At 46.5% G+C, this 144,179-nt stretch overlaps 1 protein-coding gene and 1 pseudogene across 1 annotated transcript; one reads left to right on the forward strand and one right to left on the reverse strand.

Moving 5' to 3' along the window:
* Positions 1-46,190: 46,190 nt before the first annotated feature.
* Uck2 (uridine-cytidine kinase 2) lies at positions 46,191-114,238 on the reverse strand. The gene is made up of 7 exons (XM_075988515.1): positions 113,797-114,238; positions 62,888-63,047; positions 62,052-62,148; positions 58,492-58,634; positions 53,967-54,064; positions 51,296-51,344; positions 46,191-49,690 (listed from the first exon to the last, which is right to left on the reverse strand). Exons 1-7 carry the CDS (start codon positions 113,893-113,895, stop codon positions 49,551-49,553), a joined length of 786 nt encoding a protein of 261 aa, XP_075844630.1. The 5' UTR covers positions 113,896-114,238; the 3' UTR covers positions 46,191-49,550.
* On the forward strand, positions 72,722-77,696 carry LOC142859188 (DNA-directed RNA polymerases I and III subunit RPAC2 pseudogene; annotated as a pseudogene).
* Positions 114,239-144,179: the final 29,941 nt, after the last annotated feature.

The following is a 144,179-nucleotide window of genomic DNA, read 5'->3' on the forward strand; positions in this document are numbered from 1 at the left end:
GTTGTAATGATTTCCTGTGACACGCAAATCACAACAGCTCAAACAATTTCTAAAATCACTCTAAATAAAATGCGCAGCAAAGCAAAGACAAAATAATTTAATACTTCTGAGGCAAGAGAGTGGGAAACCATTAAGAGTCTTTGTTTCTCATCGTTAACCCACTGTGTTTCTGTGAGAGCAGAGAACTCCGTACATACAGTCAAAGCACTACAGTTCTTGGCGTGAAGAGTCTGGAATCAGAGCCAAGCCATTCCCGGCTGTCCTCAGTGGTGGTGAGCAGCCTGACGGCGGCACGTGCGGTGCAAAGCGCGTGCGCTGTGTGTTCAGGGCTCAGGCTGCAGACAAGCCACCGTGCAACATGGACACCGCCCAAGCCCCACAGCTTCTTCACACTCTGGGTTTGGAACTGATATTTTAATTCAAAAAAAGCCGCTGTGTCTTCAGAAACCTTTCACTGGTGCCAATTTTCCACAAGCCCCACATTCAGTTACACAGCCCCATGTGGGTTTAGGAAGCTGGGTTCTAGCCTCTGTTTGTCTTGTTCCCGAAGTAATGGGTTCCATTGATTCTGTGGGTGAGGACTCTGAGCAATTAGGAGCAACCAGGCCTTGCCAAGGACGAAAAATAAATGAGTGTGTCAAAATACCAACATCATTCCTCACAGAGCTAGAGAAAGCCATCCTTAAGTTCTTATGGAGGGAGGTATCAAGGGCCTAGATCGCCAAAGCAAGCCCGAAGAAGAAAACCGTGCTGGAGGCTTAAACTAGGCTATAATGTGAACGACTTTAATCCCGGCACTTGGGAGGCAGAGGCTGGTGAGTTCAAGGCCAGCCTGGTCTGCAGAGTGAATTCCTAGAGCCAAGGCTACCCAGAAACTCTGACTCAAAAACAAAAAACAAACAAACAAAAAAACAAAGCAAAAGAATAATAATCCAATCAATAAATGAATGAACCTCAGCAGGCACTTTTCAAGAGAAATACAAGTGTTCAATAAATACATGAAATATAATGTTTGACATGTTTGGCCACTGGAGAAATGTAAATCAAAGCTACATGGAGATTCCATTCACCTAACCCAGAACCACCACCATCAGGAGCTCCTGGCAAGGATTACACAGGCACTGCCGAAATACATCTATGCTTACCCAGCACGGGTCTCAGCAGCCACACTATGGAATTGGCCTAAGTGCCCAGTAACAGATGAATGGCTAAGAAAATATGCTATTTATAAAAAAAAATAAATAAATAAAAATGGTTTACCATTCAGGCCTAAGAAAAAGGGCAGGAGAATTGAGAGTTCAAGGTCATAACAATGAATGCACCGGAGACCATCCTGGGTCTCCAATGGAAATCCTCTTAAAGAATAGTGTTACCTCTTTCTGCCGTGTTGGTAATGAACCTGTATCGGTTGTAACAGCAGCAAGGAGGGCAGAACTGCCTCTGCCAAGCTCGTTCTAGTAATATGGTGTGGAATTTTTGTCAAACATCATTGTCAAGACTTAGAAACCTGATTTTTTTTAGGGGGCACATATCATTGCGACCCCTTCATTCTCTGTGATTCTTTCAAGTTTGCTGTGACCTTTCTATGATCGCATCTACAGTTTCCCCCAGCACCCTTGGAAAAATCCATCTGGGTTTGAACTCTCTGCCCGGCTGCGTCTCACCCCTTAGATTTCAATTCCCTCCTAATCATGGTGGTTGTACCCTTTCCAGTTCTAAGGTTACCTGTCTGATAGAGAACACAGAGGCAAACAGGACAGCCCTCTGTTGCTGTTAACCGTTATCCCATCTGCCCCAAGCAGCGTGCCTATCATCGAATCCTCACCGCGGCTTGTTCCCTCAAAAATGACCTCAACCCAAATTTCTTTCTTCCTTTTTTGGTTCAAAACACTTTTTGCAAGCTGCCGCTCATCTGGGATTTACACATTCCGATAGTATTTGGCGCCCCTGTGCCTCTCAGCTTTCCTTGCCGGTCAGATTGTCTTTACAACTCTTCTTAATAGTGGGCTTTAAACATTTAAACTACAGGCTGGTGACGGGACGGTACAGCATTTGCATGTGCAAAGCCACTGGTTCATCCCCAACACACTGTATACCAGAAATAGTAACACGTGCCTGTAATCCCAGCATTTGTGATGAGAAGGCAAGAGGACCCAGGAGATTAAAGTCACAGAGATAGAGGCTAATCTGGGCTACAGGAGAACCTAGCTAAACCAGTAAGTAAATGTCTGGATTTGTTTGGTTTCTGTTGCTGTGACAAAACACTGGTCGGATGTAATTTGAAGAGCAAAGGTATTATCTGGCTTTCGGGTTAGTGCTTCCGTGATTGTGAGAAACCAAGAAAGGAACCTGGGGGCAGGAACTGAAGCAGAGATCACCAAGAAACACTGCTTCCCAGCCTGCTCCCCATAGCTTCCTCAGTTGTCTTTCTTCTACAACCCAGGACTCCCTGCTCAGGAAGGGTATTGCCCACAATGGACTAAGATTTTCCACACCAATCAATGGTGAAAAGGCCTCCAAAGGCATTCGCACAGGCCGATTTGATGGAGGCAGTCCCTCAGCTGAGGTTCTCTCTCCCCAGGTGACTCTCATATGTATCGAATTGACAAAAACTAACCAGAACACTGAATAAATGAGTAAACAAACAAGCAACTATCTACCTCCACCTAGAATCCCTCTGAGTGGTCAGTTTGCTCCCGAGGGCATCTCCTGCCTCCACCTGGCGCTTTGGCTTCCTCATCCAGGTTCTTCATGCTCAATCTTTCTCAGACACCATATCACTTTGTGTTAAAATATTAACATTTTCTTATTTCTTCTCCACATTGCTGGATGTGCATCTATAGCCATGTGTATTATTTTTGTCATTTTCCTTCCTTTAATAACTGGACCCCTCCACTAAATGTTTTATTTGCTTGATTTGGTTTGTTTGGTTTGGTTTCTAATGTCAGATTCTTTGTTCATAGTTTACCTGATAGACTGGTTTTTTTTTTTTGGCCTTGAATACCTGTTTAAAGTCACCTCAATCATGTGGATGTGGTCTTGCCAGTACGCCCCTCCCACCTCCAATGCATTCTTAATTGCTGCCAAGTGACCATGGATAAACATAGTTTCACACCCACGTGAACAACCCTGCAAACTCCCTTTTTGTCACTCGGAGAACATCGGTCTTTAGCCTGCATAACCACCCAGTTCCTACTTCTTGTCATTTTATGACAACTAAATCAGAAGAATCTGCAGCAGTCTGATGGGGGAGGGTCTTCTGTTTTGTGTTAATTTCATTAGTTAAATAAAGAGACTGCCTTGGCCCTTTAATAGGACATAAAATTAGGTAGGCAGAGTAGACAGAACAGAATGCTGGGAGAAAGAAGCTGAGTCAAGTCAGCCGCCATGGTTCTCTCACTCCAGACAGACGCAGGTTAAGATCTTCCCTGGTAAGCCACCTCGTGGGCTACACAGATTATTAGAAATGGGTTAGACCAATATGTAAGAGCTAGCCAATAAGAGGCTGGAACTAATGGGCTAAGCAGTGTTTAAAAGAATACAGTTTCCGTGTAATTATTTCGGGTATAAAGCTAGCCGTGCAGGCGGCTGGGTGCCAGGAACGTAGCCCGCCGCTCACACTTCAACAGCAGTCCACACAAATGACCCTTCAACCCGTCTGGCTTTCCAGGAACAGCCTAGTTGATTCTTTTTTCTGTCTATTGCATTTCTTCCAAAACCACATTCTACTCTCTGCCACTGTCTACACAGCCAGAACCCTGAGCAGATTGAATCCAGTCTCCTCTGTTCTTATTCTACTGGAAATGGAGGAGCAAGCTAGGCATGTGAGTCTATTTCAAGGCCTAGTCCCAAGCTGATGTCAACTGTAAGAATATTCACTGGCTCTTCCCATGAGATCCTGTTTCCTCAGAGTTGAAGACACCAGAAGTCCAAGCCAAAATATCATCCCTGAATATTTATTATGTATTATTATAAGGTTCAAGATCTATACTGCCTATCCCCTAGTTAAATGTTCTCAATTTCATATTTAAAAAACAATGAGCTTCACTTTCTTATTTATTTTTATTTTATGAGTATTAGTATTTTGCCTGCATGTATATCTGTGCAAGGGTGTCAGGTCCCCTGGAACTGGAGTTACAGGCAGTTGTAAGCTGCCACGTGGGTGCTGGGAATTGAGCCCAGGTCCTCTGGAAGAGCCATCAGTGCTCTTAACTGTTGAGCCATCTCTCCAGCCCGAGTTTCATTTTCTTAATAAGTAAATTGGACACAGTATCCTATAGATTTGGTGTGAAAATTAAATAAAAATAAACAAAGCCAGATGTGATGGTGCACACCTGTAATTTTAACACTTGGGAGGTGGAGGCAGGAGAATTGGGAATTCAGTGTCAGCCTTGGCTACAGAGAGAATTCAAGGGCTGCCCAGACTAAATAAGACTGTATCAAGAAAACATATATATTACTTAGACCCTGGCATGTATGATGCACATACATACAATACATACATTCATGTGCACGTGTGCACATTTACATATCTGCAGAGTCAGTAAGTTGGTAGCTCCTATTACTCTTCAGACAGCCTAACTGGGAACACAGCACAGAGTAGGTGTTCCATACACTTTTTCATTCTTTGATTGATGATTTGTTTATGTCAGCAGGTCTGTGCTGTGTACCCTCCCCCAGAGACCCAGCAAAGGAACAAATATGGAGCAAACACCCTTCACTGGCTTTGCAGCCCTGGTGAGAACTGAGCAGCCTTGACAGTTCTAAAGCAGAGAATTGGGAGGGATGAGCAAATAGCGAAGCTCCCGCTAGTCACTGGTACTTTCTAGGGACAAAGAAGTCCCCAAATGGCCATCTTGTCACCCTTCCCAAACAACAGACTTGTTCAGATGAGAGACTTGAGGAACAGATGCCGGAAAAGAGGATCACTCGAGAAGGCAAGTGGCTGAGTCCTCCGCGCGCTTCGGGGTTTTCCATCACTGAGAGTCTTGGAGTCTCAGCTGAACCATCATTTCTCCAGCACAAGGGCATTGCAACTAACTTAGGGACAGAAAGGACCATTAGCTCATGGGCTGCAAGGAAAGCCCGGTGAATCCCATGCATTGTTCTCTTCCGACACGAGGGCCACATTGGGAGCCCATATTTCGTTGTTTCCTCCAATTTATGAGACAAGCCTTGGCCCTAAAATCAGTGAGAGTGAGAAATGAGTCCAGAGAGAAATATGTGGTTTGAATCCAACTGTTGAAACGGGAGGATTTGTGGGTAATTAGTTCATTTGCTCCAGGGGTTGGACTGGAAGGGCCCAGGATTAAAGCCCAGCTTTCACTATTTGTCCTGGAGCACGAATTCCCTCTCCCAAGTCCCAGTTAATTTAATGTCTATATTTTACTAAATCACTACCTAGTCCTCAGAGCCCTCTCTCCCATGCTATTTGACACCTATGAATATTTTAAAGGAAAAGCAATAATAAGAAATTACACCTACGTTCTCCAGTCTTACATACCTAGCCTTTTTTTTAACTCCCAAATATTTGGTCACACGAAAAGATGTATTTATTGAAAATTTATCAACTGCCAGGCACTGTTTTAAGTAATTTATAAGCATAATCATTAATCCTCCTATAAATCATCAATAACCTTGTTTAGCAGATGGGAAAACTAAGGGACAGGAAGTTACATAACTTACCCAAGCTCACAGAATGGAGAGATCCAGAATCTGAGGACAGACTAACTAGCCAAGATCCCAACCACCATACCGTGTACCCCGGGCATATTCTATGCCACTGTACCTCTGTGGCTTTGTTTATACTGTTCCCTCTCCCTAAACTCTGTTCTTGGTCCTGATTTGTTGTTTAGGAAGCTACTAGTTGAGTTATCAAGATGGCTCACCAGGTGCTTACTTAAAAGCCTCGCAACCTGAGTTCATTTCCTGGGTTTCACGTGGTAGCGGAAGCCTTACAGCCACAAGTTGTCTCTGGCGGCCATGTGTGTACCCACATAAACATAAACACAAGCAAATACATAAGTGATAAACAATTTTAAATTTTTTGAATGAAAATATTGTTATTTGCCCTTCACAATCATGATACTTTTTGAGATAATAATACAATTAAATTATTTCTCCCCTCCCTTTCTTCTCTCTCTATACTCCACCACCCATATTCTTCCTTGCTTCCTTTCACATTCAAAGATGGTGAATTCTTTTCCTGAATCAAGTAGAAAGTTAGCTCTGGCCACTCCATTGGCTCCCAGAGAATATTACTTAACACAGCCAAGTTTCTTCTGTGTGAGATTATGGTTCCCATATCTGTCTGTCTCCAATCCATCATATGAGGCCAAAGACCCTCAGAGGTAACTCCAAAATGAAGCATGCACGCATGCATACAGACATACAGACATGCATATGCATACAGACATACAGACATAATACATGCATACGGACATCAAGTTACTGCCATTTGAAAACAACACCTGTTGAAGGTAAATTAAAGAGCGGGATTTGGGGACTGGGGAGATAGCTCATCTTGGTGGGAAAAATGATTGCTCCACAAGCATGAGACCTAAATTCCAATCTCTGGTAACACCTCTGTAATCTCAGTGTTTCTGTAGTAAGATGAGAGGTGGAGACTGGGGAGTACCAGGAACTAAACCAGCCAGCCTGACATGCTGCAGGGAAGAAATTAACCTGTCTCACACAAGGTAGAGGGTGAAAAGCAACATTCCAACATGTCCTCGGATGACCACGTGCTCATGGTGGGACACGTGCACGCCGTTCTCATATACAAAAGTGTACTCGGGCACGCGCATGTGCACACACATACACATAGACATGCACACTCGTCATACAATCACAGAAATAAATAATAAATAAATAAGCTTGGGGGAGGAAAGAAACAGGTTTCAGTAGTAACCTGGTTGAGTTTGGTGAACAAAGTTAACTATGTCTAGCAAGGATTTGAACCATATAAGTCAGGTGTGGTGGTGCACACTTTAGTTTCACTAGTCAAGAGGACAAGGCAGGTGAATCTCTGTGAGTTCGAGGCCTATCTATTCTACATCGTAAGTTCTAAGACAGCCAGGGCTACATAGAGAGAACTTATCTCAAAATAACAACAACAACAACAAAAACCTTTGAACCTTATATGAAATAGTTGGATCTAACTTCCAAAATACAGATTTTCCAAAAAATTAAATAAGATCCTCATCCCTAGAGGCATTTGTACCTCACCTCTTTCTTTGAGTATTAATGACATGAACTACTTCAAACGGCTCTTGCGTTGCTCCTGGCCTCTTGTTTGATCCCATCTAATCTATCTACCACAACATGACCAAGATGGAATCTAAACAGACACACCCCCCCATCTATGATTTTACATCAGCTTTCGGATGTCCCTATACCCACCTGTACTTCACACGGCCAAATGTGACCATCACATTCTTTCTGTGAACACAACCCCATTTCCCTAGCCGAAATGATTGCAGTTTAAATATTTAAGTAACATTGTGTTTCACCATCAGAGTGCACTGTTGAAGAAAGATGCTGAAGTCCTCCTACAGGCTCAAAGCAGAGGAATGTTAAACTCATTGGTTTTCCACGCTGACCAAGTTCCATTTGGCTGGAAGCAAATAAATCAATCGCATCATTTTTCGCTTAATTAGCCTTGAAGCTGCTGGCTTGGGTTTTCTCACTGCCAAGCCAGCACAAGGCATGCCTTTGTCCCTGTCCCCCAGCCTCTGTTTGATGATTAGTCAGTAGAGGGTGCCACTCACAGTTAAGTCTAGACCTACAGGTACTTCCTCTGGGCTCCTTGAGCCCTCTGCTCACATTGGAACCCGAAGCTTCTCTTATTTTCTTCCTGGGGTATATCTGTACACTCACTGGGATGTGAGTTCTGCAAAGGCACATATGATGCTCACTTATTATCTAGTCTCGTGTTTTGGCATAGAGCTGGTACTTGATTTTCCATCAGTGATGTTATCCCATGGAGGAGAAGTAATAAAAGCACACTTAGGGACTAAATCTAAACTTCTTCTCTCTAAATGACTAGCCAGAGGTCCTGCCAGCCACAGTCCAGTACAGTCTCTCCAACTTTCTTCTCTTTAGCTATGCATTCAAAAGTCTGTATGTGTCTAGCTGCTAAAAGTTAAAGCCAGTCCCCAGCAACTGACTGCCGCCTTCTCCCTGGTCCGTGTGGATAAGCTAACTGTTGGGTTTTCAGAAATGGATTGACCAACGCAATGTCTTGCTAATCTTACAGGCATTCTGAGAATCAGAACAGTATGACATGGTGGGAAATATGATTATTCTTAAGTTAGGAGTCTTTGGGTGGTCCTAAACAGAACACAACCTGCTGCCTCTCAGTGATTCCCTTGGCTTAGAAATCGGTAGTTGACAACAATAGCTCCAACTGTGCTTCTCATCTGAAGTAGACCCCTCCAGACATGCAATGAATCCCATCCGATCTGTGGTGCTTAATCCTGACCGGTTCTAGAATCTTCTAGGAGATTAGGAGCATGCCTTCCAAGGTTATCAACTGAGGAGAGCGTCTGGGAATCCCTGTGGGGAATTATCTAGATCCTAGGTTAATTGAGGTCAGAAGACCCCCCTAAGTGTGGGTGACACAACCCCATAGGCTGGGGTCTCAGACTTCAAAAACAGAAGACAGTGAGCTGAGCATAAGCCTCTGTGGCTCTCTTCTTCTTGACTGTAGGTGTAAGGTGAACGGCTGCCTTCTGCTCCTGCCGCAGGCCATGCCTGCCCAACCATAATGAGGACTGTACCCTTGAGCTATGACCCAAAATAAGCCCTCCTTCCTTGAGTCACTTTTAACACATCCCCCCAGCAGTTCCCTAAGTGATTTCATGCATTCCTATGGTTCTGAATACATGTAGTACTAATGGCTCCCAAGTGCATACAGGTAGTATTCTCCATTACCTCCTTTAAACTCTAGATTCTTCCAACATCTCAAACTTTGTGACTGTTAGTAACTGACCTCAGCCAATTTGATTACACACAGTAGATTGTTTGTTTTACTATTATAGTAAATGGAGGTAAGATATCCTCTCATATCCCACCATAAGCTACTGTTAACCGTTACTGCGGTTGATTACCAGGTTGTTCATAAAAATCACTGGTGTGGGAAGTCCTTCTGTATGTGTTGCTTTTATTGGTTAATGAATAAAGAAGCTGCTTTGGCCTGTGATAGGACAAAATAGAAGTAGGCTGGAAAACTACACTAACTGGGAAAAAAGTAAGCCGAGTCAGTGAAGAGCAAAAGGCAGCCATGACTGAACCTCTCTTTGGCGCCTTGATTTAGAAATTGGGCTGACTTGATTTGTGTCCCTAAAGACAATTCCAAATGAAGTAAGAAAGTTATGATTTGATGGCATGACAGAACTCTAGGTTTTGTACCAGGGAAGGTAATAAGAGTCCCCATACCCCTTCACACCCATAACACCATCATCATCACCACCACTGCCAATGCCGATGTGCTTGGTTCCAACTGTGAGCAAACCTTTCTGGATCTGTCCTCAAGGGTCCCACACTGTCCAAGCAGTTGAGTAAACACCACCTTTGACAGAAGCCTGAACAAGTGCAGGCAAGATCTGACTGTTGCTTAGCATAGGGCTGGGGAAGAGATAAAAGGGCAGCAAGACATTGCCAACAATCTCCTGATTTCCTGAAATGTAAGTTTTATTGAATCAAATAAATTATCCAAGTAGCCTTCTTTAGTCTCACCAAGTTCTAAAATATCAATCTGTAGGAAGAGATGTATGCTCTTACACACACAGCCACCAGGTCTAGCCAGGTTAAGAGTGAGCATGACCCTAACCTTAAAAGGTTAACTCTAGCAAGATAACAGGCTTGACTGGTCTATTCTCCCTATTGCCAGGACTATCAGAAAAAAATCTTCACCTATGGGTTTCAAAGCATTGTCATTCACGCCAGATGAGTCCATTCAACTCACTCTATTCCCCTCTCCTGAACAGGCTCTCCATGCTCTGCCCTTCAGGTCTCACTCCTTCTTGATACCCTCTCCAAATCTCCAACCCATCTGTAAGCCTCTAAACAAGCACTGAACTACTATACCATATCCCAGCCACTTCTCTGAATTTCCATAGGACTGGTTATCAAGTGATGCTTCATCTTCATGCTGAACACGCTTACATATTCAGCAACGAAACAATGTGGTTCTATCTCACCCTCCCCACCATGATGGCCTATAGCCTTCCTTAAAACATAAGCCAAACACTGGTCTCCCTTAAAAATAAAAAGTAAACTTCAACTCATGCTTTCTTGCTAGTCATATGACCAAATGGGTGTCTGCAAATCACATAACAACAATAGCGATAATAATAGCCAATGCACGTGAGCATTCACTGTAGAGCAGGTGCTGTGCTAAGCATGCAGTATGCAGTTTATCTCAGTAACTCTGTGAACTAGGTATTATTATAATCACTGACGATGAGGAAATTGAACTTTAACCCAAATTTGTGCTTTTAACCCATAAACTAATTCCGTAGTTATGTAAGTATCCATACAAATACATGTGTGTATACACCCAATCACATATACACACTTTATATATGCACACATAAACATATATATATATATATATATATATATATATGTAATATTTTGAGACAGGATCTCACTCTGTTCCCCTCTTTGGACTCAAATTCTTAGACTTCAGCGATCCACATGCTGGTACCATCCTAGGTATTTACAAGTACATGTCCAGCTTATAAAAATTCTAAATAACTATTAGAAATCTTATCAATGATTTCCAAACAGATTCATAGAATTCTAATCCTCAAAGGATTTTAGCACTCAGCTAATCCAACCCTCCTACTTAAAGATGAAGGAACCAAATACCAACGATGTGACCTGACTTCCCCAAGACTAGCTGGTTGCTAAGAAACAAAGGTAAGGCTATAGCTCTGAGGCTTTCACTCCTGAGGTATCTGTATGGCTCCTCGCCCTCTCAATGCCCCATTCTCAACCTTCCCCTCCTCCAAACAAAGTGAGCATCTTCTCTAGTAGACTTGCTTCAAGGTTCTCAGGTTCTGGGCTGTTAACTTGCCCCACTTGGTTGAGCTAGGCTCTTATCAGTTCTCAGTTTCCTTTCCTTTTGTCCCTTCCCTGCCATCTGCTCTTTTGTACAGTCCCACCACTGCCACAAGACTCCCGACACTAGATTGCACTGTCCCCTGCCAAGCCCCGCCCCCCAAAAATGCAAATGCTTCTTGTGCTGTGGCAAATCAGACAATCATCTAGACTATACAACACAGAGGGCCCAAGCAGGGCTGAAGCCAAATTATCCTCCATGTGTGACAAAGGAAACCTTCTCCCTGCTTCCCTCTGGCCCTGCACAGCAGCCTCTACCTGTCCTGGGTAGGGAAGTGAGAGCACTAACTAATTACATTGAAGACTCTAATTCACTCACAATCTAGTCAGACTCCCAGCTGTCGATAGCAGGCAGCTTTCAAGACGCTTTGATCTCCTTAGTTGTCGTTGCCCATGCTGCCCATGTCAGTCTTCCTGGAAGAAAGGCGACCAGATCTGTGTACTCATCAAACCGGGAGCCAGCAAAAAGACCTGCATTCTAAACAGAGTCAAAAAGATTGGAGCAGCCCCAGGAGGTCTCACTTGATGGGGAACTGAATGTAGGTTCTTTAGGGACGAGTATGGTGGGCTAGATGGTTCAGTAAATAAAGCCAGGCAAGCCTGGGGCCAGAGCCCACTTGAGGCCAGATTTAGTAGCAGGCATCTGTAACCCCAGAACCCTGATGAGGATTTAGGAGGCAGAGACTTCTGGGAAGTTTAAGGGCTGACTAACCTGGCATATGCGCAAGCAAACAAGAGACCCCGTCTGAAGGTGGAAAGTGAAGACACTCCCATGTCCTCTGATGTTTACACATGATCTGTGGCACACACGTGCCCACACTTATATACACAAATGCACACAGACACACATACATACATACACAAAGGGGAGCTTTTTAAGAATTTGACAAGAGGAACAGACAGCTCTCTTCTAATAAGTATTTTTACTTTGTTTGTGGTCATTAACACTGAGGGTCATTTGCACTAACAAGGACAAAATGTTCCTCCATTTAAAAAGAAAAGCCCAAATAACTCAGAAGTCAGTGTCTTTCTTTCTTCAGAGTTATCTGGGACACAGCTAAATTAATCTTCCCAGGCTCCAATCTACCCTCTCTCCAATCCATCCTTCAAAAGATAAATACATTGTCTACCTAACAAATCCCGCTTAAACACTCAATGTGTACACCACTGAAAAGTAAAGATGAACAAAGACCTGGCCCCTGGAAGTCCAACACAGAAGGGACCATTTCAGGCTAGTAAGAGAAATTGTAGGGATAAGAGGAGCCTCAGAGGGGCATGCCACTATCCCATACCAAAGCTTCTGAGCATGCCTATGTTTCCCTATGGTAGCAATCCACAGTCCTCATCAATATTCCAGTTGTTTCCCTCCAGACCTGTGATGGAAATTATCTTCCCTCCCCCTCCCTGTGTCCATATAACTAGTCTTTTTTGTTTGTATGTTTGGTTTGGTTTTTTTGTTTGTTTGTTTGTTTTGTTTTTTTGTTTTTCGAGACAGGGTTTCTCTGTAGCTTTTGGAGCCTGTCCCAGAACTAGCTCTTGTAGACCAGGCTGGCCTCGAACTCACAGAGATCTGCCTTCCTCTGCCTCCCGAGTGCTGGGATTAAAGGCGTGTGCCACCAGCGCCCAGCTCATATAACTAATCTTGACTCATAAGATAGGTGTCGAAGTGGCAAGCTGCCTTCGAACGGAAACCTGCAAGCACTGATGCCTCCCTCTGACCATAGGGGAATAATACAGTGTATTACAGTTCTAGGTGTTGAGGGCTCCATCAGCATGAGCACAGAGGGGGGAGACAGAAAAGCCGCCGCCCTGGGATGGACAATCCACCTGTGCTGCTTTCACCCCCTATGACATAGACTTGTGGGTTCACAGCGTGCTGTACCCATCCATAGTCCTTGGGCTGGCACTCGAGGCCTTCACGTAAACCAGAGCACCTAGTCTTCTAGGCTTTTCTTTCATGATATTTACATAAAGAATATCCTTTAGCTGAACTCCAGCCAGCATCACTTGGCAGGCAAGCCTTTGCCCATAGTGCCTTCCTCCAGACCAAACCTACCAGCCTTACAAAGTCCAGCCCAGAAATAAAACCTACCTGTGAGGGTAACTGCCTTAAATGTATCTATCTATCATAGACATTCTTCTTAAAGAATGACCTGGATATCTGGCCATTTGCTTATCCCTGTCCCTACCAAGGCTGTATCTGGGTTTGCGGGTTCACTGGCCTTTGGACCCCACATCCAATACAATAGTTGAGGAATATTGTTCTCACTGGCTGGAATACTCCCGAAAGCGCTCACTTTCCATGAATCGTTTGTCTTATTTCTCTATAAAAAAAATTATGGTGAGTTCTTTCTCTCTCACATTATGAATCTGAACCACTGCTAAATTCAACCTCCAGTTTTTATCCCTGCTTTCTATTTCTGGCTCGTTTGCTGAGCCCTCTTCTCTTTCTCTTCACCCACAGCCTCAATGCTGGCTGCTGGCATTCTTTCCGAAGTCACTTGTCACCAAGACACTAAACTGTGAACGCTGCATGAGATATGCTTTTGAAGGGCTGAGGTGCAGGCAGGAAGCAGTCAGCAAGCCTCCTTCCCCACCCCAGGAGCTCCCTTGTGCACACCCCCCCATGACACAGTCAGCCTCCACCACCCTGGAGATTGCTGCACACCTCCAAGTTGCTTAAGAACAGCTGAAGCCATAAATGATACATACCGAAACTCCCATCTTACAGAAATCTATAGGCTTAGAGACTGGCCCGAGTTGTCCCTGGTATACAAGAGTCACTCAATAAATGGCCACCACTGTTGTTTCCATACAGCCAATCAGGTCACACACAACCACGCAAGGTCCCTAATATAGTAACACCATAAGGATGGATGGTCTTAGGGATCTACCAACTCTGTTTCCAAGACTTGTATTATGCTGAGCCCGCCGCCCCGCAGGATCCCTCTGACCTGGGTATCCTGTCTCAACATAGACCCGCACAGCAACCCCTTTCCTGGATCACCTACACTAACGGAAGATACCAGCAACGTCTTTTGTAAGTTTATAGGGGAAAGAAGAAAATGCAAAGGTTCTCCCTGTGTGTACAAAACCCTGGCAGGCCCTGAGAATGCATGCAGCAGCCTAGGCTTCTGATTCGGCTGCTGGTAGGGATGCCAGAAATTCAGCTGCTAACAGCGGCAACCGGATGTCTCGCCTGCTCAGCCTCCCACATCTGCTCTTGGGCTCCAGGAGGGGGAAGGGAGGCCGGCACAGGAGGCCTCAGAGCAGATGGCAGCTCCTCTCCCCGTAGATGGCTTCACTTGGATAATTATGCCAGATGAGGAGGTAGGGAGCCCCCCTTGCCCGATGGTAATTATCCAGGATAAATAAACTGAGCCCAGCGTGGAGAAGCGGGAGAAGATCAGAGATGGATACTGGTGGCTGCTGGCCACAGGATGCCTACTAAGAGAAACCCTTTCATCAGTCATCTTTGTTAGCTCTCCCCATAAGCCTAGGAGGTGTGTGTTTTATGATCTCTAGTTTACATTTAAAACAAACAAACAAAAACTAACATTCAGAAAACATGAAAGCCATATACCAAGATTATACAGGCAATAAGGGACAGATCTGGATCGCAAAGCTTAGTTTGATGCGGAGCCCTGGTCTTTTCTGGGGAGCCGCAAACCCAGGCTGCCACTACTGTTCAAACAATAAAGATCCCTTTAGCAGTACAAAGTCCCTGCCTCCTTAATCTATGACACACACTCTAATGGCGCTGAGCAGCTAAAGACAAACAAGACTCCGTTCCTAGCCACAGGGATTCACAGTCTAGAGTAACAGTAAAAACACATCTCGACACCATTGTACAGCAACCCTTCCCAGAGAGGTGGAGAGGTGGTCACCTGGGTGCCTTGGGCTCCTGTTGTTGCTTTCTTCGTTTCCACTGATCCTAGGCCCTTTAAAGAGCCATAGAGAGTGAAATGGTTTTGACAGAGATGAGGGAGAGAGTTAGGGAGGGAAGGAAGGAGGGAGGGAGGGAGGTAAGGAGGGAGGGAGGAAGGGAGGGAGGGAGGGAGGGAGGGAGGGAGGGAGGGAGGGAGGGAGGGAGGGAGGGAGGGAAAACATAAATACTGTGTGATAGCTCATCTCAGTTGTCAGTTTGATGCGAACCAGAGCCACCTGGGAAATGGGACCGTGGGCATCCCTGTTGGGGTTATCCTGAGGACAGTAGCACTATTCCCACGGCTGGGTTCCTGAATGGTATAAAAAGGAGAAGGTGGGCTGAGCACAGACGTGATGTTTTGAATGAGAGTGGCTTCCACAGGCTTATATGTTTGCACACTCAGTCCCCAGGTGGGAAGGATTAGGAGAGTGGCTCCCACAGGCTTATATGTTTGCACACTCAGTCCCCAGGTGGGAAGGATTAGGAGATGTGGCCTTGTTGGAGGAAGTGTGTCACTGGGGGCAGGCTTTGAGGTTTCCAAAGATTCATACCATTCCCAGTGTCTCTCTTTTCCTGCCTCCTACTTGTGGATCAAGATGTGACCTCTCATTGTTCCTGCAGCCATGGCTTTTGCCACCATAACAGAACCTAACACTTGAAAGCCATAAGCCCAATTAAATGCTTTATTTCCTGGGTTGCCTTGGTTGTGGTGTTTTTTTTACAGCAATAGAAAAGTAACCAAGATGAGAGGCTTCCTGATCGTGTGTACTGTGTGGCCGCCTTCTTCAGGATCACGCTGTCTTGACTTCCCTGCAGTGGTGGACTGTACCTTGAACTGTGAGCTAAATAAACATGTTCTTCCATGAGTCATTTTGCCAGGGTTTGTTACCATGGCAATAGGAAATGAAACTAAGACACACAGGAAAGACCAGGAAAGGTCAACTATCCACATACCTGGGCTTGGGTCTCTGAATTCAGCCAACCACTGATAGGAATCAGGGTGAGGAAACCATTTCTCTGTCAAATGTGTGTGGACTTTTCACTGCCACTATTACCTAAACAACACAGTGCGATAACTGTCACATCATATTATATTATATTATATTATATTATATTATATTATATTATATTATATTATATTGGGCATCCTAAGTAATTCAGAGGTACTTTAGGTATATAAAAGAAGTACTATACCATTTTATGTGGGAAATGTAAGTGCCTGTGGACTTGGGTGTTTGTGGAGAATCCTGGAAGCCTTCACATGCAGATGGATGACAAGGCATGACTGTTTCCACTTGTCAGACAGGGATCTCTCCTCTGGAGCTAAGAGCACACACCATGCAGTTTGTCACTCTGAGGAGTTTGTGACTGAGCTTCCGTCCAGAGCTCAGAGACAGATTCAGACATCTGCCCTCTTGTTTGACAGGAGACCCTGTGGTTTACCTTGGGTTTACCTCACTCTTGGTCTCACAGTGTCATCAAGTCTCCCATTGCCAGTACCATCCTCCCTGAACAGTAAAGACAAAGTCACAGGACTAAGACTGGAAAGAGCAACTCCACTGTCACACCAGCTCCTGCAGTGGCTCAGTGTAACTTCCCAGGTTGGGACATAAAGCTGCCTGACTCCCTCTATCATCCCCTTTCTCTGTGAGAGGCCTGTGCTATGTGAACTGGTCTGAGAGTCAGAAAAATGTGAGAAGATAACCAGATAATAATTTGAAATTGAACTGGACAAATGATGGGAAATAAAAAATAAAGACTATAATAAGCTAGTCTCACTGGAGGATCTATTTAGTACGTTCCCGTAACCATTAGGCAATGACTCTTTGGAGCAGAGAGCCAAAAAGGCCAAGAGTCCATGCACTGGGCATGTGCGTACATTCCAGGAAGAGGAAATAATCAGCACATACAGAAATGTAAGAAAGTGGACCAGGGAGATTCTGCGGTGGTAAAGTGTCTACCAGGGAAGTTTCAGTTTGGTCCTTAGCACCCACATTAATGGCATGTGGCCATGATGGTGCACCTATGATCCCAGCACTCAGGATGTGGAGACAGAGGCTCACTAGAACAAACTGGCAAGCTCTGGGCTCAAGTGAAAGACCCTTTCTCAATATATAAGATGGAGCATAATCAAGGAAAGCATGTGACATCCACCTATGGCCTCCACACATATACATATACATCTGAACAAACATATACATGTACACAACACACACGGGGGGGGGGAGGATGCATTAACTTTAGATAATAATTTCTTTTGAGTGTCTATGAGTGAGTGTGTGTGAGTGTGTGAGTGAGTGTGTGTGTGTGTGTGTGTGTGTGTGTAGGAGAGTATATGGGGGGGCATCTGTGTGCAAGTGCACTTACCTGTGTGTATGCATGTGGAGGACGGAGGACAGTGTCGATTATCTTCCTCTATCTCTTCCCCTTATTTTTAGACAGGGTCTCTCACTGACCTGAAAAATCTCTGCTTCAGGAAATTGGGCTGGCCAGGGAGTCTCTGGGGTCTGGCCATCTCTGCTCCCCACAGCACTGTTCATAAAATAAACAGAGGTGACATAACCTGATTTATGCTTTAGAAAGATGATCACGGCTGCTATGTAGAGTTCAGATTAGAAGAGTAGAGACGGGAGAGTGTGTTAAAGTATTATGAATGAGACTTGGCATATTAAAAAGTAATCTTCAATGATGAAGCAAGATTTGCTCCATAAATATAAGACTAAGACAACACTATGAAATCCATGAGTCTATTTTGTCACAATTTCTAAATGACAAAAGCACATGGTAATCTCAGTAGAGGTAGTAACGGCATTTAATAGAATTCAAATGCCTTCCAAATAAACAACATTTTAAATGTGAAAATAGACAGGCTGCTTCTCAACATGATAAAGAGGTCATGTTTTCCACTGATATTATTTTTGACTGTCAAGGGTTAGAAACCTATAACGAAGATGCCTGTCATTTCCATTATGTTTTACTGCTTTGTTTACGATGTTCTAGACAATCCAATAAGACAAGAAACATAAATAAGAAGCATCAATTTGAAGAGAAGATTGTCTTTTCTGATAAAGAGCTGGATTACTTTTTCCTGAGAATCTCACCCTTCATGTGAGCCTCCATGGTGTTGAAGATCTCCTCTTTGCCGCTGTACAGGCCCTGAAGCACATTAGGGGAGGCACCTATCCGATGGACAGAGACAGTAACTTTGCTAGCTAGTAAGTTGGGAAGCTGCGCTGTGGAGGTGAGTTTGTACTTACAAAGCCTATGTTCTTATGGAGTGCTACCAAAATACAAAAAAGATGAAGCCAAGAAGCTGCTGCCAACTTGCTTTCTTATGTCTCAGAGCTGTGGAAATCCCAGACCACATTGGGACGCAGGCAAAACCTAGAGTTCATTAGCATTTCAATAGTCTTAGTGCTTGAGGGAGGTGATGCTGTGGGCAGCTTCAGTTGGAAGGTGCCTGGGGGGGGCACTCCCAACCTTGGGCCATTCCCACTGGGAAGAGCCTCAGATGCTCTCCTGAAAACACACTAAACACCCTGTATTCCAGTGTTAGCCTCAGCTGTTCCAGGAAATGTTTAAATTTCAAAAGAAGAAAATGTTTTACCTAGTTGAACCTACAATAATTTGAACCATGTGAACAATATTTCAACAGTGGAAAGGGCGGCTCCTCCTATATTTTCTATGCCCTCTAACCTTCTGCCACCTGTCACACACATTTCTCTTATACTAAAAGAAAGCTAGGACACTGCCACATGTCCCTGGAACCGTGCTGACCCTCACCAGAATGTACTGCTGCTTCACTGAGGTGAGAAGAAGAAAAAAAATCAGGACCCTCGAGTCACGACTTCCCCATCTGGTTGACACTAGGGAATGCTGCATTCATGATCTTGAAAGAAAAGCAGGCTGACTTTTGAGGCATCAGGTGCCTCTTCTCCTTTTGGATAGCAACATCATAATAAATACCCCTCTTCCCCCTTTCAGATGAAACCCTTAATTCAAGGAATGGAGTTGACTGGCCTCTCTCTACATTTTCCTCATTACTCTTGAAATGCAGGATCTTGGGCAATGGGCAACTCATCAGCTGTCTCATGCCCCGTGAAAACAAAGCTAGCAAGCCCAAACTGGCCTTTCTCCAGTTGCCAGTCACTTTGAAATTTCTCACTTTCCTGCAGAAGTTTTCTTCCATCCCACGCTCAAAGCATAATGTCCTTCTTGCAGGGAGCCTATGTGCCCTGGCCTTGCTCTTGTCTCAGCCCTCCACTGCTGAGTAGGTGTGAAGGCTGGATATGGGACGGTAGGAGAGGGAAGCATGGGGGAGCTCAGGATGGAAGGGGAAGGAGGAACACTTGAAGAGGGACCAAGAGGATGTTGCAAGAGACCGTGCTTCACCGAGTGGGTACTTAGGGTAGTTCTATCCTGGTGCCTGAAGCACCTTTGTGGCACCTTGAGGGTCAAGCTTTTCCCATTTGTCTCAATTCATATTCCAGGCACACATCTAGCCATTGTGGAACATGGTATCCTCTTGCCTATCACCTTAGAAAGTCTGCCCTTCCAGAGACCTGTTTCCTGCTTGCTAAGTTTGCCAATCACCTTGGAAGGATGACCAGGACCTCGGACAGCAACCCCCTTGCCAACCAAGCCTTTCAAAGATTTCCAACAGACCTGCAGTCTGCCTCTTCTGGATTTCAGCCATACCAACAATAAACACTGGTTTTTAAAAACAAAATTTGGAGCTATCTAATGCACAGGCAGCAATGGGTGTCCTACAAAACGGCACAGCTCTTTAAACATGGCTCCTGCATCCCCCACAAGCTGCCCTGTTTATCATTTATGACACAGTGTTTATTAGCAGCAGAGCCGTAAACGGTGAGTGAACATCTGAACACAGGGCTATAAAATCCCATAAATCACAACTCAGCGCAGGCAGCTACAGCACTGGGACCACCCCTTGAGTCATGACTCTGGAAATATGGCTGGCCTCCTTCTGCATGGAGTTGCTTACCTTTGATGCTAGAGAGGGCTTTCCCCAGGAGAATCACTCTTTCCTGTATACTTGTTTAGAATGCCTACTGTGTGTTGGGTGCTGAATTCGGGGTCAAGATCCAGCCATCAAGGAGCTCACAACCCATAAGCTAAAGGCAGGGAGCTGCCCCACACAGACAGGCTTTGCTTTCTCAGGGTCCTGGTGATGCCACCACCACACTCCTCAGCTCATATTTTAGTGTGGTTGGAGATGTGGCTTGGTTAGTAGCATGCTCACCTACTATGTGTGAGGCACTAGGCTCAATACTCAGCACAAATAAGCCAAGCCAAGTGGTACAAACCTCTAATCCTAGCACTTGGGAGGAAGAAGCTGAAGGATTAGAAGTTCAAGATCAGCTTCCGTTGTATAGGGAGTTTGAGGCCAGAGCGGGATACATAAGACTGTCTCCAAGACAAGAAGAAAAAACTTTTAAAGCCGGTGTCATAGTTTGATGGAGGGGCGTGCATGCATTTTGCAGTACTGGGGATTGAGATAGATAAGTGCTTTCCCACAGATCTATACTTCCGGCCCAGTTTTGTTTTGTTTGCCTTCCCCCCCACCCCGCAGTTCCGGGAGTTCATAGTTCGTATAAAAGACCTGTCAGGTCCAAAGGAACTCCATATCCCAAATTCTGGCAATTAGACAAAATCCAGCATTCCTCAGCAACTTGTGAAGTGGTTCCCCTCTACCCAAGGAGCCATTTCTCTTACTACAAGCAGAAGGGATAAATGGCTGGCTGTGGAGCCCATTTGCATACTAAGGTGCATGCTGTCCTCCAGGCTTCCTCCATATCACAGGTACCTGCTGCACATCTTGGAGCCCAGGCTAGTCCTAGTTCTTCTCAGCTCCTCCCCTACCCAGAACTTCCCTAATGCACAGGCTTCTTCCCCCCCCCCTTCCAGGTTACTCATTTCTCCTTATAATTCTGCTATTTCAGCTCTATTCTCTCTCCTTTTGCCAAACTCTCTTTATCTTCATCTCTCCCACTTCCCATCCATTTTCAGTTTACTATTTTCTCTTTCTGATCTGAACTCTTTTCAGATGCCTCTGGCTGTTCTCTCCCTCACATAAACAATAAAAAGAATCTTCTCTTAACTATACCAGGAAGCAGTAATGTCATCAGCTAAACAAGACCCAGTGTGCACATGTTCCAAAGTGAGCTTGGTTATGCTGTCTGGTGTTACTCCTGGCACTTCTGGATTCTTGGAGGTCATAAGGAACAAGGCTTGGTACTGGGGCAGGGCAGCGGGGGGGAGTCATTGTGTCTTGGAATTGGCAGAGACCACATCATCATAGCAGTTGACCTGCAAAGCTAGCTGGACCTGCTGCTACAGCTGCTTCCAATCTCCCCTTTGTTCCAAGTCACAGGGTGGCAAAGGACCTCATATGTCACTGGTGAGACATCCTGCATCACATCTCCCTTTATGCAGAACCCATTACACCCCTCAAACTCCTGTGCAAGCACACACACACACGCACGCGCGCACACTGATTAACCCACGGGGCCTGTTTCATCTGGCAAAGAAGTTCACTCCATCACCTAAGATAAAGGATCTGCCTTCACAAGCCGCTGCCCAGGGTAACCAGGTAACACAAGCTGGAAGCACAATGGAGTTACAGCTCTGTGGAAGAGAACTCTTGCTGATCAGAACAGAAAGATAAGGAGACAGTGATCCATCCTTCTCCTTCTGAGCACATTTACCAGATAGCGTTTCTGTAAAACCTCTCGAAGATTCCCCACATTTTGGAAAAAATGGCTATTCTTTTTCATTACACCACAGTGCTCAGCAACACATAGCTTGAGCTTGTTGCTGTCATTTAAGAAAGAAAGGATTTTGCTTGACAAAGATTTGAGAGTGCAATCCATTGTGGTGGGAGAAGCGCGGAGGCAGGAGCATGAGGCAATTGCTCACATTTCGTCCACAGGAGGGAAGCAGAGAGATGGGTGCAGGGGCTCCCTTGTGTTTGTACTCCTGCCTCAGTTCCCTGTCTCTGAATACTCACAACCCTGGGGTCCATTCCTGCATTCCAAGAGAGCATAGACTCATTAATTTGGCTTCAGGCTCCATGCCTAAGGGAATCCAGACCAAGACGGCTCAGCTGTAAATAACGTCCTCTTCTTCATCCAGCCCCACTGCCTTCACAAGGCCTGCTTCAGGCTTTGCCTCAGAACCAGCTTCCAGCCATGGGGAGGAGGGAAAAAACCCGAGATAAGTTTTCAAAGGCAGCACAATGGTGGTCATACTTCATCAGTGTCTCCTAAGTGTCCAGGCATTCCCTTTCACCGCCAGTGTTGGCCAGGTCTGGGCATCACACTCAGTCCCTGGGGCTGAAAGGATCGAGCATTACCCAGAGACCCTTGGGACCTAACAGGTGATGGTTTTCCTCCTTCCCGCTTCAGGGCATCACTCCACCACCCCATTTCTTCTCAGTCTTCTTCACCTTCGCACCATTTTTCTCTTATGACAAGCAACTCACGGAGAAGAAAATGCCAATTCTGCAGCTAGCTGCAGGAGTACAGTTACAATCTTTCTCTCGGTTTCTCTGTCTCTGCCTCTGTGTGTGCATGTTTCCTCCCCCCACCCCGTGTGCATGCACATGTGTGTGTGTGTGTGTGTGTGTGTGTGTGTGTGTGTGTGTGTGTGTGTAAGAGAGAGAGAGAGAGAGAGAGAGAGAGAGAGAGAGAGAGAGAGAGAGAGAGAGAGACTCCTCTCTCTCATCTCTCCCTCTCAATTACTTCGGGATATGGAGAGGGTACTCTGAGTAACAAACATCTCCATGCAGCTGTTTTTCCTAAACCAGATGCATGTAGCACCTGGCCGCTGAGTGACTGGGGAAAAACAGCTTCTTGTTACACATCTCTGTACTTCGCCAGTCCAGAGAATCACTGGAGGTTGAGAAACAGTTCTGGAGGCTGGCATGGTTTCCTCCTCCATAACAAAGTGTGTGTGAGATTCTGCACCCCTTCCCTTCCTGGATACACCCTCTAGGATTCATCTCCGCATGAGGTGAGAATACATTCCTTCGCATCTGATAATATTTTGTTAATTTACATACAGTTACAGCGGGCCATTCCCATGGCCGAAAGAAACCGCGGTTGTCTCTTTTCTAGCAGCTAAATGAGTTCAGTGCCTCTTCAAGTCTCAGAAAAGCTCACCTGGCTGCTTTCTGACTTCTATTACTTACGATACAGGGTGGTATCAACCAGGCAAAATCAAGCATCCCTCCTCTGCAATCTGAAGCAGCCTCTGATTGCCCTTCTTTTGTAATGTTAAGCACGCCGCCCCTTCCTCTGCGGCTCCCCACCTGCACTTTTAGGGTGCCTCACTAAATCCCACATTTTCCCTCACATTACAGCTACTGATTGTTTTGTCTTCTTGGGTGTGTTAAAAGTTTCTGGAGGGTGGAGAGGCAGAAGAAGCCACTTTGTCACTGGCAGTATCTTGTATGTCTTAGGGACTCAAAAACGTTCCCTTGAATAAATGTTGCCTCAAAAAAAGAACAAAAAGAGAGAGTGAAATTCTGTCTAAAAATAAAAAAGGAGAGGACAAAATAGCACGCCTCTCATTTCTCTTGGGTATCAGACAGCACCCGAGGAAACCTGCATCTACTCGTCTTTTGTGAGTTTCCCATGAAGCCCTGAGCTTCCTTCTCCATCTAAGTCCCAGCCAGTCAGTATCATGCTCTTGGAACTGAATGATCAATGCCCAAGGGATTAAACAAACTCCATTTCAGACCCACCGCTTTCCCTGCTAATTGTCTTCAATGCATCCTGAAGGAAATTGCTCAGCAGTCAGTAGCTCCATAGTCTGCAGAGATCCCAGCTCTGACTAAACTGCAGCTCACCCCACCTTGGCAGGAATGCGGGTGGTACGCTGGTCTGAGAATCGCGGCCTGGACACTGGTAGATTTAACACAGGAAGGAGAAGCCTGCCACAGCTCAGAGGGAACCCCTGTGGCTGCTGAGCCCTCTCACTGCATGAGAAATAACGGGGAAGTTGAGGAAATAAAGAGCAAAGAGTTGAGGTACTTCCCCAAGGTCAGGGGCTCCTTGAAGGTTTGAAACAGGAACGCTGTAATCCTGATGTCCCCGACTCAACACATGCTCAGATTATTTTTTATATGTTTATTAGCACAAGACACCAGAACAGATGGATTGCAGCAGATAAAGAGCCAAGGTTAAAAGTTGACCAGATTAGGCCGGGCGGTGGCAGCGCACGCCTTTAATCCCAGCACTTAGGAGGCAGAGGCAGGCGGATCTCTGAATTTGAGGTCAGCCTGGTCTACAAGAGCTAGTTCCAGGACAGGCTCCAAAGCTACAGAGAAGCCCTGTCTCGAAAAACCAAAAAACAACAAAAACAAACAAACAAAAAAGTTGACCGGTTTATGCATTAGATATGAGAAAAAAACTCCTAAAGTGAGGCTGGGACTACAGACGTGAGCAGAGGGGAGCCCCCCTGGAAACAGCCCTACAGGGTACAGAGCAGCAATGACCAGGACCAGGCATGCCCCTCAGCAACGGAGCGCTTGCATAACTTAACCAAGGCTTGGGCCCATCCCTAGCACTGGAAAGTAACGTAAAAACTAAGCATTTCATGAATGGAGGAACTGGAGCCAGTGTGCAGCAGCAGTGGTTCACACGACTCAGTGCTGCCTGTATAGAGAGGAGAGGAAAGGTCAGTGATGGCCAGAGGATTGGTAGAGTCTCCCTGGAGGGAGCAGCTGAGGAGCCGCACCTTGAAGGCACAGCAATGGGTGTGGGCAGCAAAGGCTGTCGAGACAGATGACATCCATGGAGGCATACGAGACAAGGCATCGCTGTGTGTAGGATGGAGACTGGGAAACTTCAGGAACATGTTAGAGTCCAAGGTTATATAAACGATGCTCTTTGTGATCACCTCTCCTGATCCTTTTTCCTTCCCTCCGCACATTTACTCTCTCTGCTGATGTCCCAAGTTCAACGGCTGGGCATCGCTGCATCTCTCTGGACCAGCTCCCATAGTCTCAACCATCCCAGTCTGTCTCCCCAAGAGCCAGTGTAAACCATGGCTATTTCTGATCTCTTGCCATCTCAGATGGCTGGATGATTTCCTCACACAGTAGTGATACAGAATAACTGGGCATATCTGTTGCAACAAGGTACTGAGGGCCAAGAACCAAGAGACGTACAGCATCTAATTTTAGTACTCACAGTTAGTATTAGTTAAGTATTGCTATTAATTGTAATAGATTATATGTGGTAAGCCAAACAATGGCTCTCCCTCCAAAAATGCCTACACCCTAATGCTTGGGATGTGTGGCTATATTAGCTTCCGCGTGTTAAACTATGCTACGAAGTGGCTTTGCCAATGTGTCTAGAGATCTTAATAGGGGAGGCTATTCTTGATTTTCTGTATGGGGCGTGATCACAAAGGTGTATTAAGAAGGTGGTAGAAACACCAGCGTCATAGAGGGGTGTGAACTGGCGAGATTAGTGCTACTCATAATCCCGACACTCAGAAAGTTAAGACAGGAGGATCCCTGAGGTGTGAGGCAGGCAGATCTACATAGTGACTTCTAGCCCAGTCTGAGATACATAGCAATATCCTGTTTCAAAATGGGGAGAGGGGGCAAGAAAAGGAAGCAGAAGAGGAGGAGGAGATGATGGACGGAGAAGTCAAAGGGAAAAGGAAGGAAGAGCATGTTGGGAGCAGAAGTTAGAACCATGCGCCTTGAAGATGGAGGGAGGGGCCAGGAGCCAAGGAATGCTGGCCGTCTCTAAAAGCTAGAAAAGGTGGGAAACGAATTATTCTTGGCACCTTCAAAAGAAACGCAGCACTACTGCCTTAGGGTTTCTATGGCTGTGGTGAAACACCGTGACCAGAAAGCAAGTTGGAGAGGAAAGGATTTATTAGGCTTACACTTCCACATTGTTCTTCCTCACTGAAGGAAGTCAGGACAGGAACTCAAACAGAGCAGGATCCTGGAGGCAGGAGCTGATGCAGAGGCCTTGGAGGGGTACTGCTTACTGGTTTGCTTCATATGACCTGCTCAGCCTGCTTTTTTCTAGAGCCTGCTTTTTTCTAGAACCAGGACCACCAGCCCAAGGATGGCACCACCCACCATGGGCTAAGCTCTCCCCCATTGGTCACTAACTGAGAAAATACCTTACAACTGAATCTCTTGAAGGCATCTCCTCAACTGAGGCTCCTTCTTCTCTCCAATGACTCTTGCTTGTGTCAAGTTGACACACAGAATCAGCCAATACACTTGCCTTGGTTTCATCCCATACGCCCTGTGATTGCTAATACTCTCAACTTGGCATGATCTAGAATGACCTAGGAAACAAACCTCTAGACATGCCTATGAGGGACCATCTAGTTTAGGTTCACTGAGGTGGGATGACCACGTGCCACAGTATTCCATGGGTTAGGGTCCCACATTGAATAAAAAGGAGAAAGAGAGAGCCAGGAGGTGGTGGCACATGCCTTTAATCCCAACACTCAGGAAGCAGAGGCAGGCGGATCTCTGTGTGTTCAAGACCAGCCTTGTCTACAGAGCAAGTGCCAGGACAGGACAGGATCCAAAGCTACAGAGAAACTCTGTCTCAAAACAACAACAGAAGAAGGAGGAGGAGGAGAAAGAGGAGGAGGAGGAGGAGGAGGAGGAGGAGGAGGAGGAGGAGGAGGAGGAGAAGGAGGAGGAGGAGTAGGAGAAGAAGAAAGAAAGGAAGGAAGGAAGGAAGGAAGGAAGGAAGGAAGGAAGGAAGGAAGGAAGGAAGGAAGGAAGAAAGAAAGAAAGAAAGAAATTGTAAGTGGAGACTGCTCATTCGTTTCCTGGACACTCAGACCCAAATAATCACACAGAAATTATATTAATTACAGCACTGTCTGACCAATGACTCAGGCATATCTCTAGCTAGCTCTTACATCTTGAATTAACCCATTTCTATTAATCTATGTATTGGCACGAGGCTGTGGCTTACTGATAAGGATGTGGCGTCTGTTTCCTTTGGCATCTCTCTGACTCCGCCTACTCTCTCTCTATATATAGATCTCTGTTTGGATTTCCCACCTGGCCTTACTCTACTAAGCCATTGGCCAAAATAGCTTCTTTAATAAACAATGGTAATAAAGCATATTCCTAGCCTACAGAGGGGAACCCCACATCAGAAAAGGAACAAGGGAGCTGAGCTGAATATCAGCACTCATCTCCCTCTGCTTCCTGACTGCAGGAGCCATGGGACCAGCTCCCCCACTCCTGCCACCATCTTGGGCTCTGACCTCTCACTCTAGCAGCCACCTTATGCTCCTCATTTGCCACTGGCCCCAGCTCCTCCTCTGTTTAAGCCTGCAGCTCACACATGTCCGTGCCCAGAGAAAGAATGATGCCACTCTATCTTACCTTCTTTGTGATCACTCTATCTGTTTCTCTCCCTAGTACACATCTTGACAGGTATTCTCATCCCAGCCGTGAGGACAGTAACTAAGTGCCACTTCAGACTTCTGACCACCAAAGCCATGAGGTGATCAATCCCCATGGTGTTGAGCTACTAAGTTTGGGATTTTTTTTAATTTTTAATTTTTTTAATTTCATCTATTTTTATACATTTTTAAATTGCTTTTATTGAGCTATATTTTTCCCCCTCCCTTCCTCCCTGCTCCCCTTCTACCTTCTCTCATGATTCCCATGCTCCCTATTTACTCAGAAGATCTTGTCTTTTCCTACTTCCTGTGTAGATTAGGTCCATGTATGTCTCTCTTAGGGTCCTCTTTGTTGTCTAGGTTGTCTGGGATTGTGGATTGTAGGCTGGTTTTTCTTTGCTTTATGTCTAAAAGCCACTTATGAGTGAGTACATATATTTATCTTTCTGAATCTGGGTTACCTCACTCAATATGATGTTTTCTAGATCCATTCATTTGCTCATAAGTTTCAAAATATCGTTATTCTTTCCTGCTGTGTAGTACTCCATTGTGTAGATGTACCACATCTTCTTCATCCATTCTTTGGTTGAGGGGCACTTAGGTTGTTTCCAGATTCTGGCTATGACAAACAGTGCTGCTATGAACATAGTTGAACACATACCCTTGTGGCACGATTGAGCATCCTTTGGATATATACCAAAAGTGGTATTACTGTGTCCTGAGAAAGGTTGTTTCCTAATTTTCTGAGAAATCACCACACTGACATCCAAAGGGGCTGTACCAGCTTGCATTCCCACCAGCAATGCAGAAGTATTCCCTTTACCCCACAACCTCTCCAGCATAAGTTGTCATCAGTGTTTTTGATCTTGGCCATTCTTACAGGTGTAAGATGGAATCTCAGAGTTGTTTTGATTTGCATTTCTCTGATGGCTAAGGATGTTGAGCATTTCCCTAAGTGTCTTTCAGACGTTTTAGATTCCTCTGTTGAGAGCTATCCGTTTAGGTCTGTACTAGTTTGGGGTAATTTGTTACAGCAGCCATGGAGAACAGAGACTGCTGTATACAGCATTCACTCTTCACTAGCATCTTTACTCCTGAGCAGAGGTGTTTACTCAAACAAAAGAAATGGTGAAGATTGCCAGACAGATAGGAGAAGTGTGTTTGTTTGTGGAGGGGAGTTTTTGTTTTGTTTTGCTTCGAAGTCTGTTGTAATAGTAACATCTGCTGTAAAGAAGAGAATGCCCCAGGTAGTTAACATCTTCCCAGGTTGAGATTCTGACCAGATGCCTAAAAAGTCCTTGGTCAGAATGGACCACACTGAGCCTCCCTCCTTCCAGGTTCCAGTCTTCCTCGCTGTCTTTATCCTGGCACCGATGGCTGCGGTCTTTGTTCTCCGGAAGCCTGCTGTCAAGCTGACTAATTAGGGTGGCATAATGATCAGAAATGGGAACCGTAAAAGGAAAATTGCTGCGCGGTCAGCTGCCCATTAGAGAAGAACTATACCTGTCATATTCACTAACAAACAAAAGGTGGGGCTTTGCATAAATCTCCTCTCTAACTTTGCCGGGTTGGTGTGTAGCGGCCATGGGAGACTGAGCAGGGGTCCTGAAGCAGTTCAAATGCACTTTGCTGGACAGGAGCTACTTTGTATTCCAAGAAGAGAAACAGACATGCTCGGCTGCCCATCTGCCAGCGCTGGGGTAGCTGTGCATTTCGTTTGCAAGAAATTGTAATCAGTTACCGGGAGGCAGACATCAAGATCAGCCTCTGCTGTGAGGAGAAGGCCATTAGCTCTTCATAGGCTTCTTCTCAAAAGCCCAAATCCCACTTGAAGCAAGAGAAAAACACTTTGGGGAAAGGAAGATGACTTAGTGGGTAAAGGCACCTGCTGTCAAGCCTTAGGGCCAGAGTTCAGTTCCCAGGGCTCACAGAGCGGAAGGCGAAAACTGACTCCTGGGAGCTGTCCTCTGATCTCTACAACACACATGTACACATGCACGCACACACAAATAAATAAATGTAATTAGGAGGGGGAAAAACAGACAAATGAGGAAAAGTCTATAAAGTCACTGACCAGCTCTCCTCCAAATACCACTTGTATTGGCATCTGCCTTAGTTTCTGTTTCCACGAAGTGTGAGAACTCTGGCTTCTACTCCATCTCCCTGATGTCTTACCTTAAAGGGACCCCAAAATTCTATGCCCTGGGATCTAAGCAAGCAATAGCCTGAGTCACAGAAGAAGGGGGGAAAAACAACAGCATCAGTAAACATCAAGATTTACAGTTGCACGACTCAAAAGCCAGGAGACAGGATCCTGGGGAAGTCCCTCCTTCCATCCTGGGCAGAGCCCGGTTCACATCTCAGCCATTTGAATCTAATTTTGTAATCACCAGAGGACCTTGGCTAAAGGTGCAGTTTCAGATTCAATAGATTTGGGGCAGGGCCCAAGAGCCATCCAAAAACTTGCTGCTCCAGCTAGACCACGGTGGGCTGTTTTAGAAGGAAATGTCTGAACTCATAGTTCTGAAACAGGCAGTGTTTGCTCGACAGGGGACGTTTGGCAATGATTGGACAGTTGTCTCGGCTGGAAGGCAGACTCTGCTGAGAGCTGTTAGGGGGAGGCCTGGGGCGCTGTTAAACAACCAGTGATGCCCAAAATGACTGCTCACAATAAGACTCATCCCAATCCAAAGTGTCAGCACTGGTGGTGAGAAGCCTGGCGTCAGTCAGTGATTCCCACACCTCAGTATGAGGATGTAACACTGGAAGACACCCCGATCTAAGCGACCTAAGGATGAGACTGCACACTTCATCTCTGTGTGACCTTGCACATATCACTAGCATTTCCAAACCTTGATCAACAAACTGTCTGCAGGTTAAAATGGTCCAGATACCCACAGGTCCATACAGAGGGGTCATTCAAGCAGCAGTGCTTGCCACTGATGCCCTACTGTGTGCTGGCACCACCTTAAACAGCCACACAATAGCTGTGAAACACTAAAACCCCTGCCTTGTTCACTCTTGCTAGGCACTCACAATTTTTACATTAAATTTACTCAAGTGACACTAATGGGGGCACCTCTCTCCAAGAAATCTGTCCAACGCAGCTTCTGCTCCAGTCTCAAAGACAAGCTCCAACAGGCAGGGAGGCTGCGTCAGGGAAAACGGAACCCACTAAGGCCTTCTCTGGGATGAATTGCTCCCAGCTCAATACGGTATAAAGTTACAGCTCTCTGAGCTTTAAATCATGACTATTCTGCTACCTTGGGCAGCATCAATGGTGATGCACTTACCCAGGGTGACTGGCCAAGCAGGAGAGGAGGTTTGCTGAACTCAGAAGCCAAATTCTGCTCTGCAGGGAACATGGGCCCTGGCAAACCACGGTCAAATGACAAGGCCTGGAGGGTGAGGCATGTGGAATGGGGTTTCCTTATGCCAGCCACCGTGCTGGGGACACAGCACAACTCTGGGTTCTGAGCCATTGGCGCTGCAGGCAACCACCAACCCTTGCCCGGGATGTTAAGGGCCAAGAGGCCCTCCCCATTTATCTAGAGGAGAGCTGAGAAGTTCTGGTTGGTCACGGTTGACCTAGAACCTCCCCAAGCCACTGTGGTGGTGAACTGGCTGCTGTGAGCCCTTAGTGGACTTTGTTCCTGTAATACACCTCTACGGGAGAGCTGTCTGGTCTGGCTAGCCTTATCTCCCAGTAGTCTCAAAACAGTGCCCAGTGCCCATTTATCAGCACTCACCCAACCACTGCCCCTTTCTGTCTGGCCTCCACTCTCTGGTGTCCATGTCTAACTAACAGGATCTAAGTGGCCCTCTAGATCTAGGGCCAAGTGAGTGCTGACTTGCTACGACTTTCAGTGCACTGAAACACTAAGTTCAAAACACATATCATATGTTTCCTATTGGTCATATGGAGATTGTTATCCAAGGGCAAGATGGATGTGAAATTTTGCCAGGCACGCCCTGAATAAAGAGTGAGCATGGAAGGTAAAATGTGGAAGAAACATTTACTTCCCCAAGACCACAACACTAGGAGGTAAATATTATTTAAGCAATTGTTTGCAAATGAAAAATATATGGCTAATGGATTTCAAGAAACTTTCTTGAGAGTCACATAAATAGCCAAAGCCTAGCCGAGATGTCCTGGGATGGTTTGAATGAAAATGGCCCCCAGAGACTCGGAAGGAGTACTATTATTGGAGGTGTGGCCTTGTTGGAGGACCAGTGTCTCAGGAAGTGGGCTTTGAGATTTCAGAAGATCCAATCAGGCCAGCGGCTACCTGCTGATCCAGATATAGACCTCCTAGATGTGGGCTTTGAGATTTCAGAAGATCCAATCAGGCCAGCAGCTACCGGCTGATCCAGATATAGACCTCCCAGCTACCTCTCCAGCATCGTCTCTGCCTGTGCGCCACCATGCTTCCTGCCACGACGATAATAGACTAAACCTGGAAACTATAAGCCAGGCCCAGATAAATGTTTCCTTCATTAGCATCACTGCAGCCATAGAAACCTTACAAAGACACGCCCTGATTCCAAGCTCGCATGCCCTATTGCCTCTCTCGGGAAGAGTGACAATATCACATCCATCCAGGAGAAACCACCTGTTAGCCACCATCTGCCTGGCCTCCTGACAATATTTGTGCTTGGGGTGCCTGGAGAAGAGAGGCGGCTCCTAAAACCCATACCCAACATACATACCCTCCCTGCTTCCCCCCTGACACCCAAAGCCCCTCAGAGTAGAGTTCCAGAGATCACAAAAGGGTGCAGCAGCCGAGCCAGCTTGGCCGGAGTGGGACTAGAAATGGCTCAGATGTTCTGAGATGGGCCATCAGCCCACCCTGCTGAGAATCAGCGCAGCTGGCTCTCAGTGGCCTTCCCTCCCCTGCCTAGGAATGGGGGGGAGCCGTGGTAGCTAAGCTGGCCAGCTAAAGCATATTCAATCTCACAACCGGGTATCTTAAATGTCAGCCCTCCTGGGTCCAATCTGCATTTTAACCACCGTCTTCACATCACCACCGAGGAAGGGAGACTTGCTTGAGAGAGAAGCTGGGGCTCTATTCAAGCCAGAGGAGGTTTTGGCCCCGTGTGTGCTATTTTTTTGAATTCTTTCTTCAGCTTCCTTACTGCTTTTCTATTGCAGTGGCAAGGGCTCTCCGTCGTGCAGGGCCCCCTGCCTGGGTCTTTTCTGACAAGACAGCATAGTCTCGGCTGGGGCTCCTCGTTAGGCAAGGACTGCAGATAACGGGCTTCTTAAGTCCCTCTACCCAGTCTCCGAGGGGTTCTCTCCTGCCCTTTCTGCCGCCTCTCCCTGGCACCTGCTCCAGCACTGCAGGGTAGCCCCACCACTCCCCAAGCCTGCAGGGGATCTCTCTGTGTTTCTGATCCACCTGTGACTTCTGCATCCCAGTCAGCTGCTGAGTCTTTGATCATCCTGCCTGCCACTGACACACTCTGCTGCCCACGTGAGCGCCATGTCTCACACACACTCACACACACACATGCACACACACACACACACCACACACACACACTCACATACCACACATACTCACACACCACACACACACTCACACACACACACACACCACACACCACACACCATACACCACACATACTCACACACACATACACACACACACACACCACACACCATACACCACACATACTCACACACACATACACACACACACACACACACCACACACCATACACCACACATACTTACACACACATACACACACACCACACACGCACATGCACACACACACCACACACACACCACACACACACACTCACACACAAACATACACACACTCACACACACCACACACACACGCATGCACACACACACTCACACACACACTCACACATACCACACACATACACACCCAGACACACACACACACATGCACACACACTCACACACACACATACACACACCACACCACACACACACACTCACACACACACCACACACACTCACACACATGCACACACACACATACACTCACACATACACACCCAGACACACACACACATGCACACACACTCACACACACCACACACATACACACACACACGCCACACACACACACCACACACATACACACACACTCACACACACACTCACACACACACATGCACTCACACACACACCACACACACCACACACACTCACACACCATGCCCTTATAATAAAATGAAATCTAGGGGATTATTTGTGGCTCCCAGCTGAGTAGCCTTTCTCAGGTAGTATCTGTAAGTTTCAGCTTCCACACATGAGATACACAGAGAAATTAGCTCCTACCCACCTCAGAGGTGTGGAACAAGAGAGGTGGTAGAGGCCCAATGACTGAGGCTCCTGTCTTCACTCATGAGTTCAGAACTAATTAATTAAGGAAGGGAAAAAAGACAAAAATGAATCATGTTTTTTTTTAATGTTTATTGGCACCTGGAGAAAATGGATTAGATTTTTGTCCAAGGGGCTTCCCAAGATACAGATATGAAGGGCAGAGAGAACTTGATTGTTTGACTGGGGTGGGAGAAGGGTGCTTTTCATTGTTTCGATTTTTTTTCTTTTTTTTCTTATTTTAGGGTGTGTCTCTAACTAGCCCAGACCTTGAACTAGAGATGCTCCTGCCTCAGCCTCCCAAGGACAGAGATTACAGGCAAAGAAGGAATATTTTGCTATTTGTTCTCCGATAGCCACACACTACACTTGAAGCAGGTATACCCAGTACTTGCTACAAATGAGAGTAAGTACTAAGGCCAACGAGACAAAGCAGTTTACCCAAGCTCCAATTAACAGACTGCACAGCTGGGATCTGAGATAAATTAGTTTTGAGGCCTGGGCTCTCAGCACTGGTTTGGATGAAACAGGGCCCAGCAACAGGCAATTGGCTTTACTCCATATGGAGGCAAAAGCATGGGACAACTCTCCCAACCAAGGGGCAGCCGTTACACTTGCCAAGGAACCTCACAGTCATTGTCTCCTTGCACCCACCTGTTCTTTCAAACAATATTCGTTGAGCATCCTATGTTTGAAACTATCTTTGAATCCTAAGGATGCAGTAAGAAATAACGCAAAGTCCCTGACCACAGACACTTTCATACCAATAAAAAGACTGATGCCAAAAACAGCAGCTTAAGATGAATATACAAAGGTAGGCATGGACATAGACAGAGGGGTAGACATAAATAAAAACATAAACAGGTAGGACAGAGACAGACACAGACATTAACACAGACATCAATACATACAGACTGAACCTATACATTGACATTCACATTGGTACAGACAGATTAGACAAAGACATTAACATAGACAGACAATCTCCATGAGAAAAATTAAATCAGGACTGAGGGATATGGAAGACATAAAAGACAGCTCCAAGTTATAAACCTAGAGAAGAAAACGTGAATGTTTGGTGGAATATTATTTGTGTTTTAATAAATAAAATTTGCCTGAAGATCAGAGTACAAAGCAGCCACACTGATCAGCCATACAGGCCAGGCACTGGTGGCACACACATATTTAATCCCAGTAGCCACACTGATCAGCCATACAGGCCAGGCAGTGGTGGCACACATATTTAATCCCAGTAGCCACACTAGTTAACCATAGAGGCTAGGTGGTAGTGGTGAATGCCTTTAATCCCAGCACTAGAGAGGAATGTAAGACAGGAGAAGACAGCTCTCAGGCTCAGTCTGAGAATTCATGGAGGCAGGATTGTCCATTTCCGTCTGAAGAGCTAGTGAACTGACGCTTTGCTTTTCTGATCTTCAGCTTGAACCCCAATGTCTCTGGGTTTTTATTATTCGTGCATATTATTATATGTCCGGGGAAGAACATTTCAAGCAACTGGACCGGTCAATGCAAAATTCCAAAGAAGGAAAGAATGTAGGTTTTGAGTTCTATCCAGGTTCTATAAAGAAAACATTGTGGCAGGGAAAACAGCAAAAAGAAAACCGTATGCGTTAAGATCTTAGCATCAGTGAGGGTGGTAAACAACATAGAGCCTTGCTAATCACAAGGACGACTTTGGGTTTTGTTCTTCAGTGTGTTGAGGACCAGAGAATGTATAATAAAGTTGGTATCCTGGTTGGGTTTGCATTTTTAATTTAACTAAGGCCAAGAATGGAAGAAAACATCCCAGGCTAGTCATGAGGGCCTTGAAGCACCCAATCTGACAGATGAGGGCAGCGTGGATCAGAGGCCAAGCAGGGAAGATGTTGAGAAGTGGTTGGATTGGGGATCTGTTGCAAGGACAGAGGGGTGAGGGTCACCCCAGGAGCAAGATGAGAGCCCCAGAGCTCAGGATCAGAAAGGAAGTGTGAATGTGTCAGGAGCACAGTATCTGGTTAGCGAGAGTAGAATCAGTTTGAGGGACACCTGCCCATCCCTCAGCCAGGGATCACTGGACTATCTGCACGGAGCAATCCAAAATGTCCAGCTGACCCCCGCAACACCAGCCTCCGAGCCACCCTTGGTTCCTCACCCCTCTCCTGGCAAGATGGCAGGCCAGCTGCACCATCTAACACTCACTGTGTATTTTTCAAATGACATTTTCCCAGTAGGGAAAACACCGCATGCCACTTTAATGCAAGATGATAGAACAAAGGAACAGCTCTCGGGGAGGCATCAGATCGCTCCCGTTCAGGGAGCCACACTGTACTTCCTACAGAAAAGGATGGGGGCTCTTTCTTCCACAGTGTTTCTTAACCCTGTCTTGCCAGGTGCTTGCTGGCATACCAAGAAGTCCCGGATGCTGGTGGAGAGATAGGTACAGACTGAAGAGTCAGGGGATCCTTCACCAGAGGCTGTGGGGACACAGGAGGAGAGGATGAACCCGAGAGTGAGGAAAACAGTGCCCGGTGTGTGCCCTGACTCCATTGCAGGGGTGGTGGGATGGGGGAAGTCCAGTAGGAAATGGCTGAGCAGTGGCCTGCTGTGTGGAAAGAGATTAATGGAGAGTAGTGCCCACAAGAAGCAGTCCGGTGTAGCTAGAGCAATGGGAGAGCAGCGGGAAGCACAGATACTGTGCTGGGCCTGCATCAGGGATTTAGAGGTACCTACCACCGTGAGACTGCCATGACTACCACTCCATCTCACAAGGGAGCCAGAGTTCAGAGGGCGCACTCTGAAGAGAAGGTTGAACCTATGTGCATAGCTTCCCTGGGAGGAACTACCAGGGATGCAGATGGGAACCCCACCACTCAAAAGCCTCTCCTTTCTCCCCCCAGGGAAAGCCCTATCTTTCCTCCACCAGGTTTATCAGTAGTCTGAGCCCAGAAAATCCTTCTGTCTTTTTTTATTAATATGTATTAATTTACATAATGGATTCCTTTATGACAAATTCAAACATGTACATAATGTATTTTGACCGTATTTACCGCCATTGCCTTCTCTTGTTCCTGTTCCTCTCCCTGGTCCCACTCTTTCAAACTCTTACACTTTCATATTCGTGGCCCGGTGAATTCCTGTGGGGTTGCCCACAGCAGCGTGGGTGAGGGGTTATTTGCAGTTGTGTGAGCACCTTACTAGGGCTACACCACTGAAGAAAATACCTCTCCTTCCTTAGAAACCGTGAACTGTGCGTAGGTCCTCTGGGAAGGGTGGAGCCTTAGGAACGCCTCACTGGTGAGGAATATTATTTTAAGGTATGTGGCTTTAGTTTATGCTGCATTTGTTTAACTCTGTGAAGCTGTGATGTTTTGCCTGTCTAAAACACCTGAAGGTCTAATAAAGAGCTGAATGGCCAATTATGAGGCAGGAGTGATGTGGGACTTCCCCTCTGTATGCTGTGAATACCATTGGTGAATAAAGAAACTGCTTTGAGCCTAAAGCAGAGCAGGACATAACAGAGTTAGGTGGGGAAAATGAAACTGAGTGCTGGGAGAAGGGAAGCAGAGTCAGGGAGAAGCCATGGAGCCGCTAGAGACAGATATAGTGAAAGCTTGCTGGTAGGCCATGAACCTCATGGTAAAATATAAAAAAAGGGAGATGGGTTAATTCTAGATGTAAGAGCTAGCTAGCAATACATTTAAGTAATTGGCCAAGCAGTGATTTAATTAATACAGTTTCTGTGTGGTTATTTCGGGAGTCTGGGCAGCCAGGAAATGAACAAGCAGCCCCCTTACTACACAGGAGTAAGGATAGGTGGGGCTGTCAGGCAGAGAAGGAAGAATTGGAGCAACAAGAGAACAAGGGGAGGAGGACATCAGAGGTCAGCCAGCCAGTCACCCCCCCGCCCAAGCCATGGAGTAAGAAGGAAAGTAAAATATACAGAAGTAGAAAAGATAAAAAGTCCAGGGGGGAAAGGTAAATGGATTAATTTAAGAAAAGCTGTCAAGAAACAAGCCAAGTCCAGGTGATTATAAGAAAAAATAAGCCTCTGTGTGTGATTTATTTGTGGGTCCCCCCCCAAGAGAGCCAAAAAAAAGAGTCGCACAACACCTCATCCCACCAATAGCATGTTGGCCAGCTCAGTCTTGTCTGGATTCTCACAGCTGCTATGAGTTCAAGACCACAGCAGCCATGCCATGCCCTGACATCAGCATCCCACACTGTCCCCTGACTCCATCCAGCCCAACATTCTTTCTTCCTACCCTCACCCCAACTATCTGTTCCCTGGGCTTTAAGGAAGGTAATAGTGATGTCTCATTTTGGGCTGAACATCCAATTTTGAGAGCAGGATTTTCGGTGTGCCTGGTTATGGGTAGACAGGACCTCTCCAGTCTGAACTGGTCTGGAGATTAGGACAAGATTAGCTCTGGTTTCTCAAGCAGCACCTACCACGGTTATTCACTTCTCACCTCATAAATCTGATGAAAGAATTATGGGAAAGAAATGTCCTGGACCCCTGAACCAGTGCCCTTCCTAAAGTTAACATGAGCTAAGCAAGCAGCCACCTCAAGGAGACAAACTCTAACCCACTGATGGGGGTGTTCTAACAGTGTCTAAGTTGCGGAAGGACCTTTAAGATCAAATACAAATGGCCAGATGAAGGTGTGGGGGTGCACACCTTTATCCCAGCACTCAGGACTCGGTGGCGGGGAATCTCTGTGAGTTCAAGGCCAGTCTGGTCTATATAGTGACCAGCCAAGCAAGTTATGGCTACACAGTGAGATTCTGTCTAAAAGAAGAGGAGGATGAGGAGAAAAGAAAAATATGAGCTACAAATGGCAAAATCCTTATTAGGTATGTATAAGGGTACTCAGGGCTCAGACAAGAAGCCAAGATAATCATATGTTGGTTGGATGAACTGTGACTTCCAGAGCATAACCTGCTGAAGATCTGGTGCTGTAGGCATATGGGGCAGGGCAGAATTCTATCTTCAGGATAGCCGGACATAAAAGAGGTTTAAGGTTCAAGCTTTTCAATCAGAAAAACACAGGTTCAAATTGCAGCTTCCCCATGTATTGCTGACTCGGCACAATTTACTTAGCCTCTCCTAAACCACAATCCCCCTTTTAGAAAGAGACATAATATAATATACCTCACAGAATTCAAATGAGGCTTAAAACAAAACAATACTGTGACAGGCATACAATAAGAGTTAGCTATATAAAAAGAGAGAAATTGCAAGTCTGCCCCCTGGTGGAATGTTAAAGCCTAGCACGTTGGAGAGTGAAAAGAAGGGGAAAAGGTGTCATGGCCAACAGACACACATCTTGACTGGATCCTCCTTGCTGCTACAGAGCTGAAGGAACCGAGTGTCTGTCCACGTGCAACCAGGAGGAAAACCTCCAAGGCTGAGTATGCAGAAGCCACATCCAAGAGTCCATTAGAGAGTGTTCAACCGGAAAGTAGTGATGCTGACCGTGAGAGCCTTGCACAAACAAATAAATCTCTAAAATAAAGCAGCCACCAGAGCATCAATTAGAAACCTTCCAGGGAAACTGCCCTTTACTGTAACCTTCCTATTGGTTCCCATTCCATCCAGCAGCTCTGGACACAGACACACACACAGTACAAAAGACCTACTAAAGAAATCTCACTTTAACTGAAGTTTTCAAAATATAATTTGTGATCAAAGTGACACTTGTTTAAACTGACTCTTAGGGCTGGAGAGATGGCTCAATGCCTAAGAGCACTTGCTGTCTTTCCGAAGACCTGGGTCCGGTTCCCAGCGCCTATGTGGCAGCTCATATATATCCTTAATTCCGGTTCTAGGAGGATCCAGCACTCTGTTCTGGCCTCCATAGGCATCAGGCATGCATGCAGTGCACATGTATATACACACAGGCAAAACACAAAATAAAAAAAAAATATATATATATATATATATATATATATATATATATACACACACACACACACACACACACACACACACACATATACACACTCTGTGATCTGGGCATGGTGGCCATGCCGACAGTTCCAGCGATTGGAACAGAGGAAGGAAGCCGAAGCTATAGCCCAAGACCCTGTCTCAAAAGACAAATCTGTTAGAAAGAGGATGCGGAGCGGTGCGTACAATGAAGTATGCAGCCCTGTAGTCCTAGCACTCAGAAGGCAGAGGCAGGACGATCACCAAGAGTTCCAGGCCAGCCAGAGCTACATAGAGAGATGCTGTTTCAATAACAAAGGGTGGTGCGAGGCTGGGGCGAGGGCTCGGTGAGTAAAGAACTGGCTGGACAAGTGTGAGGACTTGAATTCAGATCTGCAGAACCCAAATGTCTTCGTCAGGATTATCCTTGATAGGACAAAGCACCATAATCAAAGCAACTTGGAAAAGAAAGAATTTATTTGGCTTACACTTCTATATCTCTGTTCACCACTGAAGGAAGTCAGAACAGGAACTCAACCGGCAGGAACCTGGAGGTAGAAGCTGATGCAGAGTCCATGGAGGGGTGCTGTATACTAGCTTGCTCCCCATGACTTTCTTATAGAACCCAGGAACACCAGCCCAGGGGTGCCCCACTCACAATGGACTGGGCCATCCCCCATCAATCACTAATTATGAAAATGCCCTACAGGCTTGCCTACAGTCAGAGCTTATAGAAGCATTTTTCTCATTGGGGGCTCCTCTTCTCCAGTGACTGTAGGCTATTTCAAGTTGACATAAAACCAGCTGGCGGGCCAGAGAGAGAGGTTAAGAGCACTGGCTGCTCTTCCAGAGGTCCTAAGTTCAATTCCCACCAACCACATGGTGGCTCACAACCATCTATAATGACATCTGGTGTCCTCTTCTGGCCTGCAGGCATACATGCAGGCAGAATGTTGTATGCATAAAAACACATAAATCTAATTTAAAAAAAAAACACATAAATCTTTAAAAATAAAAAGAAAGAAAGAAAAAAAGAAAGAAAGGAAGGAAGGAGGAAGGAAGGAAAGAAAGAAAAAGAAAGAGAGAGAGAGAACCAGCTGGCACACCATATAAAGCTAGAAGCAGGAGCACCTGCCTGTAATCCCAGAGTTCTTAAGGCAAGAGGGAGACAGAGGCAGGAAGAGGCCCAGAGCTTTAAGGTCAGCTACTGTGGTAAACCCAACAATGAATGAGAGATACTACATCAAACAAGGTGGGAGGGGAGGACCAACACCCAAGTTTATCTCCACACATGGGCATCCATGCTTACACCTACAAATACATACAATAAATGAGTCAAAAATAAAATACAATAAATAAATAGACCGTGAAGGAAGAGAGACCTCAGCGTCTTGCTGGGATGTTCTTTGGTGTGGAAGGAAGATGAGCATTCTTTCCCCTCTCCCTGTGGACCCCCTGCATCTCCCACGAGCTGGGGAAGGGCTGTGTCTCCCCTCCACAGCAAACAACCTGGGAGAACTCTCAGCTGCCATTCAGCTTCTTTATCCTGTTGGCCTTGAAAAGCACCACGGCTTTTCTTCCTAAAAGCTTGTCTCAGTCGGTAGGTTTGTGGCCCCTCCACCCGTGTAGCCTGACTCCCTTCTGCTCCTCTTGAGGAACCCAACTTCCCAGAAGAAAGCAGACTCTTCCCCCATGGGACCACTCTTATCAGATACCAGGCTGAACCATCCCTGGTGGGGGTGGAGTTCAGCTGCACACTTTGGAGGAGCCACCAATTTTCTCCCCTCTGAGGTTCATCTGAACCAGTAGGCCATGCACTACCCAGGCGTGGTTCTCCTCTTCTGGAAGATGCCATGTGCTCATCAGCTGAGATCATGTCCCCGAGGACCCTACCTTCTCAGGTTCTGAAGCATTTCAAGGGCATTTGTGTTATTTTAACGCCACATACATGGACTTGGGAACTTTCCAATCATTTTAATATTAATTACTTTGCTTAAGTCTGGCACAACCCTGTGAGAAAGCAGGGCCTGGATACAGAAATTAAGAATAAGCTGTTAATTCAGGACTGGGCAATTAGTCAACCACAGGGCTAGACCGAGGAAGATGCAGGAAGAGAATGAGACACAAACGTGCAACATCTGTATGAGAAGGTTGGGCCTGACAGGGTGGGTCACAAGCCTCAGAGGTTCCCTGGCTTAGGTCCTGGACTGTGTTTAGAGAAAGAGGCTGCTGACCAGTAGCCTGCATCTGTTGCCCTTGTCTTCCTGATTGTGGAGGCCACGACCACTTCAACTTCCCTTCAACTTTCCTCTCGGAGGGTGAGCTGAAGGAAACCCCCTTTCCCTTTAAGTTTCTTTTGCCAGGGCATCTTTTTTAAATCACAGCAACAGGGGAAGAAATGAGTAATAACTTTGGTCTGAGCTGAACTCAATTAACTCTCAATACTGCTGCATATTGTACTGAACTAATAGCACGCTCTGGGAGCGTTAAATAATTCACACTGTGCCTGTCATCATGTGATCTACTAAGCCACTAAATCAAGAAAGGTGGTGACCACATTCTCAGTTCTCAAAGGGGACTGGGGAAGCAGGTGACCTGGCAGCCGTCCACACAGCCCGAAAGCCTTTAGAAAGCTACGGCCAGACACAGGCTCCATGAGTCTATGCCTGTCATGTAAGGCAACCACAGTGCTTTCGTTTAGTTGCTGTTCCAACTGGTCTCTGAGTGTTCTGGAGTGAGAACCATGCTGGGCACTCTCCCTGCTCTCAAGGAACTGCTGTTCCAGATAGCGGGTATAGGGTGGCATCTGTGTAGCCAACGGCGTCTCCCCGCTGTCTGTTCTTTACTGCAAGATCTAGAGAACTCCAGCGTTTCCTTTTCTCTTCCTTGGATTGCAGTGAATTTTACCTTTCCAGTCTCCATCTGGGCAAGAAGAGCCCAGTGCCATGCATGGAACATGTCCAGGAGAAACGGCATTACTGGTGCGAGGAACACTACAGCTTGTGGGGGTCAATGTGGCTAATACACAGGGTCCTGGGGTTCTAACCTGTCCTGTAGCGCTGACCCATCTCACCCAAACCGCTTGTTATCAATGATCATTTTCCTAGAGTTCTTAGGAATGTACCCTACTGATGTTAAAAAATAATCACACACAGAAAGAGAAAGAGAGAGAGAGAGAAAGAGAGAGAGAAAGCTGATTCTAATAGCAGCTTATACAACTACTGTACTAGAAACAATTGCAGCCTTGGATTGGCCCAGGGAGACTACCATACAAGCATGAGGATTCCCAGAATCCACTGGGTGCTGCAGCACACATCCATAACCTCAATTCATGTGGGTGTTGACATGCCTAGCCAACGAGTAAGCACCATGCCCAGTGAGAGACCCTGCCTCAAAATAAACAAGATGGAGGCCGGGGATGGTGATGTAGTCCTTTAATCCCAGCACTCAGAAAGTAGGAGGAGGCTGATCTCTCTGAGTTTGAGATCAGCCTGGTCTATATAATGAGATGCTATTACACCATCATCATCATCATCACAAATAATAATAAAAAGGTAGCGTTTGAGGAATACACTTGACAACTTCTGGCCTACGTACACATACATCCACACTCCCTCCCCCATCCTCATCCCCACCCCCACAGGATTGAGCCATCAGAAGAGAGTTAGCTTCTGTGTGCTCTAATGGAGGTTTATGTATTTTCCAAAAAGAGAGGGAGTGGACAAAGTCATATCAGCACTTAATACTTGTAGGGACTCTTGGGTGTGTATCTCTGAGATACCTATAGGCAATCAAATGAGACAGTCCATCAACCACAGCCACCAGAATCCTCCCACTAGATGGCAGACGCACACCAAACTCACACAGTTTAGCATGCCTAGCAGCTGAATGCAGTTGCCCAGTAATCCAGGAACACAGGCACATTCCTAGCATTCCGCACAGGTCTGTTTTAAGGGCGAGGCAAACACGGTAAAAGTCGGAGGTGAATTTACGGCAGAGGCTGGACACTGCCATACTGCCGGGGAAGCAGAGTCCCTGGGGCCTCCTGTGAACATCCATAAGTGCAATGAGCAGCCAGGGCAGGGGAACTGCAGGGACGTGCTGCCCCGGCCAGGACAGTCAGAACTCAGCACACACTGGCTTTCTTCTGGGCAACCAGTCACTGTAACAAACAGCTCCTCAGGATACAGCGCCCAGTGTGGATGTGGCGACGTGACGACTAGTTCATATAGAAAACAGGTTTGTCTGTTTTGTTTTTCTTTTTGGTTTTTCGAGACAGGGTTTCTCTGTAGTTTTTTGGAGCCTGTTCTGGAACTTTTCTCTGTAGACCAGGCTGGCCTCAAAATCATGGAGATCTGCCTGACTCTACCTCCTGAGTGCTGGGATTTAAGGTGTGCACCCACCACCCCACTAGAAAGCAGTTTTAGGTTCTGCCTCTGATTACGGTCTATTCCTGAGATGTATATGCCAGGGTTTAGTCCTGTGTCAGACGGGTTCACACAGTTTCATTTTAGCTCAAAGCATGTGTAAGCATACACACAGGACTAGGAGCTAGCAGAGCGCTGTTGGTGTCGGGGACTGAACCGAGACCTCTGCTTGTGCTAAGCAGATGCTCTAGTGCCAAGCTACATCCCCAGCACAGAAAAAGAGGAAATGTCCTCATTAAACATTTTTGTTTTGGGGGGCTTTTTTGGTTTTTTTGTTTGTTTTTGAGGGGTAGGGAGTAGATACGTTCTTAGTATGTGGGTGAGGATGACTTCAAACTTGCCATCCTCCTGCCTCAGCTTCTCTAGTGTTGGGGTCACAGACATGTGCTATCACACCTAACCTTTAAAATCAGCTGTGAAGTACCTAAACATCCCCAGCACCTCATAAAGAAATCCACCTAATAAGTTGAGCATCCAAACTTTTTGTCTAGTAAGTCAACTTACTAGACCTGGATGGAGGTGGGGGTTCCTTGGACTTCCCACAGGACAGGGAACCCTGATTGCTTTTCGGGCTGGGGGGAGACTTAATTGGGGGAGGGGGAGGGAAATGGGAGGCGGTGGCGGGGAAGAGACAGAAATCTTTAATAAATAAATTAATAAAAAAAAAAAGAAATCCACCTAAGCCCAGTCTCTTGAAGCTAACATTGCTCAAGGCCCGCTCTCGACTTTTAAGCAGGCATTAAGTTTTCTGCAAACCTGCCCCACTAATGGCTTCATTAAAGCTAAAGCTGCCGTTAGTTTGGGGCTAGAGACGGCTCACTTAAGAACAACGGCTAGGAGGCTCACAATCATCTGTGACTCCAGTTCCAAGGGATCTAATGCCCCCGAGGGCAGCAGGCACACAAGTGGTCCACAGATAAATGTGGAAACAAAACACCCACACCCACAAATAATTTAAAACAGCCCACTGCCCACGGGGGCAGGAGGAGGGAACCACTGCTGGAGAGGCTTCTGTTGAGAGCTGCCCAATTCCTAGATGGGATGGCACGTGGGAAGATGCGATCAGAGAGGGACTAAGGCAGGGACTCTCAGGAGCTGCCGAGCACAAGACAATTCTGGGCAAATCCCTGACGGCATGTCATGCAGCTCTTTTAAAAACAAATTTAGTGTGATGGCACACGTCTTTAATCCCAGCACACAGGAGGATGGAGCAGGGGGATCTCTTTGAGCTCAGAGGCCAGCCTGGCACACATGACAAGTCCCAGGCCAGCCAGGGATATACAGCAAGACCCTTGTCTCAAAAACCACCATCAGCAACAACAAACCAACAAGAATAGAGAAAGGCTGGAGAGATGGCTCAGCAGTTAAGGGCAGTTACTGCTCTTTCAGAGGATCCAAGTATAACTCACAAACATCTGTAACTCAGTTCCAGATCCAACACCCGCTTCTGGCCTCCTTGGGCACTGCATGCATATAGTATACATGCATACATGAAAACACTAATGCATATGTATCTTTTAGAAAAATAGATATACATCTGCCTTCATTCATTTCAGAGTGAGGTACAGTTAACACAAATTTTTTTACTGCACACCCCTCAGTTTATTTCATCTAGGTTTGGTTTTCATTTTCAATATAGAGAAGTGGGTTAGGCAACTGGCCTGGGAAGGCCTGGAAAGGCAAAAGAGGCAGAGGCTAAAAAAATGACATCTGTGAGAAAAAGCCAGTATTCCAAGAATCATGGCCTCCCAGAAACCGTGGCCCAGTGAGTGGTTCATGCGATACAATGTGCAAGACAAGTAACATCAGGGGAACCTGAGCCCAGCTAGGGCCTGGAGTCTGCTCCATACATCCCAGGACCAGGAGGCCTAAACAGCAGGCTAGGCAACCACTTCCTCCAGAAAAGCAAGGTCCAGCCCTCCCTCCACCCCGAGTTCTTAGCAGGCTCCCGCAGACTGCTTCTAACCAAGCATCACAAAAGAATCGAGTTGGTAGTTTTTGTCCATCTTTATTTACAGCAAGTACATAGGATGTGGTCATTTCATAGCACTAACAAAGGTAGGGCAGTAAAACCAAAGAAGGGAAGAGACAGCATCTTCTAGGAAAAGAACAGCCTAGGTATCTACCTAGCCACTCACCCTCGCTCCCGAGGCAGGCCTGGATGGGAAGTCACTGCCTGAGAGAACAGGAAGCTGCTATAACACCTTGTCACTGTGCCTGGCATCATGAGAGCAGAGCAGGCCCAGAGCCAGAGTCCTAAATGGGGCCCTGCGCACTCCAGATGCATCCAACATCTGTGCCTTTCCCAGCATGCTCTCTGCCTTGTTCTGTCCAACACAAGCATTGTCATCTGCCCAGAGTAAAAGGATAAATGGCAGAGGTCAGCCAGTCCTTCCCAGAAGCACCAGCCTGTGTAGCCTGGACTGACCTTAGCCTCTCCACAGGCAGCCCAGTGAAAAACACTTCCCTGCAGGAGGCTTGCAGTCAGCGTGGCCCAGTCCCTCCTTGCGGCTACTCAGCGGCACACCTGACCCAGCTGCTTCCCAAGACAGACAACCCACCTTGGCTAGAGCAAGCCGGAGGCAACTTCCCCACATTCTCAGTAGCCACCATCGTGAATATTAATTAGTTCTGAGACAGGTGACTTGGACACTGCCCTTCCCCAGGGCCTGCTCTAACTCAGATTCCCGTCTTTTTTCTTTTTTCCCCCCACACCAGCCTCGGGTTCCCCAAAGAGAAGTCACAGTTAGTTGAGTTTCTTTAGCATGATGCAGTGTGAGGCTGGGCCTTCCTGTGACCCAAGGCTTAGAAGCTTGTTTCCTAAAGACAGTATGTGAGCCGGGAGGGAGAAGCGAGCACCATTGGGTGGCTCTGAAGCCGAGGGATTTGTGCACCTGTGATTAATGTTACGTGGCGCCGCTCAGCTGTCCTTCCTCTCTGAACAGCTAAAAGTCCTCAGAACCACAAATGCCATGGTTTCTTAGTAAGTTTACCTCCAACTCTCCAACGGAATTGGAAACCCAAAACCTCAAGACTCAGACCACAATGTTTCCTATACAAAGTTCAAGTTCAAATGCACAATTGGCCAAAAGCTGGGCAGCCTCAGAGCAGCAGAGCCCCCTTCCCTTCCCTGCACACAGCAAACACTGCTTCAAGCCAAGCCAGAACTGCTTAGTTTCCCCAGGAAGTAGGGACAGGGTAGTCCCAAAGCTGTGTCCAAGCTAGGAACGGGCTGCTCTGAGGCCCTGGAGGTTTGGTCCCAACACCTTAGGAAGATGAGGAAGCGGCTAAGTAAAGGCTCAGAGATGAGAAGAAACCATTTTCCACGGCAGTGGGATAGACAGCCAAGGCACTAAGTGGTTTGGCACCTGGGAGCTTCAAGTAAAGTTGAGCATGCTAGCCACTGAGAGGCCAAGGCTCTTGCAGACACGAATGGGTTTCCCATGAGCACCCGCCATCCCAGCAAGGCCCTGGTCCTTGGGATCCCAGGTCAGGCCCTAACCTACCTTTTATCTCAGGATTACCGCAAACGTGAAGTTGATGTGATAAGACTGTCCCCCAGACACTCTAGGACACATCTGTCTTGCTGAGTGTGTGCCTTCCCCACAGGTACCTGAGCCAAACGCTCCCTGTTCCAGCAGCAGCTGCCATCATGGGAACTCGCTGCAGAGCCTGCGCCTCGGCCTCCCGGTGCCTCAGGAAAACGGCAAAGCTCTATGGAGGCCTAGGTTCGTGTCTTTTAAATAGAAAATCGGAGTTGGAGGCAAATTTGAATCCTGATTGGGGAACTGGATGGTGCTGAAACAGCAAGGAAACCTCAGCCAGGTTGGAAAGGAACGGAGTAAGAAGCTCAGAGGGCTGAGCACCACCTACAGAGGAGGCTCCGCGGTGTCCAGGTACCAGTAACTAAGCATGTGGCCTTCAAACTGCAGGATGACGACCACCACCGTGACAGTCCTTGGCTCTGAGGCCTCTATCTCACACACCTTTCCCTTCTCGCTTGGTCCCCATTTTCTCCAGTTTTCTTCTCAGCACATCAGCTTCCTCCAGGAAGGAGCTCCCACCAAGAGGAAGTGTTCAGGAAAGCTGAAAGCCCCTACCTCGGGCATCTTCAATATAAAACCCCAGCTTAGGTACCCATGATTTCAATACCCTCCCTTAATATCTTCTAAGAAATAGTTCCCTTCTCCTCGCCCCTTCCTGCTGGGCAGCCACCACATTAACATGGGACGGTGGGATTCAGGCAATCACCCTGACACCACTGCTCTCGTGGGACTCTCGGGTGGGAGACACACACTGTCCTCGTCTCACTCAACACTGCCAGCTCCGTGGGTGGAATTCCCAGGGGCATCCTATAAGCCATGTCAGTGGTCAACACCAGATGTCCTTAACCAAAGCCCAGACTGCAAGGAGCAGCTCCATAGCCAATAATGTGTCCAGACAACCTGACCACTCACTTCCCTAGGAGGCAGTTCTTCCTTAAACATGCCAAGGGTCACAACCCCACCCTTCCCAACACCTATCTCTCTTTTCCTGCAGGAAGAGATGCTATAAAAATCCCCCCCCGACCCCCCAGAGCAGAAAGACAGCGCTGGCTTCCTAGGAGACAGACAGCGGAAGAAGGATGGAGGCGTGGAGCCACCCAGGCTGACAGGGCCAGAGTGAGGCAAGGAGAAAGGCAGCCAGATTGGTCTTCCTCAGTGGGCCTCTTCCCTGAGATTGAGTTTTTGAGTCGAGATCAAGTTTAATTTCAACTACCCCCCGCCAAAAAAAAAAAAAAAAAAAAAGAACAAAAGTATCTCTCTTAGCTCCAGTTTCAAGGAGGGCAGATCTGTCAGGGGGGCCTTGAGAGTTGAGTCCCATCCCTACTGAGGCCCAGGGTGCTGAGAGCAAGGGACATCAACCAATTGACCACCCCACCCCCCCGTGGATCCCCAGATGCCAGAGCATAGAGCCCTGCTGGGTGGGGCTCCAGGCCCAACACCCATGCACAGGTTCCTGTAGAATACTTATGGCAAACAGCTTTACAGTATTTGTACATTTACACAAAAATAGATCCTTTTCTATATATGTATGTATGTGTATTTATAACTGGTTACACGTTGGAGTCATAATTAGGCATCACCAGTAATAGTTGGCACAGTTTGTCACTTAAGCTCAGGGTCAAGTTCTGTTTGATTTGCTGTTCCAAAGTACAAAAAAGGAAAACAAGAAAATCAAGGCAATTCATCTTCGCGGTGTTTTCTTAAATACAGTAATTTCAAAGGAGGCGTTATGTACAGATGACCAAAGCCTCTCGACCCTCCTGTGGCTTGGAGCTGGGGGCTGGGAATTGGAGTCAGGGCACAGGGGTCAATGTGGCCGGCTGCTGGATTCTGATGCCTGCCTCTTGCGTGAAGGGGTGTAGCCGTTGAGATAGCCGTTGGTCTGCCGCTTGGAGAGCCCTCCGTTGAGGATGTCCTGGATATGCTGCACAATGAGGTTGATGGCCACTGTGGAGCAGAGAGCAACAGTGTTAGGGAGGGGCAGGAGGGCAACACGGTCTGTATGCACAGAAGGGCACACAGGAACCAGAGGCCAAGACTTCAAGGAAAGTGGCCCTGACCCTCCAGAGCGAGTCACCTGAGCCTCCCTACCTCCCTCCAGCTGGGCTCATAGGACACCGCCTTTGTGAAGTATTCTAAAAGGACTGGAAATGAGACCCAGTGAATGACATCCTGCTAATCAGAGTCCCCCTAGATAAAGTAAGCAACCCAAAAATTGTGGGGATGTGACTGAAGATGGCTTTACTACCACCAATCACCTCTAAGTTCCTTTTCCTAAGCATCTATCAACTTATGTCCCAAACAGCGCAACAACACAGAAAGTCCTGTCTTCCCACAGAAGAGTGAGCTACATTAGCATCAGAAAGAAACTCGGTACCTCAGCCCACTGACCAAGGCTAAAAGTGTGCGCCATGCGTGCCGTGTGTCGTGTGTGTGAGAGTGTAGGGAGGTCAAAGGACGACGGCAGGTGCGTCCTTTTCTATTGCCACCTTATTCCCTTCAAACAGTCTCTCTCACTAAACCCGGAGACAGCTAGGCTGGAAGACAAGCCCCAGCGAAACGGAAGTCTTAGGCACCAGGGGTCCGAGTTTCCAATCCACATAGTATTAGGTTACAGACACAGACCCAGCCATGGCCAAGGATTTGGGGAGTTTTCTTCAACAAGGGTCTCACTATGTGGATCAGGCAAGCTTCGAACTCAGAGATCCACCTGCCTTTGCCTCCTGAGTGCTAGGATTAAACGTGTGTACCACCATGCCTGGCTTTAAGATTGGACTTCCATATTTGGGCAAATGCTCTTACCCACTGAGCCACCCTCTAGCCCCAAACTAAGGAGCACTTTCTGATGTGACTGACGAAGACATCACGTGACACTTCTCTAGACTGTGTAAGCTGAGGGCCACCAAACAGGCCTATACCCCTAACAGAGTCAGTGTGGTTAGAAACTAACACAGACTGCGGAGTGTATTCCAGGAGAGTAGATCCACAGTCCGTTCCCTGAACTTGGTTACAAATGCTAATGTCATGCTTCCTTAAAACAGTGTAATGTTCACTGCTGTGATGAACACTCAACTCGGGGCACACACTTTCTAAACGAAAGAAAAGTGAAATAAAAGAGAATGAAAAGATGAGGTCCAGCCCTGTGCAACCGATGAACTCAGCTACACCAGGTCAAGGCTGTGGATGGCCACTTACTTCCTAGACGTGCCAAACATGAATTCTGCAGTCACGGAGCCATGTGACTCCTTTTCGTAAGGGTGGCCCTGGTGTGATGGCAACATTGGATCAGGAAGTCTACCTTCACTGAAAGGTGGTCTTGGGTACCAGAGGTCCAAGCGTCATTACTGGAGTGCCAGAGATTACCGGATTATGTCTGTCCCCCAACATCGATATACATATGGCCAAGGATCTGTTCCCACGACTAGACTTGTAGACAGAAGCACCTGTCTGACTGTCACAGACTTCAGGACCCTGCATGGTCACGCTGTGCCCAAATTATGACCGATGTGGACAGAAGTACTGACCACAGGAAGACACCACACGGGTACTCACCAAGATTGTCTGCACCTCTGGGGATGATCACGTCGGCATACTTCTTGGTCTGTGGAGAGAGATATTTACAACGTGTCAACAGGGGCATTCGGGAAGAAACCTGAGTCCCTCTCCAATGAATGGCACAAGAGAAGGGCCAGTCAGTCCCTAGCAGCAGCTTGAGGCTTTGAACGCAATACTGCAAAAGGCACCTAAAAACAAGGAGAGGCCTAAGGAATTACCTTTAGGGCTAAAATATGAATATTGGAAGAGGAGGAGGAAAAGGAGTGACGGCTTTTATTTGTCAAAGAGAGAGTGGTTCCCATGAAGCAATTGATTTAAAAATCAACTCATAATCCAATGCTTAGCTGAATGCTTACCCCAATGTCTACTTTATATCCACATTAGAAAGCCAGCTTTTCCCCCAGGTAACTACACTAATGCCTAACATCTGTTCCCACCTAGGACCTGCAGAGAACATGACCTTAAAACCTGTGGAAGGACGCTTAAAAGAAATCCCACACTAGCTCAGAATTGAGAATAGATGGTTATATTTAGGGGTAAACTCACAAATCAGAATCCCCTCTCTGCTTGAATGGAAAACAGAAACCAAATCCAGCAACCAGAAAGAGCTGCTGGGAAAGAGGGCGGACACGAGCTCTACATCAGCATATATAAGAGACCATGCCCCAGTGGGCGGGAAACCACTGGCTGTAAGACTTCCTACAGCAAAAACCAGACACGTTCAGTGCCTCCACACCGGGAACAATATTAATTAGAAAAACCCAAACAAAGGGCTGGAGACGCGCTCAATGGTCGAACTCTTGCCTAGGATGAGAAAGACCCTGGGTTCTTCCTCCAGCACCGACAAAGCAAAGCAATAGTAACTGTACATGTCACGGGATCTGTTCACCTTGAGTCTGTAAGAAGCCTGGAGGGTGACACTATTCACACCCAGCCCTCAGTGGAAGTCAGAAAAGACAATCACAATCCCCTCCCGGTGACCAGCGTCACTTCTCATTACAATAAAAAGTAAATTTCTTAAAAAAGTGAAACCATGTTCCTTGTGTGTTGCGTTTGTTTTTATTTCTTTTACCGAGATTCCATGAGCCATACGAGAAACAAATGTCTGGACTATGCCCCTGGGTTTTTCATGCTCTTGCCTGCCTGAGAGTCCTCATTCCTCCTAATATGACCCAGGGTCATGTCAGGGTCAGACCCCAGACCTTTCTCAGGTCCCCACTATGGAAAAATTAACTGTCCTTCCCCGAGCCAAGAGCAAGAGCAGCTGGACAGAGGGCCTGAGCACAAACATCCCAGAAAACACTTAGCCAGAATCTGCAGCGGGCCCACAGCTGAGTTAAACCGCACAAAATGTCAGTACGGTTGGCTCCCAATGATGAAATCCCTTTGTGCTCTCTGAAAGTCAAAAGAGGGCTGGGGGGGGGGGGGGGGGGGGACGACACGACACGGACGGACTCAGGTAAACAGACTCTTGGCCCTGAAAGCCCTGTCCCAGAAACCTAACCTTCAAGAGGGCAACAGGTGGGCTGAGAGCTCAGGCTGACCGGAAGTTCACCAGTCCCTGACTGAAAACCAAGTCAAGCCTGGTATAAGGTGAAGGCCTCCTAACAGACTGAAGCAGGTGTGGTGAGGATTATCTCTTCCAGGAAAGGAGCAAAGGCACAAACAAGTCAATTATCCTGAAGACCTTCCCAGGCATCACTCTTCCCAAGTGATTCCACTCAAAATCCAGCCTGAGTCCCAACTTCTCCTTCTCTTAATTATAAATAACCAAGGCCAACTTTGCCAGTCCTGAGCCTGCTCCAGCGGAGAGGACATGGTGAGTCAAGATTCTCCTAAATCAAATATGTCTTCCCACAATCCCAATCGCATCCCGGGTCTCTGCCAGCTCCCCTCCACATGTCCCATTAGGTCTCTCCCAGGGAGATGTGCTTCTCTGGCTGACTGTGCGCTGAGGGCCATTCCCCTTTGGTTCTCAGAAAACTGGCTTACTAGAGAACTTGAGATGCTCCAGGAGGCACAGCTGTGCCAGGAGGGAGGTAAGGAAGAGGATTTCACCACAATCCAGCACTTCCCAAATGAACTATCCACCTACGGCAGTGCCCGCCCTGCACCAGTACTCTGGCCTTCCAAAGCCTCCCGCCAGTTGAGGTCTATCCCAGGCTAGCTTCGGGTAAAGTCTGATACTGTAGCCCTCCCAGGCAAGCAATGCAGGTCATGCCGGGAGATGCACAGAAATAGGGTGACCTTAAGAAGAAGAAAGGCGGCAGGACAGAACCTAGTCTGCCACCTCTTGGAACTTTAAGATGCTCACTCAAGAGAGAGGAGTAAGAGTCAAGCCAGGGAGACCCCAGCAACCTACAGGCTTTTAAACCCATCAGAAAGGAGCTAGAGGATGGCTCAGCATCTGTCTAGATGGTGAGTTACGTGCTCTTGTTCTCTCACGAAGGACCCAGCATGCACATGGCAGCTAAGGACCATCCCTAACTCTGCCTCCAGAGGATCTCACGCCCTCTTTAGGCCTCTGAGGGCACTGCATGCATGTGGTGTATAGACATACACAGGCAAAAACACCTAGACACATAAAATAAAAACAAACCTTTTGAAAAAATATTAAATAATTAAACGTCAAGATGTACATGTAGTAGAAACAAAGAGTATAACTCACTGGCAAGCAGAATTCCTCAAAGGCAGGCTTCACGAACGTAATATACTGAGATAAAATCTGTTCAAGGTCCCTCCCTCTTTCGCTGATGTCCCTCAACACTGTAAGAGAAGGAAAAACAAAAATCAAGAAAACAGTGTACAAGGTAACACAGCCAATTCCTGCAGGTCAACCCGCTGATGGAGAAGTCCCTCAGGGACTTGCCCTAGGACAGAGCAGCAACGGATTCAGAAAACAAACCATCGAATTCTACTACAGTGTGGTCCCTATCATAAAAGGGTGCCTGGCTGAGACTAGCAGCTTGTTTCACACAAACAAGATTTCAACATGACCAGAAAAGATCAGGGCATCCCCGGAGAGTCGCAACAACAGCAGACAGTGGCACCCAGCTGCAGAATGCTCACCTGGGCTCCCAATCCAGAGACTCACTGCTGTGGGGTCGGTCAGCTAACCACCCACCTCCCTCCATCTCCTGGGCAGGAAGACCAATGGTGGGGAAGCTCTTTCTGCTCACCTGGGGCACACAAGTTTCTTTAATGAGAAAACCACACTCTGGGCAATAGTGAGCCAAAGCCAGAGGAAGCCAAGATAGATAGAGATTTACCATCTACCGTCTACCATCTTTCCTCAGAACCTTTCAGTAAGGGACCTGCGGCAAACACTAGTTTTAAGGGCCAGGGCATCCTGATTCTGTCACTGTGCCCTGACCTCCCTAAGCCTCAGTTCCCCTTGGAGAAGTAAACTAGAAGGGAGTCCAGGAGGTCCTGTTAACCCACACAGCCCTCTGCACAGCTGCCACTTCCAAACTTCTTGTCAGCCTGCTAAATTTTCACCCATATCCACAGAGACTACCACAGGAGGTAACAGACTCAAATCTCTGCAAACACACATGGAGAGTTTTTGTGAATGAGATTCTGGAGAGCCGTGCCACTAAGCAGATAGATAGATAGATAGATAGATAGATAGATAGATAGATAGATAGATAGATAGATAGACAGACAGACAGACAGACACACACACACACACACACACACACGCACACGCACACGCACACATGCACGGTCTCTCCTGCACGCACTAGAGCGTGTGCTCAGCAGCTTGCTCCTCCTGGAATCAGGTGCAGCCCTTGGAGTGCTTGGTGCTGGGTTTGTTTCACAATGCATGCTTTTGAGGAAACTACCAGCTTTAGCACCCTGGAGAGTTTTGCCCTTCTCCCTACGGCAAATCCCACACAGACCTCCCTGCTGCCCACGGACCAACCTGGTAACTTCATCTGTTATAAGAGAAGCTAGTGGGCCATGCAGTAAACCCCAGGGGGAAGTGACACAGCCCACGACTGCTTGGCTCATTAGCTAATGAGTTGCGTCCCCAGAAACTCCTGCTCCTGTGACCTCTTTGATTTCCTTAAATTTACCTTAAAATTATCCTCTTCATTTCCTTAAACAAAAGGTAGACAAAGAACATTCTATTTATAATTGAGGGAGGGAGGAATCTCATGCAGCCTCGGCTGGTCCAGACAAGCAGCTGAAGATGACCTTAAACTCAAGCTCCTGCCTCTAACCCCCGAAAACTGGAATCACAGGTGTCTGCCATTGTGCCCAGTTTTTACGCAGTGCTGGGTATCAAACCCTCGGTTGTGTTCATGCCAGGCAAGCAATCTACAAACTGAGTGATGAAGCTATTGTTCAAGAAAACGGGGTATAGACCATCTCTAGCATGGCAGCTAGCGCACAGTATGGTCAATATGCCTAGCCTCCTGTGCCAACTGCAGTGGCCAGCACAATCGGGGATGAGGGTGGGGGGTCTCCAGGAGAGCAGAGGCTCCTGACAGGAAAATCAATGTGAGGAGGGCAAGGTGCATGGGGGGAAGAGGGCACGCGGGGGGGGGGGGGGGGTGCGGGACCCCGCAGAACACTGGAAAGGTAAGGATACAAACACATGCAATTAGTATGTTAAAAAGGGACAGAGGGAAAGAAAGAAGGCTCACATCAAAGAAATGGGCCCCAGACACTGGAGACATCCAATAACAGAAAGCACTGTCATCCAACTCCCTAAGCCTTCAAGGAAGCTGTCACCTTAAACAGAGTAGAACAGCGCACTGCATTTGAAACGCTCTGCTCCTTGGGTACTGCCAGGAAGCAGAATCAGGCCAAGGGCTGAGTCAGAACATGATCTTGGCACAAACCGGAAACTCCAAAAGAACCAACGCTTCCAGCCCTACCCCCATCCCATCCCAGCCTGAGCCCTACACATGTGCCGGGCAGGATGGGATCATTCCCAAAGGACGCAGTAATGGGCAGGAAGTGACGAGTTTGCCAGTTCCCTGCCTGGCCACTGAGTCCTTCCAAAGCCAGCAATGCTCTTTCAGCTCTAAAGGTCATGCCCCATTCTTCCCTTCCTGATGCTTAGGAGCAGGCAAAAGCAAAGAGCAGGGAGGGAAGCGTATCTGGGTCACCTAGAGGAAAGGAACCAAGGAGGGCCTGAGCTTTCCAGGCACTTTAGGATTCCAAGACCAATTTCTCCCTTATTAGAATATTAGAGGTTATGAAAGATGGGGAGTACGGGGTGGGAGGGGAACATGGTATTCAATCTCTCAGAATGTTCTCCAGCCTTGTGTCTACTACTGTTAGGGACTGGCCCCTGCCCTGCCGCCCCCTGCACTCCACCAAGCATACACCAAGCATGTTTTGTAGAAACAAATGGTGCATGAGAAAACGTAGCTTGGCAGAGGGGGGCCCGTAAAAATACATCTGAGATGAAGAGACAGCAACCCGCCTGGACAACAAGGGACAGGCAGGCACTGGCCAAAGAAAACCCCAGGGAGAGCTAGGTACACATGTTTTTTGTCTCAACGCTCAGAAGGCAAGCTGATCTCTGAGTTCAAGGCCAGCCTGGTCTACGGAGCCAGCACTACACAGAGAAACCCTATTTCACATCACTTTAGGGATTTCCCATATTCATATAAAGACCCTCTCCCCACTTCAGGCCGAGAAAGGGAAGGAGAAAGTTCTAATGACCTGATTTGAGTTAGGACCCACTCTATTTCCAAAGACTTTAAAGCTACTCCGAAGCAGCCGGGCGGTGGTGGCGCACGCCTTTAATCCCAGCACTCGGGAGGCAGAGGCAGGCGGATCTCTGTGAGTTCAAGGCCAGCCTGGTCTACAAGAGCTAGTTCCAGGACAGGAACCAAAGATACGGAGAAACCCTGTCTCGAAAAACCAAAAAAAAAAAAAAAAAAAAAAAAAAAGCTACTCCAAAGCTGGTTCTGACTCCCTAGAAGCTATCTTTTCTCCTTCCTTTGAGGTCTCCCTAGGATTGAGTCCCACTTGCAAGACTAGTCAGTCAGCCAGTAGGGCACAGGCTCCTGGGGTCAGACTCCAGAGTCCCCGCAACACTGCAGAGGAAGATACTAGCCCCTACCTCACAGAGGAAGATACTAGCCACCTACCTCTCCCAGATCCTGACCCGAGAGCATCAACTGTCAACCACTGCGCTGCAGGCACTGACCTGCATCACCTCTCACCTATCCCTCGAGGACAGTAAAATGAGGTTAAGAGGTGAAAACACAACCTGCCCAGGGCCACACATCAATGAGCAGTGGAGCCGCAGTCTTGGCATTTCCCCTGATATAGCACACTGCCTCTTTAACTTGGCAACCATCAGGGACAACGACCCACGAATCAAGGGAAGAGCTAGGCTTGTCGGTGAGATGACAGGCCAGACACTGGGACAGATGCATGCAAGTTGGGAGGCGCCATAAAGAAACACAAACCTGGGGTATCCCTAGAGCCATCAACGTCACAAAGCTAGATGGGGGACCTGCCTGCTGAAACTAGTATCGTGGCTCTCCTGCCCTTTCTCCCCGCTTCACACGGTGAGGCCTTTGTTGCCCCCTCCTCAGCCCTGTGGCCTGACCCTCCTTCTCCTCCTCCCAAAAGCTCCCAGTAGAAGCACATGGCTCGGCATCTGGCAGAGCTCAGCTCCCCAACCAGTTCTGCGACTTCTGAGAATACATGGGCTGGACAGATACACAGGTACACACTCAGGAAAGCCTGCCGGGGAATCTGCCCCAGGGCTGGGGAGAGAGAATGAGAGCACGCAGAAGCAGATGGTGGAAGAAGGGGCCCGGCACTGAGGGCATAGGGGTCCCTGTCCCCAGATGCCCTACAGTTACTTCCAAGACCAAGGCATCTTTCCTTGATGCCTCATGAGAAAATAAAAAAAAAGACCTGAGCATTTAACTAGACAATTCCCAAGGAAACCAGACTTATTTCATCTTAGTGACCTCACAAGCCTTTCTTTATCTAAACAGTGGAGTGACTAATCCCTTCCTAAATGTCACTAAACACTAGGTGGCAGGATGTCATGAGGTTGGGCTAACACAGCTGGCCTGGCCACAGTGGCACACAGCTGCATAAGGGACGGTCCAGGACTCAAACTCAGGAGTGCACATGCCTCTCACGGGCTCCCACCTATCTGCTCCCAAGGTGGCCCCCAATCGTGCCATCCTGAAGCTTACAAAACGCACCTCTGCGAGAGAGACGAGTGTCCGCATCTGTGTCTACGAAAAGCTTCATCTGGAACAGGTCTCGGACCTCCTGAGAGTAGAAGGCCAGGATCCCTTCAAAGAGCACCACATCCGCGGGGTAGACAGTGACCGTCTCCTCTTTCCTGCAAAGCACAGAGCAGTGACAGGCTGAGTGGCCAGGGAGCCGGGATAACAGCGAGGATCAGAGCATCTGCTGGGTTGGGGTTCCGGGTTCTATCCCTCTATACACCTAAACAGTAGAGAAGCGTGGCTCCTAGGCGCAGAGGCCCCAGGTCACCACCACAGACAAGAAGGTGTTAAGAAGGCTAGGGCAAGCTCTTCTCAACTTTTGCCATAAATCAGAAAGAGTTGGCAACCATCATTCTTTAAATAAAATAAACAGGTTGAAGAATACAGACATTTTGTCTCTAACATCTATGTCTAGGTTACTATCTCCTGTGTATCCCATCCACACGCTGTTCTCCAATCAGGCCACTGTAAAGGTATCATTCTCTCTAGCTGCCTGTACGTGTGGACAGCATAGACAGGAGACAATAAACAAGGCATTTTGCCTCTACAAAAGCGGATATGATTTCTAGTTTCTCTGCAGGTGTCTCCAGGAATGCTTTCGTGCCTGGCACTTCTGCAACTTAGTATTCTGAACCTTAAGAATCAGATATTCAGTTCTTGCTATACAATTCCACCCATTCCTCTATACCTGGGGCAACTTAAGAGGAGGAGAGAAGCAAAGGAAAGAGATGAGGGGAGAAGTTTTGAAGGATGGTAAGATGAATGAGAAAGCACTGGACAGAAGTTCAAATTTCGAGTTCTCTGCCCATCTTCCAAAGGCATCCTTATAGACCGCTAACTCATTTACAGAGCTGGGCAGCCCAAGGCAAATCCTAAGGTAAATACAACCTTTCAAAAGCCAGGTGGGTGACAGATTATGAAATGGTCATGGAATGGGTCTCTCACAGACAGGCCTGCTTGGGGCTTCCCTGAGCCCTGTTCTTCAGGGCAATTCTTTTTTTTTTTTTTTTTTTTTTTTTTTTTTTTTTTTTTTTTTTTTTTGGTTTTTTTCGAGACAGGGTTTCTCTGTGGCTTTGGAGCCTGTCCTGGAACTAGCTCTGTAGACCAGGCTGGTCTCGAACTCACAGAGATCCGCCTGCCTCTGCCTCCCGAGTGCTGGGATTAAAGGCGTGCGCCACCACCGCCCGGCTCAGGGCAATTCTTATTAGCCTTTGATAAGGTATCTATCTGTCCAACACCTCCTTACAGGCCCCTACTGCCTCTTTCCTTGCTAACTCTGTGGAGTTTATAGTTGCCTAACTACCAAGTGAACTACCATTCGCAAACTACTTTACATTCCTTAAGCAACAAAAGTTCTCTGTGCAAACACCGGGAGGTCAGCAGAACAGCCCACAGAAGAGGATGCTGTCCCTCCGTAAGTATCTTCCACCTGCGTTTGTATCGAAGTCTCAAGTGGACACTACAACCTCCTCCAGGCAACCTGGATGAACCTCCTCTCCACTCTACTCCTTTACACTATTCCACAGGCCCTTGTCTTCCCCCAGCTGTATTCTAAGTGTTTCCCTGAACCTGGAAGAAAAGCCGTGCACTGGAGTGTCTCACTGGCCACACACCACCACTTCTGCCTACAGCAGGAAACTCTAGTTCACCCACATCTACTTCTTGTGTGGTCCCAGGTCGCACTGCTGACAAAGAATCAGAAGATGAGGAAAACCCACAATGTACAAAATACAAAAGATAGTAACAGAGGGACAGACTCTAGAAGCTGGAAGCCAGATATGGCGCTTTTTTGTACTTTTCCAAGAGCCTCGATGTCTATTCCAGTGGTCAGGTTTGAGGCTTGTTTTCTCTTACTGTGTAGCTGCCCCCTTCCAAGTCAGCCCCCAACATGCGTAACTCCAGTTTCTATAGTGGACTTTTATTCCTGCACAACCCTGTGGGTTCTGTACAACAGATACCGTCAGCATGATTCTTGGTGTTAACTTGCTCCGAGTCCCCCCACAGGAGGCACCAATGAGGGAAGAAGACAGCCTACAAAGCACGCTCTCCCTGTCCTCCTCTACCCCAACCCTTGCTGCAGCCTCAAGTTCTGGGCTATGAGAAAGGCACTAAGGGCAGAAACATGTAGAACAGGATAATGGAGGGGCGATGGCTAGGTTTAAAATGACAGGAACATCCGGTAAGGGATAAACATTATGTCTAATTTCCTATTTTAAAAGAATTCAACAGAAAAGGAGAATGGCAGAGAGTAATCAGAAGAATGAGAAGCCAGGGACATTTGTAACTGCCCACAGATCAGGACATTTACTGAACCACTACAAGCCTAGTACAGTGAGCCACACCTGGTAACAAGCCACCTAAAAGTGCAGCTTGTGGCCCTGGAGTCCCAAGATGTGTCCAGACACGCCTGAAGACTTGTGTCTGGACAAGTATGAACACTCCCAAATTTATTCTCACACGAGGGCCAAGAGGGAGAGCTCAGAATCTAACTATGCTCTAGGATTCCTCGGGAGGGGCTTCAAAGGAGAAGGAAAACTAGTCTGTCTTGATTGAGATGCTGTCTGGAGAACAGGGACTAACTTTGGGACATGCATCTGATGGTCTCGAACCCTTCTACCTCGACACACTGTCCAAAAGCAATCACAGCACGAGAGCAGACAACACTGCTTTGTGTCTTCCCTCTCCTGATTTTGGTCCTCCCCAGGACATCTTCTTTAAGGAGCAAAGATGTACATCACAACAAACAAGCGCACCGCCTGTCCTGGCTGGCACAAGCTAGAGTCAGAGAGAAGGAGCCTCCTCTGTTGTGGAAACGCCCCCATGAGACACAGCTGTAAGGCATTTTCTCAATTAGTGATCAATGGGGGAGTGCCCAGCCCATGATGGGTGATGCCATCCCTGGGCCGATGGTCCTGAATGCTATAAGAAAACAGGCTGAGTAGGTCATGTGAGGCAAGCCAGTAAGCAGGGCCCCTCCATGGCCTCTGCATCAGCTCCTGCCTCCAGGATCCTGCCCTGTGTGAGTTCCTGTGCTGACTCCCTTCAGTGGTGGGCAGCAATGTGGAAGTGTAAGCTGGATAAGTTCTTTCCTCTCTGACCTGCTTTTTGGTCATCGTGTTATGTCGCAGCAATAGAAACCCTAACTGAGATACCACCCACCCCTTACACCAGCCCAAAGAACAAGCCCATCCTTCAGAGAGAAAAGGGAAATGATCCAGCCATTCCTAGAAACATCCTCATTGAAGATGGGGAAGGTACCAGGCAGTGGTGGCACACACCTTTAATCCCAGCACTCAGGAGGCAGAGGCAGGAGGATCTGAGATCAAGATCAGTTTGGACTACAGAGCGAGATCCATTGACAACCAGGACTACACAGAGAAGCCCTACTTTAAAAAAAAAAAAAAAACTATGAAAGGGGGGTGGGGAGAAGAGAGATGAGACTCGAGACAGGAGAAAGGAAGCCGAGGGCACCCCTGGGATGTTCTGAGCTACAACAGCTAACATCCTCTGGCCTAGCCCGGCCAGCTTACCGTGAGTGGGAGACGAAGTCATATACGGGTATCTGGACTGTTTTTCCTTCGGTGATTTCTTTGAGTGTTTTGAAGATGAGTTCGTTGTCAAAGGCATCTGAAGGAAATCAAACTATTAAAACAGCTCTTGGTTTTAAACTAACCTGTCGTAAAATCACAACAAACTTCACACCCAATACACGTTGCCCTTCCAAAGCCAATTTCTACCCACGGTGAAATACAAACACTCCCTGGATCCTAAAACAAGAGTGTGTGGGTGAGTTCTGGCAAACTAATTTTGTTTGTTTTCCGCTGACATTCTAAACCTGGTGTCAATATATCCCCTCCTCCCAAAGGTCAGCTGGTGTCCTGAGTGGCATATGCTAAGCATGGGTCCCATGCCAAGAAGAGCTGATTCCCAACAACACGAGAAACATAAACAATCTGAAGGGGCAACACACTGATCGGGGCTATCAGCAAAACTCATTCAGGAGGTCACCTGAAGACACCCCACTTCCCTTCCTGCTGGTCTCCAAGCGGAGCCCATAGACTGGTGCCGGGGTGGTGGTGGTACAGGCTGCTACACATCAGAAGGCAAAGGAGCAGCTGTGTTTGTTTCTGGGGATCTTTGCCCAGGCTTGCATGGTTCACCTTCATTCAACACAATTTCAATCAGCTCTCTGCAAAGTCTCCCAAAACCCATTCTTTCCTGTGAGCCCAGGATAGCTAAGCAAGATGATCAATGGGCCCCTATGTTGTCGACAGCAACAGACTTGGGAGAAGCTAAGTCCTTCCTCATGAACACAACCACTACCTGCTCCACCTTCCACACACACACCCCTCAACTCCCAACTCACCCGGGTGGTCAAAGTTGAACTGGCCCTTTAGGGCTTTGGCCTTCTGCTCTGAAGTGAGGACCCGGTAGAAGCTATCCTGGCTCAGGATGACCACCTGCTTCTGGCGGTAATCCACCTCATTCTGCCCCAGGAGCTGCACGATCTTGGCACAAACGGAAGACTGTAAGGAGAGAAGACAGCGGGAATAAGAGAAGGTGTGTGGGAGTGTGCTGGGACAAAGGAAGTGTCGACCCCTAGGCTGCTATCCTTGCTATAGAGGAGCTGAGGGAAGAAGCCAGCAGCTCAAGTAATATCCGGCTAATTAAAAGGCTAAGGGAGGACCAGCCTGCTAAAAGGAGGTCTAAGGATCCCAAAGTCCTCAACATGCTACTCCCCAGGGCACTCAGTGCTAGCAGGTGTGGAGGCAATGGCCTCCCTCCTCCTGAAAGCCAGTGGGTGACAACAGAAGTATTAATCCGCCTTCTTATCCCCTTGTGGAAAAACACACCAAACACTAGAAAGTGGAGCTAATCCTCTGCGGACAGGCCAACGGAATAAAAATTATTGCATAAGCACAGAGCACTGGGCCCCTACACACCTTCCACTGGTGCAAGGAAGAGCCACAGCAAAGGCTGGGGAGATGGCGCAGCGGTTAGTGCTTGCTGCCCTTCCAGGGGACCCAGGTTTAATCCCCAGCACCCAGGTGCAGTAGCTCACAATCACCTGTAACTCAACTCCTGGGACATCAACAACCTCTCTGGCTTTCACACGAATGCAGATGCACCCGAGTGCATATAAATAAAAAAATAATCTTCAAACACAAAACACACCAAAAGCAGCTGGGCAAGATGGCTCTGTGAGGAAACGTGCCGGTCACCAAGCCTGATGATCTGTGGGAGACCCGCATAAAAGCCACGTGGTGGAAGGAAAGAATGGACTCCCACACGGTGTCCTCTGACACCCGTGTACATGGACACACGTGCACTAAAGAAACATGTTAATAACAAAATAACACGCTCCCAGAAGTGCCAAAGCAGTGGTGGTGCACGCCTTTAATCCCAGCACTCCCTGAATTCAAGGCCAGCTCGGTCTACAGGGTGCATTCCAGGACAGCCACGGCTAGGAAGAAAAAAGGCTCTAAAAGGAATAACTCAACATTCCTTGTGGAGCTGATTAATCTGTTACATTAGACAAGAAGAAACAGCACGTCCCGAGAGCTCCTGGGCTAGGTTTTGTTATTTTATAAACTTTGCCATCTGATTTTAACAACAAGCACACACCAAAACGTAAAGCCACAACTATTATAAAGTTGCTTGATGTATCTGATTGTGAGAACAACAGCCATTTCTGTTGCCCTAATCTGACATATCAGGCTGTTCTGCACTGTACTATGGGGCATGCTCCTCATACAGCCCAGTAGGAAGAAACCTTGAAGAAGGAACAATAGTTTGGTGCAGTTATTATTCAAAAATGGTTTTTCCTTTTTGTGATACTTTTACACAGATAAGGGTTTAAAACAACTTTGGACCTGGGGATGGAGATTTTCCCCGAGATGCTCCCCCACCCTCAAAAAAGAGCTATCAAACAGAGGAAGGCGGGGCTTGCAATTCTCTAATTCAAGACTAGAAGCGCGAGAGACATGAGCACACCACCCAGCATCTGCAGGCTGGGATTGCCTTCTCCGAACTGGCATCTGACCCCGACACTTGAAGGTGGTGAGAATGGGTTTCGCCTGTATGCTTTTCTGAGCCACAGAACTCTTCCATATTTCATGAAGCTGCGTGCGCACGTACGTGTGTGTGCACACGCGCATTAACTATTCGGTTCTAAAAAAATTTAGCCTATTAAATAGTTTTGATCCACAGTAATACCATACCACCACTGCCAACTGTACAAAGCTAGCCGGCCTGACAAGAACAATCTGCCCCCAGGCCACTCTAGTGGGGGCATTTTTCAGTTGATGTTCTCTCTTTCAAAATGACTCTAGCTTGTGCCGAGTTAACATAAAACTAGCCAGCGCATCTTTTAAAAAAAAAAATGTTATGATGGAGGCTGAAGTATAAAATAGTGGTAGAATGCTTTCCTAGCATGTTAGGGTCTTAGCCCAATCCTGAGCACTGCATGTATAAATAAATAAAAAGTATGTATATGATAATAAATCCTATAACATCAATATCAAATTAAAAATAATCACTAACTGGGTGTAGTTGCAATTGGAAGGCTGGCAAAAAAACCAAGGCTATCATGAATACCCAGTAGGACCCAACTTCAAAAGAGCCAAAATAACTATTATTTTGGTGACAAACTGGGCTCCGCCCTTTTAACAAGATTATTTTGGTTATTATAACTTTACGTAATAGAAACCACTAGTCTGAAGGTCGATTGATGGTCAGTACTAAGCCCAGCCACCCAAAGCCAGGGCCCACCTCTGACACCCTGAAACAGCTCACAGGTATTAACTCGACCTGGGGGAGCTTGGGTGCAGCCTAGCTCTGCAGAGCTCCATCCTTTTTGTTTGGTTGGTTTTGTTTTTAACAGGTTTCTCTGTGTATCCCTAGCTGTCCTGGAACTCTCTTCTCTCTATAGATCAGAGTGGCCTGAAACAGATCCGCCTGCCTCTGCCTCCCTAGTGCTGGGATTAAGGGGTGCACCACACCTTGTATACCTCCACCCTTATCGCAGGGGCACCAGAACATTTATCCTCTTGCTACTTCCCACACACTGACAGTGGGACAGGAGGGGACCAGGTAAACGTACTGATGCTCTTAAGCCAGGCAGTGGTCTTAGGCCACCCTGGTCTACAAAATGAGTTCCAGGACAGCCAGAGCTACACAAAGAAACCCTGTTGTGGGGAGGAGGATACTTGCTGCTCTTGCAGAGGACCAGGGTTCAATTCCCAGAACCCACATTGTGGTTCAAACAATCATCTGTGATTCTAGTTCCAGGTATGTGACACCTTCAGACAGACCTCCCTGGTCATTAGATATACACACAGGTAAATCATTCATACACATAGAGTAAAATAAATAAATCTTAAAAATGTTTTGAAATTTGTATTTTTAAAAGGTAGGACAGGGGCTGGAGAGATGGCTCAGAGGTTAAGAGCACTGACTGTTCTTCCAGAGGTCCTGAGTTCAATTCCCAGCAACCACATGGTGGCTCACAACCATCTGTAGTGAGATCTGGTGCCCTCTTCTGGCATGCAGGCATACATGGAAGGAATGTTGTATACATAATAATAAATAAATCTTAAAAAAAAAAAAAGTAGAACAGGCCTACAGCAACTGTGAGTTACTGTCTAAATACAAGCAAAAACATGATGTGTTCAGTCTCGGGGCTCAAACACACAATCCTCTTTATCATTCCAGAACTGAAGTGGGTTTGGTAGCAGCTCCAATATTCTCCACAAATTTCTTCCAATTCCAGCAGACATTGGCAGGGACAGCGGACTCAGAACACTGAGCAGAGAGTGTCCAGCCCCACCACATCCTAAGCTCACTGTTTGTGTTAAATGTCACAGAATGTCATATAACTAAAGGCAGGCAAGTGATAAATGTCTATGAAAAGGAAGCGGAAAATGCACACACAAAACTTGTAGAAATGTTATGTTCAGAAGAATCCAGCTGTTGGGAGCCAGTGACTGCAGGCTGAGTGTACCACATGTGCTCAACAACGGAGCCCCGAAGTGTCAGCGAGCCACCAGGACCCTCCAGCTGCGGAGCCTGCTGCACGGTTTCTGGCCTAAAGAAAGGCTTTTTCTCTAAAAGCATCCATCCTCATACAAGGGATGGTTCGCACAGCCCAGACACCATCTGGTTATTCTATTTTGAGTGGTGTGTCTTCTGGGAGCTAATCCTTAGGATGCTCCTAGCCAGTTCCAATACTGCTGAGGGAGCACTGCACTGAGGACTGTTCTGCCTCTTTGCCATTTGCCCTCCAACCCCCAGAATGTCTATTGGTTCTGGTCAAGGCCAGGCAGGGCCAGAGAGCTCCGGTGGCCCCACCCTTGCAGGGATAGAAGGCTGGTTGTGTCCCTTGAGGAATGGAGTGGTAGTTCTCACCAGCAGCCTCACAGAGACATCCTGGCTAAGGGCCACTCTGCCTAGCATGCCGCAATACCATCAAGTTGCCTGTCATGTTCTGGGGAGGCTACTTCAGATTCACAGTGGGAGAAAGGAGCCAATAGCAGGCAGGCAGACTCCTCACTTCCTTGCCCTGAACTCAACTGACCTCATCAGCTGGTGGTAGAAAGGCCAGGCACAAACAACCATCTGGTCCCTTTACTCTGGTAATGTAAATAAGTCACACCAATCACTCTTCACTAAGGTCTATGGTGTCCATCTCAAGAAGAAAACACCATGGCCCCCAGACATTACATCACTCTTTGGGGGCCAGGGGTGTTCCCCACACAACCCAGAGGCTCTAATTTACAGGTGTGAGAACATCAAAATGCCTATAATTTGCCCTGGCCACAACTGAGAACAGGGTTCAAATCTATTGATTCTAAGAGGAGCAAACCAACCTTGTGGCAACAGCAGAAAGATGTCAAATGCTTCCTTGGAGCAGCAGAATGCCATCTCATCTTGGAGCAGGTGATCCAAAATCATGGCCTGCTAAGCAGACAGGCTAACTACTAAGCATACCAACTATGCCCTAATGCACACACATGATCTCAAAGTATAAGGGTCTCAAATACCCGGAAGAGGCCACAGATCATTTCAACAACCCAAGAAGTCCCAGAGCCCAAGGATCAGCTGTGACTTGGTTTTTAAATCCCCAGGAACTGGCAGGGCTCTGACACAACGGAAGTCCTCCTTCCCTTTAAACCTAGCATACACCATTCCTTTTTTATGTCAGCCTTGATTTAGATTATTCTCCTCCTAGATTCTAGCCAAACAAATGCAAAACACTTAAAACACTTCGCAGAGGTGGCTGGCTATGTGTTCTAAATCTCAAGGCCTGAGCATTATCTGGGCACTGACATTCCCGCCCTTCCTTGCAGTCTGTCATTATGCTAAATGCTAGTCACTTAAATATGCAGGTCTTAATCGAAAAGTTCCTGGAATCTGCTTTAAATAATTAAGCACCCCTTCTTTTTGTTCCTCCTTCCTGTTGAATAGTGAAGACTTGATATCTGGAGCTTAAGCAGATATCAGCCTGCAGCAACTAAAGATGAACACAGCTAAATTAAGTCTGAGAGCAAAACAACCACAAATCGGCTAAGAGTAATGGTGCATGCTATGTGAGAATAAGTCCGGGCTGACATGTGCCTGCGAATGTGATATCAGAAGACGAGAACTCTGGGAAACAGTCTACTTTCATTTTCTACTGCTGTGATAAAATACCCTCAGAAAGATGATAGATTGAATAGATAGACACATAGATACATGACAGATTAGATAAATAGATGATAGATCATTATACATACATAGCTAGAAAGATAGATAGATGATAGATTAGATAGATGATAGATAGATAGATAGATAGATAGATAGATAGATAGATAGATAGATAGATAAACATCACATCATCAACACTTCAACACTCCCACAGAACATACTGAGCACCAGGAAGGATGCTGAAGATTTCACACACAGTGACTCCTTCATAGCCCAATGGGATCAGTTCCAGGAACTCCTCTAGACACCCAACCCCTGCAGATGTTCAAATCCCCTATGTAAAATGACATAGTATCTGCATATAGCGTCCTGTGCACTTTAAAAATTACATCGCTAAGACATACATGAATCTAATCTACATGGGAAATAGAAAAAGACAAGATCTCCTGAGTAAATTGGGAGCATGGGGACCATGGGAGAAGATTGAAGGAGAGGGAAGAGGAAGGGGGGAGCAGAGAAAAATGTAGAGCTCAATAAAAAGCAATAAAAAAATTTACCTCTCTAGATTGGTTATCACACCTAATGCAATATAGAAGTTACACAAGCAGTTATCATGCTGAGGTTTAGATGTTATTTAAAATTCTCTCTCTCCCCCCTCCCTCCCTCCCTCCCTCTCTCCCTCCCTCCCTCTCCCCTATCTAAGTTTGGATGTCCCATATAAACACAGAATGTGCTGCCTAGTTTTATGTCAACTTGACACAAGCTAAAGTTATCCTGACAAGTGGGAACCCCAATTAAGAAAATGCCTCCATAAAACTCAAGACTGTAGGCAAACCTGTATGTCATTTTCCTAATGTGGCTGGTTCTATAAGCAGGCTGAGTAAGCTATGAGGAGCAAGCCAGTAAGCACCATCCCTCCCATGGCCTCTGCATCAGCTCCTGCCTCCAGGTCCCTGGCCTGCTTGAGTTCCTGTCCTGACTTTCTTTGATGATGAACAGCAACATGGAAGTGTAAGCCAAATACTAATTAAGTTGCTTTTGGTCACAAAAGCATGGTGTTTCACAGCAACAGAAACTGGAAGACACGGGACCTGTGACTACAGCCACCTATGACATGGCTGTCATCCTCTCTTACGCAACAGGAAACAACATCACAGAGAGGAAGATTAAAAGCAACTGAGCCTGTCTTGGGGCAAGCTCAGACAGGCTGCAAAGAGGTCCGGCGCTTATAATCATTGCACGCACTGCCGGGCCTACCTACTTCACAGCGAATGGAAAGCTCTCTCTTCCCAGGAGCCCCAGGACTCTTCAAACACAGTGTAATATCAATGTGTTTAAATGGAACATAGAAGGGAAGCCTTGTCAGTAAGACTCTGTAACCTGTCCTGCAGGTTCTCACACATTTGCTGGGCCCCTTGGGAAGTTCACTGTTCTGATATGATTAGTTCTTTTTGATTAAAGGGGTATCTGAGAACATGCTTAGGGGGCACAAACAGCCATTCTAGAAAGCAGGGGAGTCCCTGGTGTGTTCTAGAGTGAAACGAGTGGTGTGGCAAAGCTCATCACACGCCAACTGCTACTTGAGCTGGTATGATGCTGTGAACTCAGAGCCCATTCAAAAGGAGGGCACGACCAAGGACGGCAGTGTTCCACTCTCTGACCAAGCCACGAGTATGTGTGGAAGAGAGGTGCAAATACGATGTACGACTGCTGCCACGAGAGATGGGGGACACGGAGAAGGGAAACTTAGCAATCAAGGCTGTGGGGTTCCACATCATCAATATAAGCAGAAAGGTAGGCGCGGGAAGACACTGCTCGCATAAAACCAGGTCTAGGGTCGTCCAGTCTGGTTACCAGCTGTGCAAAGGCAAAATCTCAGGCAGCAACGTGTGTGTGATTCGGGTGGTCACGTTACCCTCACAAACAACCATTCTGCACAAAAGAATGTATTACTGTGGCCTCCTCTTCCTCACCTTAGACCTGAATAAGGAATGTGGCCTCGCACACATACTGAAGGGACCTGAGCTTGCTGCTAACCTTGGTCAATCTACTGGATGAGGTTCTTTCTGAGATGGGGGGGGGGGGGGTTGCACTGGAGGGTCAATAGTGGGCTGGTCCAGTTCCTTCACCTCGCCTGGGGTTAATAGACAAAAACAGGGTGGTGAAGCTCAAAACACAAGGCCCCTTCCCACAGAAGGATACAAAACCCACTCACTTCTATAACCCGGCTTCTTACACGCAGGAAAGCACCTGTTACAGGAGCTGCTGTGCTGAGGAAATGCCTCTCCTGTTTATGCAACAACGCACGCTGTGCAGGGGCAAGGGAGAGTAAAGGGGCAACTATGACCAAAGTACATAACAGACACTTACGGAAATCCTCAGCAAGGCCGGCATTTTGTACAATCAATACACACTTAGGAAAAAGGGAAGAGGAACAGAAGAGGCAGAACAGTGTGTCCAAACCTGCTGCAGAATCTGAGTGACAGACCACACGGACAGGACAAACAATTCCTGTAGACATCAAGACGGTGCTCAGCTGAACAAAGCGTTTCCAGACCGCTCTTCCACTCCACACCCGTACAGGGGCTGGACACCCAGAGACCTACCCACGTCACACTCATTTTCAATTTCCTCTTCCAGCATGGTGTCTGGTGCCTGAGTGCAGGATGGCGGGAGGAAACAGGATGTACCAAGCACCTCCGCCGCCCCCCTCTCCCTTTCTTCCTTCTTTACTATCTTTGAGAACTCAACTTATTATTCAGTCTTCATAACTCTGAGAGAATTCAAATCCTTTACTGGCAGATTGGTCTCTAGGATGCTTCCTTACCAATTTTGTTGGCTTCGTTGTTCATCACCTCCTCCAGGATCCCCAAACTCCTCTGGAACCTCACACTATACATAAAAACTAACTCGTACTTACAAAACATGGAGACAGTCTAAATACTGGAAACTGCTAGGAGTTAGTCCCCGTGTTTACCTCGTGGCTATCAGGACAGGCGAGCTCCCCTGCTACTGAAATAGTGCGCATCTCCAGCCACAGAAGACACAGAACCGGGAGTGAACCCCAGTGTGAACAGCACGCTTTAGTGAACCCCAGTGTGGACGGCAGGCTTTGGTGAACCCCAGTGTGAACGGCAGGCTTTGGTGAACCCCAGTGTGAACGGCAGGCTTTGGTGAACCCCAGTGTGAACGGCAGGCTTTGGTGAACCCCAGTGTGAACGGCAGGCTTTGGTGAACCCCAGTGTGAACGGCAGGCTTTGGTGAACCCCAGTGTGAACGGCAGGCTTTGGTGAACCCCAGTGTGAACGGCAGGCTTTGTTGAACCCCAGTGTGAATGGCAGGCTTTGGTGAACCCCAGTGTGAACGGCAGGCTTTGGTGAGTGCTGTACACTGCCAGCAACCGATGAATGCACTGCTCTGAATGCACTGCTCGAGTGGAGGCAGTGCCTACGGGAGAATATATAAGGGAAATTCCTACTTACTGCTCAATTGTTCTGTGAAACTAAAATTGTTCTTTTTAAAAGTCTACTTTAGCAAAAGAAACTAATCACGTAATTACTATACGTCCCTGCAATTGTACTCGAGAGAAGTATGCATACAAATGTCCATAGAAGCTTTATTGTTACAACAGAAGAAAAACTCTTGGTCAAGAGAATAGAGTTTGTGGCATGGGTGGAAACCTCATTGTGGTTGGGCTCTTTCAATCACTCTGGCTCACCCCCAGGAAGGTGGGCTCCTCTTAAGTTCTGCAAAGGAGACAGACGGAATAACTAATCCTTGAATGAGACAGTATACTCACAGGGCAACAGAGTGTGAGAGGCAGGCTGAAGTTCATTGGCCAGTCTCTTGAGTTCATTGAAAAACAAAAGTGGAGCAGAAACAAGGAAAGACAGCATCAACCTAGGGCCTCCCAACACACATGCACACATATACAAAAGCACACATAGTTTTAAAAATAAAAGTAAAGAAATTGTTATTAATGTGGTTAAATTTCTTAACATTTAAAAAGAAAAACTTCCTCACCCAGAGATTTTCTTTTAATTTCTTAATCTTTTCTCCATTTCATGCTCTTTTTATTACTTGGTGGTTCCTTCATCCTGTTTGCCTCCCCAAAATGCCAAACAGGTCACAGGAAGACCGCAAGAGGGCACCAATCCAGCAGCTCCTGACCCCGAAAGCAGGCCAGACCCACAGGGAGTGCAGAAGGCAGGTGAGACCTGAGTGGGTGGTAAGGAGCCGGACAGACCTACACGTGCCCATGGAATCCATCAGGGCAGAGAACCAGGCTCTGCTTCCGGCCTGCTGGCTCACAGCTGCACCCAAGAAAGGCCTCAGCTTTGGGCCGCACTAAGGAGCAGGAACCCACAGCAGATCTGAAAGACAGGGACGAAGATCTTCTGTGCAGTTCTTGTCTTCTTTAAATACATGAACTATTTTCCATTTCATATCAAGTGTTCTGCTGGGTGAGATCTTGTTTCCCCCAACCACAGGAAATTGCTAATGCACACACGCAAGCATGTGCACGGTAAGTGTATGCAGACACACATTCAACCTCACACATACACAACTCCTCAAACACACCCAAAACTACATGCCTTAGTAAGATCAGTGAGGAGTTCCTGCCCCTCCCCCAAAGGCTTTGATGAAATAATGCCACATATATAACTAGTGATGCAAAATTAAGAAATGACAGTGTGTGCTTCTAATCTATCCTGGACAACCTCCTCCTCCCTCGAGCTCTCCTCCCTGTGTCTCAAGGCAATGGTTCATGCGGAGTCCTCTCAGCGAAACTCCCCCATGTGTGCTGTGGGGCCACAGTATAATGAGAAGTTTAAATAAAATCTCCCTCCTACATCATTTAGGCCAAGACCCTCTTGGCAGACACTGCATGCTCAGTATCACCTACACAGCAGCTATCTCCTTTCCAATAAGAAAATTACCCTTTACTAACTGTGCTGAAAAAACCTAGCCGGCCCTCCCCAAACACAGCTAAAACCTTGCTTACATTATACCAAACAAAACGAGACCAGAAGAGCTAAACTACACAATACTTGGGAAACATAGGAGGCTAAAACATCTAACAAAGGGTTGGGATGCTTTGTGACGATGCCCAAAGCTCAGAGAACCAAAACTCAGGAAGGCTGGACGGGCTTCATGAAAACCAACGAGTACTTACTATCCAGACTAAAAAGGAACCTGTGGGGAGGGAGAAAGTGTTTGCAGCCACATATTGGCTGGGGAATGATGCCTTAAATACACAGAGACCACCTTCTACTACAGCAACCGAAAACCTGATTACAAAACGGGCTGTTATGACCCTGAGATATGCAAATAGACAAAAACACAAAGGAAGCTGCACAACACTGATACCTGCTGTAAATGCAAATCAAAACCACAAGGAAATAGCCTTTGACACACATTAGAATACTTTCAAGGAAAGAGTGTTAGAGAGACGGGGAAATTGGAAGTTTTGTAGACACAACTGGTATAGAATGGTGCAGCCACTGTGGGTAATGGTATGGTAAAACCTAAAAACACCATTTATAAAATCATCACATGATGTAGTAATTCCACATCTGGATTTGGTTGGAAGTGTCACCCCAGGCCCCTGGCATCCATATATACAAGGAGTCTGGAGTGTTTGGCTGGGGCGTCAAAGCCCCTTCCCCTGAGAGTTGCCTCAATCCAAACTCCACCTCTGAAAAAGCCAACCAAACACTGACCCCCACCCCGGGAGTGTCAAGACCACTCCCATAGGCTATTTAAACTGCCCCCCAGAGAATGAACACGTGGTCTCCCCTTTTTCCTGTTTTTTGGGGAGGGGCACCAGGAGCACTAGCATCCATTAAACCTGGACTCTTTTTAATTGGGTCTGATTTGGTTTGATTTTGGATTATTGTGTTGGCGGAGAGGTTTACCAGGCCAGGAAAAAAAATTTTTTTTTGGAGGTCCCAACGAGAAGAGCTGTTTTTCCCACTGGCCCAGGGCTATGTGTTGGAAAATGCCCTTCATCTGGGTGAGTTCCCCTTTCTCAATCCATGCACCATTGTGAGGGTGGTCCTGTCTGTATCCGACATAAGGGACTAGAATGTGGGTTCGTTTCTGCTTGCCTTTTGATCTTTCTTGTCCTTTGTGCCAGCCCCATAAATTTGTGCCAGAACCCATACCTCTACATTTGTAGTTTGTCTGTTGAAGTCACGGGCGCCCCAGGCTTCCGTCCTCACAAGTGGCGAGTCGGTCCTCGCTGAGGTGGGACTGATTGGGACGGAGATGTGTGCCCACACATTTCTCACACTCTTTTGACTCAAGAGTCTTATCATGGTGGACGCATTGAGTCCTGAGACGTGGCACAGACTTGTAAAAATGGGCTCTTGCAATTCGAAGCCAGATCAAACACCCTTGGACTGCCTTTTAACAAAAATCCTTTTAAATTGAGGCTATCTAATGCCTAACGTAAAACAAACAAGGCCCCATATGCCCACGGTTGTTTCTGGATGCTGCGCTCCTGCTGCCCCTCCCATCCCCTCTTCTCTCACTGTTTGTTCTCTACAAGGGGCCAGCCCCCCCCCCCTTCCACTCTAAAACTGTTTGTTTCTGTTCTCTTGCAGCGTCTGCTAATCTGATCCTTAATGGGACCACCTGTGTGCTTCCCTGGCTTCAGCAGCATACCTACACCCCGATTATAAATCGGTCAACTGACAAGGTTTCAAAAAAAAGTTTTATTTGTCTGTTAAAATAATGTGACCACACTATGCTTTTATGTCTACATGTGTACATGTATTTATTTCCATAGTATGCTTGTCTTATTTCTCTGTGTGTATGCGTGTGTGTTATTTAAGATTTGTAAAAGTTGAAACTCCAGGTTACAACAGCTCTAAAAAGATACAAACACATGGGTAGCCACCATTTTGACCTCACCTCCATCTTTGGTAAGAGTACCCATGTGTGCTGGGCCTACCAAGGGACATTCCGCCTCCAAAATTCTTTAACTTACTAAAATATTCCTTTTAATCTTCTTACTTTACTAGCATTGGTAAGCTGTAACTAACATATAAAATACATGTCTAAATTTAACTATAACAAACTATAACATAAAATATATGTCTAATTTAAATATAACTAACAGGTAATGGTACCCAATTCTCAAGTGCCTTTACAGATCTAAGAGTGTGGCATTTAACAAAAGAACTTCTAAAACAGAGACAGGCCAGCTCCTGCAGCATCTTATAGCTCCTCCAAGAAGATACATGGTTGCAAAAGACCTTCCGCCTGGAGGATTGCCTTTGGGTATGGCAAAGCCACCCACACAGCAAAGAGCAGCCTTCCACTTCATCAGCTTCCTGGACGCTACACCAAGGGATTGATCATCTCACCCTGCCAGTACAGGTAGACTAACTCTTCCCCCCACAAGAAAATCTTCAGGCCTCCTGGACTCAGCAGCTAATGGCAAGTGCTGCTTCTTAGACTGGTGTTCTCTAAAGACTTGGGATTGCCTGTGTAGCTAAAAAAAAAAAAGCTGTCTCATTTCTGCTCATGTATCCATCTTAGATCTGTCTAATGGCATTTGATGACTTAAGGTACTAGGAGCTCATTATTTTTTAAGTTTCCTTCTAAAAATACAGACAGGTGTGCCTCTTCCACAGGTTTCATGGTCCAGGATTAACAGGTTTCAGGTGTCTCTGCAAAGATCCAGAGTTCCCAATTCCCTTTAATGGTCTTCTAAAATGTTCCTGTTCCAGTTGTCTTACAAATACCTGTGGGTTCCTAAAAAAGTTTTGCTGCTTTATCAAATCAGGTCTGGTTTAAAAATAAATAAAAATAAATAACCTCACCCATTTTCAAGCATATTACAAAGGGCCCTCCAGACAGCACCAACACCTGCACCAGCTCCTGGGACTTCACCATCGGTACCAACTCTCCTGGCTCAAAAGGACACCTACCAACTAAAATCTGGTTTTAAAAGGGTGTATCTGCTCTCTGTCTCACTTATTCACCAATGCCTCTCCTGTTCCACAGGGCACTTCTCTGTCCCGTTCTCTCTGGCAGTTAATGACTCATGGCTAGTCCCATTCATAGGGCCAATAATAACAATACTTTTTTCTCCTAGCCACCTGCCTTCTCATCTCCCTCAAGGAACAGCTAGCTGCCTGAGGTCTCCAGGATGGCAATAAACTGGATGCCTCTCCCACCACATCTCTCCCAATTCTCCCCTTCCCGCAGGAAGTGGCCAGACTTGAGGCGGAACCCCTTTATCCAAAGAGTCTGGAATGTTTGGTTGGGATCTTCACCCCAGCACCCTGGCATCCAGTTTGAAATGTTGGGTGGAAATCTCCATGTTAAAGCCTCCTCCCCTGGGAGTTGCCTCAGTCCAAGCTCCACCTCCGAGAAAGCCCAACAAATGGTAACCCCTCCCCAGGGAGGGTCAAGATCACTCCCATGGGATACTTAAACCGCCCCCCAGAGAACAAACCTGTGGTCATTCCGGTTCTCCTCCCCCCCCTCGTTTTCCTGGGGGGCCACCCAAGAGTGCTGGCATTTTCTGCATTTTCTAATTCAGTCTGATTTGGCTTTATTTGAATTACTGCGCCTGCAGAGAGGCTTACTGGGCAGAGGGAAAAAACTTAACAAATATGTACCCCAAAAAGACTAAGGCAGAGGTTGAACCGCATACGCATATACTCCTGTTCACAGCAGCACTCCACACAATAGCCAAGATGTAATGCATCTGACCATAATAAACAGGTAAACAAAAGTGGGCTGTACATAAATAGAACGTGGCCTTCAATGATAACTTGTGCTAAGCAAAATAAGGCAATCAAAAGAGACAGATACTAACTAGTCCTCATATTTCCATCTCTTCTGTATTATTATTATTTTGTTGTTGTTGTTGTTGTTGTTTCCAAGACAAAGGATTTCTTTATGTAGTACCCTGGTTGTCCTCGAACTAGCTTTGTAGACCAGGCTAGCCTCGAACTCACAGAGACCGGCCTGCCTTTGCCTCCTGGGATTAAATGTGTACGCCACCAATCAGCCAACATTTCCATCCTTTTTATCAGCATCACCCAAGATCCTCCAAGCCTCCCAAGGTGGAAGAGGGCCAGGATCTGGGGAGAAAAATACCAGGATTGACAAAAATCAGTGACTGAAGGCAAGAGGAAGACAGCCCTGGAAACCAGCCAGGCAGCTGCAACAGACAGGCGTTGTGCAACATTTGTAGTGTGTGAAGAGGACCATATTCTAGGAAATTCTCTGTGGTATGTGACCATGAAAAAACCAGAAGTGGAATTTTGTGGTTACACTAAGACCCATCCTTCAGAGATCAAATTTAATTTGCTCATTCAGATGCATGGTATTCTTCCAACTGGTGAGGTCTTTCAGAGAGGCCTAGTAGAGGCCATGACTCTCTGCCAGCCATGAGCTTGACAAGTTTGAGGCTGGCACAAAAAAAGAAAAAAGATCAAAAGGCAAGCAGAAATGAACCCACATTCTAGTCCCTTATGTTGGATACAAGCAGGACCACCCTCACTATGGTGCAGAATCCAGATCTTGAGTTAGTGATCACAGCGTGCTTTGTCCTGGGAAAAGATGTGGATCTAGCTATATGGACCCATTACAGCTGTGGACCCACAACTGCTGGAATCCTGCAGGAGTATTTGTCTAATACATCTCCTCTTCTGTTTACTAGAGAATGATAGATACTGTAAGACTCTGCAGTAGCCAAATTCATAGAAACAGAGTAGAATTATTATTGCCAAGACCTGGGAGAGGGAGAACTGGGAGGAATTAGCAGGTTCAACGCTTAAATTGGAGAAGACGCAAAGCAAGTTCTAGAGATAGATGGCTATGACAGCTGCAAACAACCCCACAGCATGCTCCATGCGTCTTAAAATGACAAACTTTTAATCACAACTTTTACACACATTCACACACACACACACACACACACACACACACACACACACACACACACACTTCTCCCTCTGCTTCTTACCTATCTAAATAAATCTTAGGCAGGAACCCTATCTGGTTACCCTTTGTATAATTGTAACAATGCCAGGGGTCAAGGCCCTGAAACTACAGTTGGCTGGGGAGCTCTCATCCTGTAACCTTTTCCTGATTTTTAAACTGATTTATTCTTTAACAAATGTCTCATTTTTAAAAAGAGACAACCACAGTATGACCAATTCCCATCTTAAAGAGGGACTCTTAAGGTGTTAGCTCCTTGGTACAAACTAAAAGCCCAGCACAGGCTGGCTCCAATGTACCAGTGAGTTCCCTTTAAGAGAAAGGCATAAAAGACCTCTGCTCTCTCTGCCTCCTTTCCTCCCCTCCCCACTTCATCCAGGCGTACAGTTCACTTCTCCTCCCTTCTTCAGCCCCCGTCAGACATATATAAAAGACTTGCCCACACGGAACAGGATGGAAAGGAGGAATGGAGTCGTGTGAGAAACAGGTTTAACTCTATCCCTCCTTTACATGGGGTGGGGAAGGAAGGGACAAGATCGCACAGGAATAAAACCAGATGTGTGCCCATCCTCCTGGGAAAAGAGGGAACACACGACGATGCTGGGAAAGGCCGTCCTCCCAGTTTGTCGCCCTTGTGCACTATGCTTGCTTAGAGCACGGGAGCCCCAGCAACAGGGCACCTGGGAAACTTCCTCAGCGGCTATCAGCAGCCAGCACCAAAAAGTCTGTCCAGCGGTTAGGCTACAGTGGTCATCTTTTTAGCCAATAAATTCCAACTCGACATGTTTGGTTTTTTGTTTTTTGGTTTTTTTTTTTTTTGGTTTTTCGAGACAGGGTTTCTCTGTGGCTTTGGAGCCTGTCCTGGAACTAGCTCTGTAGACCAGACTGGTCTCGAACTCACAGAGATCCGCCTGCCTCTGCCTCCCGAGTGCTGGGATTAAAGGCGTGCGCCACCACCGCCCGGCTCGACACGTTTGTTCTAAGGAAATAAAAACAAACAAAACTCCGCAGGGCTGGAGAGATGGTACAGTGACTAAAATCACTTGCTGTAATTGCAGAGGATTGGGTGTGGTTCCCAGCACCCACGTGGCATCTCACAACCATCTTTAAACCCAGTTCCTGGGAATCCTGACACCCTCTTTAGACCTTCAATGGCACAAGGCACATACATGGCACACATATATACACGCAGACAATACTCATATACATAAAACTGTGGGTGTGTTTTGTGTGTGTATGTGTGTTTTGTTTGTGTTTGTCTGTCTTATGAAAATGCCCACCATTGCCTGAAAGCTAGTATCACCACCTCTGGTCACCAGCAGAGGCCATTAAATCTTGGTGCCCAACAAACCCAACATATACAGAGCTACCAAAAGCCATTTGCAAAGAATTGCTGCAGCATGGAAAACGTTCAGAATACATTATAAAACTCTGCAGTTGGTCTTCTTTATCTTGAGTATTATATCAACATATTCAACTAAGAACAATTTTTTTTCTAATAGGATCTAGTTGGGAATGGGTGACAGACAACTGCCCCAGTACTTGGGATCCTGAGTTCAATTTCAGTCTGCTCTAGAAAAAGAGAACCTGTCACACAATGACAGACAGGACCCACACTAAACATGCCCAGACATGTTCTCATCGTTTCCTTCTGAACAATTAAGTATAACTGCTATTGGCATTGTTAGATATGGAAGTACTCTAGAAGGGTTTAAACTACACACCAGGACTGAACTTCTTTAAAAAGTATTTGGGCATCCTCAGAATTCAACATCTCAGGGAAGAGCTCCTGAAATCACCTATGGATACTGAAGGAAGACCACATATTAAAACCTCAATTTTTAAAATTTTAAAGGTAAAAGGCAGGGGGGACAGAAAAAAAGAAGAAAGAAATGTATATATTATCTACACAAATGAACTTATGGGGGGCTGGAGGAGATGCGCATCTGGTAAAGGGTTTGCCATGCCAGCATAGGAACCTAAAGTTGGTCACCAGCACCCATGTTAAAAAAAAAAGTGTGGTGGCATGCACCTGTCACCTCAGCTGGGCATAGCACCTGGTTCCAATGACAGCTTACACTTACCCCACAGAAGTCCTGGGATTGAAAGAATGTCCCCTTCTTCACGCAATACTCTGCAGTCCCCCAACCTAACACACATTGTCACCAGAAAGTGAACTCACTGTATGTAACAGTGAACATGATTTTCCCCAACTGGGATAATGCACCTCTCTGGTCTGATTCTTCTGGTCAATGGTATGGGTAGAACCCAGGGCATTGCACACCCTAGACAAGCACTCCACCGTTGAAGGAGCTGCAGGGCTGCGTTCCAGCCACCCTAGCTCCCGCATGGCTAGCTTTATCCGAAATAATTACACGGAAACTATTCTTTTAAACACTGCTTGGCCCATTATATCTAGCCTCTTCTCGGCTAACTCTCGCACCTGGACTAGCCCATTTCTAATAATGTGTGTAGACCCCCAAGGTGTGCTTACCGGGAAGATTCTAGCCTACGTCCATCCTTGGTCTGAGCTTCATCGTGTCTGCTCCAGAGAGGAGAACTATGGAGTCTGAGCTCACTTCCTCTTCCTCCCAGCATTCTGTTCTGTTTACTCCACCCACCTATGTTTTAACCTATGAGGCCAAGCAGTTTCTTTATTAATTAACCAATGGCCTTCCTCCATCACTCCACAATGGTCCCACCCCAGCCCTAGCATCTCCTCAAATGCCGATGGAACCCACACAGCTGAGGGAACCCTGAGGCCCACCTAACAGCAGCGAAGACACAAATGAGCCCTAACTGATACTGCTTGCAGACAGAGCAACCTGTGTTCCTCAGTTTCTTGTTTATTCTGGTCTGTATACACTCACAGCAAAGGGCCAGCACGACTTGTTTCCCAGCACACAACATAGCCTGTCACCCTCTCCAGCCTCCCCTACACCCAGCCCTTCCCCTGCTTTGTTCTATGCACTCTGAGAGATGTTCCTCTAGTACTGAAATAATGATTTGGTTTCCCAACTCTAAGGAGGCTAGAACACTACAAGGACATCATAGGCGCTATTCAGCAATGCCCCTTGCACCAGCGGGCCCACATTTCCTACGCTCCCCGCTTCAGGATGGGGGCAGTTGAGAGCCAGGCAGTATAAATGACGTCTGTCAAACCAATGCCTGACCGACTTTCCTGACAGGAAAACTGCTTCCTTTGTTCTCTATTTCCACACACGAATCAGACAGGCTTCTGCTCAAAGGTCATGCAATGCTCATCAGCGTCCAGGAGAAGGAACAGTGAGGGTATAAGTGTCCTATCACTGTCACTCGGCAATAACAAAGACCAGCTAACTGACACTAGAACCACCGGTTGCCAACTGGCCGGTGTTGGATGCTGGCCTCAGGGGCTGCTGCATTCCAGTCTCTGTCCTTCAGAAAACAAGGACATTTCTTTGAAGGCCAAGTCTTCCTGAGTGCTGGCCCTCAAGGAGGACCAGCTGAGGCCTGGGGAGATTGTCTGAAAATGAAGAGCTTGTTGGATAATTATGAAGAACCCTGCTAAAACGCCAAGCATGATGGCTGTTAGCCCACTCTGGGGAGGCAGAAACAAGGAAAATCCCTGGGGTTCTGGGATCAGCTAGTATAGGCAGATCAGCAAGCCCCAGACCAACTAAAGATTCTGTCTCAAAAAACAAGGTGGACAGTGCCTCAGGACACCCAAGTTTGCCATTTGGTCTTCACAGGGTCACGTGTGCGTGCATATGTGTGTGGGTGCACACATACATCATCTGAAAGTCCTGCTGACCTCCAGGTTCCGGATGGGGGTCAAGTGCTCTGTGCCCCGCCTGTGGTCACCAAGGCTGCAGTGTCTGGCCCCAGACGCCTGGGAAAGAGCAAGACTGCTTGTCAGGCTGCAGAAAGACAGCTCCGGGCCTGAAGAGGATAAAACCCAGAGTTCTATCACTTGAAGATTAAATAATCAAAAGGAAGAGAAAGCAGAGATTAAGGGACTGTGCAGCTGAGTGCGGCAGACACCTGAGATCCCAGCACCTGGGAGGCCTGGCTGGACTATAACGACAGGCAAGACCCCAACTCGAAAGAACAAACAAGTGAGAAAAGACGCGAGAACAAAGAGACAGATGCAACCGAGCCAGGTGACCAGCTTTTTCCAGTCAAGCACTTGGCAAGGGTTTCCACACGTGGGACTTGCTTTTCAATAAGCTGGTGATTCAAGTGGGACTCATAAAAGAATAAAAACATTGACGGCCTCCATCAGATGAGCCCTTTGATAACCAATAATTACCATCCGGCTAAGCAGAAAGTGAACCAATAATGGCTGGAGTTACGAAAAGAGACGGTATGAATTTGCTGGAAGCGGGACAGTGAGAAAACAATAAGAACGGCAGAACCAGACCTGACTTACGCAAACCCACGTCTGACTCCGGATGTGTCTGCTGAGTTTAGACACGGTGGCTCACCTCCTTCCAACCAACTCTATCTACCTCTGTGAGATGACCAGGCGGGGGACATCTGTCTTGTACAGGCATACACTATAAGCCAGAGCCAACTGATTTGCTTGTCTGACAAGTTATTGCCGGCTCTGGTGTTTGTGACCCCACCCCCAGCCCCAAATTCACTTGTTGAGACCTAATCCTCAATGCAATGTTAATAACATGAAGGGCTTTGGGAAGTAATTAATTAGGAAACGAGATCTCTGTCCCCATGGACTCCATCGGTGCCCTTAGACAAGAGTGAGGGGAGCCCTCAGCCTTTCCACGGTGTGAGAGTACACAGAAGCCCTCGCCAGACACTGACTCTGCCAGTCCTGCAACTCGGAGCATCTACGTCTGTGTATGAATGACCCAATCTAAGGTGCTCTGCTGTTAACAAACCAAGTGGAGAAAGACAGTGGCTTTACTTTTTCTTCAACAAGAGCAGTTTTAAGTCCCTGGCAAAATATTAAGCACTTTAAATAAAGTCTGTGCTCTCATTATCAATTGTCACAGGTCTAACTGTACTGACAGACACCAGGGAGTGAGAAAACGGCGAGCAGGTCTCAGTTAACATTAAGAACTTACTCTGGGGGGCTGGAGAGATGGCTCAGCGGTTAAGAGCATTGCCTGCTCTTCCAAAGGTCCTGAGTTCAATTCCCAGCAACCACATGGTGGCTCACAACCATCTGTAATGAGATCTGGTCCTCTCTTCTGGCCTTCACGCAGAAAGAATATTGCATACATAATAAATAAATAAATATTTTTTTAAAAAAAAGAACTTACTCTGCATACACACACCTTGCACATCTGTCAGGAGGAGCACTGGAGTCCTTGCAGTATTGGCTCCACTTCTTCCAGTGGAAATCATGCACGGGCATCAAGAGAGAAGGGAGGCATTGGAGAGTGGGGCATGGCTTTAAGACAAGGCATGGTGGGGGAGGGGGGTATGCACAGAAAAGAACAGCAACTCCAAGAGTGAGGGACTCGGCCTGAGACAGACATGGGCTCTGCAGCATCACGGGTGTGCAAGGATTCACAGCAGAGCTACGGTGATCAAAGTCTGGGGGTCTGGACCTGCATCAAGGTAAAAACAATGACCACTGAAGGCCCTGGCTCCAGGCACGATACAGAGTGAGAGGGACAGAATGTCACTTCTCTGGGAGCTGGAACAGAGAAGGATATGCTAGAGACCAGAGAGGTTCAGTGAGAGCTAACCAAGTCTGACAACACCTAAGGACAGAAAGCAAGCTTCCGACAGAGGAAGGAGATGAGGGTGAACAAAGAGGTCCCTTCTCCAGACATCCAGTAAATTTAGGCTAGCCACTGGTGTCACCGCTATTCCCAGGCAGTCTCCTCCACAGGGAAGAACGAGAGAATGGCAGGGATAAATTGTCCTTGGAACACCTATCCCAAAAGCTGAAAGTAAACATAGAAAGGGTGTCCTCTATCCCTGTTAGAGATGATGCAACTCGGTTAACCTCCTTGTTCTTCAAAACGCACAGCTATTAAATATATTGTAGAATAAGGAGCGACCCTGGAGAATGCAAGCAGCAGGTGCCTGCAGGGTCTCTTCAGCTTATTTCACCCCTTTTACATAAGAGTTTTTTATACAACCCCCAGATACAAATCAAATATTTACTACTCAATATTGAGATTTATTTTAAAACAAGTCTCTTGCTAATATATAATTTAGTCACTCATTAAAGATAAGATAAAAGCATGCTAATGAAGTGGATAGATTTGCTTGTTTTTGCATTAAGAATTCTTAACTTTCTACAGAAAATCCCAGGAAAATAAACTTGTAATATTAGAATGTTATCAACCTAGATGCTATTTACCGATTTGTAAACAGTGGTGAAGAGTGTCAATAGGTAGTTTTAAATTCTTTTTGTAAAAACATAAATCTCAGTCACATTTGTCCCTCTCCCCCTTTTTTTTTCAAGACAGGATCTCCCTGTGTAACAGCCCTAGCCATCCTGGAACTAGCTCTTTGTAAACCAGGCTGACCTCAAACTCACAGAGAGAGAGATCCGCCTGCCTCTGCCTCCTGAGTGCTGAGATTAAAGGAGTGTATCACCATCACCAGGCTCACATGTATGCCTTTAATACCAGCATGTGGGAGGCAGAGACAGGAGGATTTCTGTGAGTTTGATGAGGCTAGCCTGGTCTTCATAGCAAGTTCCAGGGTAGCAAGGACTACACGGTGAAACTCTGTCTTGGGTGGAGGGGTGGATGAACCAACAAACAAACAAATAAATAAGAACGTACTGGGGCTTTAGCGTTGACTCCTAGATTAAAAGCACTTGTAGCTCTTGCAAAGGATCTGGGTCCAATTCCCAGCACACTTGAAGACTCACAAACATCAGTAATTCTAGTTCCAGGGAATCCAAAGCCCTCTTTTGACACTTGGGAGTACCAGACATGCAAGTGATATACAGACACACATGTAGGCAAAACACACATATAAAATAAATCTTTAATTTTTTAAAAAAATAAATCTTGGTTCAAGATTTGATAATGGAGGACAGATCATCCTCAACAATTTTCAGAATAGATTTTTGCTTGTTTGTTTTTGTTTTTTGAGACAGGGTTTCTCTGTGTAGCTTTGGAGCCTGTCCTGGAACTTGCTCTGTACATCAGGGTGGCCTCGAACTCACAGAGATCTGCCTGCCCCTGCTTCTCACGGGCTGGGACTAAAGGAGTGCACCATGACCGCCCGTCCAGAATAGGTATTTTTACTCTATAGTGGACACTGCTGAAAACACCCATCCCGTAATTACAAAATGACAGATAACTGTTTAATACCATATCCGAAATTTGTCAACTGTCCCCGAATTCTAAGCAAAAGTCATGAGACGATTAAGAAATTCCAATCGGCAAGTCAAATAGCAACTTTTAAAATTAAGCATTTCAACGCAACACAATCCAAGATACACTAATCTAACACATGCTGAGGGATGACAGCAGGAGAATATTGTCCTTGTTGCTCACACTAAGTTCATAACTACTAAGTTTCTACACAAGCAGAGAACTCTGTCCGCTCAGTGACAACACTGCAGTTCCTAAGGGACAACCGTCTCCGCCTGGCAGCAGAATGCGGTGCGCAGGGCTCATGCTGTGCATTTGGAACTAAGGCTGCATTAAAGGAACTGCCGAAAGTGCCCATGATTCCTTAACTGTTTGATTTCTGAATTAGCTTTTAGTCGCTGTGCTTTCAGAAACCTTTTCCTATGTCACGATTTTTGCAGCCCCTACACTGAGTTACACAGCCCCACATCAGGTGACACATAATCCACGGCTCCAAGAACTGTCATCTAGATGGGTCAGTGGATAGAGGTACCTGCTGATGACCTAAATTCAACCCATAGGCTCCACATGGTAGAGAGCTAACTCCCACAAGTTGTCCCCTGACCACCAAGTATGTGTGAGACACACACACACACAGAGTTAATTTAATTTTTTCTAAGAGAAGCTGTGTCTAAAGATTTAATTTATGATTTATTCAGCCAATATTCTCACCGCTTTAACTCAACAGTCCCTGAAGGCCTTGGAATGATGAAGGTATAAAATACTCCCAACTCCCTTGGGAGTTACCACTGCTCTGCACTGAACCAGAAGGCCCAGCCTCCTAGTCTTCCTTGCTTCATCGGTCTGTAAGAATGGTCCCTGAGCAGGTCGCTGCAAACATCTCCTCGGACTTGGCCACTCTCTGCCGGGACACGATCCCAGACCAAGTCGAGCAGCTGCCTGCTTGTTCACCTGTCAGCAAACTGAGCCAATGTAAGCAAAGCTGCCATGGGGCAAACGGGGACTCCCAGCTGCGCTGCAGGACACTCAGGGCACTGCTAACACACCCACCTTCGCAGAAGCACGGGGCTTGGAGGAAGAGCTGCGCAGACCACACACAAATCCTTGTTTCCATCCTTTATGGCCAGGCAACCCTGGGGGACCCGGTCAGCTCCTCAGAGCTGCCACATGCTTCCATTCGCTTTCTCCAAGGGAGCAGAAAACTACGAGCCCCTCACGCCTCAGGATAGAGCACACAGGCTGTCTGTGGTGTGCCGCATGTCCTGGCTAGAACACAAGCCTAATAGAGTATCTAGTTTTTGGAGGGGTCTGAAAGGATCAAACTTTTCTCGAGTTTACTCCCATGCTCATCCCCAACTTTCTCAGAGAGCCGATTCTAGACGCTTGGTCCTGAACACTTGACAATGGTAACAGCACATCATTCAGGAGCTGTGCTATTACCCCACATCTGTTTAACTGACCCCCAGCTGCTGCGCCTGCCTCCAATTCCTGCAACACACTGAGTGTGAACACACACAGCCTACCAAGCCATTGGGCCGGCTCCAGCGCCACCCTGCCCATGCCTGGCCCCACCCTCCGCATCTTGGCTAATTCCTGCCCTGTCATCACCTTCTTTCTGGCCACCTGCCTTCCCATCTCCTCACCCAGCACATCTGCTCCCAACGTGGTTCTTCCCTGTGGCTCTGCACTCGGTATCGTGTGGCCCGTGTGGCCCGCTCACCAGTTGTCTATGGTCTTACTCATCTTTGCTTGCCAGGCAGTAAGTCAGGTAACCTTACACCTTAAAATGTCTGTCTTAATTACTTTTCTTTTCCTAAATTGCAGGATTAGCTGGATGGGGCCTCATCCTGAGAGCACTGCTCCCTTTAATCCCATTTCTCCTCCTCGCTTTCAACACAGACCAAGGCTCCAACATTAAATTCCCTGGTGTTCTTTTTCTCCTTAACCTGTATACTTTGCACTCCACTGAGGACTTGCATACGAGTGAACCACATGACAGTCACTATCAGGCTGGAGCGTGTTTGTGCTCTCTTTCCGTCTCGTCTCTCACCTCTGTGTACCGCTCCAGCACCATGTCTGCCTCCCTACCACCATGATCCCCATCCTCTGAAACTGTAGCCACCCCCATTAAATGCTTTCTTCTGTGGCGTATCTTCACAGCAATAGAGCAGTAACTAAGACAGGTTGATTCCAAATATTGCTGGGGCAGGCCTGCCCATGATGTCTTGTGGAAGAATGTGGAAAGGCCCATCTAGAAAGGAACTTGGAGGGCAGTAGCGCCGAGAGCCTTGTGGACTATGGGGGCCCAGCTCAGGGTTTTCAGAGTGAAATAACATTGACAACTGGGCTAGAGACTATTCTCGTGATATGTTGGCCAAGAATGTGGTTGCTTTTTGCCTGCTTGCACTGTCACTGGCAAATTCACCCATCCTGTTCCTGAGCCATTTCTCCACTAGTTCTGTTCTATTTCCTTTGCGACCATCACATGCTGAAAACCGGCTGCCCTCTAGGCCTCCCCTGGGACTCTGGCCCCAGGCTGAGTGGTGCGACATGCAGTCTGGTGAACTGGACAACTAGCGGGCCCTCGGCCTTTCCATCAGGAGACTGCCCTTGATGGAGTACTTGTACCACAGCCTGTCCTGTGAGCCACTCTGATAACCTGATATAGTATGATATTTAATATCTTTTAGTTTTGTTCCTCTAGAGAATCCTGACTAATTCACCGCCTAATGAATGCCTTGATGAACTCTGATGAGCTGAATAAAAAAATAGAAGTCAAAGACCACAGGTCATGTACCAGGTACTTTAGAAAGACATATCTTTTCAACCTTAGTTTTATGATAAATTTATGGAATTTTTCTGTGTTTGGTGTGTGTGTTGTTTTGAGATAGGGTCTCATGTAGGTCAAATTAGCCTCTACCTTATTGTGTAGCCAAAGATGACCTTAAATCTCGGATCCTGCTAGGATTATAGGTGTGCACCACCACACACAGTTTTATGTGGTGCTAGAGACCCAACCATGACTTTCTGTATGCTAGGCAAGGTGAGCCTCGAGTTTAAGATCAACCCACGCTGTATAAACCCTCGCCCACTAAATAAATACTTTTAAAACGTTAAAGCTCACTCTTTGACGTTTAACACAAGTTACTTAGAGGAACAAAGCTAAAGATATGAGCAGAATCACCCAACTCCAAACTGAGCTACACCCCAGCTCTTATCAAAGGGAGGGATGAATATGACCATTTCCTCACTACGACTCTGGTTGACTCAGGCTCCGTCAGGAGGGCAGGTGTAAGAAGCAGAGTAACTGTGAGCCATGGGTGCCCTGAGTCTGAATGCTTCCCAGAGATCTTTAAATTGTCTCTGCAGGCGGTGAGGCTAAAGCACGCGATAGCGCCTCCCGGTAATCTCCAGTGTCACTGTGTTAGCAAAACCTGAAAAGAAACCCCAGGGCCCGTCAAGGGCCCCTCATTAACACGTACCCTTAATTTTCTGACGCTGGACACTTGTCCCAGTTAACATGTGCAGCTGCCAGCGGAATGACATCCACTCTGGGAGTGCATTCCAAGTTAATTATCGACTAAAGCTTTCCAGCTTCCACTGAGTAAGCCCGAAGCCCGAGAACTGCGAAGGTTAACAGTGAACTCAGTTCCCGGCAAAGCGAGCAGATGTGATTTGTCATGATCGTGTGTCACAGCCCCAAAATATTGACTGAAATCATCCGAAGTCTCTCTTCTTTACACGACACTCCCTGACAATTACAGCATAAAGATACACAGGAGCACCAACTGGGACTCCATGACTGGCTGGAGGCGGAAGCTCTGGGGCAGAACACCTGAAACCTATAAGGTCCTGAGTTTTATCCCCAACACCATGACAGACTAAGAGCCAATGGGGGGGGTACTCAGCTATAGGGAGACCGAGGCAGAAAGATCTCAAATAAGACTACGCGTAGTTAGCCGGGTGGTGGCGGCGCACGCCTTTAATCCCTGCACTCAGGAGGCAGAAGAAGGCAGATCTCTGTGAATTTGAGTTCAGCCTGGTCTACAAAAGCTACTTACAGGCACAGAGAAACCTCATCTCAAAAAAAAAAAAAAAAAAAGCCGGGCGGTGGTGGCGCACGCCTTTACTCCCAGCACTTGGGAGGCAGAGGCAGGCGGATCTCTGGGAGTTCGAGGCCAGCCTGGTCTACAAGAGCTAGTTCTGGGACTGGCACCAAAGCTACAGAGAAACCCTGTCTCGAAAAAAAAAAAAAAAGACTATGTAGTTTGTGTTATAAACAATGTGTGGTGGTTTAAATAAGAATATCCTCCATAGGCACCTAAATTTGAATGCTGGGGAAGATTAGGTGTGGCCTTACTGGAGAGATGTGTCACTTAGGAGCACCAGCCCAATCACATGCCCCCCACCCCTTAGCTCCCTTGTGGTCGTCTCTAGACATAAGCTCTCAGCTACTGGGCAGCACCATGCCTGCCTGGCGGCCATGCTTCCCACCATGATGGCCATGAACTCTACGACCTGCTGGTACTGTGAGCTCCGGATTTCTCCGACAGTGGCCTTGGTCAGGACGCTTTATCACAGCAGTAGAAAAGTAACTAGGAAAATACCATGTCCCGATAAGTAATTATTTAAAATTTAAAAGTCACTACAGTGAAGCCCATTACAAGTTGCTTAGAAAAAGCTGGGCACGGTGGTACACACCTCTAATCCCAGCACTCGGTGGCAGAGGCAGGTGGATCAGAGGCCTGGTCTACACTGTCAGTTCCAGGCCAGCCGCGTCTACCTGTCTACCAGTGATACCCTGACTCAAAAATACAAAAGCAAAAACAAGCTAGGCATGGTGGCACACATCTTTAATCCCAGCACTCACTCAGGAGACAGAGAGAGGCAGCCTAGTCTATAGAGAAAGTTCTAGGACTGCCAGAGCTACATAGAGAAACCCTGTCTCAAAAAAGCAAAAAGCGAACAAAAAGTTAACTATTTACACAGTATTTCTATTATATTTAAAAGTTATATGTAATCAAGAGATAATTTTTTAAAGCACATGGTATATGGTGGGGCCTGTAAGACGGTTTGGTGGACCAAGGCACTCGCCACACTAAGCCTGATGACCTGAGTTCAGTTCCCAGGACCCACATGAGAGAAGCGGAAAACTGACTCCTACAAGCTGTCCTCCAACCTCCACACATACACACAAAACAAACAAACAAAATGTAATATTTTTAAAAGATAACAAGTACATGGTAGAATATACATAGATTATTTGCAAATATTATACCACTTTATTTAAGGGACTATAGCACCCTTGGAGTTAGGTTTGTTTATACACACACACACATATACACACACACACATATACACACACACACACACAATATGCTACACTAGAATATATATAATCACTTTATTATGGAGAATTTTTCATGATTCTAAATTTTCACGTTTTATTCTCATACCACCAGGAGACCATGGGCAAGATACTCTTCCATTTCAAAGATGATCAGAAACCAGAGATTTTGACTGGGGGTACAGCTTGGTAGTGGCACTGTCTAGCATGCTCAGGGTCCTAGGTTTAAGCCCCAGAAATCACCCCCCAGCCCCTCCCACAGAGGCACACAACCACCACACACGAGTGTGCACACACACCCCAGAGGAACCAGTCTTGCACCAGGCATGCAGAAACTGAGCAGACTGGCTTCGCTTCTCTGAACCTCGTCCCAGTGCCCCACTCCGGCAATGGGAAGGAAGAGCTGTTCCCACTGCACACTCTCTGGCCCTGCATTTGTTCAGACACCCACAGAAACCCTGGAATGTGCAACTCAGCTCACAGACGATATGTGGGCTAGGCAGGACAGAAGGAGCCTGCAAGGAAAAAAAAGTGACTGAATATATATGTAAGACAGTTTTACTTCCTGCCATGCTGGAGTCTGTTACTGTTGAGACGTGTTTGGCTGTGGGTGCCACTCTGCAGCAAGACGTGAGGAAGCGGGACCTGCTGCTATATATAAATGTCTTATTTTGGGTCCATCTTTCTTGTAAAATAACAAGCGATCCAGGCAGGGACTAGGAGTGGGGTTTTGTGAACTGTATTCAGAAACTTTGCAAATGCCTGCCACGGAGTCCTGCTGCTAAGAATTTCTAAACAGAGCCAGACGGACCCTGTCTGACCACCATCTGTCATCCCAGGGAAAAGCAATGTTTGGGGTGTTATGTTGTTGTTTTCCCTCTAGAGTAAGACAGCTTGAAACAGGAAATGATTGTTGGGTATGGTGGCCACACCTTTATTCCCAGCACTATCTCTGTAAATTTGAGGCCAGCCTGTTCTACACAGCAAACTCCATCATGCCAGTAGTCAGGGATGTGCGGTAAAACCTTGTCCTGAGAACAGAACAAGAGTAGGCTGGCAGTGGAGTACAGTAGTGGAGTACCTGTCTGGCACAGATGAGCTCGGGGCCTAAGACCCAGCCTCCCTCACCCAGGGTGCAGAAGACGACTTCTAGCGGGGAGACAAGGGAGGTGGCGCAGCTTTACAAAATCAGCAGCAGCAACTTTTCTACCCTGGCTTTGATCCTTGCCACTCTATTAAAAGGACCTTCCAGAATGTTCAAAGGAAACCACAAGGCACTGAACATCTAGGCTTGGGCTATAAGGTCACCACTAAGAACCACACCCTGATTTGAAAAGACTGGAACACAAAAGGGGAAGGTAAGACAAAGATATGGGGCTGTGCACTGGGAAAAGCCAGAGACGGGGGAAAAAATTTAAACCCATGTGATGTCTTTAGGAACCATCCTGACGCCCTGCACTGGTACATGACCCAGGTGCTCTGGGTCTCAGAAGAGACAGGCGGCAGGCTCCACGGCCTGAAAGGGACTCTCAAAGCTGCTCAGTGCAGCTCTAAGGAAGGACACACACACAGTTATCAGGTTCTTCTCATTATTCAAAGCCATTTGGAATCACCAAGTCAACCATCTTACCTGTTAACGCAGACAGCATGAGGAACAGGTGTGATTAACTACGCCTACTTTACCTGGAAGATGACCAAGTTCTAGAGGCAAGGACTTGCCAGGAGCTACTCAGCAAAACTTAGTTGCGGTTGGATGAAAGACACCAAAAAGAATGGAGGCTAGAAAGGCTAGGCCAAGCCACACCCCTGCTATCCACCTGGGAGCCAGATCTTCCTGTCTAAAGCCAACTCTTTGGGCTGATGAGATTGCTCCATGGACCAAGTTGCCTGGCTGGCGCCAAGCTAGGCAATCTGAACTGGATCCTTGAATCCCACATGGTTCAGAGAACTGACCTCAAAGGGTGAGCAAGTGTGTGCTCACCCTCTCACACATATAATAAATACAATTTTAAAAATTTAATCAAAGCAACTTTTCCAGTTTTTCTGGTTTCCCTGTTCCCTGACACCAGCATTTAGGGGCAACGGCAGGAAAAAAGAAAAAGAAGATCTGTCCCAGCAGATATGCATCCTTGCTCCTTGACCCCTGATGGATCTGGTCATTTAGTGTCTGGCATGGCTTCTTCAGGGAAATCCAGCTTGGCTCTCTTCTCCCCAGCTCCACTGCCCTGCCCTGCCCCACCTCATCTAACACTTGGGAGGAGGGTGGCGGGCAGATCCCTTCAGGACTGAATTACGCAAAGCCTGCTTTCCTTATGGGTCCCCCACTCACTTCCCATGCCAGGAACGCACAATTCCACATGATGCAATAACAGGGTTTGTCTCTACTTCAGATTCCCAGACCCAGGCTCTTTGCCACCTGACCACTTCCATCTGGTTTGCTGGCAAAGAGCTGTGCTCAAGAAACCCACGAGCGCTGGCTGCTCCTAACCCTTGCCCTTCCCTCACTGTATGAGTAAACTACTGAGTTGGTCAATATTGGTTTTCTCACTAGGACAAACTCTTAAGCAAGCTTTTAAAAACCTCTTCTGTTCCCTCCTGGCATCTGTATTTACTTTCCCCAGTCATACCCACCTGCCTTTTTCCCACATTTAGGCTCATCTTGGACCACAGCCAACTGGGCAATCCTGAGCTTACTTCCCTGTGACCTCATCACCTTTTCTAAAAGACGTGACAGCTCAGGAACAGCAGACAACCTCAGCTTAAGGATAAGGTTCAGAAAGGCGGCTGGTATCAAAAAAGTGCAGACTTGCTGCTGAGCACCCCTTTCTACTGCAAACACATCCATAAACATCAGTATCTCTTCAAGAAGTTTAACCTCCCTAGGCATAGTGGCACGTGACTGTAGTCCAAGCACTCAGAAGACTGAGACAAGAGGGCTATGTAGAGACCCACATTTACAAAAGACGTTCTCAAGTCTTCAAAGTCCAGCTAAAGCAAGGAGATACAAAGAAGCATAAGCACCTAAGAGAAAAAGTCACCAGGTAGACCTCAGCGGCCACAGCCCACGGCAGTCTGTCCTTTCACTCCCATCTGTCCACAAGACCCTACAATACCGGTCTGCTGTTGCTTTGTAAAAGATGTATTTTTTTTTTAAATATTTATTTATTTATTAGGTATACAATATTCTGTCTGTGTGTATGTCTGTAGGCCAGAAGAGGGCACCAGACCTCATTCCAGATGGTTGTGAACCACCATGTGGTTGCCGGGAATTGAACTCAGGACCTTTGGAAGAGCAGGCAATGCTCTTAACCACTGAGCCATCTCTCCAGCCCCTAAAAGATGTATTTATTTTATGCATGAGTGTGTGCCTTCCTGTCTGTATATTACACTCTATGTATGCAGTGCCTGTAGGAGCCAGGAGAGGGCACTATACACCTAGAACTGGTGCTGTGAGCTGCCATGTGGGTGATGGGAATGGAATACCAGGCCTCTGCAAGAGCAGCCTAGTGCTCCTAAACACCAAGTGACTGGTCTTTCTAGCCCTGTGGTTTGCTTTTTCAATTCAGCTTAACCGTTAAAATATTCATGAGCATGTAAATATTGTCAATTTAACCAAACCCCTACAAAATTACATCAGAAAGAGACATGGAAAAAGGACATTAGTCAGTGAAGGATCAGTTAATCCGATTTTCTGTAAAGAAGTCAATAAAACTGCCTAATACAGATGTGGGATGGAATGACATTTTAGCTGTTTGTTGTGAAATGCAAGGATAAATAAAAGGAGAAATAACCAGAAGGGGGGTGAACGCAGTTCTCTAGGAAACAGGACTGCTGATCTGGGGTTACAGGGCTCTCAAGAGGGGTAGCTGTCAGCATCACGTCCAGCATCACCAGGACCACATCACCCATCTGTCACCAGCACCAGCACCACCATCATCATGATATAATGCCTAATGATGCTGCTACTGTTGCGCCAAGCAACCACTCATAATCGCCTTCCCTGCGTTATGCTAAGTAATCGTCACAGTCATCACGACAGGGGCAAGCTCTGACTTGGAACCCATTTTATAGAAGCGGAAAGTGAGCCGCAGCAAGTACCATTGACCAAGATCATTACCCTAGGGCGTGGCAGACTAAGACAGTGCGCGCATGTGTGTGTGCGGGTGTGTGTACATGTAAGTGTGCACGCTGTTTTTATGTTTTTTCAAGAGATTAGACATGGTCTTACTGTGCAGCTTTAGATGGTATAAACTTTCTATGTAGACCAAACTGACCTATAATTCAGAGATCCACCTGCCTTTGCCACCATAGTGCTGGGATTAAAGGTGAGAGACATCCATACATTTTGTGTGTTACTGGGCCCCTGAACCCAGGGCCTTGTGCAGGCTAGATGAAGCACTATATCACCGAGCTTTATGAACAGATTTTACCTTGTGATTTGGTTTCAATAGGAAAAGTCCCCACAGGCTCAGATTTGAATGCTTGGCCATTAAGGAGTGGCGCTACCGGATAGAGATTAGGAGAAGTGGCCTGGTTGTCAGGTGTGGTCTTGGTGAAAGTGTCACTGGGGCTTTGGAGTTTCAAGTGTTCAAGACAGGCTTAGTGTCTCTCTCTCTCTCTCTTCCTGCTGCCTGTGGATCCAGACATCAAACTCTCAGCCACCTCCCCAGCACCAAGTCTGCCTGCCTGCCGCCATGCCTCCAGACATGACGATAATGGAACAAGCCTCTGAAACAGTAAATCGTGCCCAATTAAATCTTTTCCTTCCTAAGAGTTCATGGTCATGGTGTCTCTACCAGCAACAGAGCATCAGCTCAGATCCCTTGAGATGGGTTTTAGACTGGGCAGGCTGCCTTCAAATGTTCAAGCCTCCTTATAATTTGGGATGAGTGGTACACACATTCCTTTTTTGTAATTACTAAAGTAATCCATTTTGTTTTAATAAATAATCAGTTATTTATTCATGTGAGGGGTATATATAGGTGCCACAGGATGCGCTTGGCGGTCAGGACATCTTTCAAGAGTCAATGTCCCTTCCACCATGGGGGGGCCCAGTAGCAAGAATGTTTGCCCAAGCATCTCACCCCTCTCCGTTGTCACTGAATTATTAATGATGTGCATGCATACACGGCTATGGCAGCGGTAGAAAATAAAAATAACCAACCAAATGCCAGGCTGACGGCTTCTCCTCTGACATCAGGCTCAAAGGGGGACACCACCAGTCACAGTGTCACACTGACCAAGCCCTGAATGTCAACAGCTGCTACCCAACTGCCCTCTCCGTCTTCACCTTACTTCAGAAACACAGCAGCGAGCATGCACATTTGGACACACACACATAAACTCCATAACCAAACGGGCGTCCGAGGTTCTTTTCCCCAAAGAGACAATACCCTGTTAACCCTAATCAAAATATAGGTCCTAGCTGACGTCAGCACTGGGGAGGTGGGGTGCAAGGCCTGTGTGTTCAACTAAATTCAACATGCAGCTTCAGGAGATAACTGGCCCTTCCTGAAGCTCACCTGGGGAACCCTCCCCTGACAATCTAACTAATCTGCCCTAAAGAGAAACTGTCTACCTTCAGGAGTGAAAACAAGTGCAGGGCCAGTCCCCTCCCAGGTGCTGTCAGCAGAGCTCTGGTTTAGAGACCGTTTGTCCGCAGGTGGTGGAGGCTGGGCCCTGAGGAGCACAGCACTGGGAGGCGGTGGGGCCTACAAGAGGTGGGATCTACAGTTGGCAGTGGCATTTGTTCTCACAAGTGATTGCGGTAGTTAATGCCTGTGAGAATATGTGAACAGAGAGAGAGAAAGCCTAGTACCTTCTATCCTCTGATTTCCTGTCTCTCACACAAGCTTTCACCGTGGCACCATCAGCCATGAGGCCCTCATCAGTGACCAAACTGATGGTGGTCACTCAGCCTGGAACTTTCAGCCTCAAAGCAGCAAGGGAAATAAGCCCTTTTCTTTGCACATTGCCTGCTCTCAGGCATTTGCTTATGACAATAGGAAATGGACCAACAGTCAATAACATGGATGTTCAAATTTCCAGAAGGGATACCCTAGCTATTCTAGACATTAACTCTCCTCACAGGGTAACCACATTCCTGTCAGAACCAACAGAACACGGGTGAGTGTGGACACCTGCAGCAGTGCACCCGACAGGATTTTTCTGGTGAGGCCAAAACGCTTTCCAAATTTCAAGGAAACTGACAAGCTAGGATCCAGCTAATAGCTGCATGGCCAAGACAATGTCCTATCTCAAGGGACAGGATTCCCCAGGGAAGAAGTAGGAAGAGGAAGAGAAAATGTGTTTTCCGGGGATGATAATTTTTCCCCTACAGATGTACTATATCTACCTTGGCAGGCTGGTACTCAGAAGGCTGAAGTAGGAGTTCAAGACCAGACTGGGCAATGTAGTTTAGACTTAAAAAACAAAACAAAGACTAAGAATGCAGCTCAGTTGCTAAGAGTGCTTGCCTAAAACACAAGAAGCCCTGGGTTTGACCCTAGCAGTCAGTACACAGGGGTGTGGTGGTACATACCTATAATCCTAGCACTCGGGATGAAGGAAGATCCAAATATATGGTGGGAGCTGGCTGAAATGAAAGGACCCAATGAGGAAAGCCTCTGAGGTCTAACGCCTTGGTGCCCCCCCTGGACTCCCTATAGAGTATTTCCTCTTTGCTCAACTCTCCACTGGACCAGCTGGGCGCACTGCAATGAACTCTGCCTTCATGAAACCAACCCGGAGACAGAATCACATCAGCAGTTTAAGGACTTGGGCCCGCAAGACTTCCTCCACCTCGGATGCTCAAGTCAAGCCCCAACTTGCATGGCCTGTGCTTCTGACCCAGGGGCTATACAATGGGGCTTCCTTACTCCCTTACTTGGGTAGGATAACTTGTTGGGGACACTCCAGTGTTCACCACTATAGACCATCTGAAAAGCCAGACAGAGAAGAAGTGCACAGGGTGCATTCGAACCCTGCTTGAGTGCCTCCCTCCAACATCTCTGCTCGTTCAGTTATCCAGCAGCCAGTCTGACCCTTGTCCTGCTGGGCTTTATGGAAGTTTTTACAGGCATGACTGATTACAGCCCCAATCATGGTGACCAACTCAACGTTTACCTCCTTTCCCCTCCCTGGAGACCTCAAGATGGGAAGATCCTGAAGAAGCTGATCATATTATTGCTGTTTTGGTTTGGGTTTTTGCTTGCTTTGTTTTGTTTTGTTTTGTTTCGAGACAAGGTTTCTCTGTATCTTTGGTTGTCCTGGAACTCACTCTGTAGACCAGGTTGGCCTCAGACTCACAGAGATCCACCTGCCTCTGCCTCCTGAGTGCTGAGAATAAAGGCATCCTCCACCATGCCCCGCTTGCTTTTGTTTCTTTAGGACTGGGTCTCACTGTGTAGCCCTGGTTAACCTGGGACTATGTAGACCTTCTGGCCTCAGTACTCACAGGGATCCACCCACTTCTTCTGAGATGAAAGGCCTGTGCCACCACGCCTAGCCCAAATTAATTCTTCAATTTTGATAATCTATTGGGACCACAGAAAAATGTAGAAGGTATGGGCTGGGGATATAGCACAGTCAGTGGGCAGAATATATCGTACGCCAAGCCCAGTTCCATTCTGAGCAGCCTATAAACTGTGATATGGAGAGGTACAAACCTACAATTGAGTATAGTGGTGCACACCCAGCACAAGAAAACCGAGGTCATCCTGCTGTGTAGTGAGTTCAAGGCCAGACTGAGATACATGAGACTATCTCAAACCCCACTAACCCGCCACATAAACTAGCCAGTGGATGCAGGAGAATCATAGGATCTAGACCAGCCATAAGATCCTGGGGGCGGGAAACCTTTAAAAACCTAGGAGGTAGATAAAGAATACGTAGGTCAGGGGGTGTCATTGTGACTCCATCTTGATGCCGATCATCCCCTCCACTTCCTGGTTATTAAGAAGGAAGCAGCTCTTCACACCAGTATGCAATCTCTCCCTTGATGCTCTTGCCTTGCCACGGGCCCTGCCTGCAACAGACTCCAGAGGCCATGGTCTGAGGATGCATGCCAAAATCAGTCTCCTTTGAGTTCATTTTGTGTACTTCTTTTTTCTTTTTAGGTCACAGCGATGTGATAATTATGAACACGGACTCTGTGACAGGGACAGGGACAGCAGGGTGTAGCCAAAGACCAAAAACTATAAGAAAAAAAAGATTCTCCTGATATTTCCACACATTAGAGACTTGTGAGTTCTGAGCTGAACAGAGATCAAACACACATTCCTTCTTACATGGCCAATTCACAGTGCTGAAGGTTCCTAGTTTTGCTTTCCGCTTGTGGTATTCTCCTGTTCATTCTGAATCTGGTGTCAGCTATGAGGGAGCTCAGAACTACACTGGCTAGGCCAGACAGCTTTGGATCCGGCACCACATTCACTATGGGACTTGGTGGTGGTTACTGAACTCTGAAAACTGGGGATCGGTACAGCAACTAGCCTCCCGGGGCTTAGGGAGGTTATGGAGTTAACAGATGTTACACCTAAGACAGCACAGTAAAGGCTCAGGAAATAAATACTATTATAATCAGGGCATACTTAGGAAAAGGAAAGGGACAATAAACAAAAATTAGGAACTTTAGGTAGTGTGAGAGAAGGAAAATTAAGACAGAGTGGTAAGGGGACTTCACAGCTTTTCTCTAGGTCAGGGCTTTACAAGAGCATGGGGTTCCTGAGATTAGAAAGAAACCAGATAGGCCGGAAGATGGTGCAGTAGGAAAAGGCCGTGCTGCTAAGCCTAGCTTGAGTTTGATCTCCAGGACACACATGGTAGGAGAGAACCTACTCCTCCAAGCTATCCTCTGAACTCCATCTTCACGCTGGCACATGAGCAAACACGCGTGTGCACGCACACACTCACACCACAGATACAAAACATAGTCCTAAGCAGTGTGGTGGTAATCCAGCAGTAGGGTAGCAGAGGCAGGCGGATCTCTGAGTTCAAAGTCAGCCTGCTCTACAGAGTAAGTTCCAGAGCAGTCAGGGTAACATAAAAACCGTCTTAAAAAACAAACAAACAAAACGCACCACATAATTTTAAAAAGCCATGAACTTTATGTTTTTAAGAAAAGAGGAAGAAATTGTGGTGTTTAAGTTTCACTGTTGTTGTTTGGAGATTTGCTCTATTACTTTATAGTTTTGTTGAGACAGGATCTCACTATATATATAGCCTTGGCTGGTCTGAAGCTTCCTGTGTAGAGCAAACTGGCATTGAACTCACACGGATGGAGATGGATCTGCCTCCCTGTTTCCCAAGCGCTGCTTAAAAGCATGAGATATCATGGTGTGTGTGTGTGTGTGTGTGTGTGTTTCAAATAGAAATAAAGTGTATTTTAAAAGTGAAAACAAGCCAGGTATGGTGTCACATGTCTTTAAACCCAGCACTCTGAAGGTGGAGGCAGACGGATCTCTCCGAGTTCAAGACCAGCCTGGTCTACAAAGGAGTTCCAGCAGCTAGAGCTGAAACCCTGTGTGTGTTGGGTGGGGGGAGAGACAGGAGTACACCAGGAGAAGGTTATTCTTTGTAATAAAGTCAAAGGTTGTGCCACACCTCAAAAAAAAACAAGAGCCAACAACTTCCTGAAACTCAACCATCTGCCCAAGTCCTCAACAGAAGAGCTATGGCTTCTGCTGCAGACACGGGGTCCGTTTAAAGCTGGCTTTTCCGAGAACTGGCATGTGAGACTAACTTCTCAGATCTCTAATTTGAGAGTCAGAATGGGGGCAGGGGCAGACACACTCCACATAAAACAAGAAGGGACACCTGAATACACTCTCAGGTGCCCAAGCACTGGCTACCCCATACAGACATGAGAGGGCGCACTCCAACTTTCTGCTGAGAAAATTAGCAGGCCAGAGGGAGGAAACCCCTAAGACAGGAATCCCCTTTCAGACTTGAGTGGAGTGCAGACTCAAGCAAGGGAAGAACAGCTGACGTGGACTCTAAGAGATGAATACAAGTACCCAGCTGGGAGAGAGAGGAGGCGGAATGTAGAACACACAGGTGTGGAGGTGAGCTGGCAATCAGGGTGGGAAAGGACAGGTGTGGTGTGTGCAAAAGGACAGACGGTAAAGAGACTACAATTACAGCTTAGTGGGGAGGAAATGCTGAGGGCGAGAGGGGAGACTGAGAACCACAAAGAATGCCCCGGGAGTGACGGGCAGGGTCTGTGTAAAGATCACTCCAGCAGCAATGTGGAGAATGTTCTGGAGGTAGTCCAGGCTGCCGGCTGGGAAGTGAGCCACTGGAGAGTCATGCTGTCCGGAAACGATGGGAGCAGGGTACGAGTCCAAGTGGAACTGATGGAATGGGCGGGCTGGATGGATGTGGAAGGACATGGATTTGCAGACTGACGGAGGGGACAGCCAAGTGTCCTCCCGTTCGTGTCTGGAGAGAATGTGTAGATGGGACAGTGAGTCTGTGGTAAGGAAGCCCGGCAAAAATTAGCAGGATCCCACTTCTCATGCATAGAGCAGCAACGCAGGGTAACAGTTGAATAAATGAGAAAAGGCTTGGGACAAGAAATAACTGACCAGTCCATCATTAACAAATGAGAATACAGACTCTAGACAGGGAGAAAAGTGGTGAGCCAATGAGCTTCTGAGGAAGGCCCCATACCCAGGAAGAATGAATACATGAGACAACAGAGAGAACAGCGAGAGGCAGCAGCTGGCATGCAGCCTGCAGCCAGGAGTTAGAGCCCAGAGACACTTCCCAGGGTCAATAGCAGTCATATCATACAGAAAGGCGTGGTTAGGAACCAACGGCTTTAGCAGGACCCAGAGACTGGGTGATTATATTCGAATCCAGCTAGAAAAGCTTCCCCACAGCCATGAACTCTCCGGCTCCTCTTGACCTGCCCAGCACTGACTGCCACTCACGTGTGGCACACATCACTCTCTCAGTCAGTGAAGCCAGCTCCATGCAAGAGGTCAAGGATGCAAGGCATGAACCCGCACCCAAAATCCTGAAATCTCAGTATCACAGGTACAATGTTCTATAGATACAAACGACTTAAGGGGTCAGTCCCACCTAGTTCCGCTTAACAGATGCTCACGAAGCACCTACCCAATGACCAGGAATTAAACCATGTGCTGGATTCAACATGGATGACTTGGAGTCAGGATCCCTGGGGCCAGAGCCGTTCTCTCGGGCACCGCGATGCCCTAATACCCTAGAGAACCCCAGCACACAATCAACATTCAAATCATATTTGCCAAATGAAGAGCACCTGGCTGAGGAAAAAGCGCCCTCTCCCTTTAGGAGTATGAAGGAGCGCAAGCTTCACAGAGCCATTGCGGTTTTGTTGTTTGCAGCAGGGTCTTGCCATATATGCCAAGGCTTAGCCCTCACAGCCATGTCTCCACATACACAGTACGAGGGCTACAGGTGATGTGAACCACCACACCTGGCTCACAACATGCTCACACCACGTTCACGCATGGAAACTTTCTTCCCATAAAGAGACAAATATCAAGCTGGGCATGGAGGCGCACGCCTTTAATCCCAGCACTCAGGCAGCAGAGGCAGGCGGATCTGAGTCTGAAGCCAGCCTGGTCTACAGAGTTCCAGGACATAGTGAGACCCTGTCTCAAAAACATACTTAATTTTCACTTTTATTTTTTATGTGCATTTGACATTTAAGTGTCTTGCCTGCTTGAACGTGCACCACGTGCATAACTGATGTTCTTGGAGACCTGAAGGGTGTGCTAGCATGCCTGGAACTAGAGTTACACATGGGTATTAGTCACCGTGTGCACTGGGAACTAAGCATGGGTCCCATGGAAGAGCAGCCAGTGATATTAACCTGACTTGGTATCTGTGTCTTTCCTGTATGTAGGAACACTTTAGTGTCTGAGTTACACAGACCTCTGTAGACTGTAGCAGTTAAACACTGCTCCTGGGGGGAGGGGGATTCAAGAAATCATTCACAGAAGTGGTAGTGACTAGGGCATGGGGGGGAGGGTGCTGAGGGGCTGTTGATGGCTGGCTGGTACTGTTGAAATAAGAGCGGCAGGGCTGCATCCTCGGCACCCAGCCGCCCGCATGGCTAGCTTATGCCCCGAAATAATTACACAGAAACTGTATTATTTTAAACAATGCCTGGCCCGTTAGTTCCAGCCTCTTATTGGCTAGCTCTTACATATTGATCTAATCCATTTTTAATAATCTGTGTAGCCCACGAGGTAGCTTACCAGGGAAGATCTTAACCTGCATCTGTCTGGAGTGGGAGAATCATGGCGACTACTTGACTCGGCTTTTTTCTCCCAGCATTCTGTTCTGTCTACTCCGCCTACCTAATTTTCTGTCCTATCAGGCCAAGCAGTTTTCTTTATTAGTTAACCAATGAAAGCAACAGATAAGATACAAGACCCACCTCCATCATGGCACTTAACACGGGTGGGTTCAGTTTGTGGTAATTTACGTTTAATCAAACCTGTAAGCGAGTATACTGTGTTGTTCTGTTTCTAATTAAAATAACTTTTAAAGAGAATGTTAAACTTTGTCTTCCCCTAACTACTCATTTAATTCAAGTTGCTAGGGACAACAGCTCAGCAGTGCAAGCGTTTGCCACAAAAGCCTAATTCAACATGATGCTCGGACCCGGACCCCTCGTGAAAGTGAAGGAGCAGAAGCAATTCCACAATGTCGTTCTCTGCCCTCTCTACACACGCACTCACACTCACAGGCAATAAATGTTCAGTTTCCAATCTGAAGTTGTTAGAAATGTGTTTGAAAGATGCCTCTGGGGCATGATGACGCATGCCTGCAACCCCAGCACCAGGGAGGCGGAGTTGACCTGGGCTACATAGTAAGACTTTGCACCAAAATAATAAAAGTAGCTAAATCAAATTTTAAAAGGCCCACCTAAGGCACAGCAAAGAATCCACGAGGCCCTGGGTTGTATCCCCAGCACTGTACAAACCAGCTAAGATGGCTGTGGTGGCCTGGACTAAAATGTCGTTGTCACCCCCCACCTCCAGTCTGACATCTGAATACTTGGTGGCGCTGTTTGAGCAGTCAAGAAGTATGGGCGGCCCTGCTGAGGAAGTACAGCTGCTAGGGCCCGGCTCTGAGGTTGCGATGCCAGGCGCCATTCCCAGTTAGCTCTCTACTTCTGCTTTTGGCCTGAGAGAGGAGCTCAGTTCTCAGCTGCCAGCTCCAGCCGCCATGTCTGCTGCGTGCCTTGTCATGCTGTCTTTGCCATCCCTCACGGCACTCACCCTCGGGGACGGTAAGCCCAGACAAACCTCTTCTATAAACAGCCTTGGCCATGGGGTTTTATCACAATAGAAAAGTTACTGCGACCGTGTCAATGAGGGGAGGGAGGCAAGAGGATCAGGAGCCCAGGTCACACTGGGCTGCACAGCAAGTTCAAAGTCAGCTTGGGATACATGAGACATGAGGAGTGAAGAGAAAAAGGAAGGAGGAAGGGAGAGAGACTGAAGGAAGGAGCCGGGAGAGAAGCCCACTCTGGAAGATGCTCGACGGCTAGCTCTCTCTGCGCCTGACCAAGAGATGGGCAAGCGCCCTAAGTTATGAACATCGTGAACATCACAATAGTGAGTTACAAGGTTTAACTAGAAGAACCTCCTTGCACTCTGCACCCCACTCCAGGCACCCCAGGCCGTGCCCCTTAGTTTAGGTTTTAAGTGTTTTCACATCAAAACAGCAAGGTGATGGATCTGTTGGTTACTGGGCTTGGTCATTCAACAATGTGAACATAGGTCAACAAACACATCATTAAAAGTATTCCCCAATTAAACAAACACTGGGAATGCTTTCAACAAAGCACACTGATCAAAGAGACTATTCCAACAGTGCACATCCTCTAGAATGTGAATGGGGGAGGAGGGGGGGGGCTGACCCCAGTTCAGACATGGTTTTCTCACTTATTCCGAACAACTCAGACCTTATCTCCTCTTCACAGATGCAGGGATGGGTTCAGAAGAAACAGATTAAAATGGGTCAGGCCAGGCCAGGAAAGAAAGCAAGTCTGACTAAAGCTATGCTCCCTGCTCCACCAAGTCAGGAACACCAACCTCACCTGAAAACCTTAGTGCAAAGAGCCTGGGGGGTCTCCACACTATCTGATTCAGAGACACCATAAACCTCTCCTTCAATGAAAGACCTCAAATCTCACACTGCCCTGCTGCACCAACAAGCAATCCCCGGAAAACAATGTGTGTGTACAAGTCTCCCCTGCATTCACTCAGGAGGCAAAGATCATCCCAGCTCCAGTGTGTCTTGGGGCGTCAGACAGGGAAGGTCCGGTGGCTGGCACTTCCTCCAGAGCAGTGTTCAAAAGCCTCCCCCATTCAAATAGGGTATATTGTTCCATACTGTTCGGCTCTCAAATGTTTGCTTTCCCCACAAGAGAGGTGTGGGCAAACTGCAGCCACGAACTAATCAAATGTGTTCTCAGGCACGTTGACCTGAGAACAATCAATAAGCCACCAGATACAGCAAGGCTCCAGAACCAGTCTTTTTCCCAAAATGGGACATCTGGAAAAATACCAAAGTCCCCGCAGACAATCTACAAGAGAAGCACAAGATCTCTTCTGAGAGAGCCGTCATATCTAGCTCCCCACACACTGTTAGCAGGGGTGGATATGTGAGCCACATAGATGCTGTAGGCTACCTGCAGCCCAAGTTCCAGCCCCGAGTTCTGAGTTCTAGAGAGAAGTACTCATTACCAACACCATCACAAGCCTTTTACTGATTCATTCATTCATTCATTCCTTGTGGGAGGAGAGTTGCTGAGACAGGGTCTATCTATCATACAGTTCTGGCTGTCATGAAACTCACTAGGTAGACCAAGCTGGCCTCGAACTCATAGAAATCCACCTGCTTCTGCCTCCCTAGTGATGGGATTAAAGGTGTGCACCACAATAAATATATAAACCAGGCAATGGTGGCACTTGCCAATAAACTAACAAATAAATAAATGGGTCAGACAGTGAACCCAGCACTGGGGAGGCAGAGGCAGGTAGATCTCTGAGTACAAGGCCAGCCTGATCTACAGAGCAAGTTCCAGGACTGGTTCCAAAGCTACTGGGAAACCCTGTCTTGAATAACCAATAAATAAATATAGGTGTGCACCACTATGCCAGGCTGAAACTGATAGCCTTTTATCTGCTTAAGTTTGGGGTGTTTCTGGAGAACCAAGCATGCCTTCACTGGACCAGAGAGACTGTAAAACCACATCGCATAAAGCCGTATGTCATTTTGTATTGTCTCCTTTGGATGATCACCATTCCTTCAGGACAGATGATATATAATTATATATTATAAACTGTGAAGATCCTAGACACTGCTATTTAAAATGTCCTTTTTTGTTGAAAGGAGCACAAAGCCAGTGTAAACTGTGAACACGCAGTGTTTTCTCTTCTAATAGATTTGTGATGGTGGGGCTGGAGGGCTCAGCAATTGCTTACTGCAGAGAGGGGCGCAGGGTTTCATCCCCAGCACCTACACAGCTCCAGGAAATGTGGCACCCTCTGCAAACATCTTTGCACCCCTAAATATGATCTGCATATATCCCAGAAGCAGGCGCACCTCTGTGAATTCGAGGCCAGCCTGTCTACAGAGAGTTCCTGACAACCAAGGCTACACAGAGAAACCCTGTCTTTGGGGTAGGGGGTGAGGAGGGGAGATGGTGTGTATTTGTGTAGGAGAAAAAGAAAAAAAAACAAAAAAAATAACCCCACCAGTTCTCCCACAGTGTAACTGCTCAGCAGGGCCCAGTTCCAATCGGCACCTGCTGAGAGGCCCCCAAACTGACTACAGCAGGTGCGTTTTCTCCAAGCAAGGCAGGCCTACCTTTTCCTAGAAGATAATTGTTTGGGCTTCTCTAGTCACAATCTCTTGGGTTGAAGATCCAGTTCCTATCAGTAACCCTTCACCTAAACAATACGGACGACTTGGGGGAACCTCCAAGTCACTCTCCAGCTTGTTGTATCTGTTTTCTAAGACGTCAAGCAAGTGCATCCACTCTAAGCACGTGACTTGAATATGCCAGCAGCTCCTTCCAGAAAAGGGACCCCTCCCCAGTAGAACACACAAGCGTGAACAGCACTGCCCACATCTTCCAGCCACAGCCAAGGCAAATAGGGTCAAGATGCTGAACAGGGTCTGGAGGGTAGTTCGGTGGGAGTGCATGCTTGGCTTAGGAGGTCCATGTTCAACCACAGCAACAGCCAAACTGTTGGAAGAAGTAACTAGGCAAAGCTGCAGGCGGGTCTGGAGCACACACTCAAGGTTATACAATCAGTCAACTGTTAGGGCAATTAGAACCGGATAACTGAGCTATCACCTCCGGCTAGGGAAAATACATCCTGGGGAAACCGTCCCACACAACAGAGCCATTTACAGCCCCTTGTGGACTTTTCCTATAAACAAAAACAAACAAACAAAAAATGTAGGGGGAGAGTGGAGGGGGAGGGGGAGAGATGGCTCAGAGCACTACTCTTCCAGAGGTCCTGAGTTCAATTCCCAGCAACCACACGGTAGCTCACAACCATCTGTAATGAGATCTTGATAACCTCTCCTGGCAAGCAGGCACACGTGCAGGAAAAACACTTAACACAGTAAATAAATTTTTAAAACAAACAAACAAACAGATTGTGGCTGTGTGTAGGAATGCACGCAAACTTTTAATCTCACTTAGAGGCGAGAGGCTCTCTGGGTTCAAGGCCAGCCTGGTCAGTCTACAGAATGAATGAGTTCCAGGACAGCACAACTACACAGTGAAACCCTGTCTCGGAGGGGAAAAAGGGGCCACCAAAATCCATTTGGTCAAAACACTTACTGCAAAGGCCTGAATTCAATGCCCAGGACCCACAATGGAATAGGGAAAAGCTGTCCTCTGACTTCCCAGCATGCCTCCCATTGTTAAAAGGACTTTCTTTGACTTGAATGTCTGCAGAGTTAATGACAGTCATTAAGTCAATATTCAAAACACTCAATAGTTCCAAATACTCAACTTCTAAATTAATGTCACCAAGTCACCTACCTAAGAATCACTCAATATTAAACATGATTTGGCCTAGGGATATAGAGCGCTTGCACAGTATGCACCAAGCCCTGAGTTCTATCCCAGCACCACATAAAACATGAAAGTATGGTAGCACAGCCTGTAAGGCCAGCACCCAGGAGCTGGAGGGAGGATCCTAAGTTTAGCATCATCCTCAGCCACACAGCTAGTCCTAGCTAAGCCAGGCTGGAATACATGAGCCTCTAACTCAAACAGATGATAGACAGACAGACAGGAGACCAAAAAGATGGCTCAGCAGGTAGAAGGCTTGAGGACTTAAGCTCAATCCCCAGATCACAGCTGGTAGAAGGTGAAAACTGATTCCCAAGAATGTCATCTTCTACCTCTACATACAGGCCATGCATGACGTTAGCATACCTGTACTCACTCAAATTAGAATAAAATAACTTCCTCAGTTTCACTTAACATTCAGGTATTTTTTAAAGACATTTTAAAAAATACACGCATGTGCCATGCAATGATGGCGCACGCCTTTAATCCCAGCCTTGTCTCAAAAAAAAAGTGTGTGTGTGTGTGTGTGTGTGTGTGTTACTGTATACATGTGAAGGTCAAAAGATACCTTTTGGGAGTCAGTTCTCTTCTACCATGTGGGTTCCAGAACCCAAACTCAGTTTGTCAAACATTACCCATTGAGGCATCTCACAGTACCAAAGACACACATCAACCACCTTTTTTTTTTTCGAGACAGGGTTTCTCTGTATATTTGGTTGACCTGTCCTGGAACTAGCTCTTGTAGACCAGGCTGGCCTCGAACTCACAGAGATCCACCTGCCTCTGCCTCCCAAGCGCTGGGATTAAAGGTGTGCGCCACTACTGTCCGGTTTCAATTACAAATATTTTAATAAGAACCAAAAGTGCCAGGTGATGATGGCACAGGCCTTTAATCCCAGCACTCAGGAGGCAGAGGCAGGCGAATCTCTGTGAATTCAGGGTCAGCCTGGTCTACAGAATGAGTTCCCTGAGGCTAGAGCTACATGAAGAAGCTGTCTATAGGAAAACAAGAAAAGAACCAAAGGCTCTCTACACTAAAGAAACATTTCTGAATGTCTTCACACCAATTCCATCGTTTCAGAATTCCTATTCTGTCAGTTCATAAAAACATGGGGCACACTTAATTTACACATATATAATTAAATTTGATGAACTAATGATAAAGCTGATAAAAATGACTTAAAGGGCAAGAAAAGTATAATACACTAACTATAAGTACACCTTCAGATATTGTTATTGATTTAAAATATTGAGACACCCTAAAAGATCTTGAACAGTTTCACCCATCACAGACCCCACCAGCCAGAGGTCACATCTCACACTTTCACTGGACTTCCCAAAGGCAAGCTGTCTAAATCACGGCAGATGATAAAGCTAACTCTAAGAACTAACTCACAGGGGTTGGTTCCCTCCACCCACCACGTCTGTACACACGAGCAGGCTAGCTACCAGCACACAATAAAGGAATCACTTTTAAAATTTAAAACAAGATTCTACCCAAGACCTAAGCACACCCTATATACCAAGATGGAGTTAGATGAGCAGGGGGTGAGCCACAGAAAGGACATTTCAAAGACACTCGGTCAAATAAAGGAAGGGCTTCCTGAGGGAAGGAGATGCTGGGGCAGGCTTCTTCACTGCACACGCTGGATGCGCGCACTGAACTAAATGGAAGCGTGTGGAGAGGAGCAGCAGTGAGACCTCCCTGGAGGAAAAGGCATGGCATTCCTAGTGGCAGTGACCGTCAGAGCATGAGGCTGGCAGCCGGCACCAGAGCCTTACCAAGACCAAGGCAGCAATTTGGGGCGACAGAAAACACACACAGTGCTTGCTCAAAGAAACAGCCCGGGGGGACAAAGCCTGCACCCACAAAGAGTAGAAGCGGAGCAGCTGAGGTTCCAGGAATGGGGCAGCAGAAGCAGCGATGACACGGTCCCTCAGCCTTCTAAAGCAGTCCAAAAGCAGATGCTGACTCACAGGCAAGCTGAGCCGAGCAATCGGCCCACACCTCAATGGAGACCGCTTGTCCGGTATTACTCACAGGCCAGCCTCCCTAAAAATACCTTCGAGGGGTGGTCACAGCTTGCAGAAAAGCACCGAAGAACTGGATCCCAGCCCCACCTGTGTCCCCAACTCAAGACTTCTGTCTCTTCTAGAAAAGCACCTGTCTAAAGCACCTATAGAGAAGACATGAGCAACAGCATCAGTGAAAGCCGTTTACTGAGACGTGCAAAATACATGGGCCAGGACCACATCAGAGGGCCTCTATTGAGTTTCTGACCTGTACTCTGTCTGAGCCGTGGGAGACATCAAGGTATGTGGAAAGGAGAGTGACAGCAAGAGGTAACACGAGGAAGACCACCTGAGACGGTGTGACAGGGCTCAGGCTGTCTTTATTGGTCAAGGACAAAAATTCAAGGGAGGGAGCGAACTGTACCTAGTGATAAATGTGTACAGGCCTGGACAGGAGGGCAGGCGGGGCTTGTCGGTTTTGTTTCTGCCTCTCCTTCCAATGGTATTTCTCGCTATCACCTGAACCCATTGCTTAGGAGGAAATAAGGGTCTGGCTTTTGATAATGGTCAGAAAAAAATGTTCTCATCCACTACACAGACTGGCTTCATGCTTTTGAGGTTTAGGGGATCAAGCTCAGGACCTTACGCTTCGTAGGCAAGAGTTCTAACATGGAGTCACATCCCCAAGGCATTTTAATTTTTTTCTTAATTTTGCTTTTTTGAGGTAGGCCCTCACAGCCCTGGAACACACAGATCCACCAGCCTCTGCCTCCCAAATGCCAGGTCAAAGGGTACATACCACCACACCCAGATTAAGTTAACTGTATGAATGTTTTTGCCTGTCTGTGTGCCATATGCATGCCCTGTGCGTGCAGAAGCCAGAAGTTGGTATCAGATCTCCTAGTACTGGGCGCTAGAAGTCAAACCCCAGTTCATCTGCAAGAGCAGCCAGCATGCACCCTTAGCTGCTGAGCCATCTCTGTAGCCCCCACCACCACCAATGGGAAATTTTAAAATGACCTGACAACGTCTGCCCAGAAAAGTTTAAATTTCTCATTCCTCTTCATCTATAAAACAAATCTCAGAAAGTGTCACAGAGCAGAGTGTCAGGACTTGAAGGACTCTACCGCTTGGAAGGTAGAGGAGGGAAGATGTCCAGCCTGGAGCAGAGAGCGTTCAATGCCTGCTGAACTACAAACAAAGACCCTTTCTCAAATATATAAATAAAATTAAATACATGGAACTGCAATCACTATTTTTGCCTTCTATGACCAAAATAATTTAGACTGAGATAAAATATTTGCACTCTGGAGAGCCTCAACATCGAGGGGGGGGGGGGGATCCCATAGGAAAAGGCCTCCAAAGAGCGGAGTAGTCTTCTCTTCAGGAAGAGACCGGAAAGGGAGAGGATCCATATAGGATAGGGCTGAGAGGTATTGAGAGGTTTGCCCTTTGCTATCTCCATACATTCCCTGTTGGATTTGACAGCGTGAAACTGTGCTATGGCTCCGTGTCTCAGCACCGACACTCTAGTCCCAGCTCTGCCACTAACTCTGTGACCAGCATACATGATTAGCTCGGCCTCATTCCTCTCCTCTCTGCATGCTGCAAGCTCCTGGGTTACAACACCACCACCCCAAAACACAAATTTTAAAACAGGTAGTTAGATTGTTGACCTCTAGAGGCTCTGAAGTTCCTTGTAAATTGCTTATCTCAAAGCCTTTGTCTTTTTCCAGTTTCCTTTCACCAGAACATAGGGTATCAACCTGCCTTGTTTCTAGCCCCTACTGTACCAGGTTTCAGAGTCCCAAAAGAGATCCAGTTTCAAAAACAAAAAGGAAGTTGGAAAGAAGGAAACTTTCAAAATCTTTAGTGGAAAAACGCTTAAGGACTGGAATAATTATGAGATAATTACAACAAACTGACCACACAAGAAATTTTTTATTAGTCCAATCCTCTTTTAACGTTCTGAGACAGTGTTAAGTTGTCCAGGCTGGCGTCATACTCCATCTGGTACCACAGGCAAGGCGCACACACACACACAATTCTTTAACCATAACAAGCCATCACATGCCCAAGATGTTCATTTTGAAAACTGCACCAAGAGACCCTTCTTTGGTTGGGAGTTCCCTCCTCTTCCTTGATGAGAAGCAGGTCAGCACAAAACTGGCTACTCCCACAGTAGCTAACTGCCCCTCCCATTCCAGCTGTCTAGGTGATCCTTCAAACCCATCCTTAATATCAACTGTGAAGGCCGTTTAATAGTAACACTGAATAAGGATGTTTTCGCTTTTTCAGTGTGTCACATTTCGGCCTCTGTGATGACTGAATTATTTAGGGGATGACCAAGGTCATTGTTTCTAAATGTTCCGTTCATCTGCAAGTTTAAAGTCTCTTCCCCACTAAGAGAACTGGACTTGAGGCTAACGTGCAACCTCCAACTTCACCCCAGGCATCGCTCTGGAAACACAGCCAGGAAATTAGAAAAGGCACCTCTACAGCAGGAACACTGGGAAGAGAACAGGGTGGCAGAGCTAATTCCAAAACGAGCCAATAAAGAGTCCTGATAGGACTGGCATCCGGGTTTTGCCTAGCATTCCTAGACGCACTAGTGAAGAACATATTTTTAAATTTAACATGTTATAAGGCAAAGAGAAAATAACCTAATTCAGGGACCCAAACAGCATTGCAGCGTGCTAGCCATGGAAGCTAAAGACGACTTGAACTTAATAGATACCGGAGTTCTACAGGATACAACGCTGAGTCTGGGCTACTGGCCTAAAGTACTCCAGACCTGAAGGGAAAATACAAAAAAATCAAAATGGAGGAGGGGCCAAGGAGAAAAGGGCTGGAAGCAAAAAACCTCGTGGCGCGTGGCGCGCGTCCCATGGCGCCACCCAGCCTTCCTGCTCCGCGCTCTCCAGCCTGGGGACTCACCATCCCGCCTCACCAGCTCCCCCAGCACGCGGCGTCCAGCTCCCCCACTCCCCCGGCGCCCCTCGTGGAGCCCGAGCGCCCACTGAACTTGGAGACTGTTAAACGGAAGGCGAGCCAGCAGCCACGTCTGAAAGGCAGCGAGGGGGGGTAAAGAAAAAACCATCTGGGAGGGCTCCACCCTTCTCCACCTGCAGAAAAGACCCGAGGTGAAGCCAAGATGCCTGTCACTGCTGGGGGGGGGGGGAGAATGGGGGGTCCCTCGGAAAGTCAGACTCGGTAGCCCCTTCCCTGGGGTCCAAGGAAAGAAAGAGAGCAACCCGGACGCCGGAGAGCACGGAACCAGTACAACTTTCTCACTAAGACTGATCACGTTTTCTCTTCCAACTGTAAAAGACAGCAACCCCCGCTGTCATCCCATCCGCGACAGCGCCCACCGAGCTTGGCTCCCTCCCGGAAAGCCCCGCACCTCCTAGGTGGGCTCCCGGTATCCGGCGCGCCACCTCGCGCATCCCCGCCACCCTCGCAGCCCGTGGGTTTGGGCGGCCGGCCAGGGCCAGACCGAGGCGGAGGAGCGCACGGGGGCTCCCCAAAAGCCCCATCCTCATCCCCGACTTGCAAAACAATAAGCATCCGCTTTTCGCCCCTCCCCCACAGGACCCTGACCACGAGTCCCAGCCGCCACGGGGAACGGGCGAGAGAGCGCACCAACCCTGCGGGGAGGGTTGTGGGGACCCACACCCGGGACCCTCAATCGTCCCAGTACCCCGCCGATCCCCAACGCCGCGCCCGGAGCCTGCGCGAGGCTGGCGGCGCCAGAGCGCGGCGTCCGGGAGCGAGGAGCGCGCGGGCCACGCGGTGGCAGGCTGCAACTGCCACGGCCCGCGGGCGCCCGCCACATGTGCCGCCCGCCGAGCGGGTAGGGCGCGCGGACCCCTTACCTTGCCGCTGGCCGTGCCTCCGCTCACGCCGATCAGGAAGGGCTCGCCGCCGTTGGGCTGCTGGTGGTTCTGCAGGGTCTGCTCGCTGTCCCCGGCCATGACTCGCGCCGCCCCTCCTCTCGCAGCCTGTGCGAAGCGACGCACGCTCCCCGCCCGCGACCGACCCGGCTCGCTCAGCGTCTTCGCCGCCGCCGCCGCTGGTCGTCGCCGCCGAGGTCGAGGCTGGGCCGGCCGGCCGCGGCTGGAGCGGGGGAGGGGGTGGGAAGGGGAGGCCGAGACGGCTTTCCCGGAGGTGCCGAGAGCTCTCCTGTGCCCGTGGCGGCCCGTGGGGTTTACATCCCAGGCAGAGGTCAGCGTGATGAGGCTGCTCCAATCCGGGCCGGCTGCGAGCTGCTATTCGCCAGGAGTCTGGCCCCAGCCTCCGCCCCGCCCGGGCCCCGCCACCGCAGCCGCCGCCCGAGGTCTCTGGGAAAGGTGTGAGCGCCACTCCCCTCCCCACCCGCCGGATTAACCCTTTCCAGGACGGAGCCAGAGCCCGGGAGAAGAAACTGGCTGGGTCAGCGTTTTAATGCTCCTGTCTGCCTCCTATTTCAAAAGAGATCAAAAGCCAGAAGAGGCTGCCGAGAATGGAGGAAGTGCCTCAGGTTTGAGACGCAAAGCTGAGAAAGGCTGGGAAGATGGAGCTGGAGCACAATTAATGCCTGGACCCTTTATCCACACTAAAACTTGTGTTTTTAGTAGGACTCCCTTCCCACGCCCTGTATGCCAAAATAGTTTGTCAGCCGCTTGACTTTAGAGATTTCCTGTCTTGGAAACCCCCAAGTGCCATTTTCTTTAGCAGGTCTGTCCTCATGTGACTCCCCAAATGAAGGGTGACTCGAGGACAGTTCCCCCTCCTGGATAATCAGTGCCCTTCCACACCGCAGCATCCTGGATCCCCGTTACTGACATTCCTGTGAAGCTAGGGTTGATGAAAATAGAAACATAAAGTCATTTCGATTCATCGATGACTTTTAACTGTCGTAGTTTATTAGCCGGCCATGTGTCACTTATTTAGGAAGACAATACCAAATAGAGACTGAGGAGTCGTCTTCATCTCCAGAGCCAAATTTCTTCAAGTGTGCTGTGCCTCGGTGTTCCCATCTATAAAACGGAAATAATAATGGTGCTCACACGCTAGGATTTTTGTTGGCTGTCAATGAATTATCATAGGTAAAGTTTTTCGAACAATGCTTGAATATCACTGTTGAGCCTGTATTGGGGCTTGAAAAGACTTCTAAAGGACTGAACCAACTGAACCAGAAAGAGCAGCTATGCTTGGCACGTGTGAAAGATTCTTTAGACTCTAAACCTCAGCACTGAACTGATGGGGCCCTAAAGGGGGCTTAAGAGGTTGGAGAGATGACCCAGCCATTAAGAGCAGAGGTTGATCATCCAGAGGGACCCTGGATACTATTCCCAGCACTAACATGGCAGCTCACAACAATCTGTAACTCCTGTTTCAGAGGATCTGATGCCCACTTCTGTCCTGTGTGCACCAGGCACACATGGTACACAGACATACATGCAGGCAAAACACCTATATACATCAAACAATTTTTCAGTTTTAAAAAGTAAAAATGTAAAAGAGCTCATGTCTATCACATTCCCTTGTCAATATTAGTTTTGAATAATGTCAATGTAAATATTAGTTTTGAAAGTGTCAAGCACAATCGGTCAAGTGTTGGTGGCTCCTACCTTTCTTTGTTCATGCTGACTTCAAAAATAAAAAGGAAACTACACACACACACACAGAGAGACTTTCTCTGTGTAGCTCTGGCTGTCCTGGAACTAGCTCTGTAGACTAGGCTGCTTCAAATTCAAAGATCTGCCTGCCTCTGCCTCCTGAGTGCTGGCATTAAAGGCGTGTGCCACCATGGCCCAGTTTGAGAATAGAATCTTCTGTGACCCGGGCTGATCCTTCGCTCCCTACTCAACTGAAGATGACCCTCCTTTTCCTCCAGTCTCCCCCTCCCACATGGTAGGATTCCAGGCATACATCACCAAGTTCACCTTACTAATGTCCTTTTCTCTTCTGAAATATTGTCACCAACAGCACCAAACTCCATTTGGAGGCAACGAAGATGAGAGTGGCTACCTGGTGTCCATAGGAGGCACTGGGAGAAGCTGGCTGGACCTCACCCCATCAAACGGCCCATCTGACTGTAGGTGGGTCGTCTTCTCCCAAAAGTCTCTCCTCTTCAAGGGGAGTATCAAGGATTTGCAGATCTCTATTTATAGCCCAGTGTGAGGCCTGTGGAGTTTAATGAATCCACAGATTAACATGACTGTAGCAGGCAGCTAAGCAGAAAGGAAGAGAAAAGGCCACAGCGTGAACTTTTCCAAAATCTAGCTTAAGATAGTTAAATATGGAAAATATCTTAGCACAAATTTTCAGTCGTATTTGAAACATCTTAAATTTAAATATCTTTTTTTCCGAAACAAGGTTTCTCTGTAGCTTTGGTGGCTGTCCTGGAACTAGTTCTTGTAGACCAGGCTGGCCTCGAATTCACAGCAATCCACCTGCCTCTGACTCCCTAGTCCTGGGATTAAAGGCGTGCACCACCACTGCTCAGATTAAATTTAAATATCTTAACCTACCTAGGCTGGGTATAAGGGCAAACACCTTTAATCCCACCATTGGGAGGCAGAGGCAATCAGATCTGTGAGCTCCAAGACAGCCAAGGCTACATAGAGATGCCTCTGTCAAAAAACTAAAACAAAACAAAAACCACCAAAAAAGTACTACAACGAAACCCACCATTGATATACTAATCCTGCTACATCATGTGACTAGTCATGGGCCCATCTCTACCGATGAAGATACTTTTGAGGATTTAAACTGACATTTCTTGCCCTTTTTCCCTTCTAATTATTACATCCCAGCACCTAGAACAGTGGTTGGCACAGAGTACGGCTTCAGCGAATGCTCCTTGAATGGATGAAGGAGAGGCCACATCTCATTTCTGCTGCATCCCCAAGCCTCCCTCCCCAGGAGAATGACAGCAAGTAGGATGCGTCAGATGTATGGTTGTTTAATGAACAAATGAATGAATAAGATAAGGTTAAAAGGTACCAACAAGTGCTAAAGAGATGGCTCAGTGGTTAAGAGCACTGACTGACTGCTCTTCCAGAGGACCTGGGTACGCCGGGAGGTGGTGGCGCACGCCTTTAATCCCAGCACTCGGGAGGCAGAGGCAGGCAGATCTCTGTGAGTTCTAGGCCAGCCTGGTCTACAAGAGCTAGTTCCAGGACAGGAACCAAAAAGCTACGGAGAAACCCTGTCTCGAAAAACCAAAAAAAAACTTCCATAAAAACCAGAGGACCTGGGTTCAATTCACAGCACCCATGTGGCAGCTCACAACTGTAAATCCAGTTCCAGGGGATCTGACATCTTCACAACAATGCACATAAAGTTAAATCATCAAAAAGGTACCAACAAATACACATTTTTTATCATTTTGAAATGGAAACATCCCTGAGATTGTAATTGAGAGAGACAGGAAGGAGGGGGGATGGAGGAGGGTCATTTGTCTATCTGTTGTTTTCATTGGTTAATTAATAAAGAAACTGCTTGGCCTTTGATAGGACAGCAACTTAGATAGGCGGAGTAGACAGAACAGAATTCTGGGAGAAAGAAAGCTGAGTCAAGCAGACGCCATAGCTCTCCTCTCCGCGATGGATGCAGGTTAAGAATCTTCCTGGTAAGACACCACCTCATGGTGCTACACTCATTAATAGAAATGGGTTAATCAAGATGTGCGAGTTAACCAAGAAGAGGCTGAAACTAATGGACCAAGCAGTGTTTAAAAGAATATAGTTTCTGTGTAATTAATTTGGGTAAAGCTAGCCCTGCGGAGCTGGGCGGGAACACAGCCCGCTGCTCTTCCTTCAACAGAGGGGCAGAGGGAGAGGAGTCTTACTGTGTAGCCCTGGCTGTCCTGGAACTTGCCCTGTAGACCAGGATGGCTTTGAACTCACAGAGACCTGCCTGCCTTTGTCTCCCCTAGTGCTAGGATTAGAGGAGTATGCCAACACACTCCATTACTAATTTTATTTTTTAATTTTTTTTCCTGGCATTACATTTTCGATGTACTTTGTCCCCACCAAAATTTCAAACTGATAATCACTTTCCTATATAACAGGAAAAAAAAAGTTCTTAGGACCTTTTAAGGGAGATAGGTACAGGTCACATGAGCTCCAGCCTCACAATGGGATGAATGGCGTTCTCCCAGGGTGGTCTATCTATCAGTCCTGATCTCTCCAATGCTCCCTCTCTCACAAATGTCTCCTCTATGGCATGGCATCTGCAAGACACTGCCCACACCCTGACCTTGCTTTGTCATCATCCACGCTGTGAGAAACCAAACCGTAAAACCAGTCCCCCACCAGAAGCCTATAGATGCTGGAGCATGCATGGAGGCATTCTTGTTTCCCAAAGCCTTCTTTAAATGTACACAGTAACTTTCTACACTAGTCCCAGTGTGCCTGTTACCCAGCTGAGCTTACCTAGTAGCCGAATTAACACAATACATCTGTTTGTACCTTGCTCAACACTAATAATAGTATTTGACCTCTGTGCAGGAGTTAATATCCACAAAAATGCTCTGGAAATGGTGAAAGCTTTCTATAAAAAGATAAGGCCTGGGTAGCAGAGGAGGCCAGCTGCATGCGCCCCACTCTGTTTCCCCTTGCCCTTCCCATCTTTAGGGCTGGCTTGCCTACACAAAAGAAGTTGCCCTCTGTTTACTCTCAGTATGGTGACCTCACCAAGGACTTAAGTGTCTTGCTCTCTACAGAGCAAAGCAAGCCGCCTCTGTTGCTCCCTGTGCTGTGTCATCCTCTCTTGAGAGCCAGTCACAAATCCCATAGCCAGGGATGCTCACATCGTATTCGAGCCTCCTCTGCAATTACACTGCAGATGCGAATTAAGTGATTTCAATCTGATCCTCTGCACCTCCTATTAGGGAGATATATACGTGTGTGTGCATAGTATATATGTACACGTGTATTAAGAGCTCCCACAGACTCAAGAAAATGTGTTTTCTTGCTATCTATGATGGTTCTTTTTCCTTTTATAGAGACTCGGCCTGCTCAAGTCCTGGCCGGGTGAAGGGTTGGAAATGAAGTCAGCAGGAGCAGGCAGCTACAGCGGTAGTCAGAGAGCAATGAGACATCCCTGTTTGACAGTCCTTTACCTGCCTGCCCCAGCTCCTGAAGCACCAGCACCCGCTCCTTCTGAAAAGCCAACTGAATCTTTCTCCCTGCAGGTGCTTCAGGAACAATGACCCATTCTCCTATTGCCTATTCATCTCCCACCAGAAGAATATGCTACCACATTTCAGCACCATCCTGACCTCCCGCACAGAGGTCAAAACACTTAGCGTTTTCTTTTTGTCCTCTCTGTTGCCATTTCCACCTTTCCTCGGTCAGCAGTTGCTATGACAAAGCAGCACACAACTACTCTAAAGAGATGACCTTCTGATAGGAAGGCTATTTCAACCTCCACCCTGCGACCTTCATCTTTCAGGCTGCTGCTGATGCTATCAGGCATAAAAGCACAGTGCCTGGGGCAAGGGGAAGGGGGGGAGGGGACAGAGAGAGAGAGGGGGGGGGAGTGCAGTGTCAGCCCTGCAGTAGCACCAGCAGCAGCAGCTGCTGCAGCCATCTCCTGGCAGTGCGGCTGGAGATGCTAATGTTGGGCTCCGCCCCAGAAGTTGTGAATCAGGAATTCAATGGACCGCCCTGAGCAGTCAAGTCTTTCACAAGCTCCCCCAGGAGTCTTTTGCCCACTAAAGTTAGTGAACCACTGACCCGGCTTGAGGATGAAGGGCTAGCTAGAAAACTGAAGTTTATGTCCTGGCTTTGTTTCTGACTTTGAGACAGGGTCTCACCTACCCCAGCCCAGTCTGACTCAAACTTGAATCACAGAGGTTCATGTTTTGCTGGGGATGAAACCCAGGGCTTTGCTCATGATAGGCGAACAGCACTCCGTACCAGGCTTTTTATTTGTGGGACACCAACCAGCTCCCAAATCATGACACAAGAGACTTATTAGCGGGCTGGAGAGATGGCTCAGTGGTTAAGAGCATTGCCTGCTCTTCCAAAGGTCCTGAGTTCGATTCCCAGCAACCACATGGTGGCTCACAACCATCTGTAATGAGATCTGGTACCCTCTTCTGGCTAGCTGTATACATAGTAAATAAATAAATAAATATTAAAAAAAATAAAAAAAAAAAGAGACTTATTAGCTTTGAATGCTCGACCTAGCTCAGGCGCATTTCTGGCTAGCTCTTTAACTTAACCTGTTTCTCTTTATCTACCTTTTGCCTTGGGGCTTTTAGCTTTTTTCTTTCTTCTGTATATTTTAATTTCATGGCTTCTTTATATCTGTCTACCTGGAGTCAGCCTAACTTCTTGCCCCGGGCATGTCCCTCTTTCTCTCCTCCTCCTCTCCTCCTCCCTTTTCCAACCTAGATTTAGCCTGTTTATTTTCTCTGCCCACCACCCCCACCTATCCTTTCTCTGCCTAGCTATTGGCCGTACAGCTCTTTATTAGACTAATCAGGTGCCTTAGCAGGCAAAGTGAAACAAATACAACAAACGCATCTTTACATCATTAAACACACATCCTTACACCATTAAACAGATGCAGCATGAACAAAAGCAGCAGACCTTTTCACGGGTAAAGTAATATTCCACAGCATAAACAAGTATAACACATCTTTGCCTAGTTAAAATACTTCACAATAGCACTCCATCAAGGCAGCCACATCCGTAGCCCTCTGTCTAGCTTTGCAATCTTTTTTTTTTTGGCAAGTTACTTCAAGTCTGTAAACATTAGCACTGTTAAGTGATAACACTCTGGCAGGATGGTTGTGAAAATCATTACAAACTACCATACACTCATTGCTAAGTGTCAACTCCTATCCCTGCTCTTTCTCCCTGCTGCCTGGTTACACAGCGTGTACCATTCAGGGATTGGTATTCCTGATCTTCAAAGGCTCTTTCTAGTAAAAACCAAGACATACTGTCCTCCCATAAAGATAATAAATACACACTTGGTACACAGACATACACACAAATATAATTTTTAAAAAATCCCCAAGTAAAATGACAGTGTGTAAGAGTCAAATGTTTAAACTGATATTTTTGTAAATATATTTTTTAAAGGTAATGATCAGAATAAGAACATTTATAAAGTCAGAATTTATCTCGAAGGCTTGAGGAGGAATGGGTTAGTAGCTATGAATGGGTCTAGAATTCTTGATGTTGGGATGGTTTCACAACCTTGAACATACTGAAAAACACTGAGGAGCTACAGAGATGTTCCAGTCAGGAAACATCCTGCCACACAAGCATGACGCCCTGAATTCAATCCCTAAAACCCACACAAAGTGCAGAATCAGCAAGCCTGTCCACTTAGTGCTGGGGAGGGTGCCCAGGGATTGCTGGCCAACAGGTTTGGACAAGTCAGTGAGCTCCAGGGTCAGCAACTAATCTTGTCTCAAAAAATAAGGTGGGGGCTGGAGGGAGAGATGGCTCAGAGGTTAAGAGAACTGACTACTGTTCCGGAGGTCCTGAGTTCAATTCCCAGCAATCACATGATGGCTCACACCCATCTATAATGAGATCTGGTGCCCAGAACACTATATACATAATAAATAAATTAAAAAAAAATAAGATGGAGGGGCTGGGGAGATGGCTCCAAGGTTGAGGACACTCCAGAGGACCTGGGTTCAATTCCCAGCACATGGTAGTTCACAAAAGTCTGTCACCCCAGTTCCAGAGTATCTTCATACCAATTCACATAAAATAAAGGTTCTCTTGAAGCCACTTGCTGACCTCAGATTTGCTGTGTAGCTAAGGATGATCTTGAATTCCTGATCCTCCTGAGTGCCAGGATTAACAGCATCTATGCTCTCATTCCACACCCACTTCCCAGGAAGGATATCCTTCTCCATCTGTCAAGCACGTGTGGGCTAGCCTGAAATCCTCATCTTACTAACCTTTTCTTTCTTTCTTTCTTTCTTTCTTTCTTTCTTTCTTTCTTTCTTTCTTTTTTTTTTAAAGAGAGATCATGCCGGGTGTGGTGGCATACCTTTAATCCAAACACAGGGAGACAGGCTGACAGATCTCTGTGAGTTCAAGGCCAACCATGTCTGCACAGCAAGCTCCTGGCATGCCAAGGGCTAAATAAGGAGATCAAGGTTTTTAAATTAATTTTTATAATTTGTTAGTTATTATTTTATGGGTATTGGTGCTTTGCCTGTAGGTATGTCTATGCGAGTGAGCCAGATTTCCTAGAATGGAGTTACAGACCATTGTAAGCTCGGCTATATGGGTGCTGGGAATTAAACCCAGGACCTCTGGAAGAGCAGCCAGTATTCTTAACCGCTGAACCATCTCTTTGGCCCTGGTTTTCCTTTAAAAGAAAAAAGGGGGAAAGGGAGAGATCCTCCTGGAAAGAAGATCATATTTCTATTTAGTGGAGAGGGGCGGGGTACTGGCGTATTCAAATGAACACATGTCGGAGGATAACCATCAGGAATCAATTCTCTTCTTCCACTATGTGGGGCCTAAAGATTGAACTTGGGTTGTCAGTCTTGTTGGCTAGTGCGTTAACCCTCTGAACCATCTCACTGGCTCCTGGCCTATTTTCTTGGTCCATTTCTAGTATCCTGTATTGGTCTGCTCCCTCCAAAAAGCAGGTGTCAAGATGAAATTACACACTTGAACAATTTCATTAAGGGAATGGTGTGGGACAGGAAATAGGGAGGGAGCCTAGGAAAGCTTTCTGATGGCAAGACAAGCTATGCCCTGAGTGAAAGCCAGACAGGGCAGAAGCGCCTAGACTACATGGGCAAACTAAGAAAGGTTGTGCCAAGCTGTTGACCATCAGAAGAGTCAACTGTCTCCTAGAAAAGGACCTCACTTAATATCCTAGCTCTTAGCTCTTTCCATTCATTGACTGGGAGTAGAGCAAGGAAGCACAGCCAGGGAGAAAATGCAAAAACCAATCTCAGAGCCCAAGAGCGGGGCATCTTCTTTTGTTTATTTGTTTGGCTTTTTCTTTGTTTGTTTTTTAAGACAGGGTTTCTCAGTAGCTGTGGAGACAGTCCTGAAACTTGCTCCGTAGACCAGGCTGGCCTCAAACTCACAGAGATCCGCCTACCTCTACCTCCCAAGCGCTGGGATTAAAGGCGTGTGTCACTACCTCCTGGCAAGCCAGACAAATTGGCTATGTATGCTCCTGTAGGCAAGTGGACTCTTCAGGCTACCATACACTATGAACAAAATACTAAATCTCAAACTAAAATTGTCTCAGGAGGCAAGGCAGAACAATCTCTATGAATTCAAGGCCAGCCTGAATTACACTGTGACTTCCAGGCCAACTAGAGCCTGGAATATTTTCTTTGAAAAAAAAAAAGATATTTTATGTTTTTTCAAATACACCATTATTTTTCCTTCATATATATTGAGGCTTTCTTTTTTTAGGCAGGGTCTTGCTATATTTTAGAATGCCTCAAATTCATTGTTCTCAATCTCCCAAGACATGTGCCACCCTGCTTATCTCTTTTTTTTTTTTTTGATTTTTCGAGACAGGGTTTCTCCGTAGCTTTTGGTTCCTGTCCTGGAACTAGCTCTTGTAGACCAGGCTGGCCTCGAACTCCCAGAGATCCGCCTGCCTCTGCCTCCTGAGTGCTGGGATTAAAGGCTTGCGCCACCACCGCCCGGCCTGCTTATCTCTTTTAGAAGCGTATATATGTACTAATTGTGTATGTGCATACATATATACATATACATGCATATATAAAACATAGGTATAGCCGGGCAGTGGTGGCGCACGCCTTTAATCCCAGCACTCAGGAGGCAGAGGCGGGCGGATCTCTGTGAGTTCGAGACCAGCCTGGTCTACAGAGCTAGTTCCAGGACAGGCTCCAAAGCCACAGAGAAACCCTGTCTCGAAAAACCAAACCAAAACAAAACAAAAAAACATAGGTATACACACACACACACACACACACACAAGGAGACAGGATACCACACGTCCCAGGTTAGCCTCAAACTTACAATGTAAACAAAAATAACCTTGAATTTCTAATTCTCTTGGTTCTGCAACCCAAAGGCTAGAATTACGGGCCTGTGCTGCAATGCCCAATTTTATTCAGTACTGGGAATCAAATCCAGGGCTTCATGCTTGCTAGGTAAGCATGCTAGCAACTGAGCAAAATCTCAGCCTACATTGTTAACAATTTTTTAATATATTACCTTTTATTATGAAATGTCTCTATTATTCCTAGCAAGTCCTATGCTCTAAATCTACTTGGAACCCAGGGCTATAGCTCAGTCAGTGATATAACATTTCCATAACATGTAAGGGGCTCCAAGTTTAATCATTTGAACCCAAAATAGCTTGACTGATATCAAAATAGCAACTACAGTTCATTCTCTCTCTCTCTCTCCCTCTCTCTCTGACTTTTTGTTTGTTTGTTTTTTGTGACAGCCCTGGCTATCTTGGAACTTGCTTGGCTGGCCTCAAACTCACAGAGATGTGCCTGCCTCTGCCTCCCCCAAGTGCTGGGATTAAAGGCGTGCGCCACCACCACTGCTGCCACCGCCACCACCAGGTCCCAGCTCTCGTAAAATTACTGTTTATACAGTGTATCCTTTCCCGACTTTTAGTTTTAATAGACTGTGCTCATTAATCTAAGCAATTTCTCTTGTTGACAGCCTATAACAGGATCTTGCTTGCTGCCTTATCTTGCCTGACAATCCATGATGGATCTGCTTGCAGGGTAATAGGTCAGCCAACCACAAATTCTTTCCGGTTTTTTGGCTTATCTGTTAATGCCTTTATTTTGTTTTACAAAAATAGTTTTGCTAGAGAAAGAATCTGGGTTGAGAATTTTGTTTTGGGGTGTGTGTGTACACCTGCCCATCTGTATCTGCATCGTATGGGTGCGGGCACCCCCAGAGCTGGGGTTACAGGTAGTTGGGTACTGGGAACTCTGTCAGAGCAGCGAGTGCTCTTACCTGCTGAGTGAGTCTTCACTTCAGTCCTTGTTTGTTTTGAGATGAGGTCTGAAAGCCAGAAGTTGGCCTCAGACTCAAAGGGGGTGGCTGATTCTGATTCTCTCTGAGTCCTGGGATTAGGACATGCTCCGTCACAGCGAATTTGTATAATACTAGAGACCCAACCAAAGGCTTCACGTGTGCTAGACAAACCACTAACCAAGCTACACCCACAGCAGTTTTTTTGACAGAGTCTCACATTGACCTCCAAATCACAATCCTTTTGCCTCAGTTTCCCAAAGGTTAGGATTACTAGTTTGAACCATGCCAGGCTGGTCATCACTTTCTTTTTTGTTTTTTCAACAACATATCTAGATTTAAACTGTTTAATCTGTTTCAGGGCCCGGCATGTCATTATTGGTGTTTTCAGGGTTTTGTCTTTAACTGTGTGTTGGGGGAGGGGGGGAGACAGAGACAAGGGGAGAGGAAGAGACAGTGTTTATGTGGAAGTCAGACAACTTTTAGGAATCAGCTCTCTCCTCCCACCATGGTCAGGCTGGCAGGATTGGTGGCAAACACTTTTATCCTGCTGAGAAATCCACCAGCCCTCCACTGTCTATCTTTGCTAGTTTATCGTGTCTGCTCTGTCTGCCTTCTTGGCTAAGTTGCTCACTGTTTAGCATCACTGTTTGGCTGCCTAGGTTTGTAGTCATGCAGAGGCTTAGGTAGCGGCTATATGCACACCTTGAGCCAGTTGGTACCCACCTGCTGCTGACTGATATGTATGTGAACTGGGAATGACTAGGACTCTGAGGCTGGGCTTCCCCAGGTCCCTTAGGTCATCTTCATTCCTGCATAGTGTCCCATTCGGTCAAGGAAGTACGAAGAGCTACTGTTCTGCCTCTGTTCTCACCAAGATCCCTGTGTTAAGTCTCTTAACATTTTACACCTTGAACCAAAACTTCCATTTCAAACTGGCACTAGGGGTGTGAAATGACCCAGTGGGCAGAGGCTCTTGCTGATAAGAACCTGAGTTCAGTCCCCGGGACTCAGCTCACACGGTGGGAGGAGGAAACCTAGTTCTGCAGGTTGTCCTGTGATCTCCAAGTACATGTTGTGGTCCTCCCATACACACACACACACTCATGCACACATATACATATACACACACACTCATGCACACATATACATATACACATGATTTTTTTTTTTAAGTTTCTTCAACTTAGTTCACCATTCTTGCTAGAAAGGCAAAAGCTTTGGGGCTCTCTTCCCCCATGCTGCGTAGAATCTCACTCTGTGGGAAAAGTGGCATCCAATTCGAAATGTTTCAAGCAAAATGAAACTTGAGGCCTGATATTTCCACCAGAGAATGCCATTGAACATTCAAAGAATAATGTGGTGCTTTGAGCAAGGTATCCCCTGTAGTGTCTGTTATTTTTTTTTTTAAATGCTGCAAGATCCTGGGTGGCAGTAGGCAGCAGAAATGCTGTAGGTCCCAAATGGTGGCGGCGGGCCATGTGGTGGCAGGCAGCGGGCTCTGGAGCAGCCAGTCCCAGGCAGAGACGGCTGCTGGTCCCAGAGCAGTGATGGTGGGCCATGTGGTAGCAGGCAGTGGGTCCTAGGCAGAGACGGCTGCTGGTCCCCGAGCAATGGCTGGTTCCAGGCAGGGAGACACATGGCTGGCGGGCAGAAGACAGAAACATGGATAGACACGACATGCAGGGTGAGGTTGAATGTTTATTCAGGGGGTTATGGAGGAGGAAGGGTGAAGAGGGGGGCAGAGAGAGAGAGAGAGAGAGAGAGAGAGAGAAGAGGAGAAAGAGAGAGAGAAGGGGGAAAGCAGAGAAGTGGGGAGAGAGGCAGAAGCGAAGCTGCCTCTCCGAGAGGAAGATGGAAAAGAGGAGTGAGCTCAGGCCAGAAGCTGAAGATCAGCCTGCCTCAGCGGATGGGGGAGGGAGTGGGCGTGGCTTGTCTCTTAAAGGGACCAAAACCATAACAGTGTCGGTCCCTGGTCCCCATAACTAGGCCCCAAGCTGATGGCTATTTTTGGGGAGGCTCAGGAGGTGTGGCCTTGTTGGAGAAAGTTTGCCACTGGAGGCAGAATTTGGAGTTTTAAAGCCTGCTCCAGTCCCAGGGTGCTGTTTTTTGGGTTTTTTTTTTTTTTGGGGTTTTCGAGACAGGTTTCTCTGTGGCTTTGGAGCCTGTCCTGGAACTAGCTCTGTAGACCAGGCTGGTCTCAAACTCACAGAGATCCACCTGCCTCTGCTTCCCGAGTGCTGGGATTAAAGGCATGCGCCACCACCGCCCGGCCCCAGGGTGCTGTTTGCTTTCTGCTTGAGGTTGACCCGAGCTCTCTGCTTCCTGCTTCAATCACCAAGCCTTCACTCTGCTATCTTAAATACTGGATCGATGGCGGAAATAAAGCCTTTCTTGTGCAAGTCACCTTGCCCCTAGCATTCTATCAAGCAGCAGGAAAGTGACCAATACGAGAGAGTTAATGCCAAGCTTAAGCACGTTCTGCCAGAGAGAAGAGGAGCACTTGTAACTCATTTTATGTAAGACATAAAGATACATGTACCGGGCTTTTTCTTTCCGGCCACCAACCAGCTCCCAAATCATAACACAGAGACTTAATATTTTGAATGCTCAGCCTAGCTTAGGCGTGTTTCTCTCTAGCTCTTTTAACTGAAATTAACCAGTTCTCTTTATCTGCCTTTGCCTCGGGGCTTTTTAGCTTGTCTTACTTTCTTGATGACTCTACGTCTGGATGGTTGACGGCCTCCTGGTTTCTGGCCCGGGCTGTGACACTTGCTCTCCTCCTTCTTCTCTTGTTCTTCTTCCTTTCTTTTGGGCTTAGATCTCTCCTATTTATTCTGTCTGGCCACTCTGCCTATCTTTTCTCTGCCTAGCTATTGGCCATTCAGCTCTTTATTAGACCAATCAGGTGCCTAAGGCAGACAAGATGAAACAGATGCAACACATCTTTGCATAATTAAGCACACATCCTTACACCATCAAACAAATGCAGCATAAACAAAAGTAACACTTGTACACAGTTAAAATGACAGTCTGCAGTATAAACAAATGTGATACATCTTTGCCCAGTTAAAATAATATTCCATGATAGGTGTATACCTTTATCCCCAGAATTTAGGCCATATTTTAAGGGTTTTGTGTGTAGGTGGGTGTGTGTTGTTTGGTTTGATTTTTTGAGACAGGCTTTCTCTGTTTAGTGTCCCTGGCTGTCCTGGAACTCTCTCTGTAGACCAGGCTGGCCTCGAATTCACAAAGATCCACCTGCCTCGACCTCCCAAGTGTTAGGATTAAAAGCATGTGCTACCACACCCAGCATTGATTTTAAGTTTGAGGCCAGCCTGCGCTACATAGTGGGAGCCTCTGCCTGCAAAAGGGAAAGAAAGGTGAACTAGCCCTGACAGCACGTCTGTTATCCTAGCATGTGGAGAGCGAAGGCAGGAAGATTCAAAGATTCAAGGTCATCTTGGCTACAAAGTATATTTGAATCAGCTTGAGCTGAGACACTATCTCGGAAACAATGGGGGAGGGAGGAGGGGAGATGAGGGGGTGGAGAGCTGGGAGGTAGGGGGTTGGTGAGGAGATGGTTCAGTTGATAAAGTGCCTGCCACCTAAACACAGTATGAGGACCTGAGTTGGGATCTCCAGCACCCACAGAAAAGCTGGGTGTGGCCACACATTTCTGTAACCCTAGCCATAGCTGGGCAGAGACAGGTAGAACCTGATAGCCAACCAATCTACCCAATGGGTGAGCCCTGGTTCAGCGAGAGACCCTGTCTCAAAAGATACATTGGACTAGGGGGCAAAGGCAGCACATCTCTGTGAATTTGAGGCCTGCCTTAAATAAGTTCCAGGGCTACACAACAAGCCCTTGTCTCTCAATCACACAATGATTAGGTGGAATGGAGGAATCAGGCTAAGTGCAAGCATGTACCAACTCATATTCCCCTTTGTGGGCACCACCACCGTCTGGCTCCCTTTGCTGCTTGACCATGCAATGTGACCACCTGTCTCAATCTCCTGCAGTAGTGACCCCCTCACAACAATGTTCTGAAACTGTAACTGTAAGCTAAACTCACTCACTTCGAAGGAAAAGTGGGCAGTGATATTGGAAGACCCATGGCATCAGCTTCTTGCTTTTACATGCACAGACACAAGTGCACATACAACCATATATACCCATGCACATATATCTATTATACATGTATACGCATTCAATACACACACACCAAAGAGGGGGTAATACTGTGTATTCCTAAAAGCAGAAAGGGATTTTTAAATGTTTTAATAACAAAAAGATGATTTTCTTTTAAAAAAAAATTACTTCTAGCGATGGTGTCACATGCCTTTAATCTGAGTACTCGGGAGGCAAGGGAAGGCGGATCTCTGTGAATGTGAGACCATCTGGAAACCTTGTCTGGACAAAAACAAACAAACAAACAAACAAAAAACCAACCAAACAACAATGCTGGGTGGTGGTGGCACAGATCTTTAAATCCAGCACTCAGGAGGCAGAAGTACGTAGATTTCTGAGTCTGAGGCCAGTCTGGTCTACAAAGTGAGTTCCAGGTCAGCCAGAAATTCTGTCTCAAAAAAAAAATATTTCTACCATATTTCTGAGTTAGGTTCAACTTTAAATATTCAAACCCTTCACCTGCATACTCTCTCTCTCTGTCTCTTTCTCTGTCTGTCTCTGTCTCTTTGTGTGTGTGTGTGTGTGTGTGTGTGTGTGTGTGTATTCTCAGAATAACTGTGATATTTGAAGTTATATGAATAGGATAAATGCCAGGCAGTGGTGGCGCACGTCTTTAAGCCCAGCACTCAGGAGGCAGAAGCAGGTGGCTCTCTGTGAGTTCAAGGACAGCCTGGTCTACAGAGTAAGCTCCAGGACAGCCAGGACTACACAAAGAAACCCTGTCTTGGGGAAAGAAAGAAAAAAATGATACTTAGAGGCACACGTATATTTAACCCAATTTAACCACCATAGTTATATAGTGTATACATAGTTCAAGACATACAATTTTTGCCCTCAATTTGTTATATAGCCAAACCTGGCCTTGAACTCCTGCCCTCCTGCCTCCATCTCCCAAAGGCCTGCATTGCCACTCCAAATCATTAGTACCCACTGACAGGCCTCCCCCCAATCCTCCCTACTCGCCCCCTTCTACTCTCAACCTTTCAGTGATCAGCTTTTCTAGAACATGGGAGTGAAACCACGCGGTCTCACTATTCCACGTCGGGCTTGTTTCACGTAGTGATTTCAGGTTCCACCCATGTCATTGAAATCTGTGTGTTCAATGTGTATGCATGCTCAGGAGTATGCAGGCGGGCATGCCCGTGCACGCATGCGCATGTGGAGGCCAGAGGCCAGCCTTGGGTTTTACTCCTCAGGCACTGCGCCCTTCTGTTGTTGCTTTAAAAAAACACACACATTAATAAACACCTTTATTACGTGAGCTAGACATGACTTGCTTGCCTCTCCCAGGCTTGGTCTTCCTCAGATAGAACTCCACTTCCTTTCCTGCTAGCACACAGCTGGTCCTGATGCACGGCTGGCAAGTAGCTTGCCCTACTAGAACTGCACCTACGGAAGAATGCTGATTTGGGGCTTGTTTTTGTTTTACTTTGCTTTTTGATTTTTATTTTTCCCCTTTCATTGTAATTTTCTGTGATCACTTTTTCTTTAAAATCTCTTCCTCCTCAGGGAGCAGTTTGGCTCCCTTCTCGCAGCCCACGCATAGTGCTCTACTGCTGTCTGTACTGTGTGCTGAGCATGGCCTTCTCCCGGGTTTGGGTGTGGACCAGCTTGTTATTGGATGTGCTGCAGATGACAACATCAATGATCCTTGTTTTGTTAGTTTCCCACATCCAATCTCAAGATATGGTACTTTTTACTGCCTCCTCTGCTTGGTGTTATGCAACAGGGGCCAGTTTCCCAAGGCTCTCTGTCTCTGCCACCTAGGGCTGGGATTACAAGTGTCCACCACTATATCTGTGTAGATGGACTTTTCTGTCCTGGAAGAAGCTCCTCAAATAACCACAAAGAGATTTAATATTAATTTTAAATGCTCAGCTGATAGCTTAGGCTTGTTTTTTACCTAGTTCTTTTTACCTAGTTTACCTAGAAACTTAACCATTTCTGATGTGGGATTCCCCTGTGTATGCTGTGATTACCATTGACTAATAAAGAACTGCTTTGAGCGTATATCAGAGCAGGGCAGAACAGAGCTAGGCGGGGAAAACTAAACTGAATGCTGGGAGAAAGAAGGCAAAATGAGAGAAGCCATGTAGCTCCGCTAGAGACAGACGCCTGAACTTTACCTGGTAAGCCACAGTCTCATGGCGATACACAGATAATGGAGATAGGTTAATTTAAGATATGAGTTACCCAGAAATATGGTTAAGCTATTGGCCGAACAGTATTGCAAATAATATGGTTTCTGTGTGAATATTTCAGGGCTGAGCAGCCAGGAACTAATAGCGGCCATCATACTACACATTTCTATTAGTCTGTGTGCTAATTTACTATAGATACTGTATTTACTGTACATACTTCCTGCTTGCTCTGCGGCATCTCATGGCATCTCCTCTAACCCTGCCTTTCTTCTTCCCAGCATTCCTCTGTCCTGAAAACCCTGCCTAGCTACCAGCAAGTCAGCTCTTTATCAGCCAATGAGAGTAATACATATTCATATTGTACAAAAAGATTGTTCCACAGCACACCTGACTTATTACAAGGGGGTTCTGGGGATTGGACTCATGGTGCCCAATGTGGGGCTGACTACATCCACATAAAACCTGAGAGAGCTTAAAAAGGAATTCTAGACACACACACACACACACACACACTCACACACACACCAGAGTTTAGTGTAGCTTCTTGGCAGCTACATTTTTCCCCCCAATAGGCTCTGTTTGCTGCTGACAAGAATGGTGCCCAACAAATGTTTGGGGCTAATGCCCGCCAACCACTTTGTGTTCAGATGCTTATGTATGTGCCCACTCAAGGTTGGAAGGAAAGTAGCTGAGACCAGGACCGTGGCTCAGTGCTCCCTGCCTTGACAAGTGGCAGGATCGGGTCTGCTAGGAGTACATAGGCAGAAGAGCATGGTGGATTCCCTCCACCATACATAGAGATATTTCCAGGCCATGCATGGCAGATTTAGCTTTTACTCAGATAGAAAGGGTTTATATGCACATGGTGCTACCCAGAGTTGAGGTGGTGAAGACTGCTCCCACCCGGCAATCTCAGAGCTGGCAGTGAACTACCTCTGCCATATTGAAAGCCTGAGAGAGGACAAGTCAACATCCAGGGCTACTGCAATCAAACTGCTTACCATTTTAAAGAGCTCCTGGTCAGAAAATAATTGCAGATATGCAATAAAGACAGATCAGAAAGGAATAAATCTCTAAATGGGTCATAGTGTTAAATAAATATATGTAGGTTTGAGAGAGAGAGAGAGAGAGAGAGAGAGAGAGAGAAGACAGTTATAATATAAAAGAGTACAGACAATCATAGATTAAAGGAGTAAACATAATAAAACAAATATTAAACTTGTAGAAAAAGTAATAGAGTAAGAAAAATAAACCACATAAAGATGAAATATACACAGAGTCTGGATTATGTATATTATTGGGTTTTCCTTAATTTTTTGGCTGTGAATGAGCTAAGTACAGAGAGACATTTCATTGTATGGGCTGCTAAGCTAAAACAACATATATATTTTAAAGGTATCTTGAAGTCAAAATTTGGGTCTAAGGATATATTGCTTTGGAATAGAGGTTCTGCTTTTGTTTCCACAGAAGATGAGAACCTGTGGATTCCTTCCACAGTAATGTGATTTGATGGACCAAGAGTTCCTGAAAGGTCTCTAAGAATCCAAAAAATACCTCACCCAACAAAAAGCAGAAAGCAGTTTGGAGAGAACTATGCCCCAAATTCTCAAATATTGTTTATAAATGTTTGTTTACATTTAAAGGGAGATATGCTATAGAAATGAATACTTTGCATTGGTATGGATCTTGGTCTATTGATACAAATTTAAGGTCAACTTTGTTATATGTATATTTCTGATTTTGATTAAGGTATTGTGTTTGTGCAGCTCTTTTAAAAATGTAATGTATAGGGGCTGGGGAGATGGCTCAGTGGTTAAGAGCACTGGCTGCTCTTCCAGAGGTCCTGAGTTTGATTCCCAGCAACCACATGGTGGCTCACAACCATCTGTAATGAGATCTGGTGCCCCCCTCTGGTGTGTGGGCATACATGGAGGCAGATTGTTGTATACATAATAAATAAATAAATCTTTAAAAAAATGTAGTGTATAATTAAGAAATACAGGTTAACAGATGCAGGGATGGTTCAACACATGAAAATCTGTCAACATAATCCACCAAATAAACAAGCTGAAAAATAAAAACCACATGATCATCTCATTAGATACCAAAAAAGCATTTGACAAAATACAACATCCTTTCATGATAAAGGTCTTGGAGAGAGCAGGAATACAAGGAAAATACCTAAACATAATTAAGGCAATTTACAGCAAGCCAACAGCCAATGTCAAACTAAATGGAAAGAAACTATCAGTGATTCCACTGAAATCAGGAACAAGACAAGGTTGTCAACTCTCTCCATATCTATTCAATATAGTTCTTGAGGTCCTAGCTAAAGCAATAAGACACCAAAAGGAGATCAAGGGGATACAAATTGAAAAAGAAAAAGTCAAACTCTCACTGTTTGCTTATGATAAGAAAGTTTACATAAGTGATCCCAAAAAAATCTACCAAGGAACTTCTACAACTCATAAACACTTTCAGCAATGTAGCAGGATACAAGATTAACTCAAAAAAAAAATCAGTTGCCATCCTATACACAGATGATAAAAGGGCTGGGGAAGAAATCAGAGAATCAACACCCTTCACAATAGCCACAAATAGCATAAAATATCTTGGAGTAACTCTAACTAAACAAGTGGAAGACTTGTATGACAAGTACTTTAAATCTTTGATGAAAGAAATTGAAGAAGACACAAAAAAGTGGAAAGCTCTCCCATGTTCTTGGGTAGGCAGAATTAACATAGTAAAAATGGCAATCTTACCAAAAGCAATCTACAGATTCAACTCAATGCCTATCAAAATCCCAGCAAAATTCTTCACAGACCTCGAAAGAACAGTACTCAACTTCATACGGAAAAGCAAAAAACCCAGTAGGGCCAAAATAATCCTGGGCAATAAAAGAAATTCTGGAGGCATGACAATTCCTGACTTCATCTCTACTACAGAGCTATAGTACTGAAAATAGCCTGGTATTGGCATAAGAACAGACAGAAGGACCAATGAAACCAAATAGAAGACCTGGATATCAATCCACACATCTCCGAACATGTGATATTTGATAAAGAAGTAAAAAATATCAAATGGAAAAAAGAAAGCATATTTAACAAATGATGCTGGCATAACTGGATATCAACATGTAGAAGAACAAAAATAGACCCATCATCTATCACCATGCACAAAACTCAAGTCCAAATGGATCAAAGACCTCAACATAAGGCCAGCCACACTGAACATTATAGAAGAGAAAGTGGGAAGTACACTTGAATGCATTGGCACAGGAGACCACTTCCTAAATATAACCCCAGTAGCACAGACACTGAGAGAAACAATTAATAAATGGGACCTTTTGAAACTGAAAACCTTCTGTAAAGCAAAGGACCCAGTCAACAAGACAAAACGACAGCCTACAGAATGGGAAAAGATCTTCACTAACCCTACATCAGACAGAGGTCTGATCTCCAAAATATACATAAAACTCAAGAAACTGGACACCAAAAGATCACATAATCCAATTAAAAAAATGGAGTACAGACCTAAACAGAGAACTCTCAACAGAGGATTCTAAAATAGCTGAAAGACACTTAAGGAGATGTTCAACATCCTTAGTCATCAGAGAAATGCAAATCAAAACAACTCTGAAATTCCATCTTACACCTGTAAGAATGGCCAAGATCAAAAACACTGATGACAATTTATGCTGGAGAGGTTGTGGGGTAAAGGGAACACTCCTGCATTGCTGGTGGGAGTGCAGGCTGGTACAACCTCTTTGGATGTCGGTGTGGCAATTTCTCAGAAAATTAGAAAACAACCTTCCTCAAGACCCAGTAATACCACTTTTGGGTATATATCCAAAGGATGCTCAATCGTGCCACAAGGACATGTGCTCAACTATGGTCATAGCAGCTTTGTTTGTCATAGCCAGAACCTGGAAACAACCCCTTGACCGAAGAATGGATAAGGAAAATGTGGTACATTTACACAATGGAGTGCTACACAGTAGAAAAAAAAATAACGACAGCTTGAATTTTGAAGGAAAATTGATGGAGCTCGAAAACATTATTTTGAGTGAGGTAATCCAGACAAAGAAAGACAATTATCACATGTACTCACTCATAGGTGGTTTTTAAACATAAAGCAAAGAAAGCCAGCCTACAAACCACAATCCTAGAGAACATAGACAACAATGAGGACACTAAGAGAGACTTACATAGATATATTCTACATGGGAAGTATAAAGTAGAAAAAGACAAGATCTCCTGAGTAAATTTGGAGCATGGGGACCTTGGGGGAAGGTAGAAGTGGGTATGGGAGAGGCAGGGAGGGGAGCAGAGAAAAATGTAGAGCTCAATAAATATCATTAAAAAAGAGAAAAAAAGAAATACAGGTTAATAGAGAGTCATCTATAACAGTCAAGCTTGTACTCATGTTAGTTAGATTTTCTAGATGTGTGGAGATATATTTCAGATGGATAGGTATTCTTTAAACATTTCAAAGACTAGCAAATTATGGCATTTAGGACTTTTCATGACACATCTGCTCCTGGCAGCACCAATCTACTTCAAGAGGATGATGGGCATCAAAGAAGCTCCTCATGGAATTTGTTAGCCATTTGGGCAAGAAATTGTTCTTGCCCAGACTGCTGGATGGTATGCTGTATAAACTCATGCAAGACCCACAGAAAAATGACTGCTGAAGTTGCCTCAAGAAAGGAGATAGACCTTTGGGGTTCCTGCTTCTTGAAAGCATCTTCCAGACATCCTGCAGGACACAAAAGAAAGTGACTGACAAACTGCCAATGTAGGTGGAACTGTCTTTGAAATTTCCTGCTTTATGGAAAGGTCTGCCAGATACTATGGGCCTGTAGGCTGAAGATGGATGCTACAACAATACAGAAGAACTTTGGGTGACTATCCAGGCAGCAAGATGTCTCTGTCAATTCTAGAGTTTGGAAGTGTCTTACAATGCACTTTCTGTTAACTTAGGTAATACTATGTCCTTCTGGGTTCTTTGAAGAGTTGAAGAAAGATAGTTATAGTTTTCCTTAGTTACGATAAAGGATAAGTTAGATACAAAACTTTAGACTCATGAAGATAGGATAAATGATAGAATATTTCCTTAATTTGTCAAATGTAAATGGACTAAATATTGTAACTATAATTCCTGCTTGATACCTGTTTTGTTATACATAATTTTACTATGTTATAGTTAAAACCCTCTTTTTCATTTAGACAGAAAAAGGAAGGTGATGTGTAAGTCCCCTCTGTATGCTAAAAATACATTTTATTACCATTGGTTAATAAAGAAGCTCCTCTTGGCAGATAGGGCAGAATAGAGCTAGGATGAAAAACTAAACTGAATGCTGGGAGAAAGTAGTCAAAGTCAGGGAGATGCCATGTAGCCACTGAAAGGAGACAGATGCCTGGGAAACTTACTGGTAAACCATGAGCCTCATGGCAAAATACAAAATAATGGAAATGGGTTAATTTAAGATATAAGAGCTAATTAGCAATATGCTTAATTGATTGGGCAAGCAATGCTATAATTAAATATAGTTTCTGTGTAATTATTTTGGGTCTGGGCAGCTGGGAAATGAATGAGCAGTCTCTGTCTACAGACTCAAGTCCTTTTAGGTTTTTTTGGGGGGAGGGGGATTCAAGACAGGATTTCTCTGTGTAACGGTCCTGACTGTCCTGGAACTCGCTTTGTAGACCAGGCTTGCTTCAAACTCACAGAGATCCGCCTGCCTCTGCCTCCCGAGTGCTGGGATTAAAGGTGTGCGCCACCACTGCCCGGCCAGTCCTTGTACTTGTAAGACAAGCACTACACCAGTTGCGCTCTGTCTCCCGCATAGGATCTAGTTTCCTTTCTCTTTGCTTATTTCTAGTTGTTACTGTAACCGTCATTTAGTATTTGTGGAGTATGTGAGCGAAGGAATACTAGCCACAGCACACACGTGGAGCACAACTTTCTGAATTGGTTCTTTCCTTCTACCACGGGTTCCAGGAATTGAACTTGGGTTGTCAGGCTATACCTCAAGTGTTTTTACCAGCTGAGCCATCTCTCCAGCACACTTCCTCCATCTCCTTTCCTTCTTCTTCCCTCCTTCCCTCTCTTTCTCTCCTTTTTGAGATATGTTCCTGCTATGAAGCCTAGGTTAGCTCAGAATTCAACAATTCCTCTGCCTGGGCTGGAGAGATGGCTCAGAGGTTAAGAGCATTGCCTGCTCTTCCAAAGGTCCTGAGTTCAATTCCCAGCAACCACATGGTGGCTCACAACCATCTGTAATGAGGTCTGGTGCCCTCTTCTGGCCTGCAAACATACACACAGACAGAATATTGTATACATAATAAATAAATAAATATTTAAAAAAACAATTCCTCTGCCTATATCTCCTAAACACTGGGATTTCTGATGTTCAGCAACACGCCCAACCAGTTTCACTGCTTTTATGGCTGAATATGTGTGTGTGTTTGTGACACTTTTTCCATTCAACAGTTAATAGACATACAGATACTGTGCCTGCCTTTGCCACTGTGAGTACAGTAGACACAATTTTAATAAGAAAATCTTAAAAATTTAAATAAAAAAGAAAATCTAGCAAAACACAAAAACTAATACATCACAATCAAGTTTTACTTGTTTTATCTTTTTAAAAATGAGATCAGTTTAATATATGAAATATTTACTTTAAATAATTTATAACTGTCTAAAAATCTTGTATAGTAAATACACCTTTACATGCAGATACAAACTGTGGAGCTGGGCATTGGTGGTGCACACCTTTAATCCCAATACACAGAAGCAGAGACGAGCAAGGCCAGCTTGTTCTATGGACTGAGTTCCAGGACAACCAGGGATACACAGAGAAACCTGTCTTGTAAAACCAACCAACCAAACAAACAAACAAACAAAACAAAAAAACCCAAAGAAGAAGCTATGGTGGGTATGAAAGAACCATTCCTTTCTAGAATGTCCGAAAGCAGTATTTCCCAAACTGTGCTCCTTGTAACAGTAGGGCTGGGAAGGAAAAGGATAAGGAGGATAGGTAAGTTGAGGAAGCCCACATGCCCTTCCCACTCTACATCTCCAGTGCATGGTATTAGCACGGCAACAAACACATTGAGCAACACTCTGGGGAGGGCGTTTGCTTATCTTTGCTTAAATCACTATTCTTCCAAAGTCACCTAAGCAAGCACAGCAATTTTTTTTTTTTTTTGGTTTTTCGAGACAGGGTTTCTCTGTAGCTTTGGAGCCTGTCCTGGAACTAGCTCTTGTAGACCAGGCTGTTCTCGAACTCCCAGAGATCCGCCTGCCTCTGCCTCCCGAGTGCTGGGATTAAAGGCGTGCGCCACCACCGCCTGGCAGCAATTATTTTTGAAGAAGGAATCTGGACCAGCTTGTCCAGTGTGCGATGTGTGCACTGCCTTTCCTAGTGTGCCCTCGAGCGAGTGGAAAGAGAACCAGCCAAGCAGGCTGTGTCTGCCTCTGGACCTGGGTCTGCAGTAATGAGCTATACTCTCGCTGGTGCTACTTCGTTCACACTGCTGTCAGTAGCCTCCTCTGCAGAGAGAAGAAAATGACCAGCTCTGGGCTTACATTATTATCACATGCTGGCCAGGCTTCTCTACATTCTTACATGTCACAGAGAATCTGAGCAGTCCATCCCCAGCTCAGCTTTCCACTCACCAGGACCGATTAGCCTTACGTACATACTTAAACACGGCAGCTTAAAATCTCCAGGGTAAGCCAGTGTGGTGGGACTCTTGCAACCCCAGCATTGGGAGATGGAAACAGGAAGATAAACAGTTTAAAGTCTGACTTGACTTCACAAAGTCCAACCTGGACTATAGGAAGTCCTGCCTTAAGGAGAGGGGGGGCGTGGCCATGGAGTGGGAATGTCGATCTTAAAAACAGGTGGGGCTGGAACCTTATTACTGCTATTGGCCCTGTTTGTGTGTTTCTCAGCTTCCATTCATAAACTTTAGATTGATAATAGTAGTTTGAGGCTCCACAGGAGGGGCTTAAAACCAATAAAGGAAAAAAGAAAGTACAGGGATCATTTTTGGTCAGTCTTCTCTTTAGTGGGCTGCACTGGTCCCACTGAACTGTCCCTCTCCTTCCAGCATCTGTGTCAGATCTTTGGTCAGGACTGGGTTTCAGGTGGTGTGATGTATCCAGGAATGGACGCCATCGACTTGGACAGCAATGGGAGTAGCCAGGATCACAATGTGAGGAATGTGAGGACCTTTCCAGTGGGGACCCAGAGTCTCCTGTATATGTTTCACCCAGACCAGGCCTCCCGGTTGGTAGTCATGAGGTTTAACAGGTGGCAGAGCCATGGAAACAGTCTGAGTCCTTTGTAACACCTGTATTGACTAAAGTAAGACAAAATTAAATATCTTCGCAATTAAACTAGACCTGAGTTGTTGGCAGATTGGAGGGGGTCTCCCAAACATTATCTCATAGGGGGTTAGACCCTCCATGGAAGGGGTATTTCTGATGGGGAGGAGGCAAAGGGAAGGAGTGCCATCTAGTCCTCGCCAATCTCTAAGGTTAATTTAGCTAAGGTCTCCTTTGTTTCTCCCTATCCAACAGGTTTTCTTTAACTTTTGCTGGACTATTCCAGAATGCCTGACATATAAGCAGCAGGTTTCATCAAAGGGAATTTGCCTTTGACTTAGCATTTTCAGCCTATTATGGGGACAGGAGCAATGTACTCTCTTCTGTAACTGTTTCCAGTTGAAATTGGGGTGTCAGTTGTCAGGGCCCAGGAAGGCTGACAGGCTAGTCAAAGGCTGGGCAATGGGATAGTTATTGGAAGCCTCTGATTCTGTTCTAGGTGAAGAGATAGGAAGCAATCCCATCAGCTGGGCTGGTTCACTGAGCTCAGCAGTTTGCCGTCCACAGGTGCTCCCTGGGTGGTGTCTGTCAAATCTACTGAGATAAATAGAGCAAGGACAGAAGTTAAAATTTACGAGTTTTGCTGGTGGTGGCACATGCCTTTAATCCCAGCATGTGGGAAGCAGAGACAAGTGGGTCTCTGGGAGCTCAAGGCCAGCCTGGACTACAGAGTAAGTTTCAGGACAGGCTCCAAAGCTATACAGAGAAACCCTGTCTTAAAAATCAAAAACAAAAATTTAGGAGCTTAAAAGAAAACTTTATATTTGGAACTTTTACTTATCTGGAGTCCGTTTGACCTGTGACGAGTGGATTCAAGCCACCTGGCCTTTGTGACTCCTCGAAGCTTATATGAATTTTTACTTCTAGATACATTAGCATTTTCATTGTACTGAAATCCATATTTGTAAAAAATAAAAAGTAGTCAACAGGTGTCTGTAAGACAACTGGAACAGATTTACACCTTGGAGACATAGCAAAAGCTACGGCTGCCTGGTGGTGGTGGCGCACACCTTTAATCCCAGCACTCGGGAGGCAGAGGCAGGCGGATCTCTGGGAGTTCGAGGCCAGCCTGGTCTACAAGAGCTAGTTCCGGGACGGGCACCAAAGCTACAGAGAAACCCTGTCTCAAAAAACAAAAAACAAAACAACAACAACAACAAAAAAGCTACGGCTTTGGTTACCCTGATGGAAAACAGCTTTAAGTCTAGACTTAGAAGACAAGCAAAGGAAATTGAAAATCTTGAGCTTATGACTGGACAGTGAGTGCTCAGTGCTCTCTCAGTTTGCCAGAACTCCTTTCATTAGTGTTAAACCTCTGGACCTCTGAAACTGCAGTGTAACGATATACTTTTGGTGAAGTTTACAAGTCATACAGGGTGTTTAAGATCAATGTCCAAGACCAGTTGTCCCACCAAGCGTTCATGTTTCCTTGACTGCTAAGGGAAAACAACAGAGAAACACAGACAGAAAACCGTGATGCATGCCTCTCAAGAACACTAGACCAAGTCAGTTCCATGAGTCTCTGCAATTTTTTTTCTTTTCTATTTTCTCTGCATTATACTTATTAGCATTTGACATTTTATATATAAACCAATTTGATTGTTGTTATCTTCTCTCTCAACACCATTAGAAAATGCATTTTATCAGAGACAGGAATAGTTGTTATTGAGAATAGCCATTGGAAGGTATGTTCCTTTGATGAAAAGTTGCATCTGAAACCTGTTTATTCTTTCTTATGACACTTATGAGCAAGGCAAACCTGTTTGCCTTTTCTTACCAAGAGTCCCAGCAGCTTTAGCTAATGAACTGACTAATGAACCAACAAGATGGCTGTAGCCTTGAGGGAAGGAGCTGATTGTCTGCTGCTGCCTAGCCAACAAAACTACAATTAACTTAGCTGTCACTGTCAGAGATCTGAGAAGGATTAATCGAAATGACAGAATCTAGTTCACAGTCCTTCATCTAGACAGACATCCCAGGCTTCTATGGACTCTGTGGTGATGAGGGCAGAGTTGTCAGACTGCAGTCTTGGCTGTCTGACCCGGGGACAAGAGACTTTCCTGTGGATGAGGAACATGGGGAGGCTAGCCTTACCCTGTTTAGGCAAAGTGTGGCAATCAACTCTCCAGTGTCCTGCTTGTCCACAGTTCGGGCAACAAGTGAGGATTTGGGGCAATCTCATCTAGTGGTTAGTAGTTAAAGTTACCATCATCCAGGTGGTGTTGTCTGTTGCTGTGTCCACCGTCATCTTGGAGCCTGTGGGAGTCACTGCTAGAATCTGAATTCTCTGTCTGTCATATATAAGTTTTAATATCTTAAATGCTGTTTTCAGCAAATATCTGGCAGTTTGAGGACTTGAGCCAAACAACCCTTGTTTGTTTTTAGTTATTTGTTTTAGGCTATGCCTTGAAAATATATAAGAGGGTAGATAAAATTTTCCTGTACTTGTTACATTAGTATTTAGCATGACTTATTAGTTCTGAACATCTCAAGGCTTAATCATCTTTAACGGTTTATAATAAAAATATCAATTTCTGAATTGAAGCTCTTTCTAGTATCAAGATAGGACTTTTAACTCATAAACATAGTCTACAAAGAGACTAGAAATTTTCCTGATTCCTACATAGTGTACCATTATAGAAACATAAGTTTCTTGTATGACTCAGTTTACCAAGATAGCCATAGCTTAACAACGCTAGTAAAAACAAGGAGGTAAGATATATACTTTTAAATCAGTTTTCGGAAAGTTGAATAAATCTTGAGAAACATTCTTTAAGCCAGTGGTTTTCAACTTTTTGTGGTGCATTGTTATGCAAGCATTTGACATGCAGGTGACCCCAGGCTGTTCCTATAAAAAGGTCTTTTGACTCTCAGAGTCCCGAGGTTGAAAAACTGCTCCAAGTTCTTTGCCAGACTGTTTAAGGTCACTGTCTTATTGCATCACAATATAGAAATATCCCAATTTTTCACACTTAGCAGTTGTGACGCTAAATTTAGCTGGCCAGTGACTACAATGGGTGTTTGGGATTCCAGTGTAGTATTGAGATTTTTCTCAAGATGATCCTGTTAAGCATAAAAACCATGTTTTCGGGGTTAACATATTTCAATTGACAAAAACAGTCAGAAGCAGAACTAAAGAGGTTAAAAAGCAATTTGAACATTGCTCAGCACTATAGACATTGATGGATTAGATTTTTGTTTTAAAACTACCTATGTGGGGATGAAGAGGTGCCCCAGTGCTTGAGAGCATTGGCTGCTCTTCTAGAGGACCCGGGTTCAATTCCCAGCACCCATATGGCAGTTCATACCTGTCTGTAACTCAAGTTCCAGGAGATCTGATGCCAAGATGCCAATGCACATAAAATAAAGTTAAATAAATTTTTAAAAACTACCTATGTAACCTTCTGATTATTAATTCTGTGTTGAAGTTTTGAGTTAACCTTTTCATTACAAACATTACAGACTTTTAGCCATGCCCAATAAATTTAAAAACCAATAATTCCTTGGTTGCTCTGCTCTAGTTCTTCCTGCTGCCAATTTTTGACCTTGGACATAGAGACTTTAAAAGCTAGTCGGGGTCTGAAACATGTAGGCCATAACCAATTCCAGAGCCAGCTTTTCAATAAAACAGAACGGTGCAAAACAACTTTAATATTATCAAAGCCCAGTTGACATTTGAATCCCTATTACATTTGTTCCAATGGCCAGAATGCCCAGAGATAAATTCTGAGCTCTGGTGGCTGGCTGCGACAGTAACAGCTGAGCTGTAACCAAGCCACAGAGCACATAGTAAACCCATACATTCAAGACACAAACATGCAATGGCCACTTTCATGCATTCAAACATAGAAACAGACAACACTTTTCTCACTTCCTCCAGATATAATTTCAAGGAGGATGTCTTGCTACCTGCTGGCTCCAGTTCTCACTGTCTCTGAAGAAAGCTGCCTACAGATCCAACTGCTGCATTCTGCAGTCAGACACTGTCATTGAATTACTTCAGACTGCAGCTCTGGGCAGTGGTGAGGCTCGGCTTAAAGGAGCTGCAGCCCTCCAATAGCAGAGCTCTTTGTAAAGGAGCTGCTTTTTTTCTTTTTGAATATGAAACACAGAGCAACAATTAAGCAACTAAACAAAACTACAGACAAACCGACAGACATGGACAGATTGTTGCTCCAAGGACAACCAGTACGAGAAGAGATGGGAAAAGAACCAGATAGTTGGTTAGCGGGACCCAGACATCCTGCTGCTCCATCAACCTGGCCCAGGAGGCAGATGAGGCATCATCACTGGGAAGACTGTATTTCCTGAAATGTTGGCTTTCTTTTGGAACTCTTTGAAATATTGCAAAACAAAGTCTAGAGGTATAGGGGAAGCTGAAGAAACTTGTTTTATGATCTCTAAGTATAAAACAAAACAGAGACTGACAGAGAAAAGTGAAACCAAAAAACAAAGCTGACAGTAACAGGCAGACAGACAGGACAAGACACTTAGGGAAAATGCAAAACCGTGCCTAGATACATGTTCCTCCAAAGGGAAAGCGAGGAAAGGGATGT

This window comes from Microtus pennsylvanicus, chromosome 10 (genome assembly GCF_037038515.1).
Source record: "Microtus pennsylvanicus isolate mMicPen1 chromosome 10, mMicPen1.hap1, whole genome shotgun sequence".
Classification (NCBI taxonomy): domain Eukaryota; kingdom Metazoa; phylum Chordata; class Mammalia; order Rodentia; family Cricetidae; genus Microtus; species Microtus pennsylvanicus.

What these genes read in the sequence shown, in the direction of transcription:
- Uck2 (XM_075988515.1), bottom strand. Translation starts at nt 113,895, where the DNA reads ATGGCCGGGGACAGCGAGCAGACCCTGCAGAACCACCAGCAGCCCAAC. An exon ending in CACTCGTCTCTCTCGCAGAG is followed by an intron (nt 54,065 to 58,491) that starts GTGCGTTTTGTA and finishes CTTCTCTTACAG; the next exon opens with TGTTGAGGGACATCAGCGAA. An exon ending in CAGAGGTGCAGACAATCTTG is followed by an intron (nt 49,691 to 51,295) that starts GTGAGTACCCGT and finishes TCTGCTCCACAG; the next exon opens with TGGCCATCAACCTCATTGTG.